At 36.6% G+C, this 144,179-nt stretch overlaps 1 protein-coding gene across 1 annotated transcript; it reads left to right on the top strand.

The window, feature by feature from the left end:
* Positions 1–28,360: 28,360 nt before the first annotated feature.
* MAN2A1 (mannosidase alpha class 2A member 1) lies at positions 28,361–133,230 on the top strand. Its single transcript, XM_058044084.1, has 22 exons — positions 28,361–28,508; positions 40,316–40,576; positions 48,003–48,147; positions 57,772–57,943; positions 59,650–59,777; positions 61,184–61,357; positions 62,293–62,479; positions 68,028–68,205; positions 72,199–72,401; positions 76,570–76,755; positions 78,073–78,187; positions 80,996–81,063; positions 97,769–97,934; positions 99,811–100,041; positions 100,127–100,249; positions 106,961–107,075; positions 110,473–110,606; positions 111,708–111,849; positions 114,734–114,867; positions 127,214–127,408; positions 131,912–132,022; positions 132,367–133,230. The coding sequence occupies exons 1-22, from the start codon at positions 28,374–28,376 to the stop codon at positions 132,541–132,543; spliced, it is 3,480 nt and encodes a 1,159-aa protein (XP_057900067.1). The 5' UTR covers positions 28,361–28,373; the 3' UTR covers positions 132,544–133,230.
* Positions 133,231–144,179: the final 10,949 nt, after the last annotated feature.

The raw sequence follows: 144,179 nt of genomic DNA, 5'->3' as shown, positions 1-144,179 counted from the left end.
GAGACTGCAGCCCTGCCGAGCAGCCCAATCCTGAGCTGAACACTTTTAATAAAGGCATTAAAAAGGAGAAGGAGTCTCCTGGCCCTGTTTATTTCAGATGCAATCTTCGAGGTATGAAAGTCACTTTTGAGGGGCCTGGACATTTGAGGGAAGTCAGTGATCATCACTCAGGAAGATTCCATTCTTACATTAAAAGACCTGATATTATCTTAAGGTTGTCCGGGAACTAGATGAATAAGAATAAGACTGCTCCCGGCAGTGGTGGTCAAAAGACATAGCTTGGATCTTACAATATTTTATACATTAATAGCATGAATTATCTATACCATATACTACAATACATAAAACCAAACAGTTTCAAATTTCCCCCCTTGCAGTCTTCACATGGATGGGACTTTAAAATGTCTATATACATAAATTTGGGATGTATAGCTCAGGGAAGTGCAGTATATGGATATCACTCTCCTACTGTTTACGTGACATTTGGAGAATTTTGAATTCTCAGTTAGAAACAGAAAAACCTAAAAGGATGCTTATAATTATCTTTTTCTTAATATGCTTATGAATTCTATATGGGCTTCAATCAGTGCTTGTCTTTACCCTGCAGACAAACTCAAGATAAAATTAGGAAGAGCTCTTATCTTCCTTGAGCCATCAAAACTGCTGATTAAGGTTTTGCCTCTCTGTGAACTCAGAAGTAGCATTCTATGCAGAAGATCACAACTTTTCAATTTTTTCCTGAGAATTCACACACAGCTACTTTTTCAGATTGTTGAAATTCCATGTTCTTGAAAGGAAGCAGTAGAAGAAAAGTAAGAACTTAAAAAAAAAAAAAAAAGAAATTAAAGGTTCAGATCCTCGGAAAGATGTAGCCGAGAAGACTCACTTGTGGTCAGAATAATGCACTCTGGTTTCCTCAATTTACACACTTTACAGGAGTCAGAGCTCAGGCCTGATGAAAAAAGGTGTTCACTGTTGTGAACTGTGGAATGGATTCTGCTGACTACCCAGCCCACGGTGTTCTCAGACAAGATGATTTGGGCAGCACCATCTGCTTTGGTAGTTTAAAGTCTCTTCCCGTACATGTACAGTCCTGTGGCCAAACTTCAGGCATTCGCACAGCCGTCTCTCCAAGTAACAATGATGGATGTGTGAGAAATGACGCTCGCTTTTTAGAATGTCAAAGGTTTTTTAAAAACCTTAACATAATACAACCAAGACTGAATAAGGAAAAAGAACACTGTGCGCTGGCAGTCGCGACCCAGCCGCCACAAGCAGCCATGAGCGCATTTACAAAATGGCTGCTCCACCTTTTATACCCCTGGGCGGGGGGGAGTTGCATCAGCCAGCCCTGCCCCTCCCAAAGTCTGTCAGTCAGCTCTTCTTTGCCGTTTATTGGTGGAGGCTACTTTCTCGTAACCCAATTGGAGATGAGGTGTTGCCATGCCACGCCCGCTAGCAACAAAATCTCCCATTCCCAAAATGCCCCGTGCGAGGGACAGCAGTACATCCCCTCCTTCCACATCTCCTGGCTAGCGAGGCTGTCCCTTGGCTACCAAATGGGGCTGGAGGAAAGGGGACTATGGGGAGAGCAGAGGGTGTCCAAACAACAAATCACAATAACATAGCTGTACATCAATAAAACTTCTCTTAACATAGGTGTAATAGTTGTCCCTTAATTGTGAGAGCCCATCATCCCACTACTCATCTGTAACATATGGAAATGCCTTTCTGTTGCGAACGTGTTTTCATCACCTACAGACTATGGCTGTCAACAGTCAGAATCCACAAATTTTGAGCTCTTATGACTCTTATTAACCTGTGAAGAACGCTACTTCTGACCTCATGAAGCTTTGCACTGGCCAGCATTATTCTACCAAAGCAAAAATGTGTGGACTTTCCAGGGAGGAACAAACTGCTTGAAATTAAAGGGATCAGAGAAGAGATTGTACTTTGGGATCAAAGTATTCTCTTCCTTATTGTTGTAATCCATCAAGATGAATGATGAACTGTATTCAACAATTAGAAGGATTGTTTAAAATATCTTACTGCTTTTCTAGTAAGAGAGAGGAAATTGAGTGCAGAAACAAGAGAATCATGGCATGTGATATGCTGAGAACAATGAGTTCAATTTTCTCTCACTTTTTCTAGGTGCCTATATCACTTGCATCAGTATTTGAAATAAAAGAAATATTCCGAGTCCTAAATAGGCTACTGCCTATATTTCAGTTCTGAGAAATAAGGATCTGAGGGGAAAACTTTAAACATGTTTAATGTGATGAATGTTGAAAAATGTCTGAAGTCCCTGAATTGTTTGCTCAGAGTCAATATCACTAAGGCATAGCAGCACATAGAAGATTTATGGGACTGTAATAGAAAATTAAACCTATATTGATTCAACAAATTACTGCATATAAGAACAAGCTGAATAATTTAAAAAATCAATGTGAATAATTTGAGTAACTTGAGAGTATAAAGGAAAATTGTTGTATAGGTTAATGTTTATTGCACATCTATTTAATGAATATCTTAAAGCAACAACTATTGAATTAAAATATGAATATTTCTAAGTGCATGACAGGAGAAAGTGTAAGAAAAAAAGGCATATAATTCTCAAATTTCTAAGAACTGTGCTATACTGTGCTAATATCTGAACCACGTTTTTGAAGATGATCATAAACAAATTAAGTTCCTTACTATCTTTCATGCTCCTTCTGTGCAGTAAGAGAAACATTGTAAATGCCATCTTAAAAATGTCCTGGGATGTAAGATAATTTGAATTAAAAAATATTGGACTCTATGCAAGCATTAGCATAATTTTAGTAACAAAAGTGTAAAAAAAATTCTGATAATCCTTGCATTTGTTCATTTACTTCTTATAAAGCAATTGAATTTTTAAAGTACTTTAGAAATCAACTCCAGAAGGGGAAAAACAAAATGAGAATCATTTTGTAAACATAGGAAAACTATAAAAATAATAATTAAAAAATGTGTCTTTATATCCTGAAAAGATAGCTATAATGCTTAGGGGAAAAAAATGAGATAGTTTTGTATTTTAGAAAAAATATTAAAAATATGTTTGCCATAATAAAACTCTACATGGGTTCTGACTACAAGTTGCCAAGTGATTTGCTTTTATTTTCTAGCCCTTATTCTTTAGGATTATCTAAGGCCCCACTTAGGAAGCAGTGCTATATCTTATGCACATGTTGATTGTTTTAAATAATTTTATTATTTTTGTACACTTGATCAGCTAATTCAGGTTGTTTTGTATCTCCTGAACTTAAAGGCTGATATTGTCTCTTTTGTGCACCCTCCAGAAAGAAAGGAAAATCAAGCCAAATCCTCTTTCTCACTTTTTTTTTTTCCCCTGTGGAGCAACCACATGGAATTTGTGTGCACTGTGCTTTTAATGTTTGGGAAAACCAAAGGAAAATAATTAGAAAGCTTTATAACACTATAATTTATTGATGAAAATTCATTATGAATTCCTGAAGGGGGAAATAAAGGTGTCTCACTGTTATGCTTGAACTCTTTAATTTGCTGATTTAGTGAATAAAAAAGGTCTATCCCTATTTCACAAAGGCATTTGATTCCATTCTTCAGAACAGCATCATACTCAGGAAAAATCCTAATGCAAGGCAGTGAGGTACAACAATTTGAATTAAAGGCATGGTGCACAAGGAAAGAGAGGTCCACGCTGCCTCTGGTGAGAGGCCCCGAGGCTGCCTGCAGGCAGCAGAGCTGGTCTGGGCACCCCTCGTGTGCCTGGAGCATCTTTGGTGGGCAGGAAGGAGTCTGAGCTCGCTGAGCATGGGGGAGGATTCCCAGCCTGCAGGTGTGTTATAGGTAGAAGTTAAGTTAAATAAGGTTATAGTTCAATTATATTGCATTAATTATGTTCCATTAATTACATTATGTTAAGAGTGGGGGTGGTTATTAGAACGTTCTAGGAGAAGGATCCAGGGTTTGGTGGAAGGGCGGTCTGGCAGGGCAAGGCGAGGTCGAAGAGGGATTGGATGGAAGATCTGACCAATCATTTGAAGCCCTGCAGAAATGATTGGTACGGAACAAACGGCGTTAAAGACCAATGAGAAGCCAGGAAAGGGATCAATCACCATGCGGATCCAAAATGGACCAGTCCTGGACTCGAAGCGGGCTGTAAATGGGGGAAGTTCGGTTGGGTTGAGGTTCTTCTTTTTGGAAACTTGTTTTCTGGGGAGAGCCCAGTGCACTTGGGGGTAGCGCACTGTTCTGTTTTTGGCTCGCTCTGTGGGTGCTTGGGCTTATCCTGGGTACTCGTTTCCTTGTAGCTATTTTAATAAACGAGAACCTCTTTCTCTGGAGAAAGTTTCGCCTTGTTCATATTCAAACAGGTGGGTGCAGAAGTGAAGGGAGCTGCTGGAGGCCACTGGGCATGAGGCAGTGTGTTTAGAAGTTCATTTTTACAGCATCAGAAGCAAGTAAATTCAAAGAATTAAGAGGTGGACATTTGAGTGCATGGGGTTTTTTGTGGTTTGGTTTGGTTTTTTCTGTTTTTTTTGGGGGGGTTGTTTGTTTGTTTTTGTTTTGTCTTGTTTTGTTTTTTTGACATTTGTTCTGAAAAAAAACTCTGTAAAGGCTGCTTTGAAGGGAAGACCTTTAGGGGTAATGTTTATTTTCGGTGAAAAATTTTTCAACGTGTAATCATTTATTTTTTTTCGAAATAACTTAAAATGAGTAAGACATTGACAGCCCAAACAGACCAGTCATTTCAGGAATAAAACATTGCATCGGTTTCTCTGGATTCTGTCCACTGCATAGAAGCCTTATTTTCCATAGAAACACGGTTCATGTTGGGATCCATTATTCAAGATGCTTTCTGACATGGTGGCACACTGTGGATTAGGCAAAAAATAGCTATCTTTAATAACATTTATCTCCCTGAAAGTGCTTTCATATTGATTGTTTCTCCCTGCAGCTTGGCCAATTTCCACTCCTTTTCCCTTTTATGTCTATCATGCAGGAACAAAAAAAGAAATGCATTGAGGAGGTGGATAGAGTAGGCTTTTTTGAGATGGAAGCTTTTGTTGCTATTGCACAAGAGTTACATAATCAGGTTGTCCCAATGGCAAGCACTCAGGAAGAGATTCCACAGGCATTCTTGCTTGAAAACCAACCAGGGAACGACATTAATATATTATTGAATTACTAAAGCTAGGCCAAAGGTCATGAAAGAATGCAATAAAAGGAAGGAAAATCACAAACAAGAATGAAATGTACCATATGCCTTTTTTAATGAATCACCACAAGGTGCCACCTGAGCAGCTCTATATAGTACTATATGGTGCTTCTGTTTCACAGGAGGTACAAGCTACATTTCAACTGAGAGTTAATTTAATTGCTTTCATTCTGTCTCATTAATATTCTTTTATTGCAGGTTTCTTTGTGGACATAAATGACCTTGAAGGGAGTATGTAATTTCAAACGTACATAAATTTGCTGATAATGCTAAATTGGACTGGATTGGTAAATAGAAGAGGAGAGAACAATTTTAAAATTATTGGATTGGATAAGGCTTCAAGGCTGATAAAGTAGCTCATTCAGTTTAGCAGGAAAAAGTGCAATATAATGAAATGGGCTACTAGAAACATAGTTTCCTTGGGTTAAAATCATATAAGCTTCAGAATTTGGAACAAACAGACAATTTAGTTGTGATTGACGGTTATTAAGACTGTACTTTTGCAATTTTACATGCTTGCTTTCAAGTCTCCTCAGTTCTTCTGAAAACAAATGAGAAACAGGAGTCAAAATAATTTCTCACAAATGAGACTGAAAATGATGTATTAACAGAAAGCATCAGGTGTAACATCTTAGTTACCCATTGTGTTTTCTTTTACCCATTAAACCAATTTACAGATTCATAAGAAACTCTGCGATTTCCTCAGGCAGAACTTTTGGCTTGCTCTTAAAAGAGCATGAAGGTCTTGGTCCCACAAAGATGATTAAATAGCTTGATCTAAAAATAGGTAGGAATATTTCTAGTTTCCTCATCAGATTTTCTGTGCCACTCCTGATTCTACAATCTGTATGTTTGGCAGCATGAACCACTGTGCCTGGCAATGGTTGCTATTTATATTGCAGCTCTTAGGAATCCTAGACATGAACCAGGTCTCACTTTGCTGTTCACAACATATGCACCTGCACCAATTGCAAATTACATATTAAAGAATATTTTATTTATATGCGTGACTTTCAATGACACAGAGGGTCGGGGGGACAGCTGCCATTCAGCCGGCATGTCCATCTCTCACAGCAAAGCCAAGAGAGTTGAAAGAATCCCTCCGCTTCCTCTGTGTCCTCCTGCCCTCGCATTCCATGTCCATTTTCCCAGCCACAGGATTTCCCTCCCTTATTCAGGCTCTGGCCTCAGAAATGTCCAGAACGCCTCAGCTCACCAGCCCAGCAGCGAAGTTTCCACCTGTTTTCCTGGGTTTAGGCAGTGGAGCTGGCACCGCAGGAGCTGCAGAGCGCTGGGGCTTGCAGCAGCTGGGGTGTGCGGGATAAAGCCCGCAGCCAGGACCGAGGTGTGGGAGATGCTGCTGCCTATGAAAACCCATCCCACTGCCACAGGCCACAGTGGGACAGGACAACTGTGCTCCCAGCCCCTCCTCCAGCTTCCCTGGGCAGGATTCTTTGTGTACCGGAAAGATGGGTGTAGCACAGCACCAGAGAATACACCACAATGCTGCACTTCCTGATTAAATAATGCACCCCATCGAGTACAGAGGAGTCAAGTGTTAGTACTACTGCTGGACTGTTTGTATGTCAAATTTAAATTATAAAGTAGAACAAAACATTTGACACATTTATTTTCATCTGTGAAAGAAATGTCTATCCTTCATTTCTCCTAGATGCTCATATACAAAAAAAAATTCATATTGTCTAACTTGTATAATTTCAATAAAAGAAATGTTCTCTGTCAATCAGTGCTTTTTAAATTATTTGGAAGAGTAGCATGGGTTCAAGCAAATAGAATATAAGCTTAGTTGCATTAAAATAATGCATTCAAGTTGTTCTCTTTTATTTTATTACCAGGCCAACAGTTAAAAACATTAGCTGTAATTATTTCTTTTTAAATTCAGCCCTGCCATATTTTAATTAATTGAAGAAACTAAAATGAGATTTTTTATCTTCTTCTGGTGTTAATGGAAGACATTCTAGGATATTTTGGTTTATTTAAATACAGTGAAATGTGTTAAAAATAGCCAGGGTAGGAAGTGAATTATTCTTTGGAGAAATATAGGGAAAGAAAATCTTAATTAACAGAAGAAAAAAATCCCAAGAGTTTTTCTTTGTTATCTTTGTGTTTTCTATGTGTATCTTTGCAGTTATATGGTCAGACTGGCTGCTGCACCCTTCATTCCATGGAGATTTCAATTATTTTGGCCGGCATCAAGATAGTTTACTTCCATCTGTTGCTATCTCCCTCCCTGGTGTAAAACATAATGAATAGTATTGACAACATAAGACTTATTATATAAAGATCCAGAAAGCCTCAAATCCTGACTGATACTATTCCTGAAACACACTCAGAATGACTAGGAGTTTTAATTTGTGTAATTGTCTGCTTCAAAAGTTAGTGATAAGGGCAGGCAAGAAAGCATCTGTCCCATTTTATCTGCCAGGTTTCCGATGCTGGACTGCAAAGAGGAGGTGAGCAGCTTTTGGTGAATGTGCACAGTGCCAGAGCATTCTTTGACCTGATCCTGAAAAACAATTGACCCAGCACACCATCTCTTAAGGGAATTGGCTGTAACTCCACAGGAAAGGAGCACACAAGCTTTTAACTCTTCTACTCAGTGCAGAAAATTCGGGAAAATTGCTTCTCATCCTCAGAAAAGAGAGTAATATTTATAGCCCAACCAGAGTGCCTGAAACAGTGGAAGTCTCTGCAGCAGGGACGTGCCTGATGCCCTGTGATGGGCCTGTCCTGGAGGAAACATCCCCCAGCACATAGGGGACAGCTCAGGATGATCCATGGGGCCAGTGGAGACAATGGATGAACTTACATAAGAGAAAGAAACAGATGTAAAGAGAAAGAAACAATGAGGGAGAGGTGAAAGGTTTGCAAAAGCTTTTTTTTTGAAAGGTTTGCAAAAGCCTTTCTTTTTTTCTTCTGGACACATTTTTCATAATACATTTCAGCTTGATTAGCTTCGCCATGCACAGTGGTATTTATTAGATGGGCTTGTGAGTCTAGAACATAGATTTGCTGTGGCGGGGTTCAGTCATGTAAATCCACGTAAAGTGTTCTTTTATAACTTAAGATTTTGCCTGAATTCACAATTTAACTAAGGCCATCAGACTTGTTCCTTAGTGACCTATCAGAGATTTTAGATATCTGCTTGTGGAGACCTGATGAATTGTCTGGGAAAACAAGATCGACAGGAAACTTGTATAGAACTGATCTGCAAGAGGCTCCAGTACAGAATGCATTGAGATATACTGTTGAATCTTAATGCATTGACACCTTCATTTATATTCAAGGAATTTGAGAGAAAGGTGTTGAGAAAACATCTTTACGGATTCATCAGCAATATTAAAAGAAGGGAAGAAGGATACATTTTGAAATTCAAAGATCTTTTAAATTAACAACAAAAAAAATCATTTACTTTTCTGAGACATGGGTCTCAGTGTGAGATGTAGTATAGAACTCAAAGAATCCAAATGGAATGTTTGGTGCCAATTTCTTACAAAATAATAATAAAATAATAGCAAATTAAAAAAATTCACAGATATCCTTCTTGAACTTGAAAAACAATAATATATTTTGCTGATGAAATGGAAGGTTTAATTAAAGGGTTTTTTTAATTGAAAGTTTAATACAATAATTGTATTTTATTTAATTTGAACATTTATTTTTGAAATATTGAAACAAATAATATTTAACTAAATATTTGACATGTTTATTTTGGTTTATTACATAAATAAATTGTCATGCAAAATATATGCTAATATAAACCAGAAAATAAAAGGGCATAAAAACTTGTATAAAAGTAAAATTAAAAATTATAAAACTTCATTACTGAACAGCCAGAAGCTGCTGAACATTAATCCTCGTCTTCTTACAATCGCAACACTTGATGGAAGAGACCCAGATGTATCACATCCCTCAGAAACCTGCAGCAGCACTGACCCTATAAGGCTATGGTAAGGATGGGATGATCCAGACTATCTGAGTAATTCTCAGCACAGGAACTATTCTGGGCCATGCTTTTTGACTGACGTGTGCCTGATGTGGGCAGGCTGCTGCCAAGGCCGCGTGGAGAGAGGCAGTGAGGCAAAGGGAGCAGGGAAAGGGTGGCTGGAACTGTGGGAGCCTCCCTGCGCTCGTTTGCTGGCCATGATTTCAGCCAAACATCTAAATGGTGCTGTTAGGGGATGGCTGCAAAGTGAGGCATGGTTTTCAGAAAAAAATAGAGGTGTGCTGACTTGCATCATTGCTGATGATTTTGCACCATTCAGCCTACCTGATAAAGCTGTCTGGAAGATGAGACAGAGGTTGGGGGTGTGGGAAGCAGCTTTGGGGTGAAGAGAGGGAGGCTGAGAAGAATGCTGGTTTTGTAAGTAGCATCCTTGAGCCTGAGCTAAAAAACCATTGTGAGTAGTTAAAAGGGGCTACAGAGAGAAAAAGCTGCTGCACTGGATACATTTCTACACACCATATAAAACAGATAACACTTCTAATTTTTTTTTTTCACCTGTCAGTCCTGAGTCACTTTCAGAGATGTATGCAAGAGAGGATCCTTTTGCTATGGATGGAATATCCAGCATCCCTCTCCAGGAGTGCTCCTGTGTCATCTGTTGAGAGGGGCTGGGGAAGAGGAGGATCACTGAGTGTGAGGCACACACAGCCACATGTACAGCTTGCCATCATCATTCTCGTTGGGTAGACAAGTTAATTGTGCCAGGTGAGGTGTGGTGTTAGGTGTGGTCTAGCTCGGCTTAGGAGCTATCCTGCAGCAGCTGGTGCTTTTGGCTGCTCCAGTTGCTGTGGAAGGCAGTGAGAAGAAAATCTCTCAGAATATCACTTCTGAAGACCCACTTTTCTTTGATCTGGGGGGACCCTATGGACTGGAATTCAGCACTGAGTCTTATGGTATTGGCAACACCAGCAGCAACTTCCATCCATTGCTGTTGTGATCTCACTGGAAGATGTTACTTTGGAGTTGGAGAAAAGACTCCTAAACTGCAATCCCTTGATTTCCAGGCCTTGATTATCATTTTGGAGACTCTGCAAGATCCAGTTTAGCAGAGCTTAGTGAAGATACTTATGCTGATCTGTGATGCATACACAGTTCTGATCCTAGACCTAGACATAAGCTATCTGGAGTTTCTTTTTAATTTTTTGTGTCTACACACACTCTAAAACTTCACCACTTCCACTTAACTGGAAACTTCATGGTAAAAAGAGAGGACTTAGAGCTGAATAGCCTGGATCCTGGTCTAGTTTCTCAGGGATAAAAAGGTCTATCTTCACATGTTGTTCTGTGGTCTATACCTTTTGACATACCTGTCTTGGGGAAAATGACTACTTTGCAGTGGACTACAAGTGCTAGGGTGTTAAAGCACAGCCTGCATGGTGTGAAATCACAGAAGGAATGTGAAGACAGTAAAAAATGCCAAAATGGTATGCTCTCAGATGGAATACTGAAAGGAAATGTTCCCTGAAAGTTGCTCAGTTATGCCAGTGAATTATTTAGAAAGTGAAATATGCCAATAGAAATATGCCAAATCTGTGCCAGAAAAAATAATAGAAGTTTATTACCCCACACCACAGAATCCAGCTTTTGGGAAATGTTCCTAAAAATACTGGACGTGTCCAGGGGAAAAAAGGCAAGATAAATCCAATTTGATACTGAATGGTATCAAGGGATAGAAAAGAATGCTGTGAATAAATTGAAGACTAGTATTGTAAGAGCCTTAGAACACTATGTTATTTTGACACACTTTAGATTGCTAATACACTTAAGAAAATACAGAGTGGATTAACTAGGGCTATTTTAAAACATGGTTTTAGAATGAGAGCTCTACATAAAAGGGGAAAGAAATTGAGTGTCAATCTTGAATAAAACAAAGGCTAAATCTGAGCACAGGGTTCTGGATGGAGAAGAACCTGACCTCCAGAGAAGAGATGGAAATTGGTTTCTGCCTTTTCAAGGAACCTTCCTTCCTGATGACTCTCTTTCCTTCAACTGAAGAGGAAGTCACATACTTGAGAGACTTGGATCATGTCTAATCAATTTTTGATTACTAGGATATACTGTTGTTTTTGTAAGGTTAGCATTGGAAAAAGCTTTAATTGTATTTTGCTGTCTTCAACATGTTACATGGTATTGTAGCATTTATGACAGCTATAGGTATAACAAATATTGCTTTTGCTATAGCCCACAGAAACTAGGATATGCTGCTGATAGGGAAAAGAAAGTGTTAGAAAGTGTAAAGCATCAAGATTTATGCAGTCCTAGCTGGATTTATCCTAATTGCATATATCTTATGTTGTTCAATAAGAACTGCTCCATCATTCTTCCACTCACTTTAGACAATGTGTCTCTTTCCTATTAGGAAAGAATAGGCCTAACCAGAACTGAAACTCTTATTATATGCATTATAGATGTCTGTCTTGGCCTACATAACTCCTGTCTTGCTTAGTGCTAAAGTAGGGCATGGCTAAAGAGAGAAGAGAATTAGGCAACAAATGGAATAAATGTCTGAAAAAAAGTTCCTCTGAAAAGTTTCCATGCATTTCTTTGGATTTTGAACCAGACTCTGGAAAAAAACCCTGTGGTCATGATGGTATATTTGACAGAACTGACTTCGGGGGCAGGGGGTGGGGGGAGAAAATATTATCTTGTCCTTTTTATGATAATTTCTGTAAGAGAGATGCACGAGTGGGCTGCGGATCACATCCTCCTATGACTGATGAAAAGGACCCTGGAAATTGTCTAAGTGACTTAAGCTGGCCAAACTTCTATAGCCAGCATTGCCAGTGATGGTGCATACAAGAAGCTTACTCTGGTAAAATTAAAGAAATATAAATCTTTATTATCCAGTTTGATGTTATCAATTTTTTCAAAATCATGACTGTTTAGATTAATAAATTATGCCATAGATTTCAAAAAATGAGACAGCTTATTCTACAAATGCATGATGGTATGGCCACTCATAAAAAGAACAAAAAAAATCATTCAAAATTTTAAATTAATGGTTAAAATTTAACTCTATTCATTTTTGTTTCCCATAATAAATTCCGTGTGAATAAAGTGTATTCATTATGAACAACAGTACAACAACTGTTAGCAAGAATCTAGTTTAAATAAAACTTCAGCTAAATCCTTCCTTGCTTCCCCTTTATCTTCAGTTAACAAGATTAAAACAGGAGGCAAGTAGCGGATTTCTGTGTTAGTGGATCAGCTACTCAAATACCTGTTTATTTACTTCAGACTTATGAGATCTGATGGAGGGTTGTATCTCTCTGACATCTATCTGTGAAAGTCCAGCTTACTTAGTACTGAATGGGCCTTTCTTTATTATCTACTCTCTTGGTAAATGGTACTAGATGACTGAACAAAAAAGAAAAACAGATGATCAAGATAAAGTAAAATCATTAAGCACAAACCAGAAAATGTTCAAAAGCAACACAGGTCAATGCAGTATGCTAAGATATTATTTATCATCTTATAAAGTTAGTGTGTCTGGATCACATCCAAAGGTCTGAATTGCAAGACAGTGCCATTTCTGCTGACCTTTTGAAGCACAGCTTAGTTTTCAGAATTCAAAAGTACAAGAGTTTAATATCAATACTGAATAATTCTGTTACAGTGGAGGCGCAGGTATAGTAGATTGTTGTTTGTCTCTGAAATAAATGTGATACACTCATCTATTTCTACAGCCTCTTCAAACCTTAAAAAATAATGCATTCTTGCTTACTATATAAATTTCCTCAAATGACACTTCTGCTGATTCAAAGCATCAACCTTATAGAAAGACAGTTATGCTAACACAAACCTCTCTAGTGGCTTCTTTGAACATTCAAATATAATAAGGAGATAAATAAGTTTTCTTTTAACATAAGGATTTTTATCAAGGCAAACTCACCAACTGTTTAAGCTATCAGAGAGTGTGATTTATCTGTCTTGCTCCCAGAATGAACATTGCAAAGCAAGTGAAAAAAAATTAGGGAAAATTATCCATAACCTATTAGTTTAATATTTTGCCTTCTGTCAGCTGATTTTTAATGCTGATGAAAAATTGAAAGAATATAAAAGAATCATTTTCCATTGCTGCTTGGATTATACACATTTACTTCCTTCTAAGAAATGCTTGTCTGCTGTCTAGGAGTTTTTATCAGCAGACACAGTGAAGCCAGTATAGGTCTTCCAATAAAGTGTAATCAGAGCAGGTGGAAAAATACTATAGCAGAAGATATATGGCTTTGGGTAAAGGCATCCTTCTACCTCATAGGAGAGCATGTGAAGCAATATCCTGTGGATTGTCTTCTCTCTGTATTTTAGACTTGGCATATTGTATAGCACAGCACCACAAAATCTGCCAGAGCTCTTGGGCAAAATTCCAAGAAATCTGTCTGGTTTTACTCTTTTTAGTGCCATTTTTCTTTCTTAACATGACTTGCTGCTAGTAACATGAATGCTGTATTCATTATATTGGTGGAACTATCTAATATATATTGAGAGGGTGGGAGCTACTTTTCTCTTGCAGAATGACAGCATCAGGAGGACAATCAGCATTTTCAGGGGCTATCACCCGACTCAGTGCAGGTTGTGGTGCGTACCGTTAAGAGATAGAAGGCAAGCTAAAAATGCCTTACACCTAGGACAGTCATTATAACAGAAAATATCCCTCATGATATTGTGGCAGGATTGCATTTCATAACATTTGTGAGACCCAGAGGACATTCTGGCTCCAAGGCTGATAGTGAGATTTCCTTGCCTGCTGACTTTGAGCAACCTGAGATATGCCAATATGTTGCTAAGTGGCCACAGTAAGATTTAAAAGTGTGGTTTGACAGAACATGAAATCAGGCAGTGTGAAAAGAAATAATTGCTTTGGAAAATTTCAATGTCTCTGTTTATCTTAGTACAAAGAAAATACTTTTTTCTTTTTTTTAAAGTAGATATGTCTGGAAAGTATTACTTTAAAGTGGGCTGTCACAGGAATTGCTCTGACTAGGCTAATGAAAAGATTGGAAGTAAGGACTGTAATAATAAAAGACTAAAACCAAGACATCAAAACCCAATCAAAGGCATGCCTAGCACAGAGGTTAGCTGCCAGTAATCCTGCCAGTTCACTACTTCAAGGCAGGTCCTGAGAGAGCTTGTGGGGAAGGCAGAAAGACGATGAGTGCAGCAGACATGACTGGGCAGCAGGGCCCAGGACAGGGGCTGCTGCTTTTTTGCTACTGGTGCAAAGGCAGTGGAGTGACAAAGCAGCAGTAGAAACAGCTTGGGCCCCCATCAGTTGTTTGGGCTTGAAGGCTAGCCTTTATTTCTTGCACAGTTTGGTCAGGTTATCAAGATGTAGGAGCCTGGCTTCTGCCAGAATGCTATCTGACATTCAATGGTCCATGCAGAGCATAATTGCTACTGACAGAAAGTTTATTCATAGAAGTTCTTATTATTTTCTGCCAGAGTGAGATTATAGGTATACCTCTAGGAAGACTGGAAGCCTGACAAGGAGATTTACATTACATGAACAGAAGTAATTTTTTTTCTATATTGTCAGATGGCTGCTGTGCTGCAAGTCTGCTGATATTTTGATCAATAGTGCTCCCTTGACACGTAAGTCTTTTGCGATGTAGGATGCAAAATCTCTTTGAGTGCTAAAGATCAGTCTTTCCTACTCAGTTTTACAGTGTAACATAACATGACTACTTAGCAAACATCTCTGCAAAATATGTCTCATTTTTTGACTGCTATCAAGCACCAGGTTATCATGAAAATAAATGTCCAGGTTTCAACAAAAAAGTACAAGCAGCTATCATTTTGAGAAGAAGGTGGAGAAGGGATTTTGGAGAAAATAAGCTGTCTATATTCATGAAGAAGCCACTTCTGCATCACATCTACTCAAATTCCTTTTCTTACTGTATCCAGACACTTTTCCAAGCATTTAGTTTTTGCTCCCAACACCATTTGCATGAACAGCTGTAACATTTTCTGCCACAGGCACCATTTTAAGGACCTCTCTCAATTCAGATTGATTGCTCCCCATTATTGCTATCAGGAAGGTGTCAGGTTTCCAGTTTAACATGTTAGTGATGAATACCTAAGAAAGCATATCTGAATAGGAATATTCAGGCTTATGTTAATCCTGGTAAACATGGTGCATTTTATTTCTCCTTAGTTGGCATAGACCTTGTTCTCCTGTACCTTTAGGCTTTCCTACATCCCATTCCAACAAAACATCCACAGTCTTGCTGATACAATATGTATATAAAATATCAGTGTTTTAAAGAACTAGAAGACTTTTCTGACAGCATTTAAGAGCATAAATGTGAGTCAGAGTAGGCAACATTCTCGGAAAGATGCACTGGGATTTGACAGCCAGCCTCTCCACTATGTTTTGCTCCATGAAGAATTAAAACATTGTAAAGTTTCTTCTTCTGGGAGAACTGTATTGTTGGCTTGCTTTGGGAGAACTGTTTAAACTGTGATATCATTCTCTGTCTGCTTAGGCACTGCATAAATGCAAATATACTAACAGAGCTTTTTTTTTTTTTTTTTTTGAGGAATATGTTTATATTCACTGGTAATTGAATGGGAATTACATAAACAACTTTATGCATACAGACAGATTGTGATAAAAGAAGCCAAGTGCCATTGATAAATCTTTGTAGTAATGATCAGACTAATGGTAAACACTAGGAAATATCATTTGGATTCCATAATGTTTAATTCTGCTGAGGCTTTGGGCAAGTACACCAACCATGATGAGCAAATACTTGGTATTGCTTTGTTTTAATCAGAGACAAGCTGCAAGATTACACATTTAAAATAATTCACTGCAGAAATGAAATATAACTATGATGTATAGTCCAACTGAGAACAGACAGGTCCAGAAAAGCTCTGCACAGAGTAACAATAGATTAACTCTTTTAAAAATTATTGATAATCTATTAATCTCTTTAGACTGTGTTTTTCTACTTACGGATATCCTCTTCTGCTACATTTGGCATTATCAACATTAAGGAAAGTAAAGGCAAAGCTGTTCTAACCTGTGTTTGAATGCATAGCTTTCTAACTGTCAATAGTTGTCAGCTATTGAAGTATACATTCTTTTCCTCTATTTTTGCTAACAGCTCAAGTAGTTTTAAGACAGATTATCTAATTTCATTCAGTTTCACAAAGTTATAGACCTTTTGGATAGTTAGACAGATGATTTATAAACTGCATGAGTAAAACAATCCTGAGTGTTAAGAACAATTCTGTTGTTCGTTACTCAGCTTCCTTCAATTTATTGTGGATGCTTTCCAATATATTGTATTTCTTTCAAAGAAATAATACAGCTCCAGAAAAATAATTCTATGACTATGCATTATGACAGCTTGCCTCCAAATTTCACAATACTTTCCTCTTTGGTCCTGGAGAAGTTGTCCTAAAAGCTCTGCAGAGGCAGGATGCATTCAAAGAATTATTGGTGGCTTTTCATTTGTCACACAAATCCAGGAACTGGTAATGAATTTCAGTATTGCATGTTTGATTCTTACACACAATCCAGATATGTGTGAAATTCATACCACTGCATCCCTGGGTTAAAACGTAAGTAAATGTACCTTTATTTGCCACTTGAAGTGCTTTACAACAAAAGGCATTGTTTTAACATTTATCTTAAAGCAATACAAACTTGTGTTCTCTTGCTTCTGCCAGCATGTTTCTGCAATAAAAGGGACAGCTGGATTCAGGAACTCAGCTGGGTCAATACGGGCTATTTTTTATTTCCTTGGGTATCAGCTTCATTGGTTGCCTGATTGCACTGACCGTGAAACATCCTGACCTCAAGTGCTGCAGCATGAGGCAGGTCATGTGAATTCAGGAGCCATGCAAACACAAGACTGGCTCTGTTAGCATTAGTGACAAATAAGGTAAATTTAAACTGTACCATTAAAGGCCTGAATTCCCACTCTGTGTGAGCTGTGGTTCAGTAAACCCTAATTATCATTCTTTTGAGATTATGTGAAGGTGGAAGGGCTAACCCTTGAATATCAATTAGCACATTGATAAGCATTAGCAGCCATAGAAACAAAACACACACAAAAAAAGCACATTGTCTCCAAACACAGGGAAAGAGAATTATTCTGTCAAGAAACATATTATTTAGCCAGGAATTTGCTGCCTCATCTGAACACTGAAATCAGTTCTAGAATACAGCTATCCATTCTCATCTCAGAAACTATTTTGAGGCAGTACCCTCTAACAAAACTTTTGTGATGAAATTAAAAAGCAAGGTTCTTCCTTCTTTGTCTGGTTTGAAGTCCAGAATCACTGCTCTCCACCATCCTAAATATCAAAAATGTTCAGCAATTGCCACGATTACCCTCTTTCTTCAGCAGAAGATTACTACTATACTATTAAGTAAATGACAGTTGCAGATTATGTATGGTTTTCTAAAGCAGGGAAACCTGTCATTTGATTTAGTAACTTCAGAACCATTTTCAAATGCTTACCTTCTAGATTACTGTTTGTTTGACTGAAGTAACAGTTTAAGTCTACTTTAAATCTTAATAAAATTTTTTTAAAATCCGAAGTTAATTCTAGAATTATTTCTAATTCTATTACTACAAAATACATTAATAAGTGAATAGTCTGTTGTGTATTTTACATCATATAAAACCTGCTGAAAAGAGAAAAATACATTAATGATTTTTATTATTATTATTATTTAGAAAATAACCATATATTTTCATCAAGTTATGTGTTCAGTTTCTTGACATCAAAGAATATCATCAATGGCAAAGAGGTGGGAGTTTTTAGTTTATAGGACATCGATAAGCTACACATGAAATAGAAGGCAATAGCCACAGTTCATAATATGCACAATTTTGCTGAAACTGGAAGCAGAAAAATATTCTATGGTACACCATAATTCAGTCTCGGTGTTTTTGCTCTACAGTTCAGATGCAGAAGTATGAATATTATCTTAATCTGAAATTCTATCACAAGCCTCTAATGCCTTACAAAGTATTCTCATTCAAGCTAGCAAGTACTGTAGAAGTTGTTTTGAGGTACCTTCTCTCCCTATTGGTACATAACTAAATTATTTCTTATCCACTTGATATGCATCAAAGTAAAGCTTCTCCTGAAAGGCAGCAAAAGGTTTAAATGTTTGCTGAGAGTAACCCTACACCACCCAGAATTTTCTAGCACCTGTCTGATCTGAAGTCTCATTTGTCAGTACATGGAGCAGGGCCTTCAAGACCTTTACCATACAAGCCTTGCTCATGTAGGACCTTGTGCCCCTAAAGCGCTCAATATGCTACTCATAAAAGTGTCTCATAATTTACTTATTTACTTTTCTTCATTATAAATTTCTAAGCCCATACCTGTTCATTTTAAAACTTTGTCATTTAGTTGTCCCGCCTTTCTCTGAGGTCCTGGTCTACCAGGACCTCATTCTCATTCATTCATTCTCATCTGCTCCATTTCAGTTGCTGCATTACTTTAAGAACAAGATTTTTCATGTCCATTTTCTCTTTCTCTTAAGCCTTCAAAGTTTCTGCTGGTGGTTTCTAGCAATCAAATAAACAAAGCTATGAAACACAAAATCAACAGAGAAACCTCAAAACTGGCTTCCTTTCTGAAAGAGAGACCTTACTCCTAATAATTATGAAGTCAAAGATTCGTATCTTCAGCATGTTACTGCAATGAAGAGACTTGAATGGCTTCCTCCTGTGATGACAACAATGAGCAGGAAAATTATACCAATTTCTTAAAAATGCAAGAAAAAAATGATACAGTGTGAATTTCTGTATGCAGGTCAGACACCCATATTACTTTTTGCTACCCCATGGAGAGCCAAAAGAGTTTTCTTACCTTGCTAATGCTAGCAAGGCGGTCATGGAGCAGACACAGTCATCTTGACAAGCATGTGTTGCTTGTGATGAAGTTTGCATGCTGTGAAGAAAAAAGCTGTAGAAGTCAATCCTCTCACCGTTGCCTCCAGCAGAGAGGAGAATAGGAGATAATTTCCTCCCCTTTGTTGATGTCCTCACAAAAGAAAGAAAGAGAGAAAGGGGCTAAGGAGCCAGTAGATCACTGTCTGAAGAAAGGCAACATCACCAAAAGCAAAGATATAATGTTCAGGATGTTATCATAACTACTTAGTGATTCCTGCTTGGTGCTATTTCATAATAATCTGAGGACCACTTGAGTTGAGGATAGTTGTGATACATGATAGCACACATTTCTGTGAGTATTTGTTTCAAATATTATCTGCTGTGGTGGTGAAGGACACTACACTTAATAAATCTTTACATGACAGAGGTCAATATTTTCTCAAAAATATCAGCACCATTCCTTTTTTAGTGAGGAAAAATAAAATTCAATAATAAGAATGCTCATATGTCCTGTCTCTTCTATAACTTTTAAAACAACTAGCAAATATCAATCACATGTTACAGAAAAACAATGATAAATAATCTGTGGTCTTGCAGAGTTAATAAAAATGGGTAACCAGGTAGAGGACAGACATCTAATTCATGCCCTTCTTTTGGAGAAGTTTCACAGTTTGCTTAACATTATTAGTCAACTTATTTAAACATACCTTTTTTCAAGGGAAATATAGGTTAATAAATGCCTCCACGGTGAAAGATGGTGCTTCTCCTTTATTAAATTTCTTGAAATCAAAGGAGAAGGATCATAATGATAGGAAACTATGTCTTGCTTGTTCTGCTGTCAACAGAACATATGCTCTTTCTCCTTTCCTTTTTGGCTTTCAAACTAAACTTCTAAAATGCTGTAACTGTGGGACACCATGTGACAAAATTCCTCCTTCATGCAACTCCCACAGGAATTGTGGGGCCATCTTCAGCAGAACTCTATAAATAATGCTGGAATATTTTTGTTTTTCTTTTTAAATTGTAACATGAAATAGGGGAGTAATGCAACTAAGTGTTGTGCCTCCCTAGAATGTGGATCATGCACTGCATGGGTCATACGAGCTTGTTGCAACATGTTCCAGACTCTAAAGTTGTTGGTTTGAGAGTTTTGTTCCCTTGCAAGGTAACTCATCAGCATCCTCCAGAGACCTTGCACAGGGGCACTGCTGCCCAGTGGCCTTTAGCAGGCCATCTATCTCCCTCCTGCCAGAGCTGGATCTATGACAAATCAATTTAAAGTCAAAAATAGGCTGGTGGGAAGAAGTTGCAAGGTACTTGACACAGTAATGGGCATTCTTTCTGTTTTATACTTTATTACACTATCCTCATCTTGATAAAGTTCATTATTTTTCTGTATTACTGTTCAAGTATTCACTACTTTATAGTGCTCACACAAATGAACACATTTACTGCAAAAGTTTCCATTGAAATCTCAGCCAGCTAAGCAGCATTAAGGCTGCCAATGCCTCCTTCAACCCCAAAGAGCCCAGAGCAGCAGCCACAGGGTGTGGAAGCACTTCCCTTCTATAGGGAGGGCTTGGGGAAGCTATTTATCACTTTGCTTAGTGTAACATTGTTAGTTGTTTAGTCAAAATTAATCTTTAACATGTTTGTGAGATAAATATGGTCATAAAAGCTAGACATTTTAAGAATTACTAGGGTAACTTAGGAAGACAAGAAGGATTAGATTGGTCAGAAGAAAAACAGCTAGTGGAATATGCCGTGATGTTTGGGGGATTTTGTCCATTTTTGTTTGTCTTTTCCTTTTAATAATATAATTTCTTTATAGCTGGGCTTCCTACAGAAATTTTTTTGGTTGTCTTGAACAGACCTCAAAGATTAATGACATTTTCATAAGCTTTTTTCCTATAGTCAACTGTATTAACAAAGAGAAAAAGGTATTTCTCAAAAGGCAAATTTATAATATTCTTTTCACGATATAAATTTCAGTTGATTTCGAAAGAGATTGAAGGAAAAAATAAGAACGAGAATATCATCTGAAAATACACCATACTTTTTTTTCTGCAATTTGAAACTTTATTTTCAATAGGCAGGAAGCAACAATAGACATATGCAAATTTAGTTCTTTATTGTCAACATTTTTCCAGGAAAATTATGTTTGTATTTGTGCTGTGATTCAATTAGTTTGTATACTAAATGTTAGAAATATCTACCATATTCTTAGGATTGTTTGTATTTGAAGTTACAGTGACTTATCTCTTCAAATAAAGATCTAGGACTACTATAGAAATGAACAGGTATTAAGGTGGATCATGAAATTGTACATTCCCATATACTCACATATACCCCAAGGCATCCCTTCCAAACATGGTAAAATATTCACTGTCAAATGTAGTTCTGGACCATCCTGGCTGCTTTGGCCATTGCTGCACAATGTGAGAGAGAGTTGTGGATATGTCTGGCTCCTTCCTTCGAGCACATGGTTTCAAACTTGTGGATTGAAAACATGCAAAGGAGCAGTAATGACGTTCCGTAACAATCATATTTCTTTTTTTTATCCCCAAGGTAAATCATGAAAAAAATCAAAAAATGTCTCTAATATATTTAATCTTTGAATTAATATAGGTGAGTGATATTTGGTCAATTTTTTATGCTTTAGAGGCTAAGACAGATATTAAAGCCTAGAAATATATTACAATGAAACATAAGCTAAGTTTGCTTGACACTTATTTCTCTTACTCAGCTTACAAAGACAAAATAGATTTTCTGAAGTAGATACTATTAATTTTTTACTTGCAACTGGCTTTTTTTGAAAGTATAATGTTTGCTGGGCTGATGAGGATTTTTGTTACTTTTATCTTTTTAATATTCATTAACATTAGTTAATTAGAAAACTAAACTGATATTTCTAACTTTATATGACATATTCAAGACTTTGCTCTTTTCTTTGATGTTGTTAAACAGAGCTTTTTCCCCACCCATTTTTTATTGCTTTATTCTCCTTAGACTATATCTGCACTTAAATATTTGCAGTTCCCAGAGTGGTTTCCCAGTTGTGGATAATTTGGAGAATAATCAGGATAATGCTATATTATCTATCTTTAATTAAATACTTCCCTTCTGTTATGCTTTCTAGAGGTGGAATTTAATACTTTTGGGATACTTAGAGGTGCAGAAAACTGACTGTACCTGTTTTGGAGGTGCAAATCTAGTATTACATAATAGCAGTGATGACTGTATTTCTTAAGAACTGGATGACTCTAAAAGAACTCCCACCCCCAAAATATTCAGAATTTCTTTCCTTGGCTCAGCCTATGCTTTAGTCTTAGAGCCAGTGCTGCACTGCTTACAGGAGCTTGTCTGACCATACTTCATCTCTGCTTAGTGCTGAACCAGCTTTTATTTTGAGAAAAAAAATACATGTATAGCATTGTTCATTTTTTTCTTATGTATTTATTCTCATTTTCTTAGGGAATGACCAAACAGTTAAAGACATGACTGAATGTACAAATATAAACCACACATCAAGTAGTATTCAGCAAAGAAAGCAAGCATTCTTTTACTTTGTCAAAATACATTGATACATAGCATAATGACGAGATTCATCATGAATGAACAGCCTTGTCCAATAAAAATTTTTTTGCTGTTTGGTATTTAACATTTTGATTAGAGCATTCCTTGTTATAGAATGGCATATATTCAGTCTGTAATAACTTCAGGAAGCCTTTATAACACACATTTAGCCAGACTTAGCAACATGTGGCTTGTCACATCTTAGTTCTAAGCTCTTTTGAGGTAGCTCTTTGATCTTTGTCATGCTATGCTCAGTAAATTAACACACTCTGGAGCTCTCTGCCCCTTGGAATCCAGGTGTTTCAACCCATCCAAGATTTAGGCAGGAGTGCTCAATTCAAGGTTCTCCAACAGAAAAGGGCTTTTCTACAGTTGATGGGAAAGCTGGCCACCCATTAGGAAAAATTAATTCAGCACTCAAGGAAAACATCCTTTATACAGTTTAAAGCATATGGTTCATGAAAAAGGTGCCAGCCCTTGGTGAGGGGCATCATGCAGTTCTGAATGAACTTGGAAGTATGGTTAGCGCTGTTTGTAGAAAAACAAAAGGTCTTCCATGGGTTTTAAAGAGAGATTTGTGAATCTTCACAGACATGCATTCTGCACTGTTTTATTCTATGCTTTCGCAGTTTAGTGCAACCTAAAATAGATTAGTATAATGATTGAGTTACTGAGACTATCAGGATAACAGAAGTAATTTATTGTCAGCTTCTGTGTTAACTTTCTGCAGACATATAATTTCAGCATTCTGATTTTAAAAGAGAAGCACCACATTACTTTTCCTTTTGTAAATGATGTATTGTTAAACAAAGACCCAAACTAAACACCTATTTAAGACAATGCACTCTAAATGCACCTGGAGGCAAGTTCTGTATACAAAAGAAGATATATATATAGGCACATATATATATTTATGTACAAGCACCTTATAAAAATCAAGTTGCTGCAGCACTTCAGTTCTGAAAACGCAAGAGGCTTTGCTAATTGCTTGATACTCCACTCTATTATATAGTGTTTCAAGATCAATATACATCAGAATGTTTTGAAATCTACACTAGGTCAATGCAGTCTAATTCTTAAGCCATGAGCATCTAACATTAAGTTATAAACAAAAACACACTAATAAATTCAATGTAGGTGAAAGCAATGTCTAATTTTCCTTCACTAGTTCCTAATACTTTAGGGAAGAATGACCTGACTGCATGAAAAATGGATTGATTTTTGAAGTCTGGAGCCTTACACCTTCAATAAATGCAAAGAATAGCAAGTATTGCAGCATGATACTAATAGTAGGCAATGAGGCACTGCTAAACCATTTCCTGGTTGATTTTTCATTTGTATTTAAATAAAAATGATTGATCTGACATTGAGGAAGCATCAAAATTAAGTGGTTTTAATATTACATCTTTGTCAAATGTAGGTTATTGAATCCAGAACTGGAGAAGCTACTGAAGCAGAAAACAAAAAAGGAGTGTATGCTCACACATGCTAAATTCCTTAAGAAAGTGAAACTAAGAATTTTTTCTCCCTATGTGCTTTCGTATCAAATCAGATTTCTAAGAATACATATACTTAGCATTGGTGAAAAAAGCAAACTAGGGCAGGAAGGATCCAGCACAAGGACAATGGAACTGATGTAGAGTCTGGAGCACAAGTCTGATAAGGAGCAGCTGAGGCATCTGGGGATACCTCATTCAGCCTGGAGAAAAGGAGGCTTGGGGGGAACCTTGTCACCCTTTCCAACTTCCTGTAAGGAGGTTGTGGCCAGATGGTGGCCAGTGTCTTCTCCCTGGCAAGTGACAGGACAACAAAAAACCAGCCTCAATTGTGCAACAGTGTTTAGATTGTATATAAAGGATAATTTCTTCCCTGAAAGGGCAGTCAGGCATTGGAACAGATTGCCCAGGAAAGAGGTGGAATTGTCTTTCTGGGAGCATTCAAAAGGCCTGTGGATGTGACATTTGTTCTCTTCGCCACCTGACAACTATGTGGTACATTCTGTCAGCCTAAAGACATGCTCCCTTGTCCTATCTTTACATGACCTTGTGGAAAGTCCCTCTCTAGCTCTCCTGTAGCACTGCTTTAGGTAGTGGAAGATGCTATAAGGTCTCCCTGGAGCTTTCTCTTCTCCAGGCAGAACAGCCCCAGCTCTCCCAGCCTGATTTCATAGGAGAGATGCTCCAGCCCCCTGGCCACCTTTGTGGCTGTCCCTTGACAGCTGCAGGAGGTCCATGTCTGTATGCTGGGGGTCCCAGCACCGAATGCTCCAGGTGGGGTCTCATGAGAGCTGAGCACAGGGGAAGAATCACCTCCCTGGACCTGCTGACTACTCTTCCAATGTAGCCCAGGACACGTTTGGCTTTCTGGGCAGCAAGCTCACATTGCTGGGTTATGACAACCTTCTCATCCACCAACATCCCAAGTCCTTCTTCCTGGAGCTGCTCTTAGTTGGAACATGAGACATGTTAGCTGTCAGTCATCTCCTTACTTTCTACGTGCCTTACCATAATTTTGAGAAGGGCCTGCTCTGTTGCTGGGTGCTGAGGTGACTCAGTGGCCTGTAGTTCCCTGAGTCTTCCTTATTTCTCCTTTTAAAAATAAGATTGATATTTCCCCTTTTCCAGTTATGTGAAGTCCACCTGACCATCACAACTTCTCAAATATAGTGGTTTAGCCTCTTTCTCTGCCAGTTCCCTTAGGACCTGTGGATGCAATTCATCAGAACCCATGGAATTGTGCACCTTCAGTTTCCTTATATGTTCTTGAATCCCATCTTCTCCTACAGTGGGTAGTTCTTCATTTTACATATCCCTGCCTTTCCCTTCTGTGACTTGGGCAGGGAGGCTGGAGTCATCTGCCAATAAAAACTGAGGCAAATGTATCATGAAGTATCTCAGCTTTCTCCATGTGCCAGGTAATCTCCTATATTCTTCTGGAGAGGCCCCCACATTTTTCCTAATGATGTACCTATAGAAGCTTTTATTTTTGTCCCTGGCTAAGTTTAACATTACCAGTGCTTTATCTTCCCTCGCTGACCCCTGGGTACTCAGACTAGTTCTCCTTATTTCTCCCAGAATACCCATCTCTACTTCCACACTCTGTAGGCTTCCTTTTAGTTTTTGAGTTTCCCCTTGTTCATCCATGTAGGTCTCCTGTGGGTTTGCCTGATTTCCTTTTTCTTGGGATGCATTGCTTGGAAGAGGTAGTCCCTGACTATTAACCAGTTTCCCTGTGCCCCTCTCCAGGGCTTTATCCCATAATAAAGCAGAACCCGGAAAGACCAAGTCAGCTACCCTGAAGTCCATGATGGTGAACTTGCTGTGCTCGCTCCTCATTGCCCAAAGCATCTTGGACTCCACCATTTCATGGTCACTGCAGCCCTTGAGCTTCACATTACCCACCAGCCCTCTGCTTGCTGGTGAGAATAAGGTCCAACATAGCGGCTCTCCTCACTGGCTCCTCAATGACTTGGAGAAGGAAGTATTGACCAAGGCATTATATGAACCTCCTGGACTGCCCATGCTCTGCTGTGTTGCTCCTCCAACAGATGTTGGACTGGTTGAAGTCCCCTGTGAGGACCAGGGCTTGTGAACATGAGGAGTCTCTCTTCTCTCTCCATGGAGGGACTCATCTCCTTGGTCTTCCTGCTCAGGCAGCCTTTGTAATGTCAGGGGTTGCAGAACCCCTTTGTAATGTCACCTGCCCCTGCCCTCCCTTTAATCCTGACCTATAAGCCTTGGATTGGCTCCTCATCCATCCCCAGGTGGAGCTGCCTACATTCCAATAGCACAAGACACTTGTGTGCACAGAGGCATTGCCCTCTCTACTACCATAAGCCGACTGACAGGCCAGAGGGGCTAGAATTCCTTTGTGCTGCCCTTCAGGAGCTTTCTTACTGACCTGCCATCCCTCTCTAGGCCCTGAAAATCTCTTGTTGGCCCTGGCATCAAAACAGTAAGAGATGGAAGGACTGAGGTTCCCCTTCCCTCAGCAACTACAGTAGCTCTTAATGTTCATACGCAGTGACTGCAGCAGTCCTCACTGCTCTTCAAAGATGGAATCCAACACTTTGACTTTTTGCCTAGTGGGAGAAATTGAAAATCATGAAGAATCACACTTTGAAGTATGTTCTGTAAGATATTAGATAAAGCTCCAAACATGAGAAACCTTAGCAATAATACAAGCTTCTTGACTCCAGCAAAGATACTATTGGGAACAGGCAGGGTAGGAAAGGGGATGATATTCTTGGCAAAAGAAAACAGTGGTGCTAACACATACATCCCGACTCCAAGGCATAGGTGTATATGTCTCAATGACAGTCATTTATAAAGAAGCACACACAGTGGTAGAACATGTTCCTAGGATGTGCCTAATTCTCAATGGCAGCAAATGCATCTTAAGTAATACCTTGAAATACCGGGTAGAAGCAGACACTAGGCATGCACGTTTTCAGACTGTCAAAATTAGGAGCTAGAAGCTACCAAAAAGAGGGCACTACCTGAATGGCCTTCCATGAACCAGCCATTTCAGCTGTGACCCATTCCTGCAGGAACATGAGCTACTTTGCATGAAAGCACCGCGGAACATTCTACTACTTCATACCTAGGAAAGCTTGACCCAAGCTGGAGCTTGGCAGCGGCTCACAAACGTGCCTGACCATGCTAGCGGGCAACAGGGATCCCACAGAAGAGCGGACGGGGCTGTGCCGAACAACGCGGATGACGGAGTCGTTCGGATCCGGAGGTCTCCCCACACCCCACACCCCACACTCCCTCTCTTCCAGTCCCCTGCCGCCGCGAGGCGCGGGCAGAACGGCGGAGTCCCAGCCTGCCCTCCCTCCCTTCCTCTCGCTTCCTCTTGCAGCCTCCTCGCTTCCACGGCGGAGGCTGCCACACACCGACCGCCGACGGGGCGGCGGCGGCAGCAGCGGGGACATCGGTGCGCGGCGCCTCCGAGCGGCCGCGGGGCAGCTCCCGCCGAGCCGAGCCGAGCCGGGGCGGGCAGCCGGGCTGCCCCTGCTCGAGCAGGGCGGAGGGGCGGAGGGGCGGAGGGGCGGCGGCCGCGGCTCGCCCCGGGTCCCGAAGGCCGGGGCGGTGCGGCCGGCGGGGGCGGAGCCGCGCCCGTGACGCGGCGCTCCGGCGGCGGCGGCGGGGCCGGCGGCGGACGGGCGGGGGCTCTCTCGGCGCGGAGCTTGTGCGCTGCGGCCCCGGGAGCTCCGGCGGCAGCGGCAGCAGCCTCCGGCCGGGGAAGGAGGTGCCAGACTCCGGCGTCGTGTGCGGGCAGCGAGGGGGAGCGGAGCGGCTGCTGAGGCGGCCGGAGAAGGAGAAGGAGGAAGGGAGCGGGGAGCAGCGCCGCTCCGTCGGCCCGGCGGTGCAGCTGCCGCCACTTCCCCGCTGAGCGCTCTCCTGTCCGCGAACTCGATCCGCTCCCGGAAACTCTCGGCTCTCCTCTCAGTCGCGCCGGCGGGGTCTCGACACGGCTCTCGGTCCCGGCGAGGCGGGCGGGGGGCAACTTCTCGCACTTCTCCGGAGAAAGATTTGGGCCGCTCCGCTCCGGGGGCGGCAGCGCCTGCGGTCCCCGCCGCGGCGGGAGAACTTTCGCCTCCGATCGCGGGGCGGCGAGAGGGGCCCGGGTACGCCGGCCGCGGCGGGAGCAGCGCGGCGGCGCCGGCCCGGCAGCCGCGGAGATGAAGCTGAGCCGGCAGTTCACGGTGTTCGGTAGCGCGGTCTTCTGCGTGGTGATCTTCTCCCTGTACCTGATGCTGGACCGCGGCCACTTCGACCACCCGAAGAGCCCCCGGCGGGAGGGCGCCTTCCCCAAGGTGAGCGGGGCGGCGGCCGGGGCGGAGGTGGAGGGGAGGGCGGCCGTGCCGCCGCTCCGTGCCCTGGCCGTGCCGCTGCCGGGGCGCGGCGGGGACGAGGCGCGGCGGCGGCGGGGCCGGCGGGGCGGGGGCCGAGCGGGGCCGCCTGCGGGCGGCGCTGGCGCTGGTGCCGGCCCGGCGCGGGGCTGCGGCGGGAGCGGCCACAGCCACAGCCACAGCCACAGCCACAGCCGGGCGCGGGGCTGGCGGGGCTCGCCCGGCGGGACGGGCCGGGCCGGGCCGCGGGTGGCGGAGCGGCGTGCGGGGCGTGCGCGGGCAGGACGGGGAGAGCTGTTAGCTCGGGAAGTCAGCCGTGTCAACAACAGGTAGACTTAGGGAAATGCTGACTCGGTGGCTGCTTTCCTTTCCGCTGAGCCGTGTTTTGAGCTGTAGCTGGCTGACCCGCCTGCTCTTCATGGTTAAACGACGCAGTACTTCAGTTCTTCACTTTCCTGTGTTCGCTGCGTGGCATAGAAGTTTAAAAGCTGCGTGTCGTGACTGTGTTCTAATAAGGAATTTTTGCCCGTGAGAAGAAACATGCAATTCAGAGAGGACGTGGTTTGCTGTGCAGACCGGCGCAATACTGCTGGCTATACACAGCTGTGTGTTCTTATAGACAAAAAAACCAGCAAAACCCCGCAGCACAAAATACAAAGTTACAACCTATTTATGCTTGCATGGTACTTATTTTTATTTTTATTGGAAACAAACCGAAGGAAAATATATTTTACTACTGGACTGAGGACTTCAAGTGAATAAAAGAACTCTAAAAACTTAGTTAAAAAGTAACAATTATCTCTCTGTTAGAACCACTCTTGCTTCATTCAATGCAAAAGCAAGAATTGATACAATTTTTTTAATAGTAAAGACAAAAACCTCGACTTAAATGTAAAGGAAGTGAGCAGATCTGTTCTGCCTTTATTCCTTCAAGTTACAGTTCAGGGGTCAGCCTTCAGTTTTTGCAGGAAGGAAGAGAACAAGAGGAAGAGGAGCAAGACGAGGCTGCTACAGTTCAGTGTGTAACTCCAGCAGGAGGGTAATGCCACATGCCTCTCTTGTAACAGCTAAGTACAAGTGCTGCTTTGGGAATATGGGCAGTATCTTATGTGAGGAAATCACTTTATGTATCATTGTTCAGCCAGCTGAGTTTAATACAGGTATGTTTTAAAGTTGGGTTGAAATACTTGTGTGAACAAGAAAGATTTATTAGACGTGTTTTGTCTTCCATTGTCAGTGTCTTGTAGTTGTCTGTTCCTGTCCTACAGTGTAATCCTGGTCAGAGGTGTAACATGGTGCTACCTCTTGTGACCATGGGCTTGGTACCTTGATCTGTTTTCAGGCCTATTGCTTCTAGGTGATGTAGTCAGCTAGAGACAAGCATTTCTCCTTTCATCCTCCTCCGTCCCTTTGGTCTTCTAGAACAGTCTGTCAGTGTTTACTCTCTTTGTCTTTTCCATGCCTAGATTTCTTTGAAGTTTCTGATTGTCAGTGGAAAAACTTCTGCCTTTCGAGGGTCCTTCCTTTGGGTAAAACAGTTACCTTTTCCTTTCTTACTGCTTTGTCTTCTGAGGAAGTTACAGATGAAATTCAAATGTTTCACTTTGTTACAACTCTGAAACCTCTGACACCTAGCAAATGCTTTCAGAGTTTTATAGCATCAGTTTGAAAAAATACAAAAGATAAAGAGTGAAATAGAAGCCTCTAGAAATTTATGAAAGAAACACTTTAATACTACTACCTCAGCTGACAAAAAGTTGTTTGTGTCAGTGCAGTGTTGCCAGAGCTCAAAGTACTCTAAGTGAAACTAGCCACAGATGTAAAACCTTCAGGCTGTTTTTGGTTGAAAAAAACTATGGCAGCAGACTGTTGATTTAAGAATGCATTTTCTTTTCTGATGACAAAGGTCAGAATTTTTTAGCTTGAAAAAAGGAAATAAGATTTTTTTTTTCCTTCAGATGTTATTGGTTTGTTTCACCTCATACCTCTCTGATTTGGCAACGTGCTTTGCTGTTTCTCTGTGCAGCTCTGGTAAAAATACACGTCACCTTTCATGTCCCGGAAGTTGCACATTGATTAGTTTGTTCTTTCTGACCTACGTGGCTTACAATTAGCTCAGAGAAGTGACTACTTCTGGAAGCAGTGCCTTGTTTTAGCTTATAAGCATTTGATATCTAGGTATTCTGTTTGAATTCTACCAGAACAAGAGATGGGATTTTTCAGCTGATAGCATTTGTTGAGCTGTATTCACCTAAAGTGTCATGGTAACTAGTGCCAGTAGTAAAATAAGTTATTAGAACTGCTGCTCCATTTTTGTTACCACTTTTTTTTTCCCAAAGCAACGTGTCTTTTCTTTGTGTGGTCTCAAGGTGGCTTGCATCAAACTCAGTCCTCTTTTAGGCTTTTCAGTGTAGGCCAGTGAGGTCAAGACAGTGTCCTCACAGAACTTGCTCGCTTGTTTGAGAGTTCAGGACACAAACAAAAATGTCTTGTAGAAATAATTTGTGGGCAAGAGCTTCCAAGATGGACAAATATCCATAGTCAGATGGCTTCATGTTCTCTTTGACCAAGTATTTAAAGGCTTTTCACTGTGGCACAAAACAGAACCCGTTGTCAGGCTTTTGACACAGCAGTAACTTTGTGTCTTTTTTGGTGCTTGTGTTGCAAAAGCTGGCATCAGTAGTCAGTTTCACAGTGGGTTTTTAACACGCCTATCTATGCTGGGGTGTCATCAAGGCAACTGTAATAGAGCTTTAGTTAAAGTGCTTTATATCCTTGTCATCATTGGTGATGCATTTAAATGATAATAGCAGAAGATCTCTGTGTTGCCATAGAATGGAAGCTACTGTTAATTTGGGGAAAAATTAGTACCTATAATACATGTAGATCAAGGCTTACTGACCTCTCCTCTGTAACTCCCGCAGGTACCTTTCTGGATCCTGCCTTTGTCAGGTGTATATAATTCTGGTGATGATCATATCACAATCTTTATCTGAGCCTGTTCATAGCCATGGGATGCTCCTGTCTCAGGACACATATCAGAATATGATGAGGCCTAGCATCCTGTCTCAAGTCTAGGAACCATGTTACAACGTGGTTGTGCAGAGACTAGCTCAAGGTGCAGGGAGGGCTTTAGGTGCATTTTTAGGTTATTATTGTAGCAGTTGTACAGATTATGGTAAAGTTCTAATTTAATATAATGGAAAAAGAGCTGAGTCTATTGTTTTTGTTAGCAATAATACAATATTCTCTTGGAAATCTTGTATGACTGCAGAGGAAGGAAGTCTCAAAGTGGTGTTTAGACCTATGACATTGCCTGTGCCGCACGTGTCATGTATGAGGGATGTGTGGGCTAAACTGATAACTGCTAAGTGAAAGCTACATTCAAATCAAGTCTGAGAAGGCATCCATAAGCAGCTTACCTTATAGAACTTGTGTTATTGTGTACAGATGAATAACAAATACTGATAAACCCATATTAAACTGTTCTGGATTTTGGACTCATACAGAAGAATAAAAGTAGTATAATGGCTTGTGGACTGTTTATTTTGATTCTAGATCAAAATAAGAGTCTCACGTAAGCATGCATGGCACACACTAGAAGTCCAATTAAGAAAAAAAAAAGGAAGTTTTGTTTGTAATAGTGTCTTACATCAGAAATATGTGCTCTTTATGTAGTCTTATGATGAAAGTTAATTTTAATGAATTTTATAGCTAAACAAGGGGAAAACAGCATCCCGTTGAATCATCCACTGTCACTACCTGACAGGTAATGCTTTGAACTTGACCTTTCTCCTCTAACCACTTTTTCACATTACTTGGTTTAGCTTTTATGGGACAATATCTCTGCACTGTGTTAAATGTTGTTTCTGGAAATACATTTTTGAAAGTCAAGACTGCAATGATTCTGGAAGGTTAATGGACCAGCACCAAGGAATGCTTCATTTTTTCTTTACTATTTTCTTTGAACTTTATTAAAAGGCAAAGCAGAAACATACAGGAGCTACCAAGCTCACCATTTTCTTTTTACTAAACAACTGTTATTTGAATGAGATCTCCTTTCCACCTCTGTGTATTTTCCCCACCTCTCTCTTTGACCGCCATTTTTTGAAGCAGGCTCACATGTCATGTATGTTAACTGCTTTTATGAGCTCACCAATTGCCCTGCATCAAAGAGAGAGGTGATCAAGAGTGTATTTGTCCACAGAGTGTATTTGTTGTTTTGTGGTTTTGTTTTTTTTTTGTTTTTTTTTTTTTTTTTTTTTTTTTCTTGCTTGCACATTTTGTGTAAAGTTCTGGCTAAGCAGCAGTCAAGCAGAAGCTATTAGCCTCTTTCAATTACAGTCTTTAAATCTGGTGTGAAATGTTGAGCAAAATGTGTTTTACAGAATACATAGTCTACAAAGCAGTAACTCTTAACTATAATTGAGCACATCCTTCTGCTACCTAGAGTTATTGCCTAACTTAATGGTATAAACTAAACAGAGAGAGGTTTTCTAGTTTGTTCTTACTTAAGCTTTTCTTTGTCTAACCCATTAAGTTTTGACTTGTTTGAATGAAAATAACCATTATTAAAGTTCCTACTCTTAATGGCAAATAAGTTGTGCTTCACTTTTGTACTGCTAGACGTTTAAATAAAGATTCAGCATAGTCTGGAGGAGAATCAACAGATTCTCATCAACAGATGAAGACAAAATATATCCGTGACAGTAGTAGTGAATATTTTTCAGTTTAATTGACTTCAAACTGAATATGTCTGGATTTCTTTTTCCTTGCCTTCAGGTCTCTGATGATGGTGTCAAAACTAGTCCTTAACAGCATGCCTTATATTTGTCTCTGTAAATGCTATGAAACATAAGTCTAGTGTAATAGTACATTTAACATTCTTGTTATTGCTATCTCTGGTGATAAAGCAAAATGTGAAAGTCTATCAACTTAAAATCTATTTGTCAGGCTGTTGCATCTTTGAATCAGAATTTTATCATTCTCTGAAGAGAACAGACTTTTGTAGTTATTTAATTCAGAAGATTTCCAGTGCCTCTGTCAAGTGAGCTTTCTTAGAATAGTACTTTAAGGGTAGGAAATTACTAACAAGGTCTCTTGTGTTCTTTTCATTGTCACAAATGTGCATAAGCCCTCTGCATGGATCAGCAAAGCTTTCAAACCTTGATTTGTCCTTTAACCGATACATTGTATGCTTGTTTTTGTTCTGGATCGTGCTTTGCAAAGAAAATTCATGCAGAAACAGTGTACTAATATCAAGCTTTGATCGTATGTTGGGTTACATTTTAAACTTTTACCTGCTTGTTTTTTCTGTGCAGGAGGTGAATGTTTAATTGTATATTTAGTATGTTCTGTTCACTGTACAGTGCTCTGATAGCAAACAAAGAATGCCTCCTGGTGTTACTGTCTTGATAAGCTGGCATCTCATCAGTTTGTATCAAGGTTTTGGCAAAGATAGCTCATGATTTCTAGAGATGTACCTGGATATAGTCACTGGCAAGAGTGGTGCAGAAGACTGTTATGATGACTGCCATTCACTGCAGCCAGAAAATGAGACTTTGCTTCCTCGCTGCTTAATGTAGTGAATGTGTATAGGCAATGACCTCAAATTACATGTCCTTTGGAGAGCTCTGTCCTTTCTGGTGCTCCACTTTCTTCACCACAGTTCTTTGGTACACCAGAGCATCTAATGCAGGACACTGGCAGCTCCTTTGTGGTCTCCTTTTTCTTCATGTGGGTGAGAAAGGGAATGGGTTCTGGCTTGTTTTGAACCCAGCACTCAGTGGTTGCTGGCTGAGTCTGGATGCAAATAACCAAATTCCAGCTGACATAACATCAGAAGTCCCTAATCTGGATTTCTCCTCTGCCTGCCTGTTTCTATGAGATCTCATCTGTGGCCCTGTCATACTCCCTCTTCAGTTATTTGAGCAAGATGTCTTTTTCCTGATGAGGTGATCACTAGTGGTCTGTTGGTCTGCATTTAGAGTGTGCATTCACTCAGGAAATGCAAATTTCAACTACCATCTTTTCTGCAATGTACAGTGTTTAGATAGGAGAAACTGAACCCTCTCTACTTTCTCATAATGAAACATGTTGGACTGTCATCGTGTTACTGGGCTTCCCTCCATGTGTTAGGTGTCACTGTGCTCCTTTCTGGAGAGTCCTTGCCGCAAATCAGACTGGTGTCAGGAGCAAACAGAGAAGGACAGGCAGAGGGCAGTGGGAAAGCAGACTGCCCTGGAGTATTTGGGGCATGAAAGCAGCTGAAGGGTTCAGAGTGGCTGAAGCATAAGGATCTGTTTATGTAGCTGATTCATGTGGTGATAGTGGCAGGTTTCTCAGGGCAGCTAACAGGTGTGGACACAGGTGTTTCAAATGGGAGGAAAGTGTGTGGATCTGTGGTGCCTTCACATGAGAAAATTCTGTTGGTTAAGTCCAACCCTGTGTAATCACCGGGGGGGTGAACAGGTGTGCTGCTCATGTGATGCCATTCTCCTACCAGAGCAGCTGTACCTACTTTTGGTAGATTTATTGGCACTTTGCACTTCTTGTAGAAGAGCTTCCTCTGCTGTGAAGTAACAACAGAAGGATTGGCTTTATTGTTTTTTAAAAAAAATCTTTATTTACACATTCAACAATGTAGATTAACAGAGCGTCCTTTAGTGTTTACTTGTACTGGGATATACTTCATGCATCTCCAAGTTTTGGTGCAGTTCGGCATTTTTCAAAGCCTTGGATCAAGGTTCCTTCTTTTCTGAGAAGACTTGATGCTGTGAGGTCAGGGATAGTTCTGCTGACATTTATGACTTGTGTACCTACTAAAGTTTTGCTATTCAATATCTACAAAGCCATATAGAACCCAACATTTCAGACAGAATTGGTGCATCTCTGCTCAGATTAAAAAAAAGTTAAATAGTCTCTCTGCTAACCCTCTAATGTGTGGAAAAATTGAAGTTTTAATTTAAAAGAATACTGTTGGAGTATGGTTTTAGTAACAGCAAGGATCTCTCTTTTGTCTTTTAATTAGTATCCCCTGTAACATGCTTCTAATCTGTTTTTCTGGTAAGACAAGGTCTGTTACTAGCAATTAATAAGATAAAACAGCTTTAGAGTAAGTTCAGTTTGGTACTGTTTGGCCTTGATATTTGAAGTCCGCTGCCTTCCTTTAAAAATGTTGAAACTTGTTGTAGTGCGTTTTTATACTTTGTAATACTTTGAAGTAGTTTTGTTTTGTATGCCCATATTTTTCCCAAATGGTTTGTCCCAGACTGTATCCCCCCCCTCCCTTTACCTGTGTTATCCCTCTCCCGGGATGAGATCATCCCCAAACCCCCACCCTGGCTCTCTGTCAATCACTCAGCATCCCATCCCTCCATCTAGAAGCTTTGGCCCAGGTCATCGAGTGATCAGCCAGAGGCCAGGGGTCAGCCCCCCAGGCCTTGCCTCATACGCTGTCCTATATGTCTGTCCCCCAGCACCCATCCCTTAGGCTCCCTTATTGGTTGGTAAAATGTTATCTACTTTCGGTTTCCACCTCCCTTTAAATGTAACCTTGGCACATATCCCGGGGCTCTTGGCAGGAGGACCCTGAGGTGCAGGAGCTCTTTTGGGACTCCCAGAATAAAACCTTGGATTAACCCTGGCTAAGAGTGAGCCCTTTATCCTCTACCGATGTCTCTGGTGCTCTCCTGCTGCAAAGGCGACCAGCCCGGGTGCCCTCGGGGCACAGAGAGCGTCTCCCCGCTGTCGGCCGTGTCGGGGCTGCCCCCGGTGTCTGGGACTCGGGACTGGCCGGGGATCCTGAGAGGCTCCCAGAGGGACAGAGACAGCTTGGCGCCCAGCTGAGGTCACATTTAAAGGGAGGTGGAAACCGAAAGTAGATAACATTTTACCAACCAATAAGTGACCCTAAGGGATGGGTGCTGGGGGGTAGACATGTAGGACAGCGTATGGGGCAAGGCCTGGGGGGCTGACCCCTGGCCTCTGGCTAATCACTCAACATCCTGGACTGAAACTTCTAGATGGAGGGATGGGGATGCTGAGTGATTGACAGAGAGCCAGGGTGCGGGTTTGGGGATGATCTCATCCCGGGAGAGGGATAACACAGGTAAAGGGGAGGGGTACAGTCTGGGACAAACCATTTGGGAAAAATATGGGCATACAAAACAAAACTACTTCAAAGTATTACAAAGTATAAAAACGCACTACAACAGAAATGGAATTTATTTTTGTCTGTTAAATTCATTGTTTTGAAGAGTTTGCAGTGTTTTTCACATTCAGCTCATATTTTAAAATAATTTTACTATTGAACAGGCACTATCTATTTAAAATTAATAAGAAAAGGTGAATGTACAGTGAAAATAGACCTAGCTCTTGCATAATTGGGATCCATGTGAAATTTTCACCTTGAGAATGGATTCCTGACGTAAACTATTTTCATGCTGAATGGACACTGGGATCCATTTCTAGTCTGAGATGCTATTGTTTCTTAAAGTTAATTCTCATGGATCTGAAATTTCACAACAAAAAGCAAAACCATTTTGATGATCTCAAAAATTTGATTTCCTGCAGTTTGAACTTGGGTATTGGATGACGTCTTGGTTACATGTTCTTAACTGTAGCTTTTTATTTCGTGCTTTGCATTCAAGCTGAGATGGCACATGGCATGATTAAAAGCTTTAGAAGAGAGGCATGGTGTATCTCACAGTCTCCAGAAAAGAGAGCAGACTTTTCTATATTAATGTCCTCTGTTAGGTTCCATAATGGGATATCTTTGTAAGGATTTTTTTCTCCAAATAACAGAAGATCTACCTCCAAAGTTAAAGTAACATACTTTAACAGACTTCTGGAAATAAGTGTCCTAGGTAGGCTGAAACCTTGCAGCTTACAAATTATTGCTGGGTGTTTGTAGCAACATATGAAGTTGTTGATGTTTGAAGGTCTTCTGGTAACAAATTGCTATTTGTAGACAGAGAACTTGGTTTACAAAGAAAAATATTTTGTCACGTAAAAACCAGTAAACTGATAGAATTGTTACAGATTTTTCAAGGTTTAACATATAATAAGTTAAATGAAAGGTATGTCTTAAAGACATCAAATATGACATGACCTCCAAATTTGGAGGAAGTTTATATCTGTCTTCTGGAGACTGGCAGTATATGCTGGTGGAAAGATCAATCAAACTCTTATTTTATGAGGTTTTTATTTGTTTGTTTTCCACTGTGTCTTTTGCTTTCCTGGAGAGCATATAATTGGCTAGATGACATAAACCAGATGGGTGGTGTTTTATCTGATTAGTTAGTTCACAGGCTATTGCTAGGCAATGTGAAACTTTTGGTGGAAGAAAGTGTAAAATACTTCTACAGCACACATGAATGAGAATAAAAATTTTAAACAGTTGTCTGATTTTACAGTTGTAGAGACAGTGTTGATAGTGGTGGGATAGGTGTGAGCAGTACTTTAGCTGCGTGCACACTTGATAACTCTGAAGTGTAGTCATATGCAGTGAAGCTGGGAATGATTTGTATGGGTGGCAGCTGTGCTGTAACTTCCTAGGAATCTAAATATCAGAGCCTCTGTTGGGCAGCCTGTAAAGCCCCTATCAAGTATTGTTTTATATATGTTATTTTTAGATTGAGTGGCATAATAGGCTATTAGGCTTCATGTAGAGAAGCCCTTCTTACTTTCAAAATATTACAGATATTGCAAGGGAAAACACTAATTTTACATAGAAATGTGTACACAGTATCTTTAACAGCATTTGGAAGATTTTAGTCTGGTTGTTTCTTTTGTGCCACCAGGTGGCATGGGACTACAGTTTGTTTATTCTATTTTTTTTTCTTTCCAGTATTCCATCATCTGCATATTGATTTCTTTTTGTTTTCAGTTCATTTGTTTTATCATTTTCTTGAATTTACCTTTAAACTGTTGGGATTCTAGGATGTTGCTCCTACATCTCACTTAGTTTGATTTGGTTTTGTCATCAAAATATATCTTGGTCTTTTTTGGAAACGGTAGCTGTCTGCCTGTGTTGCATTTTAAAACCTGTTACTGTTTTCAGGATGTATCAATCTAAGAAACAGAGACAAGCAGTGGATTGGCACTTTATGCAGCCCATAAAATGCAGAGACAAACTAATAGCATTAAAGAAATACTAAAACTTATTGTCTGAAAATTATTAAGAACGTCCATAAAGGTAGAATTGTAGTTATGACAGTTAAGAATCTGAAGTCATGGTTGGTAACTCTTGATGAGGGTTTGGTTTTCTTTTTTTATTTTTTTAATTCCTGAGGACTTTGCAAAGCCAAGGGAGTTTGAAAGAATGTACATATCAATTTAGAAAGGAGACCTAATCCTTGTAAGCTACCGTTGCTGCAAGGAAAAAGGCAAATATTTCAATTATATTACTGTTGAAAGGGAAAAAGGTGTCATGTAAAGATGTTGTTTCTAATATTAAATTACAATCCTAAGAAAATAAGGCAATGGTGCTGGGAAAAAGTCATTAAAACCATAAGTCACAGAGTAACTGTCTACTGAATCAATAGTATTTGTCTTGAATGTAATGGTAAAATGTAGATACCTGAAACTGAAGCAGGTTTTGCTGCTATGACAGCTGCTTGCAAAAATATCTAATAATGCGTTGTATGTTTTCAGATCTGAATTCTACTTTAATAATAGAAAGTGACTGTTTTTTTTTTGTTCTCTTGTCACTTCTTGTTACATTAAAGTCATTCTGAGGAAATAGAGAAATTACTGTTAACAATGATAGATATCCCTAAGGTCATATTAAATAATCTGGCCTTTTTGATTCTGTAAAAGCTAGCACATTCATGTCTGATACAAAGCATCCCTCAAAAAATTTGGAAGGAGTGGTTAGTACATGAGAGAGGGCAGTTTTAGCGTGTCTTGATTGGCTGTGTTTCTTCCTGCATCCCAACAATGTAGTGATTAGATAGCATTAATTTGCTTTGTGGGATCTGTCTCTTCCAAGTTGCACTGGAAGATGCATTGACTTCTTTCAATTTATGCTGATGCTGATCTGCAGCCTTCCTCTTGTGGGGCTCTCTAGAATATCTATAAAATCCTGTTGTTTGGCAATTGGAGATGACCTTCTGGCTGAAAATGCCATTAGCTTGATATCTCTTTTACAGGATTTTCTTGATGACTGTAATGGTCCAATTATACAGACTATTTCTGTGATCAGGCTGTTAAGGGATCTCCTACATCTATGAAGTTCTTTTGTTAATTTCTCTCCAACTTCTGCTGAAAATCAGAAAAATGGTATTTATATTTTACTTGTATGGGAATAAACCTAAAATGTTTACAATATCCTCTTAATCCCATCATGATGTGACTGACTTGTAAAAAATTGCTTTGTTTGATGTTCTGATAAATGAAAAGATCAGATTTTTTGAAATGAAAGATGTGAAAAAAGTTGAATTGGGTGTAATTGCTGCTTGACAGTGTGAGACTTTAAAGAGCATCTTCATATTACTGATTAAATCTTGTGCAGGGAATTCAAGTTTGCAGAGGAAAAATGTATCTTTTGCTATTTTCTCTTGGGCTGAAAAGAGAAAGTTCCATGTGTTGCCTCAATTCCTTATTAGTTTGCCTTTATGTAAAATATAAAATAAAGATATATTTGAATTTTCTGTGAAATCACACACTATTGTGAATTTTTTGTTTTTGTTGTTGTTGAGGTTTTTTTGGGCTTGTCAAGAATTTTTCTGAGAAATTATTAACCTTTACTTTTTATTTCTCTCCCCTAGGGTCAGCTTTCAATACTGCAAGAAAAAATAGATCATTTAGAACGCCTGTTGGCAGAAAATAATGAAATCATTTCAAACATACGTGATTCTGTGATCAATCTGAGTGAATCAGTAAAGGATGGGCAAAAAAATCCAGAGGCTGTAAACATCGGTCAAGGATCTGTTTCTGAGCTGTTCCCTTCTGCTTCAGCTTTGCTTGCAGTTGATTCTGAGGATTGTTTGTTTGCTTCAAAAAGTGGAAGTCACAGTTCAGGTGTACAGGTAAGCAGTATGTTTTTCTGATTCTGCTGGAGTTTTAGTTGCCACTATATGTTTAAATCTAAAAATGCCAAGTTGCTGGTAAAATCCTGGTATTAAGACATAATAGAATTGTTGAAGTGACTACTGTATTTAACAGATGTTATGAAACTCTTCCTTTATATCTTTTTTAAAAGTTCTCTGGAAATTGAGTAATGATTATGAAGAGTCAACATTTGAGAAAGCTTAAAAGTTTTTTGTAAAAAATAAAACACCTCACAGTGATTATTGTCCCACCAATTCTTTGGAAACAATTTATTTGAGTGTTTCTTTGAGTTTTCCCAAACTCTTCTAAAACCGATGTAAAATAAACTGGAAGTAGTGGATAGGCATGGTTTAACTAGATTTTACTTTTAGGAATGTATGTGTAGATGAAACTCGATGGATAGGTAAAGAATGTGCAAGAATTAGTAATTTCAAAAAAAATCAAAATTTCATAAAGAGTCCTGTCTTCCCTTTTGAATGTCATTTCTGTATTTCAGCATTCCTGTGTGTCTTCAGTTTGTATAGGCACTTTGATCAGAAAGGAGGAACATATACCATGTTGGCTGCTTGGCATAAACTGTGGAGGTTGAAGTTTTTAAAGTCAAACACTTCAAGTTGAATTTATTTTGCTTTCTGGTGATGCTTTTGAGTTCATGGACTCTTATATATTCAGTTTTAATGGAGTGATTCAGGAGCACTGAGAATACTCTGTGAAGTTTGTGATCTGTACTGTTTTTGTGAGTCTTGTGGGAGTACTATAAATATTCATAGTACTCTAAAGCAAAGATTAAATTTTGAAGTCCAGCTTTCTCATTTTAGAATTTGAAGTATTTCTCTTGCAGGAGAACGACAGTGGACTTCAGATAAATAAATGCACATATTAGAACAATTGTAACCTCTGATGTATCATGCTTAATACTTTTAAACTCTTCAGGGATAGGCACTACCTTGCTAGTCTTTTATAGAGAAAGTAGGCTTTTTAAAGGCATTATCTGAACACTTCTTTTGGTGTCTGATATGCATTAAGACTTCTGTGCAGGGAAGTGAAACATGTGGAGCTGTGGTTACAGGCTTTCAAGTTAGTGGATTATTAACAGGTACATCGTACAATCTGTTACTATGTTAGGTGATGTACTTTGTTATGTGCATTAAAAATAAGTTCTAGTAAATGAATTTTGAGATAAAATATGTTATCTTAAATTCTTGGGTATGATAACCTGTTATGAAGGTAAAACATATTTTCTAAAACTGCTTTTTGTTTTTTGCTTCACACATGGGGAATACAAGAATATACACCTGCTATCACCCAACTACCTACTACCTACCTAATGGGGATCTGTTGTAGTTATACTTCTTTTGGATAATTTTCTTTGTTTTTATGTATATTCACATGTAGATAAGAAGCAAACACACTGTTCCCCTACTCACACTTTCCTTTCTTCCTTGTGCAGGGAGGAGGGCTTTGATGTTCTCTGTGTCATTGCATTGCACCCTCTGCTCAGCAGGTTATTCACTGCCATCATTAAGTCACTTTAATAGTGCTTCTGTACACAGTTAGTTTCTCACCCCGTGAGTCTGAACTGCATTTCAGTTATGGAATCTAGACTTGTGTTTGACTTTAAAAGACCTTGACTTTCGCAGAATTCCTCTAGCACCACGTTAACAAGCTGATCTAAATCACTGATCTAAATAGTAAAACTAAAAACAGTTTTACTATTTAATACTTTACCAACCCTGATGTATTCTGCATGCTCAGTTAATTTATTTGAGACATTTTCAATAATTATTTTGAGCACTTTTTGAAAGAAATATGTGTTAATTTCTGCTGTTTGTAAACATTGACTTAAACCCACAGTTTTTTACATTACTTCTTCCATATTGGTCTCTCAGGTGGGTGTATGAGAGACTAGAAAGTAGTAAGAGCTAATATAGGTGAGATTAAGGGTTTGGATTTAAAAAAAAACTTTACAGAATGAAGACAAAAGAATTTTCACTGAATAAATCATGGAAGTTGATTATAGTCTCCCATAATGGAGAAACCATTGTAAAAAGATATTCAAATATGGATTAAAAAACCTTGGGATGATACATTGAGAAATATTGCTAGATTTGTTACTCAAAGATATGTGATTTCATAAATCAGAAAAACCAAGTTTCTAACAACATGAGACCAAAGAATTCTCATATGAGACAGCTGAAGGATGTTTTTTTCATGGAGGAATTGCAAATCAAGAAATTGTTTACTTCTACCTGTGCTGTTTGTAAGTTGTTAGAAAACTGTAACAGAACTGGAAACTGAAAATAAAGGTGACTTGAGAATGCTATAATTTAAGTCAGGTAAAGGACTAATGTGTACTTTTTTCCCCCAGAAGATAAATAATAGAGACAGATAATAAACTCACAAATATGAAGATGACTGGATTAAATATGGATATGACCTGATGCTTTTTCAGTTTAGTAGTTCAAGAAGTATGTGGCATTTGTGTTCAGAGAAGATGGAATTCTCAATAGCCATCATGCTGAGCTGAAAGGTCTTTTAAATAACACAGTGAGGTGTCTCCTCCTCTTGTCCATTTCAACTACTGAAGCATCTAACATCAGGCTTAGTAATGTTACTCCTTTTGAAAATGAGACATGAATCACTCTTTGAAAAGGTGGTTTGAAGAGGCATGATATCTGCTTTTATTTCTTCTGAGAAATAGTTTAGTATTCACTGTTAAGATGTTATGATGTTTTCATGAGGTTTATATAATTTCAGCAGTTTGAGTCCTTCAGTATAGAGAAAGAATAAGCCCATGTAGAAAAATGACAATGAATGACCTTCCCAATGTTTTAGTAAAAAGCTTGTAGCAGCATCGCTGTCTTCTGAAGCAGACACAATGAAGACAGGCAGTATCCTTTTTGAATTTCTATCTGTCTACTGTTCATAAAAGTCCTTTTTTGCTATACCAGTATTTTATACTTAGATGTGAATCTAAAATATCTCTGTGAAATACTTTCTTTAACCTCTTTTGCCATTTGCTGACTGGCTTGGAATTTATTCTTCACTTGCAATCATGCAACTTGTTCGAGTGACGATGCAATTTGTAATTAATCCTTTGCACAATTCCTACTGAGGATGGTGTTGTATGAAAGAGAAAAATAATTTAACTTCTGTCTTTTAGATTTGTTTTTGTAAGTGTAGGGATTCCAGCCTGATCTGGCTTTAGTTGATTTAGTGGAAGTTTTTGATTTTTTTTTCTTGTCTTTTTTTTAAACTGCTTTTAATTTACCTCTGAATCTGAATGGTTGAGGTTGCCAGGGAAGTCTGGGTGTCATCTGGTCCAACCACCTGCTCAAGCAGGGCTACCAAGACTCAGGTGTCATGGATCATGTCCAGGTGACTTTTCAGTATCTCCAAGGATGGTGAGTGCACAGCCTGACTGGGCAATCTGTACCAGTGCTTGGTCACCCTCACAGGGAAAAAGCTTTTCCTGATAGTCAGGAGGAACCTTCAGTGTGTGCCCATCACCTCTGCTCCTGTCTCTGGGCACCACTGGAAAGAGACTGGCTCCATCTTCTCTGCGCTCTCTGCCTTTGTTTTCCTGGGTGCTCCTTCTTGCCATTCTTGAAGACAAGGAGTAACGTTGCTTTCCTCCAGTGTTTGGGCACTTCTCCTCATCACCACGATCCTTCAAAGCCCTTTAAGTGTGGCCTTGCAGTGACAAAAAGCCAGCACTCATGGGTGCATCCCACCAGGGCCCATGGACTTAGATATGTCTGACTGGTTTAGGTATTCTCTGAGCTGGCCCTGTTTCCAGAAGAGACAATCACTTCCCTGATTTTGCTGGCCACATTGTCTCTGATACAAGCCAAGATGCCTTCAGAGAGGCACTCCAGCATGCTGATTTCCCAGGAAGGATTTTGGGGATTTCTGTGTGATTGTGCCTTGTAGGTACTTCCTTGCTTGTCTACAGATGTTGGAGGTGATCCAGGTTTATTGATTTCTTCTACTTTTTTGAAAATCCTTCCATGGGACATCATTCCTGACAGCTACTCCCTGACAAGGCTGCTGTTGATTCTCTCAGTCTCCTTTTATTCTTAGCCAGAAGCTCCTTAATTGTTCAGCTGTCTTCCTGGCAAAGGTACCTCTGCTGCCCTTCTCATCCAGACCTCATCTCTCCCAAGCAGACACAGATCTGAAAACAGGGTCAGAGAACCCCAAACACCAACTCTGAGGCCAATTATTTATCTATACTAGCAGTGTCCTCCTCTCACAGTCTTATCCCCCTCATTGGTAGATAGAAGAGGACACCACCTGTGACCCTGATTACCTGTAGAATTCTGCAGTAAGTTTTGATGCAGTCTGTGCTGCCTCTGGCAGTATCACTGATCCCCACATGGAAGTATAACAAGGGATAGTAGCCATTGAGTTGCAGCAGTTCCTCTACTATACCCAGGATTTAGGGCTTTGCAAGGCAGCAAACATCTCTAGATGATGGGTCAGGGACTCCAAGTCTTATTTCCTGAATCACAGTTTCTGTCTCTTGAGCTCATAGTCATATCAGCTTGGTTTGAAGTAGCTGTAAAGTGGTAGATGCCAGGGAAAAAAACCTATGAATGTTAAGACTGTAAAAATTAGTATCTTGAAGAGAGCAGGAAGTTGCTTGTTGAATTCAGACTACATCCATAAGAAAAACTTATAGGAATGTGTTGAATTCAATGAATTACTACTTTTTAAATTAAATAATATTTTCATGGTTGGAATGTCCAAAAAATTTATCAGTATTAAGGCCATTCATTGATAACTGGCAAATTTACAAAGTATGCACTTATATTTTTTTCAGAACATTATATTGCAGAGAAAAGATATAGTTCTTCAAACTCAGGTTTTAGAAAATACTGTATTTAGAAAATATGAAATAATAAAATACTATCTATATTATATATTATATAAAATATGTATTATTTATCTAATATATAAATTAGCCTAATAGGTATTTACAATATATGCTATTAGGCTGGCCAACTTCAGCATAAACCTTATTTGGGCCCTTCAAGCTGACTGTACAAAATGAACAGATGTTCAAGTATTGCACCTGTGTTTTCCACTAATCAATATTGTCCAAAGATTGAAGCAATCCTGGGGGGAACCAGTGATGTGACAAGGTCATCTCACACAGGCCAGAGATGCCTGGTGTACATGGAATCCCTCACAGGTTTTAGGTATCTAGTGCACATTGCAGGCACAGCTGAGGCTCTCCTAGATGTAAGATTACTGAGTTGTTTTCCCTTCTTACATTACTTAGTTTCCTTTATGCCTTAAGCTAAAGGCCTGTGGTGGATTGACCTTTTCTGGCTGTCAGATTCCAACCCATGCAAGGTCAACCCACTGCTCTGTCTTTAAGCACCAAGATCTTTGTCTTGAAGATTAAGAGATAGGGAGTGGTATGGCTAGAACTTGGACTGAACATTGCCAGAGTGAAATAACTGTGGGGATTCTTTTGTTGTTCTTGTGAGGTGAAAGGGCAAGGAGTGGAGATTTACCTTGTGTGTGGGTGTTGTAAAAAATTCCCTTTCTCAGGATTTTTATGTCACTTTGATTTTAGTATGGGAAATATTGGGGATTTTTTGTTAATGTTAATGAAGTTTGTGAAGAATATTTGATGAATATATATTTTATTGTCTGTTTGGAAGTAAGGGTTTCACAGAGGTGAGGGTGGAATGCTCTGGGTGCGGATGTCCAAGTGTTGGCAGTGAAGGTCCCCAGTGTCTGTGAGGAGAGGACAGACCTGCCCTGTGCCAGACACAGCTCCAGACCCACCACAGGGTACAGCCTCCATCAGCAAAGTGTGTCAGTACCTCTGGCAGAATGGGTTTTAAGAAAGGGTAAAATGCTGCCTGACAGTCTAAAGGCTAGAAACAGAGGAGGAACCATCCTATGAAAACCCTGGTCCTTGATGAAGGAATCAGAGAAGGCATTCTAGTCACTGGAGCAGGTTGGGAAGACCACAGTGGAGGAAGAGTTTCCCTGAAACTTGTGTGGGATCTCTCCATAGTAGGTGGATATTTTCAGGAGGAACTGGTGCCTGTGGGGGATCCACACTGGAAGAGTTCCTGACATGCCATGGCTTGTGGCTCTCATGCTGAAGCAGGCAAAACATGTGAGAGGGAGAGAATGACAGAGAGGAAACATCATGGACTTCTCTCACTATCCAACTCTATTTTAATTGGCAACAGATTAATTTAATGTTCCCAAAGTCAGGTCTGTTTTTCCTGTAATGAAAATTGGTAAGTGACCTCCTTGTTTTTATCTTCACTGATAATATTTTATATTTCTCCTCATGTTCTTTTGATGAGGAAAAATGAGAGATCAGGTGGGTGGAGGCCAAAGTCAACTATTGCAAGGCCTTAATTTCTTTAGTTGGATCATTTGTTTCAGATGTCGGTAGTTTTTTAAAGTTTTCCTAGCAGGACAGAAAGCGCCTTACCACTGGGAAGGTTTAACTCTTGTGGAGTTGAAGTAGTCAATGACTGCTATAGGAGTCATTTTTTTGTGTAGATGTATAGGTTTTTGTAGAAAGTTTGTCAGGTGTACAATTGTATTCTAACATAGGTCTAGAACTGATTAAAGTTTAGTTATTAAACGAGAATGTCAGGAATTGATTGTCTGATGTCAGTTCATGTTTGTACATGTTTTCTTTCTTAAAAGCAAACCAGAGCCTTACAAAAAAAAAATTTCTTGAATCTCATATTAATAGACTCTCTTTCAAGTTACATGGTGTTCCCTAAGTTTCAGAGGAACTTGTTACAGTAATTCTAGAATTGCTTTATTTGTCTGTAACCTTTTTATTTGCATCGACAAGTGAAATATGCCCTTTCTTGTGCAATTAGTGTGCTGGGAAACAGGAAATTTATAAGAAGCTTTGTTATAGCAGTTGGCTGTGTTATCAACATTTTTGCTGACCGCTTCTTTCAGTTCCTTTTGTGATTTTGATGTTTGCCTCTATCTCTCTCATGCTGTCATTACTTCTTTCTCCGTTTATTTCCTTCATTTCCTGCATTCCCCTGTCTAGTTTACTGTGTTATTCTGTATAATCCTCTTCATACCCTCCTGCCCAATGCCATTGTGACCTGCCATAATTTTTGTGACTTAAGGCTCTTAATCCTGCTGTTTATCTAATCAATGTCAGTTTTCTCAGAACAGAGCCTGCCAAATGCTCCTCTTCCTGGCAGCTGTGTCTTGGGTGTCCTAGTGTGATTTGAAACTTGCTCTCATTTGTCAGTTTTCTATTCATTTGGCACATCATCCCTCCCTCTGTAATGAACAAGCTGATCCATTTTATGTGAAAACAGCTTTACTTTTTAATAGCAGAACTGTTTCTGTGAATTCATGTTGTATATTCCTTTAATTTTTCTTTTTTAGATGCTGGATGTCTATGACATTCTTCCTTTTGATAATCCAGATGGTGGCGTTTGGAAACAAGGATTTGATATCACATACAATGAAAATGAATGGGATGGTGAACCACTTCAAGTTTTTGTTGTGCCTCACTCACATAATGATCCAGGTAATATGTTAACTGAATTGATTTGAGGATCTAGAGACTTTTGAATTAGGAAATGCATTGCCATTTCTGTTAAGATTTGGATTTTTTTGAAACATACCAGTTAATATGTTAGATTTAAGTCTAGCAAGGCAGTGAAACAGATGTTTAATTTAAATGCCATTGACTTCCAATGACAACTGTTATGATACAAGTTGTATATCTACTGAATTTATTAGCTGGAGCAGAACTTCAGTGTTGAAATTGAAAAGTGATGAAAATCTGGTAACACATTCAGTTTATACATTGCTGCATTAAATACCATCAGTTCTTATTTTGATTTTTTTTTTTTGACTGTCATAGATATTTAATCCTCAGCCTGTGCTAAAGAAATGTGCTTTTAGAAGATTTTAGAAGATGTGACAATGGCAAATCAGAAGGTTTTGGCACTTTGTTCAAATTTTTTTGTGCACACCCCCAACCTATAGTAGGATAATGAAAAGTCTAGATTTAAATAGAAATTTAAGTATACCTACGTAATTTCATTTCCACCCAACTGGGTTTACAGCGTAATAAGCAAAATGGAGAACTGTTCCTTTATTTTGGAATGACTTCTTGATAAAATTTACCAAGAGGTGAATTATATTGCTACACTGTGGTCCTGGTACATGTACACTGACCATGAGAATGTGCTCTCTTGTGAATATTACCTGGGAGGTGGGCGAATCCTGTAGACTTGGGGAATTCAAAGATGTACTGGGACATTCCTTGTTTAAGAGATTAGGTGTTGTGTACAGTAGATTAGTTTCTAGGTCTTTGGGTAACGCTTACAGCTTGGCTATGGGTAGGAGCAATTTGGGCTATATGGTACCTGAAACAAGAATGTGTCTGGTGACTGTACTGGCCAAATATCATCCGTTTAGGAGATAATGTTTGATTTTTTGATGGAGTGGTATGATGTATGATGTGGATTATCCTACATTTCATGGGCTGTCTGATGGAGCAGATAGTGTGATGCATTGCTACATATACCCTGAAAGCATGAAGAAAACATGGTGGGGGAGGAAAGGGGAGGGGGAAGGAAAGGCATGGCTAGGCATTCCTGTAGTTAAATTTTGTAATGATGGCTTTTCAGGCCATAAATCTCGGAGAGATGCTGAGTAGGAATTTATGATAGAGTTTGTTTTATTTTTAGGGTGTGTTTTGTTCTAGGGGGGTTGGCAGTTGCATCTAACCCCTCCCCTTACTACAGGGTGTTGGGACTAGTTGTAGCAGCGGTTGACTAGTAAGTTTAGGGGTCTCCTTTGTGTCTTTGTTGCTTGTTATGGTTTATTCAGGGGGGATGTTGGTAGTGTTTGTTTATTCAGTGTCATTGGTAGTGGATCGCTATCTGGAAGCTTGGTCTAATTGGGGTGATTTTGGTTATGGTCTTGGGATAGGGTTGGTTGTGGTGGTGGAGCTTGTTACAGGGGGTGTGTTGAGGTTATTAGTGGCTGAGGTGATGGTGAATAGTGGGGGTTTGTTGTCAGTCTGGTCGGATTTCAGTGGGGTGGCTGTGTTGTATTCAGAGGGAGTGGGGTTGCTTTTGGTTGGGGGTGAGGATTATTGTTGACTCTGTGGTGTTGGAGCTTGTGTGAGGGTTGTCTCGGGGGGTGATTCAGGCTCTTTAGTGGAAGGGTCAGGAAGTAGTTTAGATAAAAATGCCAGCTTTGGGAGTTGGAGATGAGGGTTTGAATCCTTTCTTCCTGAGATAGGATGGTAGGGTAACTCTAAGAAGTAGTTTAGTCTTCAATCTTTGGCTTACAAGCCCAATGGTTTTATAAACTATTAGAGTTAATTAGAGTTTGAGTAGTTTATTCTCTAGGGAGGCTGCAAGGGGGAATAAAACTACGATGATTTTGAAGAAGGGAAATGAGGCTAGTTGGCCAATGATGATGAATGGGTGTTCTACTGACAGGCTTCCTACTCGGGTTAGGATGAGGATGTTGGCAACTAGTGTTCAGAATAGGATTTGTGATAGAGGGCAGAAGGTTATTGATGTCAGTTTTGATGTGTGTAGCAATGGAGGGAGGAATAGGACGAGAATTGAAGCAGCTAGGGCTGGCACGCCTCCTAATTTGTTTGGAATGGATTGGAGGATGGCGTAGGCAGATAGGAAGTATCATTTGGGTTTGATGGGTGGGGGAGTCACTAGTGGGTTAGCTGGTGTAAAGTTTTCTGGATCACCTAAGAGGCTGGGGGAAGAACAAACATTATCTCCTAACCAGCTGGGAGCACTGGCTGTTGTCATAGACAGTCACAATTAAAGTGATATTAAATTTTACTACTGTATATCTCTCTAAAATTTAATTCGTTGTATGAAGTACTGTGAATCTGAGTGAAGATATAAACATAAATGGCTTTTATTTGCATGTATATAGCATTTTCCAAGAAAATGAATGCTGGAATGTGTAATTACTATATTACTGTCCAATTGTGACGGGTAAATTAATGCAGTATATATATGGTAAAAATATTCAGAGCAAATAATCACAGTATAGACCTAGATTTGCCTATTTATTGAACTATCTTTGAACCCATGTCTGTTTATTTCCTCTCTGGTTGTAGTTCTTCTAAAGACTTCCCTTGAAAGAAGCAGCTCTGGCACATAATGAATCAAAGCAATCCTAAAGCAATATACAGAACTTGTCATTCTCTTGGGTCTACTAGAATGGGGTGTGGAGTTTCTGTCTCCCTTTTTTCTGCTGAAGCTGTTGGGGTCACATCCTAACTGGTACAGCACTGTTGGCAGTCCACTAGAGGCCAGTGGCCTGATGTCACATCTGCCCTCCTGGAATGTCTTCACCTGAACTGAGCAAACACCCTGTGCATAGTGTAGGCTGAGGTAACTTCTCAGGCACATGAGGTTTAGGAACTGCAGGGAAATATCCTGAGGTAAGCTTTGAAGAGATTTGCTGATAACTTCACCTGTGTCTGTTCAAGTCATGAGGTACTTTTTCTGCAGGTTCTAGTGATTTCAATGTATGTGAAAGATATTTACCAAGAAATGGGGTCAGTAAAGGTGTATTAGCTACAGAAGATTCAAATTCTCATTAGATTTTATGTTTTCTCATCTGAAGCTACCTCCTCTTTAACTTTTCACATAACCATTTATGCTAGTGAGAATGTGTAGTTCAAAGGCAAAGAAAAGGCCTTGAAACAACTTTGTCTAGGGCATGGCATCCCTGCCAATCGTGTGGGGCTAGAAATTGCATGGTCCTTGGCAATCTAAGTCACTGTGTGAATCTGTGAAACAATCAGTAGGGAAGATGGTGGGTTTAAGTTCCACCTTCTTTTTTGGAGGATGAATGTGCTGGTGCTCTGAAACACTTTGTGATGCTAAATCTGGGTTCAATGCCTCTGTGTGAATTTAACCATGACCTGCAAACTTGGGATCTCTGCAGTAGCTAAAGTGTTTCCCTTTTGGGAAATGGGCTGAGAGTGGGTCTCCTTCAGACTTTTGATCAGTAGTGGCACAATTGCTTTAGTTGGTGGCAGTTGATAAAGATTTGAGCACCTCAGTGGCAGGTCTTAGTCTTCAATCATGGAGAAAAGTTTGGTTGTTGTGTGAGGTTGTAGCTGTCACAGATAGGTGGCAGTTCTGTGAGGAGCAGATTAAGGAGTGAGCACATCACCTACTGTGCTGGCAGAGCCCTTGTGTTGGCTCTCACCTGCTTCAGCCGTGGTGTTCTGTGGCTGCCTGAAGTGGAGGAGGCAGCTGAAATGCAAAGGGGAGAGCTCAGATCAGGGCTGGCAAGATTGTCAGCCAGCACAGATGGACTTGAAAGACAAGTTTGGGTATGACTGGAGGGAGGGAAAGTCACCTCTAGCATCTATTGATCTGTAATAATTTTGGTAATGGCTACTCATTAAATTATTTAAAAATTGAGGCGTGAGCTTTCTAAAATATGTGTGTACCAGTATCTCTCTGCTGAGTGTGGTGGTTACAGACCTAGTACAAGCAGCACTTTAGTGGAATTGAAAGTGACTGAAGTAGATTTTTCTCCCACGTGCAAGTGTATGGGCACAAAGGTCAGAACTAAACACTGCTTTTTAACACTTCATCAATTATCTATGACATTGGTAATTTTGCCTTACAGCCACTCATGTTAATCACCTTTTATTATTTAAGACACTCTCCATTTCTCAGGAGGAAATCTATAAAGACCTAAGTCAGTGTTAAGATATAAGGAAACTTAACCATAAAATTTGATGCTGTTAATACACCATGTGTATTAACATGGAGTTTCATGTACATTTTCTGTTGACCAGGTCTGGAGATGTTTTTCTGGTGACTCTTTCACCAGAAGAGAGATTGCTTAAGCTCTTTTCTGACCCACCAAAATACAAGAAATGGGCAGCTCACAAGTTTTTCTTGACATGCTGAATGAGGGAAATTAGAACTTTATTCCTGGCTTGTATTTCAGTGTGTTGGTGTTTGCAGAAGAGGTGCAGTTGCTTTGGAGATCAAGAGAACTGTTACAGAAAGGACACTTTTGACTGCTCATCAGTAGAAATTTTCTTTCTATCTTAGCTATGATGGCAGCAGGTTTGATATGTACAAAAGCAAAACCAGACCTTGCATAAGACTTAAAATGTAAGAAGTTTATAATTATAATTTTGGTAGTACCTCACAGATCATGGCAGATTTTACTTTTTGTGAAATGTGCAATCATTTGAGTTTTTAGTTATGCTTATGAAATTAAGCCTGATAAATCAAATCATTCTTGTTTTACCTTGAGCAGAGATCTTTTACAAATTATGGTATGCATTGGAAAAGTAAATACACTGTCTTACTTTTTTAATTTCAGTGTATTTTCATCTACCTTAATTATTTTATTTTGATATATATTATGCAGAACAAGAAGCTCATCTGTCTAATTCCTTTTGAATCAGAATGAATGCTGTAACACAAGAATGTTTTTTCATTTTTCTGTTTCACATAGTCAAATCAGAGAAAGAAAGCCCCCTGAAACAATCTTATACAGCTTTAATTTTAATTTGAGATTGCCTTACCATCAGGTTTTTCAAGTTTTATTTCACAGTCTTGGGTGTGAGTCATTCATCTTTGTTGAAAAGATACTTTTTGGTGAAATTAGCACTGAAGTGTTATGTCAGAAACATCCATAAAATATTAACTTGTATGTCAGTTCTGTATTTTACATCATAGAATGATGCAGTACTTCTAAATTAAAAAAAAAAAAAAAAAGATGTATGTATTCCCTACTTTAAAAAAAGGGACTTTTAAGTGCTGAATCTACAAAGGAGCTAATCCAAGTTACTTTTATGTGTAATCCTACTTACTAAAATATAAGTTGAAACTTAGCTTTTGGATTTATTTCTGGTATTTGTCTTATTGTTATTGCCTGAGTATGATCAATTAAACACACATGCACATCATTCTGAGTTCTGTAGAGCTCTTCTTTTAGAGGTAAGAAGTCATGGCTACATGTCCTTTAGTTTGTTTGGGGGTTTTGTTTGTATTTTGTGGAGTTTGGATGTAATTAAGAGCAAGAATATCCTCACAGTTTTTGACACCTTTTTTTTCTTCAGCAGCTATCAAAACAGCCACTTAAGTCCTCTCACAGGAGCTAGTTAGTTGAGAATCAATCATAAATGTAAAAAAAAGAAGAAGAAAAAAATTACAGATATTTTTCACTAACTTGGGTGTACATTTTGAAGACCAAGAAGTGATGTTCCACTAATATATTTGCAAAGAGAATGCTTTTATTTTCTGGAAAACTGTATAGTGCTAGCTGAAATTTATTGGTTTTATTTAATACTGACATAAAATGAGTAAATTACCCAAGTTTCTTGTGTTGCAGGAAGTGTCACCGATGGGTGAATTTTAGACTCAGTGAAATTAATTATGATCTCCTGAAAAGTGAATCAGAGATGCAAACTTCTATCAAAAATGCATTAGTCTAGTATATACTGGCATAATATTTCGGAAATTCATGAGATGATCTGCCTCTTATTAAAACAGACTTCATCAGAAACAAGAAATTTTTTAAAAGGCACATTTCCTCTTAAATAGTGGAGGGTGACTTGTGGAAGTAAGCAATTGAAAAGCCTATTTCATTTTATTTCAATAGTTATTTTAAACCAAAAGACAAGAATGCAAATGTAAAAAACCGCCCCAGGAGTCTTGCAGTTGTACATCAGGAGTGCCTAAATACTTTTGTTAGAAATGGATTTGTGATGATCAAATTGTTAAGTGCTTTTGTTTCTTTCAAAAAGTTCCTTTTTGAATAACACTTAATTTGTCAGCTTCTGTTCTGATTTTGTCCTCCAAAGTTCCCTTTATGTCTACATCTCTGTCAACCATGCCAAGACACAAGACTGCCTTTCTGTAGTGCAAGGAGCTGATAGAGCTTCAAGAAAGAATTTGAACTTTAAAATGTAGACAGGAATAGTGGCAAATCAGTTAATAAAATAGTCCAGGATTTTTTGCAGAACAATGAGTTGTGTTGATATTCAGAGATGATTCTTGGAGTCAGCTGTCAAGCCAAGTAAATTTACATTACAGTGGGGGAAAAAATCGATTAAACAAACAGCTGCATAATGATGATAAATCTCATGGAGGTGGGGAGAGACAGCAAGTTTCCACTCTTTTGAGGACAAGTGTGAGAGAGAGGATCAAAAGGCAAGCAGCTCAGCAGTGTGTAGCCTCTGTTGTTATCACACAGGCTGGCAGAAAATGAAAGTATCTAGCAAAGTCCTCAACATGTATTAAGCCTAGCATAATAATGTGAAAGACAGTAGTATTTTTTCTCTTGTTTAGAGGGTAGTTAAACATTGGAATGGTGGAGTCACCATCCCTGGAGATTTTAAAGGAAAAACTGCATGTGGCACTTGGTGTCATGATATGATTTATAAGGTGGTGGTTAGTCAGAGTTATTGTAAAAGATATCTGATAATTTCAGATATCTTTTACAACCTTAGTGATTCTGTGATCTTGTGACTTCTATGTTGACAAAGGGCTTTATGTACATTTAAACCACCAAGTGTTATTTTGCTGTTAATAGCATACTTAGTCTTGGTAATCGCAGCCTTAAACTATTGCAATTTTTCCATGTGTAAACTGTCTTTGTATTGAAAGTTTCCTGTTTGAAATGCACTGGTAAACCTTTTCTTTCAGCCTAGGAACAAATTCTTAGTTTGTGGACAAAATGAACTTGAGTTGAAGAGTCTTATGTTGCATTAGGGACTGAGGTGTGAAATAATACTCTAGCTAGCAGCTGTACATGGTTTTATCCATTATTTTGTTTAGTTCATTTTTAAAGTATATTTTAATTTTTATTGTATTGTATTTATTCTCTATGCAAACTTGACGAGTCTCTGTAAGTCATGGGGTTTAGAGCAGGACACTTGAGGGAGGGTGTGAAGGCGCTGGGCCGCGCCCAGAGGAGGGCAGTGGGGCTGGTGGAAGGGCTGGAAGGGCTGTCCAGTGAGGGGCAGCTGAGGAGTTGGGGTTTGTCCATTTGGGAGAAAAGGAGGCTGAGGAGTGACCTCACTGCTCTCTGCAGCCTCCTGGGGATGTTGTTTCAGAAGCAGTTGGATAATTCTCTTAACAACTTTTTTTTTTTTTTTGGTCAACCTAGAGTGGTCAGGCTGTTGGACTAGATGATCATTATAGGCCTTTTTCAGTGCAGAATGTTCTGTTCAATCAATCAATAACTAGATGTATGGTACTTACATTTCAGAGGGCTTTCTGTTGGCTTTCAGCTAAATCTATGAATACCTGTAAACATTTCTTAGGACTCTCTGGAGTGTATTCAGTTCAGTGTGTTTACCATGTTACAATCTTCCTTAGCTTAATAAACTGAGTGTGTTCAAACAAAACCATCATTTTATTATAAAACTGTTCTTCCTACATCATACTGTATTCTTCTGTCAGCTACTTTGAAAATTTTAATCAGTGTTCCAGTTAGGCTGGTGTACTAATGTTTTTAAGAATGTTTCAAAAGAGTAATTTAATGTAAACTTGCTTTTATTGATGCAATATAAAATATTTTTAAATAGTTTATCATTATGATATTTTTCTGAACAGGAAAATCATAGGATGGTTTTAATTTATCCTCCTTTAGTTGTGTGCTAGGATGATACTGTCTCTTGCAGAAGAAATTTCTAGCATAAAGCTATAAACTGGTAGTCTAATACATGTGGATATTTGTAATGTAATTATCAGTAAAACATTCCCTTGATTTGTTGAAAAGTGAATGAGAATTGAGAAAGAATAATTTGCTATGTGATCTCGAATCTTTGAGTGGAAGCATCTATTAAAAAAAACAACCCAGACTGGAGTGGGAAGAGGTCAGAAAGAAATCTTATTAATCATGGTTTTTTTTAGCCTTTAAACTATTGCATAGCAGTAATTTACTGTTTTTTTTTATTAAGCTGTTTCGATTCCTCTACAGAAAGTATGTTTTGATTTTATGCTTTAAGCCCTCATATTAACTACCTTGACAAAATGTATTTTACCCCTTTTAGACAGATTAGACCCCACTTGTTGTACAGAAAGTTGTATCAAAAGTGATGAGTCCTCTAGATGCTAAACATCTGTAAAAGAAAAAAGAATGACCCAAAACTTTTCCTCTGCAATATTACAGTTTTATTTCTTCTTCTGCAAATTAAAAACAGTATTTCTGCATCTACCTAAGAAGAATGCTGGGGTTTTTGTATCCCTAAAAGAAAGTACAATATATTCTTTCTGAGTCAATAGTTGGACTTTATTTAATTATGAAGTTTTTTTAAACTAAATTTGAGAATTATTTTTTAGTAATAAAAGTTTCTGCACTTATGCAACTTCTTTGAAACAATATAATGTCATTGCATAGCAGTCTAATCCTGTATCCTATAAGCAGACTGGCACTATTAGAAAGGCAGTGGCTCTGCAGAACTGAATTGGTAAATCAGAGTGGAATTACAAATAAGTGTAATTATTTGGAGTGCTGTCTTTACATAGTGTGGCAGCTTTCACAAAATCTTAAATGGGCATATGTGACAAAAGCTGGTAGGAGTAGGAATGTGACACTCTAGAGTAAGTAGTAAGTAACAGACTTGTCTTTTTCAGCTATAGTTGAAAGATTTATAGAAGCTATATAGAAGAAAGATTTTATGTGATTTTTGTTTGAAGAAAAATTTGTGAGTTTCTTTTGTGTTTAAGTACAAAGGGTTTATATGTATTCTCTAATGCAAGGTATTATGAAAAGGATAAAAATTTTACTTTAAGACCGTAAAGTCTGAAAATGTGGTTAAAATTACTTTTTCCTTTGCATGTCACTGAAGCACAATTATTTGAGTCCATGTATTCTCTTGATGAAATTTTCTACCATACAAAGTATAGAAGAACTAGGAAGTGAAAAGTCTAAATATTTCCATATGTTTATACATTTAGAAAATAAAACATGTAATCTTTTTTAAAAAGAAATTCCTTGAAAATTTATCACTTCAACCTGTCCATGACACATAAAGCTTTTTAGGAATAGTCTTTGCTTAGCTTTTTCTGGGGAGTGAGAAGGAGCCAGTTCTCTCAGGGACTGTTCTCTAATGAGACTAAAAAGCTAGTTCTCTTAACAGGCTGCATTTATATTTTCTTTTTCCTAGGTTGGCTGAAGACTTTTGATGATTACTTCAGAGATCAGACGCAGCATATTTTAAATAACATGGTTATAAAACTGCAAGAAGACAACCGAAGGAAATTTATATGGTCTGAGGTTTCCTACTTTTCAAAATGGTGGGACGGAATAGATAGCCAAAAAAGAGATGCTGTTAAAAGGTTTGAGTACTGAACTTTTCTTCTCTGTATCTTGTTTTGAGATTTTGTGTATTTGACTACACTGTAAACTTGAGATTTAACTTGGGATGCGGAATTACTGGAAAAACCAACTAACTGCTTCAGTTCTGACTTTTTTGGGCTTGGTTTGGTTTTCTCCCATTTGCAAATTAGGAATCTGCTCAGGGAAGTGGAGACAAATTCTGAGTTGTCTAAAAATTTGACTAAAAAGTTCCCATGTACAACTATGAACATGTCATTCAAATTGTAAGAGAGTAGCAAATATAATCTTGATTTGAAATCACACTAAGGAATTTCAATAAAATTAATACATCTTTCATACTAGCTATTTATATATGGTATTTTTTCCTTTTATAACACACATGAAGATTTTATGTGATTTTTATTTGCATAAAAAAACATGCATCTGCTTTAATGGTAAAGTAGTATGTACTCTACACCCTTGCTCTTCTTAGCCATTTCTGAAATCACAAGTCAAAATGGAATATAGAAGTAAAAGGTTTGCCCACGCACTGAGATAAGGAAGCAGGCTGCTTGGATATACTTGCACTATGGATCTAGTTTGGAGTTTTCAAAAATTGGGGATTTTTTTTTTCTTATTTTTCCTTGGCTTTTTTTCTTATTTTTACTTGGCAGTTCTTAGCTGATCTGTGATAGTCTCCTTCTTGTGCCCCTCTTTGAGATGCATGTGTTGCAGTACGCATTAAGTCTGTGAGACCTTCACAGACTCAAAGGTTAGGTAAAGGTGGAAATTTTGGAATCTTGGCAAAAAGATACTTATTAAGAAAAATTATCTGCAGTGGGTGAGTATTATAGCACAGCTGTGTGGTTTTTTGACATAAAGCTATCTCTTGGAACACAGTAAAGAGTAAATGACAGTCACTGGGGGAACTATGTCCTCTCTTCAGATGAGTCAGGTATTGGTTAAGCTGCACTTGAGACTGGAGAAGACTTGGAGAAGCTGCACTTGAGGTTATTTTTGTTGCATGATTTTCATTACTTTTATGGGTACCATCTGTGATGGGACTGAATTTTGATGAGTTCACAGTGGTTTTTTTTTCTTGAATTCATTAAACACTTCCATGCTGGTGAACAGTGTAAGAGCTGACACTGTAGGGACAACCTGGTGCTGGGAATGTGATCTTTATCTTCACTGACAATGGAGAGGCTGGGTTGTCCTGTGACCTGGTTCAAGAAGGCATTTTGATGAGTGAGGTGTTCTGAAGTGTTTGTAAACACAATAAACTTCCAATATTTATCAGCTCTCTAAAACTCTAAAAAGAATATTAAATTAAAGGTGAGGAGATATTAGGGGAGATATTTCAAGCAGTGCTTGAAATGTGCAGTGCCTAAGCATCTTGCTCAGTTGGCCTTCAGTGCTGTGGTACATTTGTTTTATTTTTGTAATCTGTGCAGGAAACAGCTTTCTTCCTGATTTTTAAAAAAATCTAATATAGCACATGCAGTAGAACTAGTTTTCTTTGCACAAAGACATTAAATACTACACTGTTCAGCAGTTCACTTTTTCCCTGTTTGATTAAAGAAATGTAGCCCAGTGATGGAAGTAGCAAAAACAATATAGATTTAGGAATCACGTTGCTGGTGATTGCTTGTTGAGTATACAGAAATTGATTTTAAGAGTGTGTTTTCATATGGAAGATTCTGAATATGATGTATGTATTTGTCAGGTTAATAAAAGATGGACAATTTGAAATAGTAACAGGAGGATGGGTCATGCCTGATGAAGCTTCTTCTCATTATTTTGCTTTAATTGACCAGCTGATAGAAGGACACCAGTGGCTAGAAAAGAACCTTGGTATGTACATTAATCTAAAATCTAACTATGTTAATACAATAAGCCAGTAAGAAAATACTTTTTTTTGGTCAAATTTCTGAGGTGCTTAGAAGGCTCTTTTTACTCAGCTTCCCTGAAACATTAAATCAGTTACAGGAAGCTGTTGGATCAAGTCTGGTATTTGCTATCCATGTTTGCTGATAAAAGTTTCTGGACGAAGTTATTTGAACAATTTTATGCCACAACATTTTGTCTTGATCAATGTAAGACATACATATAATATTGTCATAACCAAATACTAACACTAAGTTATGCTGAATTTTAGATCCCATGTCTGGTCTAAACAGCCTTTGCCTTTTCTGTCTTTTGAATATCATGACGAAATTCTTAAAATGACTTAAAAATTGATACTTCTTTTATGTGTTTGGATCTGTTCTGCCTGCTCTGTGTTCATTATGTTCATTAGATTCTCTTCTGGAAGGCTTCAAAAAAATTTATATATGTAGCAGCAGTAGTACTTGTAGTTATAAAGCCTAAACCCATAGTAATGTTAGAATGGAGGAATTGCTGACTGCAGTTACATTGGCTGAACTGTTTTGCTGCCTTTGGAATGTTCTTTTGTTTAATTCCATAAGAAGAGAGAAACCTTTTTATACAGAAAATATTTGTACAGTGATTTTAATAATAAATTGACATTATTTCACCCAATTAACTGAAATTATTTTGGAAAGCTGTTTCACTGTTGTTCTTAGATTGCAATTTCCATAAACACAGCTTGACATAATTGGAGGGGGAAGGGAAGACCTAATAAAAGGGTAATGCATTCCTTACTGTGGTTTTTTTTGCAAAGACAATAAAAAGTGCCAAAGGAATCATGTTGATGAATTAACAAGAGTTAGATGTAGCTTCTTTATTTACTTAGCATAAAGTTCAGTGCAAAGAGAGTATTAATAAACAGGATTCTATTGATCAACAAACAATAAATTTAAAAAAATAGTTCTGGAAAAAAATTAACATTATTTAAATAATGGTGACATTTCAACAAGCTATTGCATTTATCTATGCACAGCTATTCATTTTCTTTCAAATTTCTTTTTTTTCATTGTAATATCTGTAAATATCTACTTATAAAGTGAAAGAGAATGTGTATCAATTAATGATTACATGTAGAGAGGTTTGATGCAAATTTGAAACCGTGTAGCAGTGAGTACTTTTTTAAAGTCTTTAATTTTTTTGGAATGCCTTACTTAAAAGATATTTTGTTTGTTTAACTGTTTCATTCTAGTTTTTTAATTCCAGGATTCTGCAGAAGGTTTAACACTTAACTGGGTATATAATCTTGGAAATGTTGTCTTTAGTATTCTCATTTGAATTATTGGAATAATCTTCTTTGAGTGAAAATTAAAGCTTTTTCCTTTTGTCAACAGGAGTAAAACCCAAGTCTGGATGGGCAGTTGATCCATTTGGGCATTCACCAACAATGGCTTACCTTCTGAAGCGCACAGGATTTTCCAAAATGCTTATACAGAGAGTTCATTATTCAATTAAAAAACATTTTTCAACACAAAAGACACTAGAATTTTTTTGGAGACAGAACTGGGGTATGTGTTCTTCATTATGTCTATTTATTTTGTTATTTTACACAGGTAAAATGTGAAGAGAACTTGAATAAGTACTGTGGAACTATTTCCAGACATGATTTATCAGAGTTTGTCTAGACCTGAAAATTTTAAACTTGCAATTCTGTTTAAAAAAAAGCCTTTCATCTATCTTAAATTTATGAGATTTTTATTCTCTTTTTTCCCCCCTCTTTGAATAACAGAAGGGTAAATGAGAATATTTGGGAGTTAGGAAGGGCACTAAATGTAAAACTGGTATAATTGCCATTGTTCCTCTGGTCTTCCTTTCTTTTCACTTTTATTTTTGCTTTTACCTTCTCTTGTTTTTTCCATTCTCTCATATTCCTTGCAAAAGTAAAAGGGGTGAAAAATTCTTTTATGTAGTTTTACTTTTCTTCTTCCTCCTACTCCTTTATTTCCTACTATGTGGAAATAAAGTGTAGGAGGAGGAACATTTCAACTACTTCAAATATTGTGCTAATGAGGCAATGACAGGAGGATGATTGGCTTTGGGTTTGGTTTTTTCATTGTTTTGTTTTGGTGTTTGGTTTTTTAGAGTTGTTGTTTTAATCCGCTCAAAGTTTAAAAGATGTTTATTATTATTGTGTTTTATTACGTCTAAAATTCTGAAAATCACAAGTTTTGTCTGGGTAAAACAAACCTAACATTTGTTCCTGTCTTTCCCAATCAGCTGGTGCTTCACTAGAACATTCCAGTCTTGGTTATATCTCTGTTTTACCCTCTTTGTACACATAAGGTACATACAAAAACAGACTCAAGCTTTGGATATTCAAAATAAGAAATTGTCTTGGTGTGGTAGCTTTCCAGTACAATCCTTGGACTGAGAACACGGGAGTGATTTACTTTCGGCAAATCTGGAAGGGTTTATTTTAAAGTTTTACTCTATTTAATTCCAGATTTGGGATCCAGTACAGATATTCTTTGTCATATGATGCCTTTCTATAGCTATGATGTTCCTCATACTTGTGGTCCGGATCCAAAAATCTGCTGCCAGTTTGATTTCAAACGACTTCCTGGAGGAAGAATAAGTTGTCCTTGGAGAGTCCCACCGGAAGCCATTCATGCTGGAAATGTTCAACACAGGTACAGTTTTTACGTACTCCTCAAGGAAACAACCTTAAAAAAATGCAGTTATGGTGGTCAAAGATGACATCTGGCAGAGCTTGGTGAATTTAGTTCTGTTGTGGTTCAACCCCAGCGAGCAGCTCAGCTCCAGTAAGCTCACTGCTGCCCTGGTGGGAGCGGGGAAGAGAATCAGAAGAATAAAACTCAAGGGTTGAGACCAAAAAAACCAACCCAAGCGCAAAAGGCTCTTACTGCTAGTAAAGCACCTCACCAAAGCAAACAGTTCATTTGTTGTCTTCTTTTTCTAGTAAATTGCTTAAGTGAAACTTTTTAGCTTCTGTCCAATTAGCGATCCTTAAGTTTGAGGTGAAGTCCCCAAGATCCTGTAAGGTGTCTGTTTACCTAATTGAGGAGAGAAACTTCTAAGCTTTTCTCGTTTTTAAGGAGACAAAAGATAATTTTATCACTCTGTCAATAGGAGACACATTCCTGCAGTTGAGATGTAGGAGAGACCTTGTCTCTGTGCAAGCGCTGCTCAGAAATAACAAAATCATCTCTCTGTTGCCAACCCTGTCATCAGAGCAAGTCCAGATCACAGCACCATACTGGCCACTGTGACTCTACCCCAGCCAAAACCAGTACAAGCTTTTAAAATAAGCTTGTCATGGGTAAACAATACCTATTACATAACCTAGTGTTTGCTTCTTAGCTGGGAACATAACTGTCAGTGAAATTAGAGGAAAAGTTAGTCCTAAGGAAGTGGCATTTAAAAAAAATTTCTGTTCATGGTACATGAGTCCATCTCTAAATGACACTCAGAACACAGTCATCTGTTTGGACTCGTGTTACTGTTTCACTGTGTTTTTTGTGAATTTTATGAGCAGTGATCTGTCCCCTGCAAGTGAAACGCTTCAGGGGCAGTGCAATGCAGTGTGCTGTACAAACAGTGGGGTATTTCCTGTGCTATATCCTTGAAAAACTTGGCATCCTGTGGCCTAAGTTTCCTGAAGTATAAACCTTAAGTTAATCTGATTCCTGTTTTTTTGTACCCAGGGTGAAAATTCCTGTTTCTTTGTGCCCAGGGTGGAAATTCCTATTAACCTCAGTTTTACTTTTCAAACAGAAACACTGAGTTGTTTTGCCACAGTTAAGAATCAAATTTACAGTTCTACAAAGCTGCTTCTCAATTTTGGGTGTTGGGGTGGAGAGTGGAGGTAGCGAGTTGGGGAGGGATAGTAAAGGAAGAAATAAAAGGAAAAAAACAAAAGAAAGGGAAGTGAATTAAACTGCCAAACGTGTTTCCACAAATAGTTGTATTCTGTGGTCCTATTGCTATCTTCAGGCTTCACACTACATCAGGTTTCCAAAGGTAAAAGTTGAGGCAGCTGTTTATAATTAGTGCAAATTGCTGAGCGTAACAAATGTATTAAAGAGAGCAGGGTGACTTTTTGGTCCTTGGTGCTGAAGTTTTAAAGTGACGATGTGATTATGTTGCACTGCTTGTCTACAGGTCACTTTTTCTCTGAGTATAAATTCTGACAAGCATAATGAAAACTTCACTTAAACAAAATTCAGTTACAAAATAATACTGAAGATAAAACCAAAATTAAACAGAACACTTTACAACTGCTGTATTTAAAGATAGAAATTGGTATGATGATAGGAAAAAGGGGGTTTTAATAAAGTAGAGAATAGAAAAATGATGGTGACAGGAGAAATGTAGAAAAATTGTGACACACCCAGTACCTATTGCATGGGAAGGAAAATTCATGTGTCATTACATCAAAGTTTTAAAAAATTAAAATCTTGACTATATATCTCAATTAGCTGAGACAGATATTTCCTGAACAGCAACAGCTCGTATAACAAATACCTGAGACATTAAGGCTATAAATATAATTTAGAGTGTCTGCTTGAAATAGTCTTTTTAAGGGTCTTGGTTTTTAATTATTCTTAATCCCTGCACTTTCTAGATACAACCTTTGCATAACAATCTGAATTAGATCTTGTAAAAGAAATTGGTTTTCACATGTCAAAGGATATTTAAGAATAAGATAAATGGGGCAGGGATGTAGTGAACATATGATCAAGTTGAAGTGATTATTGTCTCGGTATGGTCTCTGAAGCTTAGTATTTTGCATCAGCTTTTTTTAGATAAAAGCAGTTTTGTTGTCTAACAGGGAGTTGAAACATCAGTATGCTGTATGATACCTATGGGAAAAGTAAAACTAACACATGGTCTATGAGTTGGAAGCCTGGATTACTTACATTTGAAACACTCGAACCACACTTTTAGTGTCCAGTTTCAAATAAACTCACTAAAACACAGGAAGTAATGTTTTGATGGAGAATGCTAAAACATGCTCTGTGTGTTTTTTGAAAAAGCTGGAATACTGTAGACAACCAAAAATGTTATTGATCTGACCTCTATAATGTTTCACAGTTAGTATGATGAGATGTATGAGTTCCAGAATTGAAAAGTCTATCTTTACATCATAAGTTTTCCAAGGTTATAGGTTTGCAGCACTCTAATTGATCTGCCTCTTATCTCTGATTGCTTTAATACTAGAAAAATACAGGACATCTGTGGGTTGGAAAAAAGTTGATTAATTTAACAGATCAGGTTTAGATCACTGACCTTCTTTCATACCAAAGCTAAAACAAAAGTAATAAACCCCAGATCTTGAATACCCAGCTGGGACTATTGCTTTTGATTTCAATACTCTTTTGGCCTTATATATATATATTAAAGAGATGCTGAGTTGAAAACTTCGGTCTAGTAGTTTCTAGGATTTCTCATTGCCTTGCCACTTAAGTTGTGACCTGGTAAGAAGGAATGAAGCAGAAAGCTAATTGAAAACCTGTACTTGTTTAATTACATTTCATAACAGCTGAGGTTGTAAAGACTACTATTGCGCTTTGCACTTGCCCTGATTTGCAGCTGCATCCTTATCCGTATGTTTGAACACTGAAGTGTGAAGTTTTTCACACTAGGAAGCAAAAGCAGCTGTTGGTTGTTGTTGTTGGGGTTTTTTATTGTTTGTTTGTCTGAGGTTTGGTTTTTTTTTTTTTTTTTTTTTTTTTTTTTTTTGTATTTTTTGTTCTGGGTTATTTGTTTTTTTCCTAGAATGGAAATGAGTTGTTAGCAGAAGCACAGTTTGTTTCAGTGTGTCTCTCTCTCTATCTCCCAAGCATGGAATAGGAGAGAATCTTTGCTGCAAGTTATATGCTTCAGAGAAGTAGAGAATGGACTTTCCTCTTCACCAACTACTGTTTAAAAGCCCAGTTTTGCCCTTCAGCTTTTATATCTTTATGGTTGTATTGTATGGTCATGTGGTGGTTAATGTTTGTGATTGCCTACCTCAGGTGGCTATTACTCCTCTTCCTTTGACATAGGAAGGGTCAAAACCAGCCATGTTTATTGTTTTGATACTGGTTTACTCAAATACTAGGTTTTTTGCATTAAAAGAAGTTGTGGTACAAAAAGATTTTCTTTTTTTGTGAGAGGTCTCAAGCATTCAGTGATAGCCTGAAAGTTTGAAAACAAAAAGTTTATTATGGCTGATCTCCTATATGGTTTTCAGATTTTCATTCAGATAGGCAGGATAAACCTATTAATGGGGGAGCAATAAAGGGGGAAAAAAATGATGAGATTCAGTGGAAGCCTTTTTTTTCCTCCAGAGGTATTTTTTGTCTTCACAGTGCTCTGTCTGGATCTTTCTGCAGGCACTTTCACACTCCTGTATAAATTAATGATTTAGGAAGTTATTTGAGAGAAACGTAGAAGGATATCCTAAATTGATGTTCTTTGCTGTTCTTGCAATTAAAAGTTGTTTGCAATTGAGGAAAATCTTGTTGTTCCCTTAAAAACACATAATAATCCCACAGTTATCAGTACTTTAGGAAAGAGAGAGAAGCAATACTGATGAGTTTTGTTGGATACTTGGAGAGAAACCCAAGGAGGACTTTGAAGAGAGATGTCACCTGATATTACCTGTAACCTGTATTTTTCAAGAGATTCAACACTAAAGTATGTTTTCAACCATAGCCTATATGTGGAAAATTTGAGTTAGACTGGTTCCTTAGAAGGAAGCATTGCCAAGTCTTGTGTTATGCTAGTTGTTCTGGTAGCTATGTGGTGAGGAAACTTCTGTGTTTAAATCTTACAACCTGTTCAAAGTAATGGAAAGTATTGGTTGGCAATCTGAACTATAAATCCTCTGATAGACAGGGGACAGGGGGAGCCACTAGGTGGGTAAATTTTAGCCTTGTTAGAACTCTATAGATCCTTAACTAAAGTTTATATTGTGGCCCCTTTCTCCCTCCAGGACAGTCAGACCTTGTGTCTATGCAGTACTTCTGCAATCGGATAAATAAGTAAGCTCTGACATGCTTCACAAAGAAGGAGGGGTTTCAAATATATTGGACTATAAATTCTGCAAAAATGTTTAAATAGCAATTCTTCAAGAGTGTCAGTTGAAAGGTGATTTTGCTAGATCATTTATTAAAAAGACTTGAAGAACCAAAAGAACCACATTAGAATCTGAATTTTATAGTATTTTGTCTTTAAAGTCTTGGAATTTGTATTTCTGTTTTCTTAAATATGTTACAATGGTTTTTATACCCTATGAGAATTATTTACAAAATTATGTCCTATGACAATTATTTACAAATTTTTAATTAGAGGGTATCAGCATCTGAAGATGCCGATAATAATTGTGACTTGGAGGGGGAGGATTGAAAATGGACTTTTTCAGTAACCTAGATACCAGTCTTGTGATTCTTAATATATTGCTGCTGTGGAACTGATAGTTTACCCATCCTAGAATTAGTAGGTGCCAAAGTATAATTCTGCAGTTTTTTCTGTGTGTGCATGTGTGAGTGTTTTGTTTCTGGATTTGGTAGGTTGGGATTTGTTTGTGTTTTTTAAGGCCAAAAGCATAAAAAAGTGGGTTTAATTTTTCAGGACTCAGAGATTCAAGAAGGAAGGCTCTAAGACATGTAAGAACCTGGCTGAAGGGAGACCAGTGATTTTTAGCAGCAAACTTCCTCCTGCATTGTTTTTATTTTTTATTTATTTGCAAGGCTGGAGTTCCTCAGAGATGGATCTGTGGGCAGTTTTTCTGCCTAGGACATGAAGATATAAGCAAAGTATCAAAGGAAGGTGCCAGAGGGGATGGAAAGAGCTTGCTTATTATTGTAAATAGGGGCTGGAGAGGATTAGGATTGTTATCTAAATATAAAGCAGGTAAACATAATTTGAACTGGAGGTTAGTTTTGGCACAGGCACAAATTGATCCAGACTGCTCTACTGCTTGAGATGAAGCTTGATAAGCTTATTGTAGGATTTAATTAGTGTGGTGTTTGCAACAATAGTAGCTTGAATATGGTGTCCCAATGCGGGAAATTGCATCCAGCTTTCTGTTACAAAGTGAGATATCAGAGTTTTGTGTGTCTTGTTTGGGGTCATCCTAATGCACAACTTGATATCTAAGAATTGTCTTGCCAAATGCTGACTTTTTTCCCTCTGTCTTCTGAATTGCTCTTCTTTTTTTCTCTCCCCAAGGGCTTGGATGATATTAGATCAATACAGGAAGAAGTCAAAGCTTTTCCGTACAAAAGTTCTGTTAGCTCCACTTGGGGACGATTTCCGGTACACCGAGAGCTCTGAATGGGATCAGCAGTACCAGAATTATCAGAAGCTGTTTGATTATATGAATTCTCGTCCTGAGTGGCATGTTAAGGTAACTACAACACATTTTCTGGTTTGTTGAGAAAACAGTATTCCCCAATATTCTGTGATTATTCATGGATAAAGTAATTGTGGTTAGGTGTGGATTTTTTTTCAAATGTGAATCCTTATATATTATTTAACAGCAGATTGATGTGTCTTGGTAGCTTACATTTTTTTTAACCTTTACTACCTTCTCTCCTCCCAAAACAAAAATGTTGCTATTAATAATATTGGCTTGAAAACTATAGATAGTTTCCAAACTAGATTAATTTGAAGAATAACTAGTAGGTTTAATTGTTTTCTTAGACTGTTTTCACAGGCTTCAGGCATTGTTACTTTAGACTCACAGACTTTGTTAATTCAAACTATTGTATTTTTTTATGAGAAGTTCAAGAAGATTTTGCTGCTTTATTTGTGTCCTCTTGGTTTTACATCCCAAAACAAACCAAAAATCTTAAGAGATCCCATTGCTGGCACATGTTGTTGAAAACAATAAAATCTGAGGCTGAGCTGGCTACAAAAGCACTGAGCATATTAACACAATTATCAGAGGAGGTACCACTTCAAATTGATAATTTTGTGTAAGAGTTAAAACACGCATTCATATGCTTTAGTGTGTATTTCTTGAAGAACGAGGAGGCCCTAGGGACTTCTGGTACTATAAATGTTCTCTGTATTCTGACAGCTTCTCATCATCTTTCAGCATGACATTAACTAGTGGGGTCCACAACCCTGGGTTTTTTGAGTGTTACCTGAGAGTGCACTTTTGCTCGCTTTCACATTTAGGCTTTTTTTAAACCTGGTCTGGTATCTTTCTTATGGTTTGTGCATCTGTTTTTCCTTATTTTCTGAGACCTCCCCTGATTCTTCCAACTGTGCGTTTGAGTAGTGTCTGTAGTATGTTACTACTTTCTGCTGACTTCTGGACTTGTATTCTGCATAAAAAGATTTCTTGGGATTATATTTTATCTGAAAACTCAATTTTATGTCTTTCCTGTGGGATGTGGGTGACATGATGTATGGTGAAGGATCACTATGTCTTAGTGGAGGGAGGCAGACCTGCAGAGTACTCTTCATTTCTTAAAGCCAAAGACCATCTTTTAAAACTTAAGCTTGCTGCTATCACTAGCTTTACTTCTGTCGAAAATGTGTGTACTGTACAGGTAATTACTCTTTGGATACTAACAGCAACATATTTTATGTAGTTCTTACTAACCTGGGCTGGATGATTTTGTCTCTGGGGCAAAAACTGAAGGCTCTGGCTCTGAAGTCATTCTTCAAGAACCAGTGCTGTCCTAAGACCTCTGAAAGTTCTTCTGAAAGGTTCTGCTCAGCCCGTTGTCAAGGATTCTAGCAAGTCTGCTTCATTAGGCTGGTCACATTAAGACCTTTGTTCCCTCATCAAAGTATCTGACCCCTTTTCTGGTTTTTAATACCCTCACAGAAAGAAACAAAATACTCTGTGTCTGCTGTTTCATACCTAGGGTATTTTGATCAGCTGGAACACTGTTGGCATCAGAGTGTTTCTCCTTTCCATTTTGTTCAGATACTTAGGTTTTCCTCTCTCTTTGTTGTTCTTTTTTTTCTTTCTTAGTTGTTTGTTGACTGTCTGTTGGGGGGTTTTTTTGTGTTTTTCTGGTTTTGCTTGATTTTTTGTTTTGTTCGAAACTGATGTCATTTATTCTTGGAAATATGAGCTTAAATGGATTTAAGTACTTCTTTCACGCTCTTCTGCACTTTCCCTAGTGGAATGTAACTCCATAGGCAAGTAACAGGACATGCTCAGCTATGTAAGAATCTAGATTATATAAAGGAAGAGTTCACATTTCTTCCTGAAGTGCTGAGATGCCTGGGATATTACTGCTTGCACAAGGGAGTGCCTACTCTGCCTTTCTGATCCGAAGGGAGATTTACTCTTTCAGACACCTCTTTGTGATGTTTATCTAGCAGATATATCTGTTAGCATTGAGATTCTCCTGCCAGCCGCTATTCTGTTCTAAAAGTGTGTGGTACATCACTGTAAAACATACCTATTTTGCTCTTGAGGAGTTCAATCTCCCATTCAGAGATTTCCTTTGCATCTCTTATACATAAATTAAGCTGAGTCTTTTACTATGCCCTTAGAAGACTCTACCAGGTTATTCCACTGTTTCCATTCACCTGACTTTGATGCTTCGTCTGGTGAGGTTTTACTCCTCCGATTCAATGCAGAAGTGAGATAGTCTCTTGTGTCTTCTCCTGGTGTGTTGGTTTTGTTTTTTATTTTCTACTTGTCGGTGCCTATGGTAGTGAGGGAAAAGAGCAAGTATCCTAGAAGACCTGATAAGACAAAGTTTACTGTTGGTGGGATTTCAGGGGCAATATTTATCTTTCTTTGCTTTACTGTCATTTAAACTGGCAAGTTACTATATTGTCTCCACCTAACAAATACTTGGATGATCTGAACAACTTTCAAGTGAAAGTGTTTGAGGTTTTTAAATTATTAAAAAGTGTTATTTTGTTGTTATAGTGAGAGTCTGATACTCCTTATATTCCAAGTGACTTAAAAAAAGATTTTTACTAAAACTTGATTTTGGTGTTATAAATTGCAACATGCTACATTGTATACTTGTTGTTAAAACATAATAATAGTAATAGGAAATAAAGTTACTTGATATTATCATTATTGTTTACAGTGATGATATTTCTGGTAATTATATGAGATCTTCTGTCCTGCTCCAGCTTCCGTTAGTTTTTTAATACTTTCATTTGAAATCCATTTTGCCATCTATGCTTCTTTAACAACATTTCTCAATACTGACAACATTGATGCCAGTCATTTATTTACTCTATTTTTAGTTCCCCTGAATCTTAAGGATACCGATTTTTGGCCTACCCTGTAAAGATCTGCTATTACCATGCCAGGGCATTTTTAAAAATGACCAGAAGATAATAAATTTTTTTGATCCCACGTTACATTTCTTAATCAATTTCTTTGTATAGAATTTAAGGAATCAGCTTCTGAAAGCAAATGCTGATTTCTATTTTTTTTGATCAAAAAGCCATCTTTTGGGTTAAGCAAGATCTGGAGCACAAGAGAGCTAATTTTGAAAACACAGGATTAGGAGAACTATGTTTTTGTTGCATTACAAAAATTTCTTCCTTAGCCCAGACAGCTGCTTGAGTAATATTGAGGTGTTGCTTAGCTCGTGTATCACTGACTTACTCGTAAGATATGAAACAATGCTTCACTTGTTTGTTGACATTTAGATATTATTTTATTTATCTATTTAAATAATAATAGTAAAAAAATCATATATCTTGAGTTGTAGAATGGTTTTGGTTGGAGGAGACCTTTAAAACTGTCCCATCCAACTCCCCTGTAATGAGCAGAGACATCTTCAGAGATTGCCCCAGAGTCCCATCCAATCCAGCCTTGAGTGTTCTCACAGATGGGGCATCCACAACCTCTGTGGGCACCTTGGGTGTATCGCCTCAATCGTATTAAAAGTTGTCTTTATATCTCTTCTGAATCTGTCCTCTTTTAGTTTAAAACCATTACCTCCTGTTTTAGCACACGAGGTGCAACTGAAAGCCCTTCCCCATCTTTGTTGCAAGGGCCCTTTCTGTACTGAAAGGCTGCAGCAAGGTGTCCCCAGAGCCTTCTCCTCTCCAGGCTGAGCAACCACACCTCTCTCAGCCCTTCCTCAGAGGGAAGGTGTTTCTTTGACCACTTTTGTGACTCCTCTCTGGACATGCTCCAACAGATCCATCTCCTTCTTGTGCTGAATTGATATGCCTTTTTTGAAAATACTTCTTGTATTGAGTTTTGAAATGCTATCCAGCTTGTCTGAAAAGTGTGAAGAGGAACTTTAAAAATTTTTAGGATAGGTTTTCTGTTATAAATCTGCTGGAAGAGTTGTGTGTTTCTGAAATGTATATGGAACCAAGCATATTCATTGTCTCTGTATTTTCTGCATAATGAAAATGGAACTTTGTTACAGTAATTTTAATTTTCATTTAGGCCCAGTTTGGAACTTTATCTGATTACTTTGAAGCTCTGCTCAAAGAAAGCAATTTAGGTGAAAAGAGCAGCAATTCACTTTTTCCTGTTTTAAGTGGAGACTTCTTCACCTATGCAGACAGAGATCATCATTACTGGAGTGGGTACTTTACATCACGACCCTTTTATAAACGCCTGGACAGAGTCTTGGAATCCTACATAAGGTAAATCCTGCTGTCCAGTACATTCATAATGCATTTCTTGGCACACAGGAGAGATTAATGTGTATTTGTTGTGGTTTAACCTCAGGCAGCCCCTTGCTCGCTCCCCCACCAGCAGGATCTTGAGGAGAATTGGAAGGGTGAAGGCTACAACACTCATGAATTGAGACAAAGGCAGTTTAATAGGGAAAGCAAAAGCCACACATGCAAAAAAACAAAGTAAGGAATTATGGCTATGGTGTGAACTTTTTTAGAGAGAAGTATAAAGGTTCTCAGAGGAAGCTGAGAAATTGCCAGGACTAGTGAGTACCAAGTGATCTACGACTGCTGTTCTTCTGAAAACTGTCTGCATCTTCTTGAAAGAAAAAAATTGTTGCTGAATTTTGGTAATGGAGTATTTAAATGGTTCTCCCTTGTAGCAGACATAAGATGATTTAACTGTGTTATAGAGCTCCAGAAGGAAATCTAGGGCAGATGGATGTGATGTAAATACTGAACATTCATGTATAGCCTTCCTGAAGAATTACAATTTTTTTGCGGTATTGGATGATGCAGTATCCAACGGGCAAGAGAGATGCGCAAAGTGGCATTTCCAAGCAAGCTTGGAAAGTAGTGCTTTGGAGGTAGATATAAGTAGCTTTCAGAAGAGGAACTGTATCTAGCAGAACTTGTTTTATTTCTTCCAAGGAATCCAGTTTTTACTGTGGTAATGTGAATGATTCATCATAGGAATCTTTAATTTTCAGTGAAAATAACATTGTTTAATACTGCTGTTGGAGAAGACAAGATGCACAATAGAACAAGAAAAGAAGGACAGATAATAATTTTATAAATTGAATTATCTAGCTAATTGTTTTCTCAGTTTAGATTAATTTCCTGTCTGTTTCTTAAAATGCACCAAGGATTTAATTTCATTCAGCTTCATCATAGTTTATTTTTTTCAAGATTTTTAGGTTTGGTTATTTAATTGTCATTTTCCTGTTTTTTATTACATAGATTACAGAAAATTTCATATGAGTTTGTTTGTAGTATTTAAAACTTTACATTAATAAAGAGATTCCTTAATTTAAATGTTTCAGTTGACTTCAACTTCTGAAAAAGGTATAGATAAAGAATCTCTGGAGAAACACTAATCTATCAATCCTCTTATGTATTAAAGTATAGTTTTAAAAAGTACCGGGCAAGTTTTGAGTTTTTCATTATCCTTTGTAAATAAGATCAAAGAAAAAAATGTATAGATGTGTTCTCATTGTTTTAATATCAGGTTTTTTGTCAATGTTGTTTTCAGAAACCATGACAATCTTCATGGGGGTCACATTAGCTATGAGAATAGCAGGAGTAGGGTTTTTATATTTTATTTTTTATTTCTTTAAAGTCAAAGGAAATACAGTAGGATCATATTTAATCCTCAAATTCATGATAATTATTTCTGTAGTATGTTTGAGCTAACATCCCTCTATCTATCTTGTGTATGTCCATATTTGTGAGAGAAGCAGCCATGAACAGACGGTAAATAAATGTGTTTGTGTGCTCTTTACCAAGGATGAAGGTTTTTAAATTCAAGCAATATCAGAATTAAGCAGCACTTCCCTGTTACATAATAGCCAGGAGATAATGTTCAGCCCAGGACCCAATATGAAAACTAACCATTTAAGCAAGAGAAGAGTTGGTAGTTGGTTGTTTAAGGTTTTTCCTGTTTAAAAAGAGGTTTTTTGGGGGATGGTGTAGTAAGGAAGTGTAAGAAAGCTTAAGGATTTTATAATGGAGATTGACACAGTGATTTGAGTCATTATTGACTTTTTAATCTTAAGTGGGAGGGGGGAGGGAGGGAGGGAGGGAGGGATGGATGGATGGATGGATGGATGGATGGATGGATGGATGGATGGATGGATGGATGGATGGATGGATGGAAGTAGTTTGAAGAGTGATAAAATATGTGGCCAGAAGTTTATTTAATATAATGAAAAGATTTAAAGAACAGCAGCATAGTTTGAGACACGTTAGGGACACATTTTTTTGTTTTATTAGTTACTAATGTAAACAGGGAAAAATTACATAAATCTGTAAAAAGAAAATTGAACTAATTTAGAAGGTGAATACTACAGTGATACTTCTAATTATACAGATGGATAGAAAACTCTACATCTTGAGAGTTCAAACTCTCTTGGAAATATTATTTATGTAGGTTAAATATAAACTGGACCTAGGTAAGGGAAGTTAGTGTAGGCTTTGACAAATAAGTGAAGCAAATTTTGGTCTATTTGCAGTGTCCTATCGGGGACAGATGCAACAAATTAAAATGAAGTGGAAAATTTCTGAAAACTGTATTAGGTCATCTGCAGTATTTTGAAACAGATGTGAGAAAATCAAGGCTTTATACCGGTTATATGGAAAGGGATTAGATGCTTACCTATAAGCTGAAATGTTCTCTAATACAGTGTTGTATTTCTGAGTGTCTTTCATCATTGACCATTGAGCCTTTTTAGTGTTTAGAAAAATATTGAGATATGAAAGGAAAATTCTGCATCTGAGAGATGTCCTTATTAATAAAAAAGAAAATTAAATTAAAATTATTTGTGGGGAAGAAAATCTAACCTTATTTTGAGGACTAAAATTTGTTGTGTTCTCTTCTTTATAGCAAAGTTAGGTCAGTGTTTAATGGCTAACTTGATTTTTTAAAAAAAGGTAAAATGCTTTAGGACAGGGCTTATTCATCCACTAGATGGATGAGCATCTGATGACTTTTTTCCAACTAAAATATTTTCATTTTTCTTTCAAGTTAAGCTGCAAGAGGACAAAGTAGGAGGGATTTGTAGAAGTAGGAATTTGTGTTAAGCAACATTTAAATTACAGTGATTAAGGTTAATCTAGCACTGGTAATTAAATATAGGACTAAAAACTTCCTAACATCTTGATTTTGTGTGTAGTTTATGAGTAATTAGCTAACCGGTGAGAGCAAAATCTTCACCTGTTCATGAAATATTGACAATATGAGAATAGTTTAGGCTGTTATATGTATAGCGCACCTTTCAGTTTAATTTGGTACATGGTAGTTATATAAACAACAGTTTATATAACACTTACCTATGTGTTGTATAAAACGAAGAGAAAATGAAATCTAAAGGAATTTTTCATGTTAACAATTAATACCATACATAGTCTGAAAACCAAGTGGTTTTTGTTAATTTTTTTTGTTTTTTGTAGTTTAAAATTCAACACGTGCCCTCACTGACAACTTCTGTAAATAAAAGAGCTAACTTATTTTCCTTTTCTTTTTAATTTATTAATTGCAGGCCTAGAAGTTAACATTACAAGAAAAATATGTTGTTGTGATTTCTTTGCTTTTTATGTCATTAACCTGCATCATCTTTGTTGCTTCAAGTACTCGAGAAATGTTCATTAACCTCTAATAAATTTTGAAAAATAGTCTGACACTTTTCGGCCTTGCAAAAAGAGAACTATAACATTTTAGGAGAAGATAGGAAAAAAGTTAACAGATGTTTTCACAGAATTTATGCAGGTAATTTTGTCATTTAAATATTCACAATAACTGGCAATTATGGGGATATTTTTTGTAAAATAAATTTAGATTCTCATAAAGCAAGTGAAACTCTAGTAATATTTTAGTGCTAGGTTTTTGCAGCAGAAATAGAAGAGAAAGGCTCTGTATTCTGTTCAATGTAAGGGTTTTGGAATCCAATGTTCTCTCCAGGTGACTATGTAGTAAGCAGGTGCATGAGATGGTTAAGTCTTTAGAAGAATTTCGTTTGCTTTAAGTGCAAATGGCAGAATAGATATTCAGTAGTATACAGATTAGGATATTTATTTAAAACAAATTTATTTGATTAATAAGTTGTTTTTTGAAATGGAAATTATATGGTTCTTGTAAGGCACTCTATCCATGCTGTGAGGTTTTAGGATAAATTCCATATACCTCTCACACATTTATGACTGTGTATTTTAGTTTGCACAGTCATATTTTTATTTTAAAGGTCCGTTTTCCACCACAGAAGTCTGGCAGGAAGCTGCAGTATGAAGATATGCTAAAATGTGCAAGAACAAGGTTTATGGAGCTTATGGAGCTATTTACCATTTATTCTTCAGATCAAGCATGTATTACTTTTTACATTTTAACCCTGTAAAAATACTTGATTATTCTCTGCAATTTCAGGGCAGCTGAAATTCTCTATTCCTTGGCGCTAGTACAGTCCAGTAAATCTGAGAAGATGAGTGTATTTCCTTCTGTGGATAACTATAAATTGCTGACAGAGGCTAGGAGGAACCTTGGACTCTTCCAGCATCATGATGCTATTACAGGAACAGCCAAAGATTGGGTAGTTGTGGATTATGGCACCAGGTAATTTTTTATATATACCTAAACTTAAATCTTAATCTCCTTTTGCAATTTTAAAATCAAAGTGTTTATTTCAGACATACAGATTTGATACAGCAACGTACTCCACTGAAAGTGTGGAGGTGCTCTACATGAGAAGTAGATTTGATTGCCCATGCTCTTCATTTACGCAATGTTTTTGAACCCTCTGAAAAAGAATTTGATGTCCAAACAAAATTTTGATATTTCAAAAGGTAGACACATTACTGAGATTTCATTAATAACAGAATTTTTCTGCAGTAAGTAAGACAAGTTTTTTGTATTTCTCTGTCATAAGCAATAAACAAAAATATGCTAATTTAAGCATATATTCTTCAGAAAATCCCACACCCTCTGTAGTGTGCCTATCTTAAAAGTGGGAAATCTTTTTTGTGTTGAAAGTCTTCTACTTAACTTGTCTGTTTATTGTCTCATCTGGGGGGTATTTCTAAGTTTTGCAAAATTATTCTGCTAGAGTCTTAATAGAATTTTTTTGAGAACTTTGCATGAGATATGTATGTCTGTGTATGCACATGCTTTAATTATGGGTTTGTTCAGAAAATTGCTTCATATTGGAATGTTAAGAACTAGTAAATTTAATTAATTGAGGTGATGACGGTAGGCAGATGATAGAGCATGTTCATTAAATAAGTAATTGTTTTAAATGCATCTAAAATACTCTTGTTTAAAACTATTTCATGACAAGTATTTTTAAATTCCATACATTGAATCTACTATATCATAAGTATTCACAATGCACTTAGTTATGAGAGAGTGAAATAAAGGCTTTTTTCACTTTACAAATAAAATTATCCAGCTCTCTGTCTTCAGAAATTTGTGGACATCCTGGTAGTTTATATAGTTTATAGCTTATATTTTTTGTGTTTCTGATTGTTCTCTTAATCCTGTGTAAACACAGTCTTGAGATTCTGACAAATGTTTTGGGCTTGTCTCCACTATAGAAACTGAAAATCAAATATATAAACTGCAAACTTTCCTAAGATTAGCATTTTGAAAAAATACTTGGTATTTTGAGAATACACCTTTGGTAGCACAGCGTACAGGAGGAGATGTGCATCACTTTCAGTATGCAAGACAAGAATATAGTTCAGAATATTTCTGCATTTTTCAGGCTGGTCACCCATTGCTACTATTCTTATTTTCATGCTATGTTGATGCTAACATTCTTACTTATTTTTCTGCAACTCATATTTTTGAGTTCTTTAATGTTTTTAAATTTCAGTGTTACAACATTGAATAAAACCAATTGAAAACTAACTAAGATTTTAAATGTTTTAACAGGCTTTTCCATTCAATAATGAATTTGAAGAAAGTAATAATTGACTCTGTTCATATTCTTATCCTAAAAGACAAAAGTGATTATAACTATGACACAGCAACTCCACTCCTGAAGATGGTGAGCTCTCTTCCTTGATTTTTTCCAAAAATGAAATGTGAACTATGTCTTTGAATTCATCTTGAGTAACCCTGGGAAATGTCAGAACTAAATTTGCACCTAATGCCTTCTCAGAAATGTGCTACTTATCGCTATTTGCAATAACTGAAGATATTGGAAATTAAAAAATGAACATGTCAGCAGTTGATGCTGAAAAAATGCCCACACGGCTAAAGGAAAGGGACTTGTTTTGTTGCCCTTTTTGAGTTAGATAGTAAAAGCAGGTGTTCTAATTTTCTTGTGGGCATAAATGTGTTGGTGAGTTAGGGGATATACATGAGCAAATATAGTACAGTATGTATTTTGACTTCACTTCACAGAGGAACTTAATAAATATGGGAAGAAGAAAATTCCCATCCCTAACAGAAGTGTAGCCTTAGTTTGCAAGATTAGGTCAAGACAAAACCTTGTGCTCTTTTTACTTTGCTGAAATTATTTGAAAGAGGAGTGTTCGATGAAATGGGCGATAAGTCAGCAATGGATCCTCATGTATCATTTTGAGACCTATTTTACAGTGAAGAACCCCTTGAAGAAACACACTTGCTAATATTGCTTCCTTTCAGAATTCTTAGTTTCTTCACTTTCTGAACAAAAGTGCTTTTCTGTGACAGCTATGAATTTTTAGGAAGTCTACTTACTGCATTTACCCTGAAGATAGACAAAATGAGATGCTTTAAGTTCTTTGTGCATAAGCACAGCAGGGTTAAGACAGTCTTTCTGATATGATTATCTCACACTTCTGACATAATGAACATGACATACATTCTACTGGTTTAGTTGTGCCAGGTGTGTCATATCTTGAACTATTCTTCCAGTCACATGTATACATAATTTTTTTTTTGTTAAAATAGTTCTTTATACTTTTTATTACTTTTATACAAATATATATGTATAAATATATGCTGCATGTCTATGCTACATGCTTGTGTGTCACAAATATATTAATTTTTCTCCTCTTTGGAAAATGAATGTGCACTTTCATAACATAGGAATATTTTGAAGACATTCATGGGATGAAGGTTTTACTCCTGCTCTAAATTATATTGGAAGATGTTGTGGTGTTACATTTTACTAAATGTTTGTTGTTCCTGTTCTTCATCAGTCTGGATTAATACCACCACTGCATTGTAGAAGTACTAATTACTGTTTCAACTGTATATTGCCTAGGAGCATACTAATTCAATAAGCTATTATTACCACTGTGAAAGCAGAAATTAAAGAGTAAGTTATTATGGCAATGAATTTATTGTGTCTATATAAAGCAAAAAAATAAGGTGATTACAAAAGCAGATTAAGATTTATCTGTTCGCCACACCACATCTGCAGTGTATCATTAATCTAGTATCTCCGCTATGCATTGGAAATAGCAAAAAAAACTTTTCAATGTGGTATTTGTAGACTGCTAACAGGAGAACTTCAGGGTAACTTACAGAACACCTCTGCAAACCTTGAGTTCAAGTTGGAAGTTCAAAGGCATTCATTTTGGAGTGGTATTTTGGTGGCTGATGGAAGCTGACATCAGGAATTGCTCAGAGATGGGCATTCAGAGTGGATGTCAAGAGAGTTGAGAAAGACACATGATGAAGACTGTAAGACTGAAAGTGGCTGTTGTTTTTGAGGGGTGAAGAAGTCAAAAACACTTAGAGGAACAGAGCACAAAATCACAGCAGCAGCATTCCAGTAGGTAGCAGGGACAACCAGGGAAAAGTTCCCTTTCTTGGAGGCAGAAAAAAGGAGGTTGGGAATAAGACACTATTGAAGTACTCTAGAATGATACCACTTGCACTTTTTCTACTCTTTTTAATTATTAGTTCCACACAAAAGCATCATGGTTTTCTCTATTAATACTTTGTACTTCTGATGTTAAGTTTTACAAACTCTACACTAGTATGCAAACAAAAAATCATTTGGAAGGCAATACACTGATAATGAGAAGACCCTTTAAGATCCCAGAATGACCCAGCTGTGGTTGGATCATGGATGAGATTGGAAATCTAAAAAAAAAAACTGCAACCATCACACAATTCCTGTACATTAGTTCTTTCAGTGCAGAAAGAAAATGTAAATGTAAGTGACAATTGCTAGACTTGAAAAACATGATTTTAAGGATGTTTTGAGGAACTGAGAACTCTGCACTTCAATTTCAAAGTCTGTAGTGGTCACCATTGTAAGAACTGACTGGAATGCACTGTGAATCAGCAGGCTTGTCTCTTAGGCTATGAAACGATGACAGCAATGTCTCTGCCTTTCCTCAGTGGAAGTGAGCCCTGTACCACACCACACCCCAAATTATGTTTTTTGAAACTTTTCTTTTTGTACAATATAAGGTAACAATGAGAGCTTGCAGAAGACTATACAGTGATTGCTTGTGGTGAGTGCCCAGGAGCATATTGTTTCAGAGTAAATTTATAGTAGCAGAAATTTAATAAAAATATGTGATAAGTATTTGCAAAATTTGAAGGAAGTCGGTGATTATGAAGGCTTGTATGTAAAAATGAAAACACAGGTGTAATATTTAATAATGGAATCTAATAAAATCTTTAATGAAAAAAAATATTTCCCAGTGATTTGGTCAAAGTAAGTGTCTTACTTTTGTCAGTGTGAAGTACTTGGTTTATTAGATTTTGTTGTTTGTCGTCCTCAGTAACAGGCTAAAATAAGATATGGTTTCTGTGGTTTTGTACTCCACAAAATGCATATAATAGGCAACACTCATATATTACTTACTGAAGTGTATTCAAAAGCGAATTCAAAGATGTTCTCTTGTAGGATGATGTTCAGGCTTCTCAAGATTCTTTGCCACGCAAGACAGTTATAAAGCTGACATTGCAACCAAGGTAAATAATTTATATATTACTCAGTGTATGTGATTCTTTTAGCAATATATGTTTTCACTACCTAGTAAGTAGCTTTTTATGCCATTTCCCTTTTTTTTCCCAAATGTTGCCCAAAATAGAACAAAAAAAAAAATTAATAAGTTACTCTGGGAAATTATGCTAATATTATTATGTCTCACTGAAAGAGGACATAGCATGTTAAAACTATAGGCATTTCTCACATACCACAGCTGAAGTAAGTGTTCTGTTTCTGTGTGCTTTTACAGCATTGTAATACTAAATAGATTGTGCTTGAGAGAAGCAATAGAAGATTCTAAATAGTCAGAATTACAGGTGCCTCAGTTAACTCTGTGAGCAAAATGTTAAATTTTTATAAGGCCTAAAAATCAGTTTAAAAATTCTGAATTGATTTTAAAAATCAAGTGGAAGATAAACTAGGATTCTGTTTTTTCTTAACTCCAACTTACTGTTCTATTAAGAGTTACTTTTTTTTTTATATGTAATTGTAGGGTATTCTGCTGAAATTGGCATCCTGCTATGTCCATGAACACTCAGTATCCCACCTGAAATAATGTACACATTCATTTAAAGTGGATGATCCAAATAAAGTGAATAAGATGTGTGGATATGAAAACTGCTGTCTGTGTAAATCAAATAATGCACGGTTTTTGCTTACAGAACAGAAGATTTAAGATTAATTCAAAAAGCAGTGAATGCTGTTTTTCCTGATGTTAGTATCTGATTTCTCTAGTTCTAGTGGCAAACTAATAAGACTTACTTGCTTAATTGATGCAGATGTCCAACTATTCAGCCGACTAACTGCTGAAGTGTGTATATATATAGTTAGAATCGTTAAAAAAAGTGAGTAAGGTTTAGTTCTTGTGACCTTTCGGGAGAAGCTGTCTTCAGTCTTCCAGCACTAAATATACATAATGTGTCTAGTGTATGCATTTCTCTAAAGAATGCTTTTAAAATAGGACTTCTCTTATTGGAGTGCTATAGAGATGCTAATAGATTATCTTAAAGTTGTCCAAAATGACCAAGAACTCAGGTGCTTATTTATTTAACAATAATGTTTTAGCTTTTCAAAATTATTTCCTCAGGTTTCTTAACTGGAAGAGGATTGTATATGTAGTATATAAGCACTTGGTTGGAAGCAACTTATGATGTAGATTTTCTTTGCTGTTTGAGGGTAGATTTGTTGCCTTTGCTCTCCTTACCTAGGCTAGCTGTTGAAATTTTCCCTGTGCACTTTTCATCCCCTAATACGCCTTTTGTTTGCATACAGTGTTCCACTTTTGTCTCTGCATAATATGCTAAGTAAGTTTTCCCCTTTTTGATCTTAATTAATTTCAGGTATTTGCCCTTTTTTTTTCCCCCTTCTGACTTGTAAATTAAATAGATATACATGACATTACCAATAATATTATTCTGGCTACTGCTGGTAGTCTCTAAACTGGTCTTAGCTTACTAAGAAAATAGTACTAGTAGAAAATTGCTAACTTTGTTATCTGGTATTGTGAAGATAACATACAGTCATATAAGGTATGATATATGTCCCAAAGTCTGCAGTCAGAAATATGGGAAAAAGATTGAAGAGGGGAAAAAGGAGACAGAAAGGGCAAAAAAATATTATGAGGAAATATTGATATTACTGAATAAATCCTGGGGTTTTTTTATATCCTTTTTAGAAAACTTTGAAAGTGTTTCACATAAATGTTTTACTTAAGTGTACAGTACTTCATGTTTCATTTGTTGTTAAAATTTTCTTTTGAATATCTCTTTGTTAAGCTGTTTTTGCTTATTAAAATTAGCTTAGTTTCTTTAGGCTTCTAACTTTATCTCTGGTTGTAGTCTGAATCTCCACTAAATTTATTACCATTGGGAAAAGTGGTATGTAAGATGTCGCTGTAACTACTGGTTAAATCTAATATATGATTATTATGATTGCATCTGAATTTTCTTGTAGCATTTCATGAGAAATGTTATTTTCAGTAGAAGCTTAAACTCAACTCAATAAATCTATTATTAAGAATTACTATGCTTGAACTTCAAACTTTAAAGCTTTTAAAAAGGAAACTGGTTTTTTTCCATTTAAAATTTTGGAGCATCAGCAGACTTTAAAAACTCATTTTCACCAAAACTTTGTTATTTGCTTATCTTCTGTTCCTAATCTTCTTTATTATTCCTCTATGTGTAATTGAATCTCTGGATTTCTTTCTGCTAGTGTGTTCTAATATGTCATTATGTGGCATAGAAATTAAATCAGTGTAACTGGCAAGGTGTTTGATTTTGATTGGCTATTTAGCTTTTCTTTGATTAGCTATTTAGCTTTTCATATTTTTGCATTTCTGTGTCAGAATTTAAAAAAAATCTGTATTCTGTCTTGGTTATTCTTACATAAGTGTGGGTCATATCACCTGTGCTTTTAGAGGGACACTGCTGATGGGAAACTCATAATGGCTTTTCAAATTTCAGAGTTTTTCTTTTTTTTTCCTTATTTTACTGATTACGAATATAACCAGCTTTCTACAGGACCATAGTTGGTAGTGTGCTTTTTGCCTGTTTCATCCATCCTTCCTTTTGTGTATTTTTTAGTTGTGTTCTCTTCACTGCTCATGGAAGTTGTAGTTGGTAGTGAAAACTGATTTGACAGACTGTACAGGAGACCTAGGACAACTTGATTACATGGAAGAAAAAGAAAGCAGGAAGAAATCTCTCATTCAGTTGTTAATGTTCCAGTGTGAAGTATCTCCATATTGTTGTGTAGTTGAGAATTATATTTCAAACTGCTTCTAAGCAGGTGCCACCTGTAACCTCTTTGGTATTGTTTCTGCCCACACCTGTGCATTTTTTCTCTGTAGTGCTGTTGTGATATCCTAATGAATCCAGAAATGTATTTTTAAAGTAATGTGTTAATTTTGATGAAATAGGTGTACAGGATATTTAGGTCTTTGACTCCATGACCTCAGGATGACTAAGTGGGCTAATGATCAGACTTTTGAATACTGAAATTATGGAGTCTTTAATGACACTAAATCCCTTTTAACTGATAAATTAATATACATGATTTTTAAAAAAATATTTTGTTTAGCTGAAAAATGGAGCTTTCACAAGAAAATATCCAACTAGATATGGAACTACTTCTGTCTTGCTCTGAAGTTTAAAATTACTGCATGTCTTGGAGACAAAGCCCATTGAGCGTGCTGCTAAACTGGATGCTGGCTCATACTCTCTTACTGCCCAGCTATTTAGTATAATAATAGGTTTTCAGGAACAGTCTACCAGAGCTCATAGTTTCTGAAAGGCAAAAGGCTTGCCCTCACTGGACTTGGTGGGTGGGGGGTGTGTTTGGAGCTCCTGTTGTTTAGGCTGTCAGCAGCAGATCAAGGGCACGCTGACTGTGAGGGGAGGGGTTTTCCAGCTGTTCCTATCTGTGCTGTGTTCTGGACACAGCATTGCAGGGGAGCATGCTACACGACCAAATGACTGGATTGGGTGTCGGCACCAGCTTGCATCTTGTAGTGGTCTTGTTTGGCTCAATATGGTGAATCATAGTGAAAAGGCCTAACAATGGCAATTAGGTTTTATCTCTTCTTCCTCCTTCTTGTTTTAACTCTTCAACCTTCACGTACCTGCCTGGGCAGTTTCAATACTGAGTTCCACTGCACTCTATCCTATCTGAACTGAAGATACTATGGTAGTGAAAAACTAAAAAAAAAAAAAAAAAAAATAATCTATTTAGGATTTTTTTGTGCTCTACCAGCTATTCTTGTAATTTTCCCACAAATTACTTTTGTCAACTGATCTTAGGGGAACAATATGATATGGTAACCTTCTTATCAGGCCAGTTTTATGGCTTAGCAGACTATAAAATAGCTTAGCTAGCTGTTTCCATTAGCTGAAATATTTAGGTTGCCCAGAGCATTAATTATGGGAGGATATAAATTATTTCTTCAAAAATCTGTCAAAGCAGTTTAGTGATATCCACGTTATAAAAGAATATTTCCTTTTTTTCAAATAGAGGCTACAAAATAATCTTGGCTATTATCCTGACTTTGTTATCCATGAGCAGATTTTGGCATAAAGTTGTATTTAATAAAGTTTTGGAATAAGTTTTGTTTATACCATTAGGTCCAAAATGCGTGGTATTTTTTCAGAAAGAAAATCCCAATTTACCTCTATAATTTTTCAACTTGATAATATTTTCAAAAATTCACTTGGCAGGGTATTCACTGCTTTCTCAACACAGCACTTTAATGCAGAAATTAAAGCAATATTGCTAACTTTAATATGCAATAGAGAATAATGTACCAAAGTAAAAAATTTTTGACAGAGCAATGGGTATGGTACTGTGTTTGGTTGGATGACTACAGCAAGAATAATTTGAGAAGGAAACTTTGTTAGTCGCATGCCATAACTGTGTCTTTGTGAGCTTAGAATGTGACTGGATCAGGGTAATATTCTTCTTCATTTGGCAACTTTTGCTTTGGTGGTGATTTTTTTGTCTCCTTTCCCCTTCCCTTTAGAAGGACTCTCCAGCAGCATTTGACATTTTTATAATAAACATCTTAAATTCCTTTCATGCTTGCATGATTTCAGAGGCATATATTCCTAGTTATACTCCAAAACAGCTGGGGAAAAAAAGGACAGTGGAAGAAAAGGTATTTTTGAAGCTCAATGAAGAAAAAAAAAACAAATTTAAAGAAAACAGAAAAGAAAGCAGTAACATTTAAGATGTGTTCATACATATTTGTAGCAATTCATGCATTGTTAATGTGCACACCTGATTCCCAGAGAAGAAAACAGATCTTGAAAAAACAAGCAAACAAACAAACACTAACCAAAACAATACTTCAAGTTGTAATTGGATGAACTAGTGATCACAAAATGCACAATCTTGTGTGTTTAAGTGAAACCTCTGTATTAGTATCTTTCAGGGAGGTGGGCAGGATGAATACTCATTCAGTCAAGCCTTAATACTTGCTGCTTCTATTAAGAAACAATGCATAATTAAGCCCTTCTATTAAGCGCACAGTAGTGCAAGTAGGTGAAAAATTAGAAAACACTTTAGAGGTGATATATGAAGAGCCTGCATTTAATTTCCAATACCCCAGCTGCTTAAGTTGGATGCAGCCTAATGGTTTTTTGAAAATTACTTTAAAGTGTTAGTCTCAGTGTTCAGCTGCCTGATCAATTTACTAGATTTCAGGTGAACTGTAACCGCCAGGAACATGTTCTGTTTGTAGTAAACTCAAGGTCATTTTGACTAAATTGATTGGATATTTAAAAAGCATTCTCCTTGGTTTTCATGATGGAAGAGCTGTTGCAGAGGCAATGAAATGCTTGGCTGACTCAGGATAACTCACACGTCTGAATCTTGAAATGTTGCTAAATGTGAACTTGAAATAACTGTTTCAGTAAAAATCACTCCGTTAAAAGTGGTGCTCATTCAAATTGAACAAAAAAGCATGATACATTCATTCATTCTGTTTTTTAGGTGGGACTTAGCTGTGCAAATATCTTTATGACCAAACCAGCAAACTCTCCATTGACAATGTCTAATGGGACGGGAAGTGAGGGGTGTGGAAGAGTTTCACAGCACCTTGATCCTTTATTCTCACTCTTTTTGTAAGGTCATAATAGTTTTTCAGAGATTTCTGGATTTTCTGTGTGAGTTTTCTACTTTTTGTGTTAAAAAAAGTTAAAAAATGTAATTCATACAGGCTTATCTCAGAACTGACTCCAGGCACTGGTAATTGACATCTCATTAAAAGTTATCTATGAAGTCTAAAAACAAAACAACATGAATGCCTGGTTTTGTTTGAGGGCTTTAAGATTGCATGGTGGTACATTTTTTGAGGTACGATAAATTTTCATTATGAAGAAGAAAAAATCAACTTTGATTTGCAATTAATTGTACTTCAAAGCTTTTTGTGGAAATAATTTTTATTTTTTAAAACTCATTTTTTGAATGCTATGCTTCTGAATTCAAGTTATTCTAAAAGTTGTTACATTTCAAACTTTTAAAGATTAATTTTTAGTGTATAAAAATTCTTATACATCAAACTTTTTTTCAGTTTTTGGTCTTACTGTGGATGAACCAATGACAGTCTGTTCTAAATGTTTTGTCTACTGACTGTCTTTGAAATTGCCACTGCAAAATTAAACCAGTAAATAAGTTCTTAGTTTGTAGAATTCATAAGATTTTCGCTGTTTTTCTAAGTTGCAAATTTAGTCCTTTCATTTCAATACATGGAATATCAGCATCCTTTGTGGGGGTTTGCAGTACCAGTACAATCAGGCAGTGAAGGTGTTTGATGCTTCAGTAGCTATAAAAAATTACAAGATTTAAATAAAATATGACAATTAGGTCTTACAATAAATTTCTAGTTTCCTCTGAGAGCACTGCAGTGGAAATATTGTGAAATGCAGAAGAAAGAGGTGAACTAAACATACTCTATGGGAAGGAAAAGCCTGAGCTTGTTTTCAAAGCACAGAAAGTGATCATTATGAAGGAGCATGGTAGTGAATGGTTGAATACAGCTGAAAGATCTGCATCCTATGCATGTACTTGTTGAAGAAGCTTTGGAAATAGCATATACATATTTTCAGTATATTAGTACATTTGTGTATTATTTCTTTTTTTTCCAGGCACTGGCCCCTTCAGCCTTTTTACTGGAGTTACCTTGAGGCAATATTGTAGTTAGTCCAAGGCTCTCAAGGCACAGACTGAAGTGATATGGAATACTTAAAAGTCTTTCTGCTCTTCTGAACCAGATTTTTTTTCCCTTCTAAATGCAGATTTATAAAGCCTGCACTACAAGAGGAACAAGGAAAGGATTTTAGTGAAGGTACTTCCTGATCCTGAAAAAGTCAGGGGGCTTCAAGCCCATCTTGGACCTCAGAACATCTCACAACTTTGTGGTAAAAGAAAAATTTAAAATAGTGCCTTTGGACTTAATCCTTTTATCCTTAATTGGAGAGTAGTTATGTGCTCCAGATTAGGATATATGTGCCACTACAATCCATCTAAATCATAGGAAGTATGTGTATCTGGCATATGTAGTAGGTACATAACATTTAAAAGTCTTGTCTTAGGTTGATGTTGATTTTTTTCGTGTTCTCGAAATATATAGTTCTTGCTGTGCTGTTGTCTGTGTTTTTTGTGAATGCTGTTTTCTTGAGGTTTTTCCATGGTTTGTTCTTGAGAAAGCCACGCAAAGGTCCTGTTTCCTGTGAGAGTGGAGGGATGGATTGTATGCCTATTGTCTGCCTAATGCTGCGCCTTTTACATGAGCAATGGATATTATAAAGATTTCTCTGTAGAGTTATAAAGGAGAGAATTCATAGGAATGCATGTTGTCTCAGCTTTATTAATGAGTCTGAAGTTCAGATTTGGGGTTGTCATTAGGAAGGGTATTCCTACAGTGATTCTGAAATGTCAAGCTAAGATTATTTTTTTATAAGCACAGAATCACTGGGGTTTTTTTATTTATATGTTAACCAGAACTGTCAGACATTACTACTTTTGGAAATAATATGTAATTTTAGCGTAGCTCTGTTTCTAAACTACATTTTTCTTTTCAAATGCTGTTATAATTATGGCATTGTATTGTGTTAGTTGCAACTCTACTGAAGTAGATTCTTGTGAATTTAGTTATTTATTGGAAGTATCTCCTCATTTCTTGATGTCATCAGTTTAATAGTATAAAGAAAAGCTGATCCCTGGATAATTGGTTCTGTTTCCACCTTACAAAAGTAACACAAATTTATGTTGTTTGCTGGTAATTTGAGGTTAAGATTACCATTCAATTAGCTCTTATGAAGGTTATTATTCATAAACTTCAAAAGATGTCTTATTTAAGAAGAGGGAAAAATCCCACTATTTCTTCATATATTATAACATTTTATTATATATATATTCAAGATCAATATTTTACTCTAGAATGAACAGATTAAATGGATTATAATTTGCTGCTTTGATGTAAAGTGATTTTCTTTTCTTGTTACATTTGTGATAGTATTGATGAATTTATGAGATGCTTATCTGAATGTGATATAGAGGAACGTAGTAGCATTTATTTAATATTGTTAGGTAAACGGATAAATCTCCTTTGACTTTATCCAGTCAATTAAAAGACCCTTGGGGGAAGATATTGAAATCTTCTTTTGGGGAAGAACCTGCTTTTCTCTGGCTTAATAGAAAGCTGTTTGTTTAACTTGATTTTTAATAAACCACCCATATTCCTTCTGCTCCAGATTTTGTGTTTACATCTGACACTGTATCTGAGAGCCTAGGTCCTAATCATAAACAAAAGACTTTTCAATTTAATTAAATGTCTAAGATTGTATAGTTATGCATACAAATGGTTTCAGTATCTACTGTGTCTCAGAGGAGGTATATTTAATCTCTAGAAACGATGGAAATTATTTTAATATTATTAGATGTGTTGATTAAGCACCATTCACTGTAGTTTCGTATGTTGCTTTGACCTTAACTTTGTGCTACCTTCACTCAGTTAATAGACAGACTTGTTGATTGCCCAGCTGTTTTCTAAATGTTCATTGATAAATGTTCATTGGTAAATGTTGGATATCACGTATTATTCTAATTAAATCCAATCTGAAAAACCTAAATCAAATCTAAATCCAAATTATATCAATCTGAGTAGGGTGGAATTTTTTTGTGCAAAGTAAGGCCGAAAAACGAGTAAGGACTTCTTTAGGCAAGATATTAAAGTCACAAGTAATTTTCTATCTGTCATGCTAACAAAGTAGAATGTAAATAGATTATAAAAGTTGATGTCATACTGGCAACTACCACTCTATATAGGATTAGTATTTAAAACTGTCTTGGTAAAGTGGAGATATATTTCATAATCAAAGAAGCAGGAAAGTGGAAGTATTGCACATCACATTGAAAAATAAGGTGTGGACTGACCAAATGGACATTAGTGAAGCAGAAGAACACTAGGTATGACAGAAGATGGCATTGAGAGAGTTGCTTGTATGGTATCAAAGCCAAGTTTGCTCTTGGATGATTTATATGGAAATGTTCTTTGTAAAATGCAGCTGAAATAGTGTGCTGTACTCAAGAGTGATGAAGACTTCATCAAAATTATGGGGTGAGAAGTTGGGAAGAGTTAATAGGAAAGCAGGCTCACTAAGTCAAAGAAAGTACTGAAGTGCATCAAGAGCATCATCTATTTAGCTTGTAAAGACTGATAGTAAGGAAGATAAGTCTATAAATGCATGCGGGTTTGTTACAGTCATTGTACATACAGTGGAAAATAGAAAGACATAATTGGAGAAAATGTTGTTTAAAATAATAAAAAATTTAATATTGTATTAGAAAAACTGGTGCTAGAGCTGCAAAACAATATAATCAGATTTGGACTTTTTCAAGAATAGCAACTGCAGCATTTTTCAAAGTTTGCCCTTCTGATTTCTCATTTTATCTAAGAGGTCAAGCTACAGCAACCTACTAGTCCACAGGGGATTTTGTTAATATCTGGATTTTCCTTTGTCTCCTCAGTTTACTCTTGGGAGTCACAGTGAAAAGGGGTATTTTGTAGTACCTAACATGATCTAAGGTTATAGAACAGTCTTTTTTGTGCATAGACCTCTGTTTGACCAGGTGGAATAAGGAGAAAAAGGGACTGTTTTAAGACATGTAAGACCTTCCAATGATTTTAAAGGCTGCATGGTGTTTGTATACGAGCTGGTAGCTCTAATGAGAGAATATTTCTGCTTAAGAGTTGTTGTGCACAAGCACAGCAATTTATTGTATATTGTACAGAAAAAATGGAATTTTTTGGTCAGGACAAAAAGGTTTTTTCCTCTGACAAAAGTTATTTTTTTCACTTGGAAAATCTGTTGTAAAAGCTGGAGTGTTTTTGTATCGCTTTTGATGACAGACTGTCTGAGTGCTGCCATTTTAACTGTTTTATGCATTAACTGTTTGCAGAGTGATGTTTGTGGGGGTTGTGGAGGTCTTTTTTGGTGATTTTTTAAAATTACTATTACCATAGGTGGATTTCACATGTGGTGAGGAGTATTGAGCAGGGCAGTAACTACTCATACTGACTGTGTGGATTGGTAGCAACAGATCAGTTCTCTGTAGGAATGCAAAGGATCAAGAAATTTCCTCATACTGGAAAATCCTGCATTTTACCTTTACCTCTCTACACCTCTCTCTCTCTCCTTATTCCCCAGAAATTCTGTTTCTAAATCTCTAAATCCCTAACATCAGATTTCTGTAAATTAGTTGGTATGCTTTAACATTGGAAGTGTACTTCCCCTTCTGGAAAAGAACCCAGAAAAAGCTCTGATGTATCTAATGAGTATTGCTGATTTTGTTTCCTTTTGAAATATGAACTAGGAAGAAAATTATTTTCATATTATTGGACAAGTATCCATGCATATTTGTTCCAAAATACATTGAGTAATTTCTTAGTGGCTTATGAGTTTTTATCTCAGAATTAATTTACGAATTGATTTTGATACTTTTTGTTTCTTTTTTTTTTTTAAGTAGTTTTCCCCTGTTGAAAGAAGGTTGTGGATCAGATGTCGCTGATAATAGCTCAAGGTGCACAGAGACATGAAGTTCAGTATTTGCAATAACATGCAGTAGAAGAAGTATAATTTGGTTGAAATCATGAGAATATTTTACATTTGAGAAATAAATATTAATTTCACAGAGGGGGAAATAAGGATAGTTTAAAATACCTGCTGAGTCAAATTTTCTTTGAAATTAGTCTATGAGTCAGACTCAAATACTTTCAGCAAGTGGAGGACATTGGTCAGAAGATTTTCATGCATGAGGGTTTGAGTAACTTTCTCCAAAACTTTGTCTGTTGCCTAAATTTCTTACAAAATGAATTTTGAATAGAACTGAAAAGTGTCTTGAAGCCCTGTGAAACACACAGCTTCTGAAGCCCAATTTAGTAACTGATAGAAGAGCTGTAGGAAAAAAAGCATTAATCTGCTGCCAAGGAGAGTATCACAATCATGAGCCTGCACAGTTGGCTTTTGATGAGTTTTTTTCCTAAAGGAATATTAAGAACAGAGCATGGATTGAGATATTGGAAAATGTGTAATTTCTCTATAACCAGAGGAGCACTATGAACAGATAATATCCTGAAGATTGAATATATGGCATTTATTTCCAGAACAATTATTTTATAGGCTCTATAATTATATTTTATAGGTCATCTTTAGTAATTCCTAGCAGAAAAGCATACAAAATGGATGAGGAGACCCGTACTTAAAATGTCATGTTATTCATACTCTTGACTGAGGAGGCTTTGACCCCTACTTGAGGGACCATTAGAGTTTTGAAAAGAGCTAGGTAACTACTTGACTTTTTTTTTTTTTTTTTTTTTTTTTTTACCAGTTGGAGTAAGTATTCAAAGTATTCAGTAGAGTTTTCCTTCTTAAGAAAAGGGAATGGTTAATGTTAGGTTTTATTCCATGTTTTTCCCAGTTTCCCTACAGCAAGGAGAGAGCTTTATAAATAACAGGGGAGTAATTTTTGTGCTCAAGTTACTTACGGTTTTATTCTGTACTTTAAAAAAAAAGAGGAAAAAAGTATCTTGATGTTTTCTTGGGCTTCAATGCAAGAATAACAAGTAGTCTTTTCTTCAGGGGAGGCTGTACATATTTGCACAATGAACAGATAAGTGTCTGGTTCAAATAGATGGTCTGGATTCTTTTCCTTCCATGTACCTCCATCCCCTAAGACATGCATCAGTGTAATGGCAATTCTTTACAGTTTCTTAGGATTCTCATTTTCTTGGACTTTTGGGGGCTTTTTTGTTGAAATTCCGCCATACATCAGAAGTCTCATAGTTTTGATTTTTTTAATGGTATTTTTGGAAGCTACCATGACAAGCAGTGCTTTATGCAGTTTAAATATCAAATCTGAGTTTATCTTAATACATCAGTGTTCAGTAATTAAAAAGAGTCAGTAGGTTACTACCTACTGACTCTTCTCCCATTTTCAAAGCAATTTTTTCTTGCAATTTTAAGATGTGAGACAGTTTTGATTCTATTACCCAGTGAGATTAACGTTTTTTTAAGAGAATTTCAGTGTTGTTTACAGTTTTAAAGTTCTATCGAAGTCCATCAAGAGTCAAGAACTCATGTTACGTTTCTAGCTGAATTGTGGTTTCTAACCCAACAGCCTTTCTGGTAACTATTGACACATGTAGTTACTTAAATTCCTTTTCTCTATAGCATAAAGCCTTTAAAACTGTTTTCATTACTTCTCTCTTGTTCCTTTCAGAACTCACATGCATCTGTTTCTTCTCTTCTGTTCTTCACTGGAAGATCACTGATATAGTATATAATTTAGCTTCATGGCTCATATCTTTTCTCAGATTTGGGTGTACTTGTTGCATTTTTTTTTTCACCACTTAGGTGGTTTTTACCTTGGTCTTTATAGGAGAAGAGTGAAAGAAACTAATCAGCTTTGAAGGTTTTGTTTGTGTAACTTTGCATTAAAATTGTGCTTATGGGTCCAAAGAACTGACTCTGATAAAACCGTTTATAATGGAAAATGCTCCTATCCATCTCAGAAAGTTTGCTGTAGAAATTTTAGTATAATTGGTCAGTCTGAGCTAGAGGTCCTCAAGGAATTGGTTGTCCAGATGTACTTGAATGAAGTTACTCTGCTGAACAGTGAACACTGTTGTCTTGAACTGTAAATCCCATGTGCCTTGAAAGGTGGTTTTTGAAAAAGCCCTTATCACTTTCGATGCTCTGATATTTACTAGTAGTGAGTTGTGGTTTCCCACCTTAATTGAATGCATCCCTTGTGAAGGAAGGATGAATGAACTTCAAAAGGAAGTCCTAATTATGGTGTATTGCAGGTGTTACCAGTAAATGTATGTATCAGCATATATGCCTATATGTTTATGCACATTGGAGAAACAGAAAACAGTGATCTTTTGAAATACTGAAGCTCTTCTGTTCAGGAAAAAATATTATTTTAGGAGGCAGAGAATAGAGTTGTTAGAGATCTAAATAAATAATCTTTATTCATATTTTTGTCTGTAAATATCACTACAGCAGTTGACATATTTTCTTAATTTAAAAATGAAAGTATTTAAAGTAAGAAGCAGTGGGGTGGGAGGGGAGGGGAGCGTTCCAGCTCTTGCTGAAAATGTTCCACAATGAGTTAAATCTTGTACTACAGGAAAATCTGGTGAAAATATTCTTGTATGTATGCATTTAATAGAGTTTATTAATGTTATTAATATTAGATTATGTAGGGAACGTGGTCATGCTTCTGTGACTAAAAGATACCTGTTTGGAATTTCAGAGACCCATAAAAGTATGGGAGTAAAAGAATTCAAGGTATATCTTTCCAAATCTGTCTGAAAAGTTATCAGGGTTTGCTTTTCTTAAATTTCAAATATTTGTGATGCATCCAATTTAGGATTAAGAGCTCAAATCTACAATAACTTCTGGTTTTTTAATGGGCTGGGAGCAGTTAACTCTTGCTCTCAGGGCGGAGGTGAAATGCATGGTCTCTGTGTGAGTGGTTTAGTCATGGTTTTTGTACCAATGCAGTTTATTTTAGCATAGTTTTAGCATTCTTAGATTTCCTGAATAAACAAAATAAATTATGTCTGACTCTTGGACATAATGGTGCCTCTAAAGTAAAATATTTTGGATAAAATTTTTCATATTAATTTTTACTGATAGCCATTAAAACCCTTCACTCTTTAACTGAATGAAGGATGCAAACCTAAATTATTTTATTGTTGTTGTTGCCAAAGACCTGAATAATGAAAAGGAAATATTTGCTTGCTTTTTTCGAAAGACAGTAATGCTCATGATGTTTTTGCCTTAAGATAAGGAATAGAAAACTTTAAATATTACCAAGTAGCTTCTCTCTGCTGTGGTAATGCAACCACAGCATATTAATAAATTCAACTCTGTGAGAGTCTTTGCAATGATACAGCTTAATTGACGTGTAGCTCTTTTTTTCCAAATAAAATCTAAAATTTTTATAGTGGGATATTGTTTAAGGGTGGGAGCTGAATAGTACTTCTGAAGTAATGTAATTTAATTATATTAGTCAGTGCTTTTGCATATGCACAAGAATTATGCCTTGCTTTCTATAATTACTATACAAAAGTCCTCCTGAAATAGTATGTCAAAACAAAATATTAGTATCTAGTCAGAACTCCTTTAAGTGCTGAAAATCTACCCTGTCATTGCTAGCCTCCTCTGTCTTATTACTCTACACACACATAATGAACTTAAAATACATTGATTCAAGAAGTTTAAAAATGTATATATTTTGATACAACAATAGATTTGTTTAATACAAATACAGTTTTTTTAATAGCCTGGTGAAATATAATAATAATACAACAGTTCATAAGACTGAAGGTTATGTTTACCTTTACCTTTTGTTATAGGTAAATCTGTCATGCAACTAATTAAAGTTGTGAAATATGTTTGTAGCTATGGGAAGGTGAACAAAGTTTCTGGAAATATTTTTTGCACTAATATGTTCTTTGCTTAGCCAATAATTTAAATTTAATGAGTATGTGTGGCATTACTGAAAAATTATTATATGCATAAGGTCTCCTTTTACTTGGAAGCATAGGAATTGAGGAATTCAATTGTATAAGAAGAATAAAGAAAAAAAAAAATCTTTGGTGTTCTGTTGATGGATGAGAATGAGGATTTATTTTGAGCTTTGGTGTTCAATCATCTGTCAACCTGTATTGTTTCTGACAGAGTTCTTAACGCTCTTTTTTCACATTACATGAGAAGTTCTTAAAAAATTTTGATATAGTTTCTATTCTCTTCCTAATTTGTAATGGGTTGAGACTGAGAGCAGGGTTGGTTTAGCTAGGTTTTTTGATTCCACTAATGTCATTAAAAAAAAAAACCAAAACAAACCAGCAAAAACACCTATTGATATTAACCTTGAGAAAGAAGACAGCTCCACATAAGCAGAAGTGTAAATTGCCCTACCCAGGTCTAGGGGAGGTTCTTAGACAGTCTTGCGCAAGTTCTTAAAGACTCTGAGAGCTAACCTAGAATATGCTTAACTATTATATTGTCTGGTAATCTAGGAGTCTTCAGCATGAAGCAGGGTAAAAGAAAGCATCCAAAAGCATTTTTAGTTGTGATCACAAATGCACGTTGAATATCATTGGTATACTTAGAAGTCATGATTTAAACAATACTTCAGGACAGGAATTTAAGGAGTTAAAAGGAAAATACTTTTTTATGGGAAGCTCATTTTATGTGTGGCAAGTCATCCAAAAGTTCTTGATATAAAAAGCTAATAAAGCCTCTGATTTTGTTTATTCAACTAATGAGAAGTTGAAGTTGACCTTTCATTTCATACTGATTGTGAGGTAATAAGGTAGCAGTGAAGTGCTGGGAAATTTACTAGCCAAGTTTGATGCAGGCAAACAAAAGAACGTAGTAGGAAGATAAGGGGGAAATAGTGGCCTGGTCAGGATTCTGAATGAGATTTGTAGATTGGATGGATGGAGGCAATTTTAGGTGAAATGGTTTGGTCTGTGAAGGGGTAATTGAATTTGAGGTTTAAGATGTGAAGGCAAAAGAAATAAAACCATGGACAAAACCCTGAAGAATCTGCATAGAAAACACAGAGCAGAGAAGGAGAATCTACTTAGAAGAAATATGGAAGGAGTAATTTGATAAGTAAACAATGGATCTCGTGGATATTGATGTAGGATCAGATCTCATGAAGAAGTAAACTGCTTTACAGTGGGGAGTGTTGAGGAGGTTGGAGATTGAGTACTGGTTCTGCTGTTTATAGTTAAGAAGACGCCAGAAGTTTTGGCAAGAGCAGTTTCTGTTTTAAAAGACTTCTTCTAAAGGATGACACAAACAGAGGGAAACTTCGGGGAACAGCTGTAAATACTGCATTCTTTGAGCTTGTCAGTGAAAAGACAAGAAGTACAATGATAGTCCTACAGATGCATGAAACAAAAACGTTCTAGTATAGTTTTGTTTTTCTATACCTTAGAGTACATGAACCTGTAATAGTAATAAAAATATATATAGGCTAATAAAGTCAATCTTCAGCTCAGGGCTGATTCTTTTGGTTAACAGCATAATCTGTGTTCAAATGGAATGCTATGGAAAAAAATAGCTATTCCATATGTACCTATTAAGAGGATATGCAAAGAGTTGCCATAGTGAATGATGCTAAATTATAATTTAAATAACTTTGTACTTTCCCTTTTAGGAGAGAGAAACTAGCTCCTTTAGTGAATATATATGTAGAGCCAGTTTTCTTCCCTCATTTTTTCTAAGCTGTGTTAAAAAGAGGCTATTATGGATGAGAGCTTGATAGTTCAGCCTGAAAAATACATTTAAAATGCCCTTAAGTATCTTGATTATGCCTGCAACTGTTAATAGCAATTCTTTAGCAATTATAATGGGAAATAGTTGTATTTTTTGTAAGGAATTTTCAAAAATTTTTGGACAAATAATAGCATTAAGAAAAGGTCTGCACATAGTTGATCTTAAATATCCGTTGTTTCTTGGTTATGTTTTGTATATTTATTTGTTGTGGTATGTACTTGTTGTTCTAACATTGTTTTAATCCTCTGTATGTAAAATTTGTGTGCGGTAACGTTAAACCTGAAGGAAGAAGCTTGGTTGCCAAGAGATAATTAAGTAAATATGTTTTTTTCAGATACCTTTTGATACATAACCCTACGGAACAAGAGCGATTTTCAGTGGTTTCCGTCAATGTGAATTCACCCAAAGTTAAATTATTGTCTCCTTTGGGAAAACCTGTAAATGTCCAGATTAGTGCTGTTTGGGATGGAGCAACTACAGTATCGCATGAAGCTTATCAGGTACCCTACTTTAAGTAAAAAGCATTAAAATATGTTTTTTTATATACGCTGTAGCTTCATAGTTGAAGAAAATGGAAAGTGTACTTCATATATTGGCAGCTCTATTCTCTGTAGACAGTACTATTAATTCAGTAATTTTAAATAAAAAAAACCCCAACAAATAAAACCCAAAACAGCAACAAAAGCCCCCTAAAATTCGACATACATGTGTTTAGCATTAATGTTTCTTAAACTGATAAGCTGTTAAAATTTTTTGATATAATTTATTACATTTAAAGGATCAGTTTCAGCTGCATGACTGGAAAATACTGGATGTGTGTCTTTTTCCCTCACTTTCTCAATTGAGCTGCTTCTTCCTTCAAGTGCCATTCTGTACACACAGTCACATACATCTGTATGTTCTCAAGCACTCCAGCTGGAACATGAAATGGCTTTTCTTGTACATTAAATGGCTTAAGCATTTACATTTAGATGTCCTCTTCCCTTCCAAATACTTAAGCTGGACAGATATCTTCAAGCCCACCTCCTGTTTTTCGTTTGAAACAAAACTTCTAAGAATTTTTGAGTTGTACATCATTATAGAAGATTGTCCTCAATGATCACATCACACATTAGAAATTTATTTAATTAAATTTTTAATAAAATTGTAATGGTGTATGACTGCAATAGGAACACCGTATTGCTTTCAGGCTTATGTTTTAGTTCCTTTTGATGTAGGAACTTGGTTCATGATAATATTTCTGTGAAGCTAATTCAATAACTGTCTCTCAGTTGTGTTCCAAAGGGGTAATTATTATGGATAAACCTTGCTAAGAAATCCAACCCCACACACTTCCTCGCTCACTGACCCAGTGGGGTGGAGGAAAAAAATTGGATGGGCAATGGTGAGAAAGCTTGTGGGTAAAGCTGAAGCTGTGCACACAAGCAAAGCAAAGCAAGGAATTCATTCCCTGTGTCCCAAGGCTGGGGAGGTGGTCAGCCATCCCCATCAGAGCAGGGCTCCATCAGAGTGACTTGGGAAGACAAACATCATCACTCCAAACATCCCCCCTTGCTTTTTCTTCTCACAGTTTTTATTGCTGAGCATCATGTCACATGATGGGTCTGGAATATCCCTCTGGTCAGCTGGATTCAGCTGTCCGGCTGTGTCCCCTCCCAGCTCCTTGTGCACCCCCAGCCTCCTCCCTGGTGGAGCAGCAGAAAGGGCCCTGATGCTGCATAAGCCCTGCTCAGCTGTAGCTGAGATATTTATCTCCGTGTTATCAAAGTGGTTAATACTGTAACCAAGCACCAAAAGTTCTGCTATGAAGAAATTTAAGTTTATCCTAGCCAAAACCAGCACAATAATTAGTACTTTTATTGTTTGAAGAAGAGGAAGTGAAATTGCTTGTCTGGACTTCAAATTCTAAACAAATTGCTTTGGAGATGTACCTTGTATACTACTCTTCTATGCAGATTATGGCTCCTAAAAAAAGAGACTGAAAATGAGAGACTTGCTTTATACTTAGTTATTTAGTTCATGCATTTTTAAATTTAAATTTCAAAATCAAGTGATAAGTAGAGTCTGTGTGCACTTGATCCAGTACACATGCATCTACAATGAAAAGCAAATATACTCAGTACTGCATATCACAACTAACATTCTTAAGAAGATTCAACATTGTTACTGCGTTAATATAATGGTAATCTTGATGCTAAGCAAATTAGTCATGCAGATATTTCTGTTTATTAATTCTTCATATTTATTTATGGACTATAGGAAAACCCAGCCATCCTATAATTATTCAAGCAAAAGTAGTTGCTCTGAACATAGATTCAGTATAAAAAGTTGATATTCTGCTATTTTTAGTAATGACTGCTTATTTGCTCCCAACAGATGTCTTTTGTGGCACATCTGCCACCTCTTGGGATTGGAGTTTACCAGCTTCTGGAGGATGAGAGGTCAGAAGCAGTTTTAGCTGACTATAACATATATGTAAGGAATAGCAGACAGGAGAAGTCAGACAGAGTTTTCAAGATAAAAGAGATGCAGCATTCTGTGGATAATATAATCTTAGAAAATGCATACATGAAACTATGGTTTTCTGGAATGTCTGGACTGCTGGAGGTATGTTATATTTTATTTCAAAACACTATATTTTACTTTTTTGTGCTGCTTTATGGAAACCAAACATGAATCTCTGTCCTTTTAGAAAATAAACAGCAAGGAAGAGGGTAAAAGTCATCAAATGAAGGTGGAGTTTGCTTGGTATGGAACTACCAGTAACCGAGATAAAAGTGGAGCTTATCTCTTCTTACCAGATGGAGATGCCAAGGTAAACTTTCTGTTTGCAAAGAAATTCTAATCTTGAAGTACCTTAAAGTGTTTGGCAAATATAGATTGGAAGAGCTGGTTGTCCCCAAAGCTGGAATAAAATCTGTATGGCTAGGCATAATGACATGGGCTATTGAAATGATTGGCAGAAGTTCATACTTCCTAACGCTGCATTAGAGTAAAAACACAATAGGAATTTGAAAAATATGAAAATTTAGAGAATATTTATGATTCCCCCTTCAAAAAATTAAGATGCAATCCTTGCCAGAAATCCAGTGAGATGTGACCATTCATTATCGATGAAATAAGTTAATTTTTACTTTCTATGATGAAAATGTGTACTGATTCATTTCTACATCTTCACTTTTCTGATTTTTTTTTTTAATTATGAAATTCTTGCTTCTGGTCCAGAGCTACTTTCTAAGCTGATATTGGCATACTTTATTAAGATACTCACTCCCAATTAGTGAATATAAAGACAGAATAGTAAGGAGCTATTCTGATTTAGTTCTCTAGGGTTATCTGTATTTTTAGCTGTGTAATTATTGGAGCGCAACAGCATACTCCTATTAGTTTTCAAATTGGAAATTGGGAAATGGCAGTGTTCTTACAGTGACTTCATTACCATATGGAGTCTACTACTTCCCTTTTGGAACTGGAAGGGTGATATTTCAGAAAGCAAAAGATAAAATAATGAACATTTATGAAGCTAGTTAGTTGCCACCATGTTTCTTCTGAGTTTCCCTTGTGTAAACTGAAGTTGCGTACATAAGGCAAATGATGAGCTCTATGCTTCCCATTTTAGGAAATATAAAAGAGTAATCATTCTACTTTTTTTGGCAGGAGGGAAAGATGTTTGGCTTTCTTTCTGTTTTCTTTTCCTATTTCCCCCTTTTATCTGTGTAAATCAATCTGAAAGGAAACAGAACAGGTTTTTTTTCTTTTAGCAATCTTTCCTAGAAGCACACCTTTTGAGGTCTGTGAATTTACAGGTTTAGTATATTTAGTCCCATAATAATTTACTTCAGTTATGTTCATCAGGGTTTCCTTATCCTTCATTTTATATGCCATTTCATATTTCTTCTTTTTATTGTGTTTTTATCTGTGAATACTTGAACAATATCACTTAGGGCTTTTAATTTTTACCTTTCACTAGATGCGTGGTCACACTTTAATTTCATTTTATATTCTAATTCATCTTTGGCTTATTATTATTTAAAAATAATCACTAAATCTAGCAGTTATGTAATTTTAACTATACATTTAAGTAATTTGCTTTATGAAAATAATCTGGACAAATTGAGGTAGCAAAATGTTACAGTTTAAACAGAAAAAAGTCTGTCACATGTCTGCAAGCGCAATTAGAAACGAAAAATGAAATTAACTGCATTTTAAGTTAACATTAAAAGGGTGCTGTTCAACTTTTGTAACATTTTATACAATAAAAATGAAGTTGTTATACTTCTGAAAATTCTGCTTCAGTAATATTTTGCTTCACCATAAGGCTCATTTGGCTTGCATTTTAATAACACTAATTAAATTGTCCTACTGAGAGTAACAGAGTAATTCTATAGTGGTTTCTAAACCAGTTTGAGTCAATGCTTTCTGTCTTAAAAGAAATGCCATCTGTTCAGGGTTCTTAGTGTAATGTGGATTGACTAACTTTCTAAGTCCATGTGTGTATTGGCAATAGGATAGATGGCAGGAATTTTTTTTGATTTTTGGCTTGGTGTTTTATTGTTTTGATTTTTTTCTTACCTCGTTTACCCTATGTTTTTCAGCAAAAATTGCAAAGAATAATTGCTTTTTTTGTTGGACTATTTTCCTTTGGTTTATGAATAGTTATATGCTTTCTTTGCCGTTGTTAACTGATTAATTTTACGTCTGATAAGTCTTTTATTTTCAGTTCTGCAATACTCAGAAATTATTTTGATTTGTCTATTTTAATAATTTATCTAGCCATAGGGCTGACCTGCAATGGTGCAAAGTCTAGAACAGAGGCACAGAGTGGGGGCTCCATCCTGCAGGTCTAGAGAGATAGGACAATCCCCCACCATGCCTTTGTTTTTCCTGCAAAGTCAAAACAGAAAGCAAGGCACCAGGGAAAAAGGCAGCATCTTAATTTTTTTAAATGGCAGTGAAGTTTGTTTGACTGATTGACAGTGTTAATGAAGGGATTTCCTTGGGCCTCACAATAAATATAAATAAAATGTCCTGTTTGTGAAGATAAAGCATGTTTTTTAATTCCTGTGACTTTGTGAAGAATGCCCAACTTGGTTTTTTGTGATCAGTGGGGAAAAAAAAACTCACAGTATTCAATAAACTTTGAAACAGTTATATGTCAGTATTTTCTTCTGTATATCCAAGACAAGTCAACATGTGATGACTTCTTACTAGCCCTGCTTGGTATCAATAGGGAATAGAACAAAGCAGTTTTTTTCCCAAAGCATCAGATGCTAAATGTTTGTAGGATCAATGTGAGTAGTTGATTTTTTTGTTTTACAAATAATCTTTTTCACTATCAAAGTGATGGTTTTTGGTATACCCAGACTGGAAATTTTGAATCTCCCTCAGGCAGCTGGTTCTGTGATTCTGTGTATGTACTAGTTCCCACAGGTACTTAAGCACTAACAGAATATGTAAGAAAACAGATTTTTCTTTTTTCCCCTTGCAGGATCTCTAGTGCTAGAGCTAAAATACATGATATTATCTCAGTCTAACCTCAAACCCTGCCAAATAAGGGGCAACCTGCTATTGAGAAACACCTTTTCCTGCAGGCTTTGTCTTGTCATTTTTCTTTTTTAAAATTTTAGACCAATCCAGAACATTTAATGTGTGGTTGAAAACTTTCCCGTTAGTTTTTTTGGCACCCAGACCAACAGTGTGCTGCACTACCAGAAGTTTCCTGGCCACTAAAATGGTTGGGAGTGCTTCACTTTTCTATAAGGGGAAAAGTTAATTGCCCATGCTTTGTGCCTCCAGGCTGCAATATACCGTGCTGTTTTCTATACAAGCCAGGAAATATTTTGGTGAAGGTTTATCTCCAGTTATTTCCACCTTTGGCACCTGTTTTGATGTTAAGTATTTTCAAATACCTTAGGGATCTATTTGGTATTATTTTATTCCAAGTAGTCTCCCTTAAAATTCCTAGCTAGCTTCTCCCCAGGCCTCCTGCCCACTATCCTTCCAAAAAAAAAAAAAGATTGTCTTATTTCTCTTGGAGTACAGAAACATGATTTCTGAACCCTTTGATCAACAGTTCTGTTGTCCTGTTTCTGAAAAATGCTGATTTCCAGGCTCAACAGAACCTGCTTCGCTAGGCTGCTGGATCTTGTGCAATGGAATTCATTCCCCTGGAGCTGAGAACAGATATTACAGCAGCTATTTAGTTTAACTCTTTAGAGAGGGGAGTCTTCAGATTAGCCATTGGATATGAAAGCAATGTGTTTTTATTCCAATTCAAGGTGTGAGTCATCGCAGTGGACTTCATTCTGGAAGATCCTTTAGTCCATGATTATTTACAAAGCAGATTTAACAATGGATTGAGACAAAGACTTTGTCAAATCAGTTTTGCAAATATCTGTCATCGTTTGTTCTTTCCACATTGCCTTATACTTTCACATCAAAAGTACCTTTTTATTTCAGACCCAGGACCAGGATCCTATGCATCTCACCAAGGATCTTTACAATGATACTAGAATAATTGCATATTCAATGCATAAAGATGTTTACCTGTTTAAAAGCAAAAGCCTAGTTAATTAAAATGTTTTTCGTGAGGCAAACCTGGGGAATTATCTCTTTATAGGTTCTGAACTTCTGGTATTTCTCTTGGTAACTATCAAATAATCAAGTTCTAGGATTAGTGCTTTTCTAAGCACTAAATACGAATTTGAAGGCTCCCCTGTTCCATCACCACCATGTTTTTACTTCATATTCCCCGCTTGCCCAATAATCAGGGAACATCAGTTGTCCTGGACAACTTGAGTATACATCATACTGCCACTCTTTCTATCAAAAAGAACTTGTCTGATCCCCAAAACTACATGGTACCATCTGCCTTTGTAAGCTACCTTCCTCCCTTGGGCCTTTTCTAGCATTATGACTGAATTGGAGGCTTGCAAACTCAATGCATGTCCTAGCAAAATTAAGAACTATTATTTTTTAAAAATTTATTAATTTCAGGCAATATCTGCAAAATATCTGTTCCTTTTACATCAGCCCATGTTTCTATTTAGTTTGGAATAGTCTATAATAAGATAAATTGCATTTATCTTCAGAAGAGGAGCTAATTTGGCTACATGTGCAGCCTGGAGCCTCAGGTGTATGAACTTAATATTTGTGGCAATATCCCAGAATCTGAGAGCTGATATATCCATCTCATTTCAGCTTTCTGTGTATTTTGATAGCTGTTGTCAATATCGTGCTCATGTTTTGTACTAAAAAACTCAATGGAAAAGAGTTCCTCCAAATATTTGGGTTTAGTTTTTTTTTCATTTTTAATTTTTGAAATCACTTCAGGTAATTTTTTCTAGTAAGTGCACAGTGTTTTATATTTCTGTTACTCACTCAACATCTCTCCATTTTGCTGGCTAGCTCCAGTGAGAATGGAGCAAGAAATACTCTTAAAAACTACACAAGACCATAAGATCTGTGTTACTTTGATAACAGAACATATCTGGCAGTCTGTTGTCTGTGCAAGTGACATTCTCCTAGGTCACAGGTCATTGGCTTATCCTGATGACCTCTGGTTTCTCAGTTCCTTTCTGAGAGTTCCTTTAGGTAGTGTTTCAGTCTGTCTTTACTAGCTTGAGTATCTTCATATTGCTCTGCCCTGCAGGGAGGATTTTGAAGGGTTTGATTACTCCACCATTTGGTTGGTCATCCAGTTCCTCCTCTGTGGGATTTTTAACTTCTAGAAGCCAGGTAGTCACCAATTAAATTAGTTTGTCTTCTCTGCTTATATGTGATAGAAAAGCAAATATCAGTCTCTTCTGCCAGAAGGGGAGAATTCAGGCTACAGTTATGGATATTGCCAGTTTTTCATGGAATTAAGAGGTTCTAACCTAAGATCTGGTGTTCAAATTTCTTTTATCTCAGTGTATTAGCTCATCTGTCTAACATGCCCCCTGAATGCCATAATCCTTCTGTATTTCTCACCTAGCAAATGGATTTTGCATAACAGATAACATTTGTCTGTCTTATTCACAAGATGAGATCCTGTGGAAGTATTCCATAATTTTTTCATGAAGACTATCAAGAAGTCTAAAACAGTATTTTGAGGTTTTTTTATTGACTAACTAGATAAGATTTTCAGTAGGAAAAAGCTTTTTCTCCCTAAACCAAACAATCTTCTCAAAGCATAAATAACTGTGATTTCTCTTGCAAACTCCTGTACAAAATATTCCTGCAGTTGATAACTGCAGAGTTGCCTCTTGTACCTCTGGTAAAGCTTTTACTGAAGAGTATTCTGCAGCTCTAAGAATAGGTACATAAATACAAAAGGCGGGCTTTTTGCCCCGAAAGTCCTTTTCAGTTTTTTCTTTTGTACAATACTTCTTGAAATCTTCTCTGTTATACATACAGTTATATGCTCAAAGAATATTGGATATTTACCTGTACTTGCTCTTCTCTAGTGTATTTTGTCTGTATGTATGTGAGCTTGATCTCTGCTCTTCCTCAAGCTGCATCTGTTCTTTGGTGTCATTGCTTCAACAAACACCATGCTCTGTCCTTGTGGCCTTGCTATATACAGAAATAAGACGGCCACCCTCTGAGAGCTTTCTGCCTAGATCCCTCTGAATAATGTGTTTTTCAAGCAGTTGGGATGTGTTTTTCTTGAGTGAAGTCTTTATTTAAAACTGTTTCCCTATTGAAGTAGTTGCATGTGTTGAGTTTTCATTTTTTGCTTGTACACTCTCAATATTTAATTCATTTTTACTTTTGCAGCCATCCATTTATTTCAATCTGGGGATGAAACACACAGTTGGGATCAATTTTTTTTTTTTTTTAAAGTCACTGTTTGCCTAGCCAAGACTCTAAATACTGTGACTGCATGGAAAAATAATTTTCTTCATCTCTTTGTTTTGTTGTGAATATGCAAAATTTGTCCTAGTCTATGGGAGCCATGAGTAGTAAGCCACTGTCCTTATTGACATTTCATAATGATTCCCAGCCCTACCCTGCATTCCAGAGAGCTCCTCTGACAACTCTGTCTGCTTCCGATGAAGAAAAATCTTCCTCTTCTGTTTTCAAGTGATATGCAAACTGATCTACACAGCAGTGTAGGGGAGGCTTTCCTTGTCCAATGTGTACCACTGATGGAGGTATTCGAACCACCTGCCCCAAATTTTGAAAGTAAAGTATTTAATTGATGGTTAGCAGTTATAATTTTTCTAGCAAAAGAGCTCAATCCAGATGCAATATCAATACATTCATGTGCTTGTCTGTAGACTTGTATTGCTTAATCCTCATAAAATATTTGTGAGATGTGTAATGAGACTTAAACCTAATTTTAGCTGAAGAAAATAAAGGACTCTGAAGAGAAGTTACTGAGTTTCATATTAGGAATAAATTTTAATCTCCAGTGTTTTAGATCTAGAATGGTTTAAAAACTCCGCTATTTTAATATTTATTAAATGCTTTAATTTATTGACACTACATTTATGAAAAACTTCCAAAATACTCACTCTGAGTTTCTGTTTTCTTTTTGTAGCCTTATATTTTTACAGACCCACCTGCCATAAGAGTTGCTCATGGAACGATTTTCTCAGAAGTTGTTTGTTTTTTTCACCACGTGACACATACCATGCGGCTGTATAAAGTCCAGGGTAAGAGCTGTGAAATTCTGTCTCTCTTGGCAGTTATTTTACATCACAATGATCTTGGATCCTACCTGCCTTTTTAATGTTTAAATTCACCTCTGCACTAGTGCAGAGTTCATGAGACTGAGGTTGTATTGACTACAATACACTTTGCTCTGTGCACTGTGATTTCTCTCTGAGTATCACGCTAGACATTAAGCTGTTATACTTAAACTCAACTGATTTGTTAGAAATACCTCTCCAGACTTCACTGACTCATCTGAATGCTGTAACTAGCCACACATTCTGAAATACCTGGGAGAGAATTAAGAACATAGTTTCTTTCATAGTTTCACATTTACTGATGGAAGTACAATATGTATCAGTGATCTTAATAGAGAAGTCTGGTTTTCTTCATAACTTTAGGCTTTAGTTATATATTACCTCCCTCTGTGTGTCCTTTTGCTGCTTGGGAGAGCTCATGACAGAATTTTCTCTGTCTGTTGATAGGCACCAGCACCAAACATCAACTTTTTGGCTCTTAGGACATAACATCATACCAGTTTTCCTTAGCTTCCTTCAGATTTCTTTTTAAGTTGCTTGTTTCTCTACTGTTCACTTACTGATTTCCAAAGAAATTCTAAGTAAACGGTAATTTTGGAAACTCTCTACCCTTCCAAACTTGATAGAATTGGCCATTGAAAAATGTAAAAGAGGGAGGAAATCATGGTGTGATTGTATACAATTATTTTCATATGGTAACTCAAGTTAACATGCTTAAGTGTATCTTCCTATAATTAAGAAACATACATTCATTATTTATATTTACTGGAATTATTCTGAAATAAAGAGGCAGTGATTAATGTTTTCAGTTGAAAGAACTTACATGTTTTGTATTACCAACTTTACTGTAGGAGTCAAAATTGTCTTCATGTTTTTTAAAATCCTATTTATCATATTTAACTATTTTTCCTAAACAACTTCTTAAAAAAAAAGTTATCAGTGCTTTGAAAGTCTTGCTTGCTCTTCTCCTTCTTTCTTTTAGGTTTCAAAAATAGTAATGACATCATCTATTTGATTTTTTTCGGTTTTTGTTTTGTTTTAGTTCTGGTGTATTTTGATCTAGAAATAAAATTGATTCAGATGCTTCATTTTTGAGATATATGTACATTGAAGTGTGGAGTTGCTGGAATTTATACATATGCCAAAAGCTCATCAGAACCCCAGTTCCCAGCTGATAAGTAATTCTGGCTCAAACATTAACTCCTTAGGTACACAAGCCAAGAGTTTGCATTCATTGTGAACATCCTAAGGAAACACAATTGATATTCAAGACTCTCTCTCTATATATATATATAGCTTATATACTTGTTCCTCTGTGAGTTTTAGTAAATTAAAATTCTCAGCAAGGGAAAAAACCTGAAAAGCCTGTTGTTTTTGTTGTTTTTGTTGGTTTTGGGTTTTTTTGGTTTTTTTTGGTTAGGGAGAGGTTGCTATTTTAAAGTGTTTTTTTCTGTAGTGCTCCTTTTTCTTTCATTTGCTACTAAATACCTGCTAGAAGTATTTCAGTTCACAGAAAATGAGTTGTCAGTGAAAATCACTTGCTTGCCAATTCCTAACAGTTAAATTTATCTTTCCTTGTGAGTGTACTGTCCACATTTTTCCTTTGGTTTTTCTGACAATTCATCACAATGTAATGTGTACATGGGTAAGTCCTGTGCCATGCTTCTACTTTGACAAGAAAAAATTATGCGAAATATATTTTATATATTGTATATTTGCTCTTTGACGTGTTTTTATTTAAATTTCTTTAAGTGTTCTTCAAAGGTTAAAATTTGATAGCTTTGCATCATTGTTTTGCTGAGCTCTATTTCCTTGGCTTTGTAATTGATAGTTATTTGTTATATTTATTAGTTATTTACATAGCATTACTTCAATTAAAATAAGATATTTTGAAGTCTTACTAGATATGTACAGTAACAAAGCATGTGGGAAAAAATCACTATGTGTAAAAATGCATTTTGATTTCAGATCAGGATCTCATCTCCTGTTGTAACCTACCTCCTTACCAAGACTGATTGTGTGGCTAATCCAGCTGTTGGATAGTACTCCCAACTCCTAAATCTTCAGCAATTTTGGAGAAAATAGCTTTTACCACTTTTGGCTTTAAAATTCTGTTGATTTTGGGCAGAATACCCTGGGTTGACAACTCTGTTCAGTAATTAACCACTGAGTGATTTTTAAGTTCTGCTGCCATTGGCATCTGTTTTTGATATTAGCATGATTTGGTTAATCTTTTTATCAGAAACTTGTCATAGTTTATTCTCTTCATAGTGGTATTTTTATGTACTCTCAAATTATGCAGTACAAAAATGATGACAGTCTAAGCTAGATTACTGTATTCTTCTTCAAGGTACTCGTGCTTTTAAATATTTGGGAAAAATACATGAAATATTGGGAAAATCTATTACTGGGTTATCAAAAGTGGAGCATAAAAATCCACATTTTCCAGACTAGGTTTGAGAAAATAGAACTAATTAGCTGAACCAAGTGTTTTTCATTTAGCACTGAAGTTTAATAGCCATTGGTAAATGTTAACATTTTAACAGTTGCTGTACTTCTGCAGGTGGCATTTAGATTTTAAAATAGATGTGGAAACAAATACATATCTCTGTTCTGCTTGGTGCAATTCTTTTTGCAATCATTAGTCCCATTAGACTACAGAAAGGGTAAAGTGGTGGTGCTGAATGATGGTGTAATTCCACTCCAGACTGTGACTTGAACTGTTTGAAAAGGTCAGGTTATTATTAAAGGTATTTAATTTTCAGTACAAGGCACTGTAGGAAAAAAAAAATCTCACTGAAAAACTTCTCTGACTTGTCAGACACCTAATCCATCTTTTAATAAATATGAAACTTTTCCCTGTCAACAAAATTTTGTGTCCTGCTTGTGGTTGTATCAGTTCAAATTTCTTAATACACTGTCCTTACGGAAGATTCTATTTGATTAAAGGAGCTGCTCAAAGTTTCTTGCTCAGTTGAACAGTTCTATCAAGAATCTAGTGACTTCATTCTTGTCTGGGAATGGAGACAGCTGCTTAAGAGTGCAGGGGAGAAGTGACTGACCAGGTGTTGCTCTAACATGTTTATTTAAAGACAGTTCTCAACAGCTGCCTGCTGTTCCCTACTGGTTTGCTGGCACCCACAGTGGTTCTTACCGTGTATTGCTCCTATTCCCCTTCAGTGCTCTCTTTCAGACTGTCTGTTCAATTTGTACCAAATTAGAAATATTGCTCTATCATCTGTTGCATAACTGTCTTCCAGTATCTGGTTAGGTATAAGAGATCACTGTGTCCTGGGAGCACAGTCATTCTTATACATGTGCAATCACTTTTAGAGATTTTAAATGCATCCTTTTCTTTTAGGCTTGGAAGGTCAGTCTCTTGAAGTTTCCAATATTGTGGACATAAGAGGAGAATATAATCGTGAACTTGCAATGAGAATTTCATCCGACATAAACAGTCAAAATAGATTCTATACTGATCTTAATGGATATCAGGTAATTACCATCTTTTAATTGTAAAAGCTTAGGGTGTCAGGTTTTGACTGTCTAAATGTAAAGGGCTTATATTAAACAAACTCTCATGTTAAAGTATACTAATCATTTAAAAGGAGAAATGCTTTTTAAAAATGTACCTGTTATAAAATTTGATGTAGACCAGACTAAGTAGTAACTGTGTGCTAAGGAGTGCACTCCTTAACAGTGTTTAAGTAGTTTGTTGACTATTCCTTCAAGTTCTTTTTAAGAGAAGAGTTATATACAAGAAGTTATGACAAGTCAACATGTAGTTAGTTGCTTGTATATATGCATGACTTCTTTTCCTCTGCTTTGTTTGTTTAGTTAAAACCCATTGGATAAAACAGTGTATAAGGACCACACCTAGTGAACAGCTGCTTACTGCTGTGTTGGAAATAAATGATGTATTTTTTGAGATGTATAATGCTTTTTCTATTGGTAATACATCTGAGGAAAAGGCTATTGTCTTAACATGAACTGTGCAGCACACAGAAAAGAGAGAAAAATTGGTTTTCCTTACCTTCCTTTCTTGCTAAAAACAGTTTTGCAAATACAGGGAGACTGACTCCTGAATAAAAGACCACTGGATTTCCAGTTACTGTACTACTGCATTTTGCTGGAGACAGTGAATATTTAAACATTAAAATAATTTTAATACTACTACGCATTTGTCATGTACCATTCAAGAATTTCAACAGCACTTCAATAAGTGCTCATTATAAACCAACAATTCCTTTTCTGCTACCTTAAATCTATTCACTGCTTGCTCTCTAGAGGAGAAATTTTTTTCTCTCATTTTATAACTGTGATTATGCCTTTTTATAGGTTCCCTTTTTGTAGGTTCCCTGAATGAATCTTTCACATTTTTTCTTAATATTGTTTGATCTAAAAGTACACTGAAGCTACCATTTCCAAGGTGGTAGTTTTAGCCACAAATCTCAAAAAGGCTAAATAATACAGTTGAGTGAATGCTTTTGTGACAGCTGTTCTTCCAAAGCACATGGGATAAATGTCTGAAAATGTCTTTGAAATTTAATAGCATAAAAAGAATGCATGTTTTTGAAGTTTGTGTTCATATTGCAGATCCAGCCTAGACAGACGATGAGCAAGTTGCCTATTCAAGCAAATATCTATCCTATGACTACCATGGCTTACATCCAAGATGTTGGTGTTCGTTTGACCCTTCATTCAGCTCAGTCTCTAGGTGTTGCAAGCTTGAAAAATGGTAAATATAAGATGAAAGATATGACAAAGGTCTCTCCTTCATGATATTCTAAAATAGTTAATTTGGGGATTACTATACTTACCTCCAAGCATTTGAAGAGAGGAAATAAGTTTCTCCAGCTCTGACAAGGTATAGAGTATATCCATTACAGAGGAGGAAGAGGTTGGTCCCACATGAGATCCTGTCACCTTCAATGAAAGATCTCTCTCAAACTAGAGGCAGAGGAAAAAGATTGCAAAAAAGACAGAAGGAGCAATAAATTGTCAGAACCAGCTATTTTTCACCCAAGAACTCTGGTGGAATGAAATAACAGAACTGAAGAGTTTATTCTTTTTCATACTGCCCTGGTAGGAGAGGACTTAAAAAGGATGCTGATCATGTTTTTTGTTCTGTTTGTTTGCTTTAGTGTAGACAGCGCTAGTCTTAAGGTATATACAGCACAGCCTAACTTCCCTGTCAAGGGAAAACAACAGCAGCTTTTTCGAAGATTAGTGTTAGTGAAATAAAGGATAAATATGAGCCTGGGTAAGAGTGAACATACTTCTGAAGTAAAATGATACCTCACAAATTTAATGGAGTATTTTGACAGAGGTGATGAATATGTTGACAAGAAAAATCAATTCATATTAAGAATTCCAAAAGAGACACAGTCTTGCTCCTTGGAGCAGAACAGGGTATGATGAATGGCCTGGAGGACTGGAAACAGAGGTCAGTTATTCATTCTATCAGAGTGGGGGAGGTATTCAAATAAAGCTAGAGGTAGTGGGCAAAATAAGGTACATAGTTTATAACTTAATATGCATAATTTCTTGCTGTAATATATGTTGTCAATTTAAATTTATATGGATTTGGACAATAATGGAATGAATACTCAGAAAAGAAAGAGTCCATCAGAAACTGCACCAAACCTACTTCACAGTTTCTTTTAAGAAAAATGTCATAAAGGCTCTGTTCTTCCAAAAGGTGAATACCATGCTGGATTGGTGGCAGCATTATCAGACCTAATTCACTTTAGGGCAAGAAATTAACACTGACCTAAACCACGGTGGAAAATACCAGCCTTCTTTTCCAAGTCTACCAGATACAAGACCCAAACTACATTTTTTCATGCCTTCCCTTGCTGGAAACCCACTCCTATTGGCCTGATTCTGTGAATGACCCTGGCACCACTGATGTTGTTAAGCACTCATTAAATGGGTATTGGAGACTTAATTAGTCTGCAGAGGCTCTGTTACCTGATAATAGTGTCTGTATTTGTTTAACAGTCTTAGTCTTTGCATCACAAGATAATGCACCATCTAAATCCGCAGACACTCCCACTCTCTGCCATTAAATTGGGGAAGTTAAGGCTAGCACTGTTCCACATTTTTCAGTGAAGCATCAGGGAGAAACTGTCCTTCTGTGAGCACTTGTTTCAAATCTGTCAGAGGACATTATGGGCCTTTCACCTACTCCAGTTAAATGAAAGAGCAACAGATGTATTCCATACCTGACATGACACTGATTTCTTGACTGTTTCACTCTTTGACAAATTGTATTATGTAATTTAAGATACACCAACGTGAAATATTTACTCTGTGCCCACTAAGAAAAAACGGAGAATTAATTAATCTGATTTGTTATCATTAAGTAATATTTCATTAAGTTACTAAATTGGCTACCTTGTCTTGAAGGCATGTTGGATTCCTCAAAAAAGAACAGAAATGAAGTTGAAGTTTCAGAGGTTGCAGAGTATCATATGCTTCATGACTTTTTTCTGAAGGTCTTTCAGGAACTCAGAGGGATCATGGAAGAAAATTCAAAAATCTTACAGTTTAGGCAAGCAAACCTCAGTAGCTGTGTGCCTGTGTGTCAGACGGGTGTGTCTCAAGGCATAACCCACCATCTGAAAGTTACTTGCGCAGTACTTTAGTTCAAAATAGCAGGCTCTTTCTTACTCATTGTCCGCTGATTTCTGTCCTGGATAGACGAAATCTGTTTGTACTTGAGGGAAGGGAGGAACAAGTATTTGAGAAAATCAGATAAGTGTTTGTAGAACACTAAAGTATAAAAAAGACTGCCTTAGTAAGCAGCCTTTTCTAGCAGCTTAAATTGTGATGTTCTTATTCAGGATACAAGCACTTCAGTCTTCCAGTTTTATTTAGAAAATATGTATACTTGTTTGAAGATTCAGTGTGCAGAAAACATAAAAGCCTTAATTACGTGCCCCAGTCTGGTTATATATTCTTGATATAGAGACTTGAAAAATAGTGGACTTCACTGTCTAGGTTATATATAATTTAACATCATGCTTAAAGAGCTATTTTGAGTGGCTGTACTGCAGTTCAGTAGAAACTCAGAATTTCATGGTCAGTGCTTATCCAGTGCAAAGTTCTTTCCTATTCCCACAAGTGAATTTTTCTGTACAAGAAGTGATTGTGAGTATTTATATACTCCTGTTGGTACCTTTTTTCCTTCTGGTTCAAATGTGAAACAAAAGAATGGAGTACAAGGTGAAGATAGTTCCTCTCCAGAAGGTCTCTCCTACTTGGGAGTGATTCTTATGTTGGATGTTTGATTGCCAAGTATCCTTGTTGCAAATAGTAGTTAATAGTAATGATTTTTCGTATTAAACTTTTACATAAACTCTGAAAGTAAAAACTGCTGGACACTCTGCAGAAAAGCTTGTGACAATTTTTTGAAGGTTATAAACAGCCACAGTCTAGTGGTATTAACTGTTTTTATAATCGGCTGTAATGATATTGATCAGCCCTAGCTCTTCCAAGCTCAAGAGAAATATTATAATTTTTTTTTAAATAAGTTAAATTTTATGGCAGGTTATTTATGTTAAATAGAACCCTTACCTGTTCTTGATACTAGTGTAATGCTCATGTTGCTGTTTCAGGTCAGCTGGAAGTGATCATGGATCGTCGGCTTATGCAGGATGACAACCGTGGCCTTGGACAAGGTGTTCAAGATAATAAGATTACAGCTAATGTCTTCCGACTGCTGTTGGAAAGAAGACATGGAACAGATGTGGTAGGATTCACTGTCTGGAATTTTTATGCCAAATAAGATGTAAATATTAATTTCTGTTGCAGCAGTGAAGAACTCAGTAAAGAAATTAGTCCATGAGCTGTAGAACTAAGGAAGTGTCGCTTCCAAGGGAGTTTTGTCATCTTGCTTTCATATTCTGATCGTAAAGACTTCATCTCTCACTATTTCTGCAGTGCTTAGGTCCACACTCACGCTTCAACATATGAGTGGGTGGTACCATTGTGGAAGTCTCTTTTTTCTTTTTAAATTACTTTTTTACTGAACAACGTTTAAAAGGCTGCTAATCAGTGTGGGTTCTGCTTCTTAACAATGTTAACTGAGTCTAAACACAGGTTGACAAATAATTTCAGTTGAAGGGGTAGAAAGAGAAAGCCTCTTATAAATATAATTTTCTTAGAGAATGAGATTCAAGTGGAAATATTTAGATGCCAGACATAAATACATTTTGAGTTCATTATGTTTCTTGGGAAGACGAGACCATTTCGTTGTGTTGTTTTATTTGCATGTATCTTACTTTGCCGTTTTGTGTCCTGGTCTTTTGAATAACCTCAATTTTCTTTCCACTCTTTATATTTTCTCTTTTTTTTCTAAAATCAATTTTGAGAAGGACAAAATCAGAAGTACATCTTCATACTGAGGAAGAATCATGATGACAGCACTGAGTGCATTTTAAAACCATTGCACAGCTAAAGATGAGAGGTTGTATACCAAGCTCCTAATGAATATGCAGATAAATTGGAATTAATTCTGGTTTATAATGGCTATCATTAACCACTGTGAGAGGATGATAATATCAAGCTTAAAGCTAATTTTCACCATTTAATGATTGACAGTGGAGTTCTTTTCAGGTTGTACATGTCATTATGATTTTCTAGTAACTCATCATGTATAATGCAGGCTGCATATTAACTGCATTTATCAGTATGATGGGCAGCTACCCAAGCTAACCTGAGGTCAGCAGCAGTCTGACTGTGAGAGCAAGAAGCTTTGCACAGGTTACTCCATCCTTGCAAGAGGAAACCTGCAGAGGGATCTATATTGCCACCCAAAAATTCCTTAGTACCCAGGGTAATTTGTGTTGTGTTAAATTAGAATGTAAGTAAGAATTATTGGACATGCAAATCTATGTTTACATTAGAAAATAATTTGAAACAACAGAAGCAGATCAAATCAGTTAGTGCCATAGTGCTTGTAGTGACATTGTGTGCAGTCTTGGTGCTTTCTGCAGAACCATAAAACAACTCGGTAAAAGGCACCTCTGGAACACTTCCAGTCCAGTCCCTGCTCAGTGCAGTCTATTTTTCTGTCCCAACAGACATAAAAGTTTAGTCATCCATTCTGACCATGATCAAGTTGTGATGGGCTAGGGAATGTTTGGTGCCATACCTTCAGGGGAGCTCCTTGTTTACTTCCTTCTAAAAGGAAACTGGTCCATGCACACTGAGATTGCTCTGCTAAGGAACACAGTTCCCCCTTGAGTGGGGCTGGCCACAAGTTCAATTTCAGAACAGCTGCTGCTTCAAGACAAAAGACTCCACTGGAAAACATTTTGAAGTTACCTCAGATAGAGTAAAGGCAGCCTAAACAACGCTGGGATTTTCTAGTTAGTGCAGTATTTGCATGTGTCTTTGCATATGTTTGCCAACTTTTATGTGATGCAAGTCAGGTATCATCTCAGTAGAATAACAGTGTAATTCCCTTTCTTTGTTAAAATCATCTGTCCTAGAGATTTGAAAGTTTCTGTACAAGTTACTGAGAATCTTACAAAAGAGAAGGGGCAGTTACCTACTACCATCAAAAATTTCTGAGCTGTTTTGGAAACCTGTGTTCCAGCATTTTTCTTTCCCTATAACTCTTCATGCTGAGCTTATAATGGTTTTAAATGGCTGCAGTGGACTTAAAGGGCAGTTTGTTCTTGTACACTCTTGAAGGGACTTCACAGAAAATGGAATTGGAGCTGGGGGGGAGTAGGCACAGTCCAAGAGGTGCTGATCCAATGTACAAGCCCCAGGAGCCAAGAAAGATGTTTTAAGGAAACATTTGCTTTCTGTTGCTGCACCTGGAATTCCCCTTTTGTATATTTAGAATGTTCTAAAATTTTGTTTTTCCAAATGTATCTGAACATTCGTAACATTTTCTGGTTCATGTTACTATTTCAGTGTTAAAGTAAGAATAATTCTCTTTCTGTTTCTTAGATGTGCATATGTTTTTTTAGCCTAGTTATTCAGAAGATAGTTGTCATAATAGCTTAAAAATAACCATGTCAGAAAAAATTATGGGGAAATTATATGGAGTTTATATCTGTAATCAGCTACAGTGTGACTCATACACTGACCCTGATTTTGTTGTCAAGCCCTATTTTATTATTTGCTTCAGGAGCCACTGGAGGAGAAAGTTTTGACCATTTGACATCTTTGGCATTGCAAGCTTTTCCTAATGCATGTTCCAAAACATTTCATTCTATCTTTTCTCAAAAACAGTTCTGAAGAACAGGATGCTTGCTGCTCTTTGTGAAACTTCCCTATAAAATGAGAGAATGTGAAGTGTCACATATGCAGTTTAGAAAGAATTAAAATAGTTTTGCATCACTGGTGAAATTACTCTGGAGAGTTTTTGTTATCACAGTATCTACCAAAAATTTCTTTTCATTTATATCTCTAAAATACTTCTTCCCAGCCCCAGCCTGATCAGTGAATTTTAATGGCAGGGTCAAATGAAAGGAATGTCCTGAAGTGTAAGACTCATATGTGCAGTGAGTGGATAGAGTGAAAATTTTAATGATTCTTAATAAACGTTGGTATACTCAGTCTGTATTCTAATAGGTTCTTAATCCTAACACTGCCTGGGTTTTGGCTCTTGAATTCTAGCTCATCTAATCAGTCATAAATACTCATTCAGATTTTGTCTCTATAAAAGTCTTCAGGCTGATGTGTTTTGCTGAAGCTTTTTGGTGTTTGTGGGGAAGGAAGAGACTTTGGGGGGGGATTTGAGTTTATATTTTCTGTTTAGTTGTTGGTGGGTTTTTTTTCCCTGAGATGGATACTAAAGGTTTATTTACAATCACAGTATTGTTAAAGTGAGCTGTGTTTGTAGTAAGAGCTGGGCAAATCTCATTTTACTTTATGTTATACTTATTTATTGACAGCTATGTTCCTCAGGCTTCAGATTTTTTTACTGTATTTTTGATATAATTTCTATGTATACCTTTTTATTCTACTAGATGTAACTGATGCTTCTTATATGCACATTTTCTCCTTGCAAACATTTTTCAGCTTGAATATCTCTTTGAATAGTCTTCTAAGACTGTCTTCTCTTTCTTGAGATTTTTTAAGGAAGAACTGAATTCATGTCATTTTTAAATTGAAGGGATTAATATTTAGCTGAGAATGAAACTGAATACAGTTTATTAATACTTGTCAAAACAGTAAATGTTTCTGTCTTTTTGAAAATACAGACTACTTAATATTTATTGTAAGTTTTGGAAAAATAATCATTAATGCCCTTTTATTTTCTGAATCCTAGCATGTTATATCAGTATAGAAATGAAATAAATAGTAATATATTATTTCATCAAAGACATAGTTGGAGAAAAGATGCCATGCCAGGCAAACACTTCCTTCTACAGACTCCTATTTCATAATTTGTCTTGACTAAGTTAATTTGTATGACTGGGTTTTGTATGACTAATTTTTATGGAATAGGCTTGAGCAGAGTGCAGAGGATTCAGTGGCTCAAATGGCTCTTACTTTTGTGTGAGGTTGTTTAGAGGAACAATAATACAGTTAATAAAATCACAAATATGTTGGAGATAATCAAACTCCCTTTCTTCCACCACATACAACTACTCTTTTTTTCTTACTAACATACAACTACTCTTTTTTTCTTACTAAATCTCTATAAGTGCTCACTTTTTCTGAAAACTTATGGTTGGTGATACAGCCATTTTTGTCTGATTATTGTGTTGATTTTGCTCCTTATTGATGTGCTTATTTATAATGCATGTGCATGTTTTTGCTGTAGCAAAAAAACATATACTGTGCATTGCTATGCTACATGTAACTATACCTTAAAAACTTATAATTAACTCATAATTAACTTGATGTTTTAAAAAGCAGAAATTTGACATTGGCTTAATTATTACAATTTAGATGCTTTTTCAAGCCCATGTGTGACAAGTTCAGATACTCTAATACAATTTTTACTTGTAAGTGCCACAGTGAAATCATCAAATATGTATAAAATTGTTAGGGTTTGGGGGGGTTTATGGTGGCCACAGAAGGAAAAAAAAGACATTTTTCTCTTGTTTTCACACAAAATACTATGGATCTTCTTTAGAGACTTACCACATATATTTACTAAGGGGTGAACTAACTAATTTTATATTTCATTTGAAGAGATATTTAGGTATATGTTACTTTCCAATTTTGCTTTAAACGTTACTTTTAATTCATTATTGCTCCTACCACTGTATAGTTCATAGTGTATTTCTTATGGAGGAACTTTGTTTTTTGCAAATCCAGAGTAATGTTTCCATCTCTTATTTATCTACAAATACCATCTGTTTTCAGACAAGCACTGTCATTGTTTTTATGTCAGGGCACCTTACAGCTTAATTTCCTTCAAAGTTTTTTTCATGATACAATGACAAAGATATGTTGCAGAAAGCTATTAAATAAAGACTGCTTTGTCTGCAAGCTCCATCCCTATGTTCCTGTTAAGAAACATTCTCATCCTGTAACAGGGCAGCAGCCACTTGACTCTTGGGTTGAGCAAATAGTACAGAGGACTGCCTTTCTCTGGGTTCTGGACATACAGCTATGTCTCTTTCGTGTTCTTTTTCATGTAATTATGTACATCTCAACAGTGAATTATTTTCCTTGGTTTGATTTTACCTGTCCTCATGTGCGTGTACCTGTCTGCTGGCTCTGGTTAGAAAGAAGTTTACCTCAGTATTATGAATAGTATAAAACCTTGGTCTCTCCACTTGCAGCTCATACAATTCATCAAAGGATGAGGGTAGGCCTCTTTATTGTCTCTTGTGAGCTTATGTGAGCTAGTGCGGTTTGAGGTCTGAAATTTAAACCTTCCTGTATCACCACTTCTAGGAAGGGTTAATTCCTGCTGCAAGATCTGACTGCAGGGCAGAATCCTTCCTAAAGTAGGGAGAAAGTGTACAAGTCTTCCTCTTGTATTCTCAAATGAAATTACTCTCTGGGAATAACCTCCTTGTATGTGCAAATTTCCGCCAGTAGCAAATTTCCTCCACTTTGCATGAGGAGCAGTGTTCCAGTGCCTGGAAATTAGCAGGTATCACTGTGGCCTTTCTGTCCTTAACACAAGTTGTTTAACTACTTCCTCAATCAAACTGAACTCCAGAAAATTTCTGATTGCTATTTTCTACCATCAGTGGGAATGGGATAAGATCCTGCCAATCTTCTGGGAAAATCTAGCACCAGGTCCCTTCCACAAGCCTTGGATGGGGGATTTATTTAGGCATTTGGCTGCTCCTCCTGTGTCATTATTAAATGATAAACTCTAAGAAGAATTAGAATAGAAGAAATAAAACTGGCAGGAAAGGCTATAACTGAAGTATAAAATACTTTTATTGCTAAAGAAGCATTACATGCTGTCTATCTGCTTTTCTGATCACTTTCATCCAGCTATATTGATGGCTGTGTATTTATCAGCCTTAATTGTGGTGATGTGCTTATGATCATGGTGACTGGATACTTTCTTTACCATCTGCATTCTTCCATAGACCAGCAAGCAGATGTTCTCCAAATAATCTCTTTATAGAACGTGATTTCTGTTATGGCACCTGATTGAACATCAACTATGCTAAATGTAGTCACTTAAGAACAGTGATAGGTGGAACAGTGGAGCACTAGCTGCTCCTGAGACCGTGAAAGGGGGAAAATTAGATTGCTCCTGGTGTGAAACCCAACAAGATGGATCAACAGAAATTGCCTTGGACGATCTGTGTGAGCCACTAGCCATCTTCAGGTAAGACTAGGAAACAAACAGAGGAAGTGGTGTGTGTGACAGCTATTGGAGAGAGATACACTATTGGACTGAGTGACCAGTACAACTGGCAAGACCTGTAGGTTCTGTAGGCTCATGTAGGTTCTGGCAAAAGTGCTGTCTCTACTCACATGTAGGCATGGCCATGTATTTCCATATATGCCTAACAGGAATAAAGCTCTTCCTTACTCCTGCATGGTCTTGGAGGAGCAGAGCCATGGCAGGCTCCTATCTATCAGCCTGGAATGAGAGGAATCACCTCTTGTTGGACATGATCAAGTTTGGTTCTCGCAGACTGGGAAAAATTCCTCCTATGGATGCAGATTTCCCTGGATTTCGTTAGCTTCAACAATCCCAAGTTTCTCATCTGCAGTTTTAGTGTCAACTAAGGATTGGTACAGAAAATATGTGGTGATTTTAGAGTCACTGAGCCAACACCCAGTTTTGTGGGTATTTTATGGTGCCTCAGAGTTTTCATTTCTTCTATAATCAGCCTCCAGGAGCCCCTTTCAGCTAGTGCAGCAGACATGCATTTCCAATGCATTCTCATTTGCAATGGCCAGGTGAACTGATAGAAAATTTTCCATTCCCTGTGATAAAGAGATTAAATTAGATTTACTCTGCTCTCATGAGTCGTCTTTTGCTGGTCACTTTATTAGCTATCAAAAGACCCTAAGCACTCCAGACCTTAGTTCTCAGTTAAAGGACTTGAAATCTATTGCAAAAAGAAAAATATGCTTTGATGTGCAAAAATGTAACATAATTGTTGTGTTTTTAAGTGTAGACAAAAACATGTATGCAAACAATCTAAATCCTTATATATAAATCTGTATTTTTGCCCCCAGCATTTCAGGAAAGCCAAATTCTCTGTTATGGCAGAAGATAATCTGGCATTAGTATCCTTGTTGATTGTCTTTTTAAGATTCCCAGAATTTGCCTGTTCAGTACTCACATTTTTGACTGTTATTTCTGGTTGCAACTTACCCACACTTTCCTAAAAGTCTAACGGGTCTAAGCCTGGATTTTTAGCTTCACAGATTACGTGAGGATTGTTCTGCTGAAGATTTTTGTGTGGCTTTGAGTCTTAGGTATTCTGAATCTCATAGTACAGAGAAGATCTTCCTATCAACCTTCTTTGATTCCCATACAAAATTTCCTCTGCAATCACCAGCCATTTTCAAAGCTGCTTGAAGTTTTGGTTGCTGTTTTCTTTGACAGATTTTTACCTTAACTTGTGCTCTTGGACACTGAAAAGGAATTATTTAGCACAGAAGAATTAACCCAACTTATGTCGATCATTAATTGCTGTTTGTTTTATTAGAGGTGTAAGACCCACTATCTTTCTTCTTTCCTTCTGAAAATCACTAGGAGTTGTTACAGGCATGCAAAAATCTAGCTTCAGGTATCCACCTCAGAGGAGAGGAATGAATCATCCGTATCTGGAAGACTTTCAGAACTTGTCAGACTTTGATTATTCTTTCTGTATTGCAGTGTGCAGCTTTGAATGAATTTAAAGCAAGAACATCTGATTTTCACATGGTGAGATAACAGCCAGGCAGTCTTGCATGCAAAGCCTGTAACTTAAGTTGAAGCCATTTACTATTTAATGTCAACTTAATGAACTAGGTTAGTGTCAGTTTGGAACAAAACCTGAATTTCTCTTCTAAGTTGTGAGCCTTAGGGCAATGTGTGTATAGAGCACTGTGTGTATTTCTCACTCCTTCCTGCTTAATTTCCACCTTCCACAAATAAGGAACCACTGTAGTTTAGGATTCAAGCTGTTAGCATTTGGTGAAAAGTGTAAGTAATTTTAAAGCTTAGGCATCTGCCCTTACCTGTCACTTATTTTTGTCACGTGTTGTAAACCTGTTATTCACATAATCAGTAATATTGTCTGCTGTTTGTTTCTCACCAATGAGCAGCCTAGCACCGTATTACAGAATCCATTTCTCATATAGAAACAGCATCACATTAAACATACTGATTGATTGTCAGTCTTTGAATTGTACAGAAAGAAACAATTGTTTTTCCCTGTCTTTGGAATTCTTTGATTTACATTCCGGATTGCTGTCATTTATTAGTTTATGATTAAGATATTTTAAAATATTTTCTCCGTATTCTTTGGTAATAAAGATACTCTGAAAAGCATTTTTGCTCCACAGATTAGATTTTTCAGTCTAGAAAGATTCTCCTTCGAAGAGTGCTGCCCATTGGTTTTCTGAACCTGTCAGAGGGAAAGCTGATAAAAATTGTTTCTTGACACAACATGAAAGAGAATGAGAAACGTTTTATTTCCAGCAATAATCCAAGTGGTTTTCTATCAGACTATTTTAGTCCTCATCCCTTGATTTAGCAGGCCCAGAATTATACCTGTTTCCAGATTGTATTTGATTGTTCTTACACACTGAGTCAGCATCTGCATTTCAGCTTGTTAGATTAAGTAGTGTGTACGCCAGTGGGGGTTGGGTTTACTGTTATAATTAAAGTTTTTGGGGGATGTTGTCACTGCAGAGAAGACTCCGGAGGAGGAGGAAATAGTCAAGAGAATGTGATTTGATAAACTGTCTGCCTCAGTTTCCTTTTCTTAGTTTTATATGGGAAATTTTAGATTACTTGTCTGTGTTGAAAATTTCATTCATTCTCCATTAGCTAAATTGGTGTCCAATTATCAACTCCTTCAGCTTTACTTTCTTCTCCACAGAATTTTCCATTGATTTCTTCAGTTCAATTACAAAACTATTTCTGAAGAGTCTAATTTGCATTTTCCCCCTCTAATTAAGGACCTTAGTTAGTTAATTTAAACTGTTAGCAGAAAACCCTCTGAGTCTCGGAGGCAGAGTGGCTTTTCCCAGAGGCAGCGGCAGCGCAGGACGTGGAACGGCGGTGTCAGGGAACAGTGGACACAGCTCCAAGCTGGTTTGTGGGAATGGTGAGGCAGGGCAGAGCAGGTGCAGGCAGGGAAGCCATCGACAGGGAGGAGAATGCAAAGGAGGAGAAGTGGTCAAGCTGACCCTCTGAGTGAACCCCTGATCCCTCCAAGTCCAGTGCCCCCTTATGTCTCATTACCTGCTTGTACGTGCTGAAGTCCCTCCCACAGCCCGATTTCCCTGGCATTTTTTCCCAGGCTTTGCCCCACTGGCAAGTGGTGGGGGATTGCTCACAGCCCAGTTGTGGAAGCTTCTCTCCCCTGACGAGCTGCCAAGCAAAGCTTCCCTGTGCACAGGGGTGCCAGCATGTATTCACCCCGATAGGAATCCTTCAGCTCATGTGTAACGCATAAGTAAAAAGAAGATTCGTCCCCATCACCCATCCCTGGAAGTTTTCAAGGCCATGTTGGATGGGACCCTGAGGAGCCTGATGTGGTAGGTGGCAGAGCAGTTGGAGCAAGTTGACCTTTAAGTTCCTTTCCAACCAAAGCCTTTCAATTATTTCTGTGAGTATCAATACAATAGCTCATTTCTGATGTAAAGGCACTTTTTATAGATGAAGGGATTCTTGAAACTTATTGCAAATTGTGATCCAATACTATATTGGATTATAGTTTGTGTCTCCTCAAAACGGAAGATTTAGAATTACTCGCCTTACTTTTGATGACAAGGAGAGATCCTAAATGCAGCTCCATTTATGTTTACTGTACAGCCATTCAAGGGGTTGTATGTCAACACAGTTTCCAATTGGATAACTGTATGTGGATGTACTGTAAGATGGTTAAACAGGCAGTATATGCTTTGATTTGAGCTCATTAAGCCAGCACATCATCATCTGGTATTCATCATTCTTGCCAGTACTTAATATTTGTAAGGCAGCCAGAGGATGAGTGATAAATGCTGCCATGGAAATTGAGGAAATGATGTCACTTTTGAGAGAGCAGTACTTTAATTGGATGGAGATTGTGGGACTGCATCTTTTGATGCACATCAGCAGGGCACTGCTGAAAGCCATCCATATGGTGAAGTTGTGCATAGAGTAAATATTCTTCCTATTACATTGTTTGTGTGCAAACCCTTCTCATCTCTCTTTTCAGACAATTCTGTTTAAATTCTGGATCACTAGACTTGAGGGAAAAGATATACTCCAGCCTTTGAATGATTGTGGTGTACCTAGGGGAGAGTGTGATTTGAAAAGTCCCATCCCAGTCTTCTGTGGAAGCATTGTCTTCACCATGCTTGCAAAAACACTTTTTCCCTTGGTCTCCTGGCAGCTTTTGACACCTTCTCTATGCTCCATTCGCATTGCTGTTACACAGATTCAGGGAATGACTGCACTTTTTCTGCTGGTGCAGCCATCCAGAACTGACTGTCATTCCAGATGTTGGAATACAAGGTTCAATATAAAATCTCCCCCTAAGTCTTAGTTCCAAAGTGGATAATGGATAAGAACAATGTTCCTGCTGGTGATATGACATTTAGACAACAGTGAGAGCAAAAATGAGCCAAGGTGAATCAGTTCTGGATCTAGCATTTGCCAGTCCTTCAAGGCTGTGCTTATCTACAATATTTTGTTTTAAATAGTGTAAAAGGATGAATAGATTTTTTTTTTTCTGATTCATGTGTGATTTGTAAAATGTTTTAGAACACCTCATTTTAAGTTCTCAGATGCAAGCAATCAACTTACTTGACATGGCAAAAAAAAGGTGAAAGATGAGAAAATAAATGGCAATTAAATGTTTTGACTGACTTTAGCACTTCTATGGCAACAGAGTGAACAGTGTTCCTTTTGGGGTGAGAAAATGAACTCTTTGAAATAACATGGATCTGCACATTTTCCCTGTGTATAGAGCATGTATTCAGGCACTTGAATGGAAGACTTTTCTATTAAGTTGTGCGTAGAGCAAGATTGCTCATACTGTAATTAGAATAGAAGAAAATTGTGGCAATGAAGTCTACAAATGATACTGAGCTTTTCAAGGTAGTGAAAAAAAAAGCAAGGGCTAAATTGAGGAATTAGAAGACTCAGTACTGATTAAAGATGCCATGAGGTGATGGAATTCAATAGAAATAAATGCAATGACACACATGGAGGAGCAATCCTTTACAACAATCCACTTTTATCATTTGGGATTCATAATAGATTCTTAAAAATACTAAGCCTCAACGCTTAGTAGATACCAAAGAGCCAGAGTGTTATTTATTACTAAGGAAAGCACCAAGAATAAAACAGAAATTACCATCTTTCATTGATTCAGGCCTGAAATATTTTCAATTTCTTCACTGTCAGCTGTATTTCGTGCTACTGCAGAAATAAAAATAAATATGCATACATGCAAACACACCCCAAGACAGAAATTACTGTTATGGTTTTCTGTTATAGGCTGAAAAATAATCTTCCCCTTTGCTTTAAATGTCTCCCATTTGTTTTTTATTTCCATATTTCCAGCCTATCATAAAATGCAAATGTAATGTATCAGTGCTTAAGATACTATATTTTCAATAAACTTTCTGCAAAGTTTTTGCTAAATATCACCAACAAATGGGGATTTATCTGGTTAAGTATGCAAGGGGAAAAAAAAGAGCAAAGGAAGTTTTCACTTCCATTTCTACTCTTATCATCACTGACATTCTAAAATAGAAATTGCCTGTTTAAAGTTCTTTTATTTCCTTTCCTTGGCTTCTCTGGAGCTTTAACTGGTTGTTGTGATTTGGTCATCTCAGATTTGTAAGGCAACCTCTGCAGCCAGGTAAAAACAATGAAAATATGAAAATTTGGAATGGACAAAATTTGAAAAATATTGAGAAAATCCCTTTGATTCCTACTGGCATGACATTGAAATAAAATTTCTGGAAGAAATCTTTTGCAATGCAGTCCAAGACAAAGATGCTAGCTGCTCTTTCTTCCAGCAATAGTTCGAGAGAAATAGATTTAAAATAGAAAGAGAGATTTGGGATACAAGTTGGAGAAGGCAAGAAATACAGGTCATAAAATAATGTGGAAAAGGAGGCCTGCAAAAGGCCTGTCTGCCTCTCCATATACAAAGAGATACTGAATAAATGGGAGCAACTTGCTAAAATAGTAACTAATTTCTTTTTTTCAAACGTATTGTTCAAACATCAAGGGCCAACACAGAAGAACAAGGAATTTTGTAAAATTAGGGGTCATCATAATTTTGAATGATTATTGTTTATAATAACAGCAAGTATATCTATTAATAGAAGAAAATTAATGGATGACCAACATTTTCTAAAAGGAATTGAAAGGGCAGTCTAGAAATTGAAATTTTCTGTGTAATTACTGGAAATATAAAGTAAGTGAGTTTCAAAATTTAGACATGATAGTATGTTAACTTGAATCATTCTTTTGTATTTTGCAGAATGAAGAGAAGGCACCAGTGAGTTTTCCATCACTTCTTAGCCATATGACTTCTCTCTTCTTAAATCATCCTGTAATTCCAATGACAACAAATGCAGATTCAGGTGTCCCAGAGCTGATAAGTACTTTTGCTCCACTGGTGTCATCCCTGCCTTGTGACATGCATATAGTCAATCTGAGGACAATTCAAGCAAAGGTAAGGTCAAACCACTGATTTTTGCAAACATATGATGTAGCTTATTGATGTAGTAAAATAATCTATTCTTGTAAAGTACTTTGTGAGTGGGTTTACATGATATGACAAACTGCAGCGTGATGATGAGCTTTTCTTAATTCTGCAAGAACTGGTGACTTGTGTCTGTTTGAATAACAAGAAATGAGGGGATTTTGTTTTTTCACAACATATTAGTATGCATAATGCAAGATTCTGTCTCTGGAGGGGGTACCTTTCAGTAAGTTCCCAAAGTTTAAGAGAGAACCATTCATATACCTCAGCCTTTTCTATACTAGAAGAATTAAATTTAAGGTCATTAGAGTTTGGTCTGAGTATATTTTTGCTAAAGAATATAGTTTAGAACTCAAATTTTATTGTAAAAATGTTTTTAGGCTTAGTTTACAAGATCTAATTTAGCTATTCTAACAGCATCTCATGATTGGTTCCTGTGAAAATATTCTCTGGTAAGGGAACCAAAACCAAACCAAACAAACAAAACCCAAACATCTAGCCAACACCAAAAAACAAACTAACAAACAAAATACCAACAAAAAATTAAAAAAAAAAGCTCTTCTGTTCTCAGTGTTTTTCTCCTTCAAAGGAAAGAAAGGTATGTAACTACCAGAATTTAATTTTCCCTTTGATTAACTGAGGGACTGGAACTGATTTTGCATTATTTTCCTGCCAACTGTTCTATAAATTCTTTTCATTTTTTCAGCTCCTTTAAAAATGTGATTGTGTTAACTTTATGTTGTATTGCAGGGCTATTCACACCAGTGCTGCTAGCACAGTGCAATCCCTTTTTAATTCTGGCATAGTTAGATACAAACTATTTGTCCCTTTTCCTCTAGAGTCTCCATGATGGCTAGGCTTGTCTGTATTAACATGAGATTATATTCTGTTGAATCTCATCTTCATTCTGTTTTAATCTGTATTTTAGAACTTAAACAATGTTTGCTTTCTCATGCTTTCTGTGTAAGTCGTTCAATCTTGTGTAAGGCCCTTCAGCTGTGACCGATTGTTATTCTGAATTTCAAAGTGGAAGATTTCTTGATTTTATGGATCTTGTGCCTTTGAAAAGTTAGGAATACCCTGATACTAAATTAAATCTTCACATGAAGTGAATATTTTATACTTCACTGTGTATATTTTCATTTACTTCAATCAGCTCAGCATTCCAGGTTTACTTCAACATACCAAGTTCAGGGGCAGACCTTCATTAACATCTTCCTTCTATTTTTGAGGTGTAAATCCATCCCCTGGCTTGTATGATCTGTGTATGAAAGCTGTGAAAAGACAGGCTTGCTCAGTGCCCACTTTCAGAATTCAGTGCTATTACTTCTAAGTGGATTCTCTGGTTTTATATGGGCTATTCAGGCCCCACTGTCCCAGCTGAAATAGGACTGTTTGAGACTGTGATCTCTCCTCTGTCCTCAGCTGTGTGTTTCATTGATTACCGATCGATGGCTCTTGAGCTTGCCGCATTAATGTGTCTGCTTCAAAATGAGAGCTTGCAGCAGTCATAGGATAGGAGCACTGTCATTAGAGATACAGAATGTTCTTCCCCACAGCAAAAATGGTGCTATGCCATGCAAATAAGTCTGTAAATCTCTCCTCATTTTCTGCTTCCATTCTCTTGCTTCCAAGAATTTGAATGACAGGTGACATAATTCTGGCTAATTGACACAATGAATTTTTTTTACAGAAATTTGTGCCTCTCCATTGCTTAAACTGTTGAAGCTGATTTTCCATAATCCATTACAATTACAGAGGAGAGGGTACCAAATTAAAATAATTGTTAAGATTTAAGGTAGAAATCAGAAAGAATATTGTTTTTGTTCTAAGACATCTCACCTTGTAATGGAAGAGTCCAATCCTTTAGGATTGCAATGTTTAAAGATTTTTTTCGTAACAGAACTCCAGGTTTTCAGAATACAGATATTTAACCTTATGTAAATAAACTGGGATTCAAGATCTAGAACACAGTAGATTTGCCCCTTTATACTAAGCATAAATACTTAAATTTGCCATATTGCCCAAACTTTTCAGTGTGTGTCTATTACCTTACAGTAATTGAACTTAAAAAGAGTTTAAATGTTTTTTCTTTCATCAAACATTGCCCTGGGATACCGGTTATGAGAAAGCCTAACAATTCTTTTTTTTTTTTTAATTTTCTTATAAGGTCGCATTTTAATTCTCAGAGATCAAAATCAAATGAAACTTTGACAGCTCTTCTAAGAAAGCTTGTTAGAGATTTAATAGCACAATCTTTAGGGCTTTTTTGTTGAATAACAGTGCTGTGAAGTTTTATAAGGTTAAGAATGTTGTAACTTGTTGAAAATTGAGGAGATTGTTACAGGTTTTCATGCAGTTAGCATGGTCATGTTTAGAAGGTGTATTTGGTATAAATTAAAACCATCCTTGCTAAGACATTCATAAACCTTAAATGTATTTAATCTAATTTACATAGAGATGATATAAGAACAGGTAAGTTAAAGTAGGTGTGGAGGCTGTGACAACCTAATCTTTCACCTGCTTTGATAACTGGTTAGAACAGCTTTATTTTTTTACAACACTAAAAAAATAGGTGCGTGGCAGAAGGTGGAGTACTAAATCATAGATACTTATACTGACCAAAACACTTTTACTCAGGGTATCATTAATTGTGTATTACCTTCTTGTTTTAAATCTTTTGAATCTTAATAAGGATAATATTTAATTCTAAAAAATTGGGAGATGAAATATTCATGCCATCATTTGAAATGCATACATGCATTTTTTATGCAGATTACTACAAGATAATTTAAGTGAATTAGAGGAAGTGTTGATACCCATTACTGGCTTGTCATTTCTAACATTAATTTACCCCTTAGGAAGTCAGGCTTTTTCAGTATGAATTTTAATGTTTCCCTAATCTGATGTTTAAGCAGACAGTATTATTTTGTGTGCATAAAAATATCTACTTTTATGTGCAACACTGTCACATCAGTGACAATGAAAATCAAGTCAGGTGTTTCATAGTGGGGGGGGGAAATATCACAGCTATTACCTCACTTCATTTAGAAAGGGGCACTGCTATTTCAGTAAACAGCATGAGAACTTCTTTAGCCTTCAATGTTAATAAATACTGGAAACTTTTTTTCATATGCTGAATGCAGGCATTATTCATAAATTATGAAGTTGATTTTAGGTGGTTATAAGCTATTGTTCACAAAATCTTTTGAAGCAGAGTTTTATTTGTGATTTGTAAACTATGCCAAGTTTCTAACTGCTAGTGTTTTACTAAAAAATACCTAATTTCAACTCCAAATACTATTGAATAAATTTTTTTACTATTTTAAGTGAGGAACCTAAACCCATAAAGTTTGCAATTTCTTTTTATTATATGAATGAGTACTTTATACTATGAATTGTTTGTACTTTGATTCTTTGTCATGCTGCGTTTCAAAGAAGCTGGTACAAGCTGATCCATGATCACCTTTATGAAAAGAAATTTGGATCTTAGATTAAGACCTTTTGTTTGGTACACCTTCAGGTGATAATGCATCACAGAGGGCCTAATGCTTGTTGGTATTGAATTCTCCAAGCAATGGATGCACTCTGAAGTACCAGAAATGAACTTAATTCATGGCTGATGCTTTTGTGAAAAAGCACCAGTATAAGAGCAAGTAAACCAGAAATAAATCAGAGAAAAATAGCCTGAAGAACTTTCATGGCTTTGGATAGAACCATCTTTTTTATGCTCTTATTATATATGTAATAAGATTAAGAGCGGAAGAATGTAAAACAGCAATAATGAAAGAAATAAAGTAATGTATCATATTAAATACGTGACTACAGTGAGTGTAGGGGTACAGCCATAATAAAGATATTGAGGGGCCGGAAAATGTCCAGGGGAGGGTAATGGAGCTAGAGAGGGGTGCAGAGCAGCTTACTCTATAATGTCTCTTGAGGCTCAAAAGCACTGTTTATCTTAGAGATAAATATTACATTTTTTTCAAATGTGTACCTCAGTGTACATTTTTCTGGACACCTAAAGCTGAGTTAGAGAGCTTTTTTGCTATATGAAGGTTTGTTCAAAATAATGCCATTGAATATGTAAAACTGAGTATTGCAGTTTACATAAGATTTCTAGTTTGTTTTCTGTTTTGCCATATAATTTTTGTGGGGAGCCATTTAATACAGGTATGATAGCTACACTTCAGTCCTGAGTCGTGAGTACATGTGCATCTGATGACCTTTAAATTCAATTACTTATATTTATATTCTGTAGTACATTGTATGTTTCAACTCTTTGCCATTTGCTTCTTTCTGTGTTTAGCTGTATAAATTTTTTAAAAAGACACGACAGTTCAATCTAGGCTGAACATTTTTTAAGGTGTAAATGTCTCTATCCGCTGTATGATAAGGATAATTTTTTTTATGTCCTAAAATGTCTTCCTGACTGATACTTTGTGAGTAATATTCTATAGTGTTTGTTTGTAGGTAGATACCAAACCATCTGATGAAGCTGCTCTGATTCTTCACAGAAAGGGATTTGATTGTAAATTTTCAAACAGAGACACGGGTCTGCTCTGTTCTACCACTCAGGGAAAGGTATGGTTATTAATCTGTAGGAATTTTGAAATAAAATTTTAAAATAAGTTTGGGATTATCTTTTGGATGGAAGAGTAAATATTATTTTATTTTCAAACAAGAAGAGTTCAAATCCAAATATTTCTAGTAATTTTGAATATTCTAATTAAATTACATTGAAACGTAGTGAGTGACTACTGTCTAAAAAGATCTAAATTATTGCACAGAATTTAATCTATGACATTTAGAAATACTCAAAATCTTTGGCATGAAAATTTCTGTTTCCTGCAAGGAACTGTACAATTTTATAGTATTTACTGCTTTTTCTAAATGTAGTTTTTTGTTGTTTTTTTTTTTCCCTCCAGATACAGGTGCATAAACTCTTTACCAAATTCAGAGTGGAAAGTCTTACACCCACATCTTTATCTTTGATGCATTCACCTCCAGATGCCAGAAATATAAGTGAAATAAATATGAATTCTATGGAGATAAATACATTCCGGATTCGGCTGAGATTAAATCCTGCTTTCACACTCAGATAAAGAAGAATCTGCAGTTGTATCTCCTCTGAGTTTCATGTGCAATAAAAGGCACATTAATGTTATTCCAGCTTCTGGATACTGTGAGAAAAAGATGCATTCTGTAATTTTTTTTTTTTTGACCAACACAATGAAAAGCCATGTTGCAAGCAACTTTTTTTTCTGTTTGGATTTTTTCCCCCATAAAATAGCAACATCATTATCAGTTAATACAAAAATGAAGAAATTTCTATGGATGTTAACCTCTCAACAGATTAAATCTCAGGTTAAATGCTAATTAATGATGTTTCTGGTGTTTTAATTTTCATAAACAGGGGATTCGATTTTAAACAGCCTTCTTTTCCTGATTGTTGATGAATTTATGTGTGAATAACTCAGTGTACAATGTCCTGATGCAGCTTGGAAAAAAAAATGGAATAAAGTGTTCCTGTGTAGTAGCTAATGTCCAAATATTTGCAATCATTTATATAAATTACAATAATCTCAATTTATTCTGCAATTAATTTCAGTTTATTCAACACAAAGGGGATTATTAATTGTGGTAAAATGAAAGCCTGCAGTACTTGTGATAAGTGATGGTAGATTTTAATACTTCTACCATTCACCTGAGTTATGTAAATAGAAAAACCTGAACCTACAAAGTAATTTTGCAATGGAATTGTTTAATAAAACTCCCATTTTGTTACTTGACACACTGGGATATGTGCAATTATTCCATTACCATGATGAGAAATGTCCATAATTATCATGACTACAAGATTTTTTATAAAACTCATTTAGATACCAGTGTCCTCTGAAATGAGTTTTCTATTTCAATATTACCATATCAAAATAAATGTGCCTTATTTTTGATATGTCTTGTTACAATTTTGGTGTCTATGTTAATGTTTTCGGGGAAAAGGTAGTTTATATAATACTTAAGCTGTGTATCTCCTATTTGACAATGCTGGCCACACTGATCTATGTACTCCTGCACCAAGTTTGTGCTACCTTATTCTGAACATTTTGACTATTTGAATGTATTAATATGATGTTACATGAAACACCAACAAAAAAAAGAATTACTGTAGAAGCTAAATTCAGCTGCTTTAGAGAAAATTGCAACTTGATGCAAAGAGTTGATAGTAAGCAAGATATAGTTTGCAAACCCATCAAAACATGTGCTTGCATGTCACAAATTGTGGTGACCTGTTAATTCCAAATCATGTGCCTATATTTTAAACAATATTTTACCAACTTACAACCTCACTTTCATTGCCAGTGTTCATGTTACTGAAGAATGGAGACTTTGCTTTTTCCCATATTAATTCATATTTAGTACTTAAGCCATCCAAGTGTGGAAAGCATTTCCCTAAGTAGAGCTGCTGTTTACAGTTATATATATATAAACATTCACTTGAGTATGATCCCATTTTATAGTTGTCATTTATTTTCATAGCTCGTTCTTCTATCTCTTGCTTGTGCTCTACTTTTCCATACCCTCTTGCTTATCCTCAATATTAATGCATGAAAAGTCATCATAACTGGTAAAAAGATGTGCTAGCTCTAATATTGCTTCCTGTATTTAATTTCATCATTGTTGTTCAACAATTATATCAAATATCAAAATCTATCAAATTATTTTATGTAGCTACAGGCTATCTAAAAATAAAATGAAAGTCATACTTAGATTTTATGCACTGTCACAGGTTGGATCTCTGTTGAGATTGTGTAGATTTTCTTAATTCAATCTACTGTGTGTTTTGTAATAATGGGAATACTTTAGTAGGATCTGGTGCAAGTTACATCAAGAATACAGGAATCTCTAACCACAAATGGAAGAATCAGATAAATCCAATAAATGGATGTTTTCATGCAATAAACATGTACTGTAACTTCTTAGAAAAAGTATTTGAAAATGCTGGTTTTTGTTGGAACTGAAAGCTTAGTAGACTTGCCAGCAGAAATTTCTCATAACACGTATTTTGTTGCTTCTTCAGAATTAAAATGTTTAAGATACTTTTATGTGTTCCGTGCAGGAAAACATTCAAAATACTGGTTCAGTTTTGCCAGACAGAAAAGGAAAATTTTGATGCAATAAAATTTTAAAGTATTTTGCCTCTTGGAATTGCTTTGAAAGGTTTTTCATATAGAATTGGTTCTTTACTTTTATCATCATCTGTACAATCATGGTGCCTGAATCTTCCTTAACCAGCAGATGTAATCCTTGTTCCTTTGCTTTTTTTTTTTTTTTTTTTTTGTGTAATGACAGCTTCAATTTAAGATCCTTTCCTGAAATCCCTTACTAAATCAAAACTCCAGTCAAAGTCTCAAAAAGAATTTTGCTTGAATTGGTTCCGAATGTTGCTGTCAATGAGGTTGTGTTTTACTTGGGTGGGTTTTTGTTAGATTTTTGATTTGCACAAGTCTTAATGAGTTCTTATATTATTTCTTTGTGAATTGGCCATATAATTAAATTTTATTATTTTGGGATTTTTTTCTGTTTTTATAGCTGCTGGGTTTGAAGCTATTGGTTAAGAGAAGCAAGCATCTTTACCTTGCCAGTATGATTTTAAGAACAGTGCTCTGTAAGAAATGATTTAAAACCTTGTAATTACTTTCCATACAAGAGTTGTACCTGTTCTGATTTTATGGTTTGGAGTTTTTTTACATTCCTTTATCTTAATTTTCTTTGGTTTACTTGCTCATATTATCTGAAAGAAATTGATTTCAGCTGAAGGTTTTTGATATTTTCTCTTGGAAGGTTTTATATCTTATGGGGATATGTAAAATAAGTTCTCTAATAAAAGGTAATGTTGTTGTGAGATGTGGTCAGTGTCATTACTGCCTTGGCTTTAACAAGCCGTAATTTATTTTTTTTTTTAATGAGGGAAACAACAAACATAACTTCTTTGAAAAGGTTCATATGTCAGTATCTGTTGGGAATGACAGTTATCTGTAGTGAGATCAAAGGTGCAATCTATTTCACAGCTGCTGAATAGAAGAGGATAGATGCTCGCTTCAGAGATGTAAACATGTGAGATTGCACAGTGTGGGAAGGAAATGGGCAGCTCTTTTGCAAAGGAAGTCATGCACTGACTTAATAGAAAATATTAGAGGATTTAAAATTCTAGAATTTTTTTTTACTTGAATTAATGTTTATCTTTGAAGCATTGGGGAACAATGAAATGGAAGCTGTTCTTGTAAATTAAAAATCCCACCATTAGAAAATAGTAAGTCAAAATAACAGTTCAACTGTAATTAGACTGAACACTTTAAAAAAAAATTATTTAATTCTAATATAATGTTCTGTAATTGCACAGGGCAAATTGAACAGGCGTAGATGTTTTACAGGTTTGCTTCCCAAAGTGGTGGTGGAACTTGAATATAATGACTTGCAAAGACAATAAAGTATAAATTTCAGTCAGTGCCTGAGGCTATTTAATGTTTGTCTGGGTAGTGTTAACTATCAATATAAAAGCATATACACAGACAAATAAATCCCCTTAATTTTAAAGCTGATGTTTCAAGATAAAACCTGAAAGGCAACAATGGATATGGGTCTAATTTAAAGCAGCCCTTCACCATTTTAAGGTCATCCTCTTTGGGAATCAATTAATATCAGCATGTCCATGTGGATAGAACATATTCCATAAATTCCAGTAATCAATAATTTATTCTTTTACTATATGAAATTATACTAACTACATTTGATGTATGCCTGTGTATTGTGTTTTAAAAAACACGCAGGATCTCTCTCTACATCTTTACTGATAGTGACACTATTGCTCAGATTAAGTGGGTTATTTGTCTCGTGATGGATTATGGATCTCTGTGGTAAAATATAAAACACAGATTCAGTCATTGACTGTTGTTATTTTTTGATAACTATTCTGTCATACTATAGCAAATTTCAAGAATCAGCCAAAGTCATTAATTTTGTCTTCTAAAAAAGGAACTCATAAAAATAATATATTGTCTAGAATAAGCTCAAGTGAATGGAGAATTATTAGGATTTTTCAAACAGTTTTGTTACTGACAAAAATTTGTCTGTCTCCAATTTCTCTGTAAATTAAAATATTAAATTTTGGACCTGTCAGTCTTTCAATATACATATTTTAGGAAGGAATAGATATTTAAAGTCTATATTGCATCTCCTAGTCTTTCTGCACCAGAATTTCTGTGGAGCATCAGTAGTGCATGATTTCCATTACTCCCCTTCCTTTGGGTAAATCATTTAATAGCAGTAAGAGTAGTAAGAAAATAATTAATTTTTTTAAAATATCCATAATTTATATGAAATTATGATATTTGGACAGCAAAGGCAAAGACATTTTTAATTACACATTTCAGAGCTTCTGGTTTTCAGTACAGCACATTCTTCCTCATATGCAGTGCCTGTTAATGTGATGCATGCCCAGTCTACAAAAATCATTCATATTATGCATATCAGTAGGCTGGAGACTTCGATCTTAGTTTTACCTCCACTATTGCCACTCCTTTTGCATCAGAGACATCCATCAGACAGGAAAGCAAGGGAACAATGGCTTTGTTCCTTTCAAATCATGACCTGCAAAGTCTCATGGTCTCCCCAGATAGCTGGTCTATTTTCACTTCCGTCTTAACTTACTCCTTTTGTCTTTTCTCCATTCTTGGCATGCCAGCTAAAGGTGTGGGCATTTGTAGGCTCTAGCACCCACACAGCCTTCCAGCTCTGCCCATTGCACATATGGGACTCTGCAGCTGGGCTATCTGCAGTGTCAGCCAGAGTGTGATAGATCCTTCAAGAATTATATGGTTTAAGTCTACATCAATGATCATGCAAATGTGCATGTCCTACTTGCCAGAACTGCCTCGCATCACTGACCTGCTCCTCAGAAATACACACATTTGTATCCCAAATCCACTTGAACGTGGTTCAGTGCCATTCTCCCTTTTTCTCTTCCTCAGTTTCATGATCTAAAACACTTCATTTCAGGACCTTTTGGTCATCCTGTAACCTACCTTCCAGAAGTCCTGCATATGTTCAGAATGAATAATTACCTGTCTTGCAGTTAAAAATGTCTAATGAAGATAAAATAGATCCTAAGTAAGCTGTGTTGTCTGAATCACTTGCAGTAGTATAGAGACACACAGATTTGCAAACACAAGATGACCTTTTTTTCACAAAATGCTTTAATACCTGTGACAGTGAAAAGATGTATTATCTGTGTTCTCTTTTGTTTTGAATGATTTAAAACTATTTATTTTACAAGCTAAAACAAACAGTATGAGTTTAATGGAAGCAATTCAGATTTATAGCGATGGTGTCAAAAAATTGAATACAGCTGTCACAAACATTCTTAATGGAGCACGTTAGTGAAAGTCCTTCAACCAGATAAAGAATTAAGGTTTGCGTGGTAAAAGGAATTTGTTTGTTTTGACAAACAAATCAGTTCATTTGAATGACCAAATCAGTGTCGTTGCTTTTTCTTTTCTATTAGTCAGTGTACATTAGTAAGACTCGGCTAGTAGACATGGGAAAGAATCTGTGAAAGCTCAAATGGAGCTGTAAGGCAAATGTACTCAAATGGGTTACACAAGGATTCACAAACTATTAGCCTAATTGGTATTCAAATACACAAAATTAGTTGGTAATTTTCATTCATCAAATATTGGGCCTTTGAAAGATAAGTCAAGTGATAATAATTACATTGCGTTATGTTTTAAAAAAGTAATCAATATGTAATTGCTGATAGGAAATGTACCTTACCATTTGAATTTTTTTGCATTTTTAAGGATACATTCTATGCAAAAACTCATTATTTGCAGCTCTTGGTGGCTTTCCAGAGAGGACACGTGAGATCTCGCTGAAATGGGAAACCTGTAGTTAGGAAAATTTTAGTTGTTAAAGCTCCTGCAGATGAAGATGAGAAATTGAACTCTGTTCATTTTGTGAATATTTTTGATAACTCTTACCCAGATGGTAGGATATTTTGGTTGTAATATATGAAACAGTGAATCAAGTATGTCCTAGGCAAGAAGGAAGAGTGTTCTGTCCTTGATGCTGAAGAGCATTCCTTGATGACAACATACATTTAATTGGGGAGAAAAAACCAGCTCATGCAAGATGAGATTCAAGAGCATTCTTCTAAATCCAAAAAAAAAAAGTGTGTGTTTTACTGACCTAGCAAGAGTTTAGTAGAGGTGTAGGTGTGACACAAGCACCATCTAAATAAGGATCAATAGCTAAAGAAAAGAAGAGATATTCCACAGGGCTTTGTCAAAATCTATGTGGAATCTTACAGCAGCCCTCGTCATTTTCCCATGTTTTAATTAAAAAATTAAAAACATCAAACAAGCCCCCATCTCACCACCCCAGCACACATCCAGACTCTGAGAATGCCGTGTCATCTCTGTCATGACTTTTAAAATTTGGCAAGATAATGTCTGTAGAATTCCAGTTCAATTTTCAGTTGCAAACTGTGATCAAAATATAAGTTTTATTGGGCTTTCTAGTCACAGTGTTTTCACAGTGGCACTGCCTAAAACATTATGTGCCCAAAGCCTGGTGACAGGCTGTATTTTGGATATGCAGGTCACCAAAGAATAGGGTTGAAAAGATGCTGGCTGTGTTGTGATGGGAGGTGTGGAGCTGTGGGTGGTCAGGGTGTGAGTTTACAGTTTCTCTAAAAGTGAGAGCAATCAGTAATTTAATGCTGCCTTACATATGGATCAAGTTGAAAACTGAGATTAAAAGAATTTTTAATAATTGGCATTGATGTCTAGCAACTTGGCACCAGTGTTTTGTTTAAATTTGTGTTCTACACTTGGCTTTAAAAGTAGGTACTGGTAAATCGAAATTAATCCAAAGGGCAAAGGGAAAACAATTTTGTGATAATGAGAGAGCTTAAATAGTAGAAAGGGATTTGTCTGAAATTATGTTTTAAAACATGTTTGAAGGCTCTTGCTTGTTTGCTGAAGGGTGTTGTCTTGGAACATGTTGCAGTCTGAATAAGAATCAATAAAGTTTTACTGATCTGTGAAAACACAAATTTGTCAGTATGATCAAATGGGAAGAAATGTGAATAAATTTTAAAAATTAAAATCCACAAAGAGAAATTTCCATGGACAGAAATGGAAGTGAGATAACAGGCAGTCCTAGAAAACAATTTCCTAGACAGACATAAATGAAAGGAGGTTTGTTGGACTTTGCTTCACGCATCACCTGCTTATGGATTTGCCAGTTTTTCAGAAGAAACACCGATGTATATTCTAGCAGTCAAGGCTGGAAAAATTACAGTGGCTGTTCATATACTTATCTACCCACTTTTTCTTTCACACTGGACATAGGTTTAGGGACATGGAGCTTATTTTAAGAATTTATTGAGAGAATCAAGTATATAGTAATTTTCCCTACTGTGTGTATTGCTGTTACTATGGGAGAAAGTCTGCAGTTACTACAGAGTTTTTTTGGTTCAATCTAATGAACAAGTAAACACTTGCTAATCAGCAAATCTGAAATTCTACTGTGTTCATTTTGAATTCAGTCTTTGTTGAATTACTTCAGAAAACAGCAACACATTTCCTGTGAAAAAGAATTGTTTTGCTCTGGGAGAGCTATGTCTACGGTCCAATGATTAAAAGAAATATAAATATTTAAATTCCTACTGATGGTAAAAGGCTTTAAAAGGCCTTGCACTCAAAGATAGCTGATTTTTTTAAGAAAAGAGACAACTAAGTAGATTTATGGAATTGGAAAATCAGCAGGAAAGTATGTATTCTAGAAATATTCTTCACTTTCAAATTAATGATTAATTGTTCCCAATCACACAGAGAATGATTGAATGTCAAAAATAAAGTTTTTGACAGAGGAGAGAAAAAATGGATGATGATCAGAGCATGGCTCCACTGCTCATCACAGGCAGAGGGATCTTTTAGGATTATTTCATTATTTTAAATTGTTGGATATTCTACAGTTCTAGAAACTTCAGTCAAGGTAAAACAGAATGAAACTGGGGAAAAGGGAAATTTGGCAGTGGGAAATGTGCAAATACTGGGACTGAGAGAGCATCTAGCCAAGATGAGGTCACTGGGAGAACAGCAAAGTACTTTGGTGTCAACATATCTGTGACGTGGAATTGTATGAGGACTGAAATTTAACAAGAATAAAGAAAAGTTCATAGTGAATACGCATTTTCAAGTCTATTAGAAACCAAGGGAGAAATGTTACTTGGTAAGGTGAAATATTTGGAATATTTGGAATCTAAAAATTTATACTATTTTAGGAAAGATTTGTCTTCTACCAATATGAAGGGGACAGAAGGGATTGGCATGGTGGCTTTTGTGAGATATTTTTTCCTTTTGTTTTTCTATGTTCAAGGAGAGCAAATAACTCTTCAGAGTGACTCAGAGGATTGTGTTCTTAGGGGCACTGAAATGCTCCCTGCACAGCCCTTTCCAAGGTGCTTATATGGAGATTAGTCATTTGAGGCTCAGCTTTATCATTGGAATATGATCTCACATCAAAAGATCAAACACATTTTACACAGCAGTCCTGGAGCCAAGAGAATGTAAAAAAAAAATTTAAATTTAAAAAATGTAACAGGATATAAAGATAAATTCAAAAATATATATTTTGGGCAGTTGTGATCTAACAATTTAGTGTCAATAACAGCTGTATGATCAATGCTAGAAGATAGTCTGTGTGTAAGAATTCCAATTAATTTGTTTACACAGGATGCTTTCCCAGTTGATGCGCAGGTGTACAAGTGCTCTGCAGATATTGATTACAGTACAAGACCACTGGATCTGTGCTCTTCTCAGAACCTGTTCAAATTTATGTAATCCTCCTTTAGAACAACAAAGGGAGAAAACACAATTACAAATCATGTACCTTTTTGATTTAGTGAATGCAGTGATCTTATTTCAATTTATGGGTTTGCATACTATAGGGTGCAAGGGAACATATTTTTGACTTATATTTTGAATTTCAGGAAATAATTTTATTTAGGACAGACTCTGCAAAATAGAATATTTTATCAACATAAAATATTGTGAGACAACTGTTCATAAATTTAAAAGATTGATTTTTATGTAACACTTCTGCACTGTTTCACATTCTTGAAAATTATAAGATCTTTAAATTAATTAGTGCACAAATCAGTTTAAATGTTTTTTTCCTTGAAATTTATATGACTTAATCTATAATTTAAAAGTGCAATCAAGGAATATTGCACTTTCAGTCTAAACTTATACTGTCTTTACCTATGTACTAAAATCTAGGCAACCAGAGCATTCACATCTGATTCCCGTTGCCATGACAATGGCTTTAATCCCTCTTTTGTGCATGGAAGGGCTTGCTTGCTTTCTCCAAGCCTGATGCTCAGCTGCTCCAAATTCCTTACATGAAGAAAGATAAGATAAGGCTAATAGAAGACTAACAACAAACAAGATAAGAAAACACGAGTGATTGTAAGTATGTCTTCGAATACAATTGAGGGAAAGTTATGAATGCAAAATTTCTTTAAGCAAACGTCTACACATGGTCAAGCTTGTCTGACTATACATCTCTGCTTTTGTAAGAAAACTAATACAGTTGAGAAGAGGATGTGTGAAATTTGATACAATTTTCACCATCATTTTGGACGCAATGAGGTTTGTGTCTGAAGCCAGAAGGTCAAAATAAAATGTCATTTGCATTCCTGAAGTTATAACTTCAGTGTCTTGTCAATTCAGACAAGAGAGAGAATTGCTATTGCAGGTAATCTTCTCCATTGTTCACTATTTAAATACTTCTGCTCATCTGCACAAGCAGTCTTCTAGTGCATCATCACTGCATCAGAAAAAAACATGTCCATAATTATTTCCATGCTGTTTACTCCAGGACTGTAAATACAATTGTGAGTTTAGGAGAGAGAGTGTCACCATTTCTTCTTCATTGTCTTAAGAGATTTTTGTCTCAGTGTCCTCTACCTTTTAGCAAATGGTGTAACATTTCACTGGAAGAAATCTCTGTCTTCCCAGTAGCAGCATTCAGTACATGTAACACTGTTACTGACCTTTCAGCAGCAAATAATGTGAATTCTTGCAGTTGTGGACCACATCCACATCTTGTATGTTACCAATTATTCTACTAGCAAGCAAAGACTGCTATCCAATTTTTTATTATCAGTTGCCAAAACTTTCATAAGTAGGTTTACAAGTTAAATCATATATGTAAAAAATATTCACCTAGTTTATGTATAAATCATTCTGGAAATTGTTTGAAAATTTAATAATCAGTTCTTACAGCTATCACCATGAGACACTGGATTCACAGAGAGGATATGCAGTGTAAAAACAATGCCATTAACCTTCTGTTCACTTCCAACAGAAATAGAAGATTCTTGCTTCCAAATCATTTTTATATTGCTTTATCTGATTGCCTAGAAGGGAGAATATAACTAAAACCTATAGCTCACCATAATAAAGCCAGAAAGGCCCTGTGCATTATGATCATATTCGCTTGCATTACTTGCATGATAATGAGTTAGTTCTGGTTCAATGAGAGTTGGGAGCATCCATTGCACATTCATGCAGCGTCCTGCAAACTGTTCTGTCATTTCCTGTGTTGGAAAAATGTTATGTTGGGACAGCTAGTTGTATTTTTCTCTCCAAAATTAAGTCTGATGTAACCCATTACAAACTGTGGAATGGAACATGCTGCCCCTCAAAGAAATGAGAGGCGGACACCATTCTCTCTTAGGATTAAAGTTTTCTTGGCCTCTCCTAATTTCAGATTTGTTGTCTCTTACAGAACCCAGTCTTTCATGATGATGCGGCCTCAATCGCTGTATTTTTCAGCTGTGTAAAGTTCGTGTGCTGACACTGACTGCTCTGCTGGAGGTTGCACTGTGGGGGGGTCATTAGGGCAGTGGTCTGGGGAGAACATGTCTGCTTTTCCTTATCCTAAAGAGTGTACACTCTGTGTCTGGGTTTTTGTGAGAAGCATCAGGTCACTTTCCAGAGGGCTCCTTCTGTTTGATATTCACATCAGTCAGTAGTAAGTATAAATTGTAAATGTTCACTTATTTCAACCAATCCTTTGTGATTTTAGGATTCTCTAGCTGTAGACTGACAAGACTCTCTGAATTGTTCTTGAAACAGAAATTTGGTATTTAATTTCCTCTCAAGATAGAATTTCTAGGGATTTACAAGTGGACACTCTTAACTTTAAGGGCTGTAGGGGTAAGTGAGCTGTACAATCCTACAATTCAGTTTTGGTGTCTCACAAACTTAATTCTCACTATTCATTCTGCTTTTCTGTGTGCTTTACGGTAAGCTTAATTATGCTATTCTCCTTTATGAATACCAAAGAAAATCACATTACAAAACTGCTTTAGTGTTTTCCAAAGGAATATTTTTTAGGAAGAAATAGTATCTTTGTTTTATACATTAGATGCAGAATATATTTTTAGATTTTATGAAGAACTCATTGATACAAGTAATAATAATTATCTAATAAACATTCTTATACAGTTATTAATTTACATTAAGATAAGCAAGATAACAGAAATGCCACACTAAGAGGTAGTTGTTTTCCAGTGAGCCACTAGTGTTAGGAGAAAAGGTGTTTGACTGTGAATTTGATGGTTCCTCCTCTACACATCAATCAAATTCCATCCCCATTCCAGTATACA

Source organism: Melospiza georgiana, chromosome Z, assembly GCF_028018845.1.
Source record: "Melospiza georgiana isolate bMelGeo1 chromosome Z, bMelGeo1.pri, whole genome shotgun sequence".
Taxonomy (NCBI): Eukaryota; Metazoa; Chordata; class Aves; order Passeriformes; family Passerellidae; genus Melospiza; species Melospiza georgiana.
Note: the sequence above shows the minus strand (reverse complement) of the source record. Positions and strands in the feature narration are given on the sequence as shown.

What these genes read in the sequence shown, in the direction of transcription:
- MAN2A1 (XM_058044084.1), top strand. Translation starts at nt 28,374, where the DNA reads ATGAAGCTGAGCCGGCAGTTCACGGTGTTCGGTAGCGCGGTCTTCTGC. An exon ending in GTCACAGTTCAGGTGTACAG is followed by an intron (nt 40,577 to 48,002) that starts GTAAGCAGTATG and finishes TTTCTTTTTTAG; the next exon opens with ATGCTGGATGTCTATGACAT. An exon ending in GCTGGAAATGTTCAACACAG is followed by an intron (nt 62,480 to 68,027) that starts GTACAGTTTTTA and finishes TCTCTCCCCAAG; the next exon opens with GGCTTGGATGATATTAGATC.